Source organism: Nycticebus coucang, chromosome 21 (assembly GCF_027406575.1).
Source record: "Nycticebus coucang isolate mNycCou1 chromosome 21, mNycCou1.pri, whole genome shotgun sequence".
In the NCBI taxonomy this organism is placed as follows: Eukaryota; Metazoa; Chordata; class Mammalia; order Primates; family Lorisidae; genus Nycticebus; species Nycticebus coucang.
This window is the reverse complement of record NC_069800.1, coordinates 66,841,452-66,969,046: the sequence shown is the minus strand read 5'-3', so window position 1 is coordinate 66,969,046 and position 127,595 is coordinate 66,841,452. Positions and strand designations below refer to the sequence as shown.

The window sequence follows — 127,595 nt, the reverse complement described above, 5'->3', positions numbered from 1 at the left end:
TATGTGCTTATAGCCAATGCAGAGCTTCCCCAGGACGCAGAGCTGACGACTGATCTCGACACATCATTCAGCATCTGCTGGGAGTCTTAAGAGAGAAAAACAAGTTAGAGGCACACAAATTGCAAATGAAAAAATAAAGCTGTCCCGACTCACAGGCAGCGTGGCTGTCTACACAGGAAACCCCAAGGAATCTACAGGAAAGCTAATTAGGAATAAGTGGGGCTAGCAAGACCACAGGACACGAAGCCAACACACTCAGTGTACCATGTTCTGTACACCAGCAATGTTCAGTTAGAAGGAGGAATTCGTAAAAATGAGATGCTAATGGAATAATTAAAGAAGACCTAAGTGATGGAGAGTCAAGTTGGGTTCAGAGGTTTCAGATTTAATACAGTAAAGATGTTGATTTTTGCCAAATTGATTTATAATTCCAATACAAAGCTCATCCAGATTATTTTTTTTTTTGAGACAGAGTCTCAAGCTGTCACCCTCGGTAGAGTGCCATGGTGTCACAGCTCACAGCAATCTCAGACTCTTGGGCTTAAGCGATTCTCTTGCCTAAGCCTCCTGAGTAGCTGGAACTACAGGCATCCACCACAATGTCTGGCTATTTTTAAGAGATGGGGTCTCCCTCTGGCTCAGGCTGGTCTTGAACCCGTGAGCTCAGGCAATCCACCCACCTTGGCCTCCCAAGTGCTGGGATTATAGGCGTGAGCCACCATGCCCGGCCTTCGGCCAGATTTTTTAAAGATATAGAGAAGTGGATCTTACAATTAAGATGGAGAAACAAGTGAACAAGAATAAAATAATTTTGAAAATTAAGATTGTAGAGAAATTTTTCTTTTTCTTTTTTTTTTAAGGAGAGTAATTTTTATTTTATTTTACTTTTTTTTTTTTAGTTTTTGGCCAGGGCTGGGTGTGAACCCGCCACCTCCTGCGTATGGGGCCGGTGCCCTACCCCTTTGAGCCACAGGCACCACCTGAGAAATTTTTCTTTTTCTTTTTTTTTTTTTTGAGACAGAGTCTCACTTTTTCACCCTTGGTAGAGTGCCATGACATCACAGCTCACAGCAACCTCCAACTTCTGGGTTTAGGCGATTCTCTTGCCTCAGCCTCCCCAGTAGCTGGGACTACAGGCGCCTGCCACAACGCCCGGCTATTTTTTTTGTTGCAGTTTGGCCGGGGCTGGGTTTGAACCCACCACCATTGGTATATGGGGCTGGCGCCCTGCTCACTGAGCCACAGGCGCCGCCTGAGAAATTTTTCTATTGAGGTAAAATTTGTGTATCATAAAATTAACCTTTCTAAAGTGTGCAATTCGTGGCATCATGGAACATTCACAGTGCAACCACCACCTTTATCTAGTTTCAGATATTCTCATCACCCCCAAAAGAAGCTCCGTGCCCCTGAGGCATCACTCCAGCTCCCCACTCACCCACTTTCTGCTCTGTGGATTTTCCTGTTCTGCACGTTTCGTATACATGGACTGAGACGCTACGTGGCCATCTGTGTTGGCCTCTGTCACTCGGCACAGTGTTTTCAAGGTCCATCCACACTGTGACACATGTCAGACATTCATTTCTTTTTCTGTCTGAACAACATTCCACTGTATGGATATGTGGCATTTTGTTTATCCGTTCATCCTGTGAGGGACACTGAGTTGCTTCCACCTTTTTTTTGAGACAGAGTGCCACTATGTCGCCCTTGGTAGAGTGCCGTGGCGTTCCAGCTCACAGCAACCTTAAACTCCTGGGCTTAAGTGATTCTCTTGCCTCAGCCTCCTAAGTAGCTGGGACTATAGGTGCCTGCCGCAATGCCCGGCTATTTTTTTTGTTGTCGTTGTCATTGTTGTTTAACAGGCCTGGGCTGGGTTTGAACCGCTGGCCCTGGTGTATGTGGCTGGCGACCTAGCCACTGAGCTATGGGGCGTCAAGCTGCTTCTGCCTTTTGGATATTTGAATAGTGCTGTTCAAATGAACATTCCATGTACAAGTGTTTGTGTGAATAGATGTTTTCAACTCTTTTGTGTCTATACCTGAGAGTGGAATTGTGGGATCACATAGTGATTTTGTATTTAACTTACTGAGGAACCACGAGACTGTTTCTACATTGGCTGGACCATTTTACATTCCCACCAGCAGTGTAAGAGGGTTCCAAGTTTTCCACATTTTGCCAGCACTTGTTATTTCCCATAGCCGCTTTAAAAGTGTGAGGTATCTCACTGTGGATCCGATGGGCATTTCCCTAAGACCAGTGATGTTGAGCATCCTTTGTGTGCTTAGTAGCCATTTGTGTATCTTCTTCTTTTTTTCTTTTTTTTTTTGTTTTTTTGAGACTGAGTCTCAAGCTGTCATCCTGGGCAGAGTGCTGTGGCATCATAGCTCACAGCAACCTCCAACTCTTGGGCTTAAGCGATTCTCTTGCCTCAGCCTCCTAAGTAACTGGGACTACAGGTGCCTGCCACAATGCCTGGCTATTTTTGGGTTCTAGTTCTCATTGTCGTTTGGTGGGCCCAGGCTGGATTCCAACTCACCAGCTCCGGTGTATGTGGCTGGTGCCCTAGCTGCTTGAGCTATAGGCGTCGAGCCTGTATATATCTTCTTTGGATAAAGGTTTATTCAGACTCTTTGCTAATCTTTTAGGTGGGTTATTGGTCTCTTTATTATTGAGTTGTAATAGTTCTTTTATATATTCTGAATAATAGATCCTTAAGTGATATGATTTGCACATATTTTCTCCTGTGGGTTTTATTTTCATTTTCTTGAGTGTCCCTTGATGCACAAAAGTTTTTAATTTTGGTGAAGCCTAATTTATCCACATTTTCTTTTGTTGCTTGTGATTTTAGTGTTGTCATAGCTAGGAATCTGCTGAATCTAAGTTCATAAAGATTCACACTTATGTGTTCTTCTAACAGTTTTATATTGTTATTAGATCTTTGATCCATTTCAGTTAATTTTTTTTTTTTACTATGTGGTGTGAGATAAGGGTGGATTTACAGGTGGATTCACAGTTTCCTAACATTATTCCTTTCCATATACTCTCCAATTTTAGACATTCCTATAAAATTAAAATAATCAAGTTTAGGTCTTGCTGAGGAGATAGAAACACACATCACTGTAATACAATAGACCCGACAAATGCATCTATTTGTTCTTTGAGAAGGGTACAAAAGTGATTTAATGGAGAAAGTCTAATTTTTTCAACAAATGGTGCTGGAAGAATTGGACTTACACATGTAAAAAGAAAAAGAACCTTGACCTAAATCTCACATCTTTATGAAAAAATGAACTATACAAATGGATAGTGTATCTGAAGATAAAATGTAAAACTATAAGACATTTAGAAGAAAGTATAGGAGGTGATCTTTGTGAACTAGGTAAGCCAATGTCAAGAGCATGATCTATTTAAGGACAACAAAGACACATTGCACATCACAATTAACACTTTTGTTCTGTGAACGACCCTGTTAAGAGATTAAAAAGGCAAACCAGACTTGGAGAAGATACTTGACCCCTCTGTCAAAGGATCTGAATCCAGAACACACAGAAAACTCAGAAAACTCAACACTAAAGAACAACTCAGCAAACAAATAATAACAAAAATGAAAACAAACAACCCAATTTAAAAATGGGCCAAGTGGGCGGCGCCTGTGGCTCAGTGAGCAGGGCGCCGGCCCCATATGCTGAGGATGGCGGGTTCAAACCCAGCCCTGGCCAAACTGCAACAAAAAAATAGCCGGGCGTTGTGGCGGGTGCCTGTAGTCCCAGCTGCTTGGGAGGCTGAGGCAGGAGAATTGCTGAAGCCCAAGAGTTAGAGGTTGCCATGAGCCGTGTGACGTTATGGCACTCTACCTGAGGGTGGTACAGTGAGACTCTGTCTCTACAAAAAAAAAAAAAAAATGGGCCAAGTATGTGGACAGACATTTCTCCAAAGAAGATACACAAATGAATAATAAGCCCATGAAAAGATGCTCAACATCACTGGTGATTAAGGAAATGCAAATCAGAGCCCAACGACATCGGCCACTAGAACGACTCTAATTGGAGATGTACAATAACACATGGTGACAGGGACACAAAGACATCAAAACCCTGCAACACAGCTGTTGGGAATATGAAATGGTAGAACCACTTTGGAAAACATGTTGGCAGTCTCTTGAAAGGTTAAAGACAGTCACATGACACAGCAATTTTGTCCTTAGATATCTACGCAGGATGAATGAAAACAAGTCTAGTGCACCCTGGCACCATTATTTACATTAGCTCAAAAAAAAAAAAAAAAAAGTGGAAACAACCCAAACGTCTGTCAGCTGATGGATGGATAAACAAAATGTGATATACCCATGGAAAGGAGAGTCATCTGGCAATAAAAAGAAATGAAGGGCTGATACGTGCTACAGTGTGGACAGACCCTGTAAACATGCTAAGTGAAATCAGCCAGTTACGGAAGACTATGTGTCGTACAACTTAATTTCTATGAATTGTCCAGAAGAGGCACAAAGACAGAGAGCAGATTAGTAGTTGCCCAGGGCTTGATTTGGGGTAGCAGAGGGAGTGGGAATGAGAGTGGCTACTCAATGGTGCTAGGTTTCTTTCTGGTGACAGTGACAGTGTTCTAAAATTAGACTACAGCGTCCGGACGCAGTGGCTCACGCCTGTAATCCTAGCACTCTGGGATGCCAAGGCGGGTGGATTGCTTGACCTCAGGAGTTCAAGACCAGCCTGAGCAAGAGCGGCATCAATCTCTAAAAATAGCCAGGTGTTGTGGCAGGTGCCTGTAGTCCCAGCTACTCAGGAGGCTAAGGCAGAAGGATCACTTGAGCCCAAGAGTTTGAGGTGGCTGTGAGCTATGGTGCCATAGAACTGTACTGAGGGTGACAAAGTGAGACTCTGTTTTAAAATAAATACATAAAAGACTATGGTGATGCTGCACAATGCTATATGTACGCTAAGAGACATTATACACTTGAAGTCGGTAGATGTTCTGGTATGTAAATGATACTTTGGTAAGCTGTTTTTTTTTGATAAAGCTGTTTTAATAAAAGGATAAAAGACTTAAATGGGAACTTCACTAAAGATGATGTACCAATCTCCATACGAAAAGTTATTCAAAAACATTGGGCACAAAGGACATGTCAGTTAAAACCACTGTGAGATACCATCACATATCTGTCACAATAGCTAAAGAAAAAATTCCAAACAAACCAACAGTATCAAGTGCTATTGAGGACATGGAGCAACTGGAACTTTGTCACGTGTTGCTGGTGGGCCTGGAGATGGCGCAACCACCCTGGATGTCAGCTGGGCAGCTTCTTAAAAAAGTTAACATGCCCCTGTCATACAACCCAGCCATTCAATTCCTGAGCATTTGTTCAAGAGAAAACAAACTTATCTTTGCAGAGCAAATTGTATGCGAATGCTATGGCAGCTTTGTTCACAATGGTCCTAACTGGGGTTAGAGGTGAGCAAGCAGCAGTGCCTCGGCCGGGACCCCTCCTCAGTGATGCAGAAGGGCAGAGCACTTACATGCAGGACAGCCTGGCTGAATCTCAAAGGTATGCTGAGTGGAAAAAGCCAGCCCCCAAAGTGACATATGTGTGTGTGTATGTGTGTGTCCTGTGCCTTACCCGACATTCCCCAACAGACAAAGCCATAGTGATGGGGAACAGATGAGGTGCACAAGTTACAAAGGAGCTTGACGAATTATTACAAAGGACCAGACCAAGAAACAGAGCGCCCCCTCACACCCCTCTTGGCCACTGCACCCTTCAAAGGACCACTGTCCCAACGTCTTGAACCACAGATCACTTTTGCCTATTTTTAAACTTTATGTAAATGTACATACAATGTGTATCCTTTTGCTTGGCTCCTGGGAGGGCAGAGCCATCTGCTGGGACTCTGCTTTCAGTGAGCCTTGGGGGGACCTGATCGCAGACCTAAGACCCCGCTTTGTCCACTGGACCTAGCTGTGCAGTTGATGCCCTCTTCCCGCCCGGGCCTAGGGGAGACCGACTGTGGGGCAGTGGGCCCGCAGACCATTACCAGGTTCTCCCCCATCTCTGAGCACTGGGGGGTATGATGTGCCTGCCCTGAACCAGACCCACAGCCAGGCCACCACCCTGAGGGGTCCCAGAGGCTGACCCCTCCCCAGTCAGTGACCCCACCTCCTGCTTAGCCTCCCAGCCTGCAATGGGCTGAAAGTGGGGGACCCTCTATCCAGAAGCTCAAATATCCGAGGGCGCTTATTCCTGATCCCCTCCAGGCGGCTGCATTCCTGGGGACAAGGGGTCTCTCCTGCTGCGGCTGCCTCTCCCATGGCAATAATCCCTGCTGGGACATTGGAGGTGGCCTCTGTGTGGGGGTAGGCCAGGCTTCTCTTCCCCTGTGGGACTCATATGTCTCAGCCTAGATACCGGCTGCCCAGTGTGCTGCCTGCCCTGGCCTCAGCTTCCCTGGGTTAGTGGAGCTCCAGGGGTAAGGAGTCCTCTTCTGCCATGGAGATGGTTTAACTAATTGCCCCAAGGGCTTGCTCAGCCCTTTGGGTGCCCAGCCCGGGGAGTTGGCCACATGGGGGACTTTGTCCCAGTGGCTGTCCAGGGCCCTGCTGTCCAGGGGGCTGGCAGACAAGATGCTCCATTCTAAGTGAATAAATCTGCACATGCTTTGGGGTCAGAGGGCAGTTTGTGGCCCAAGACCAGGGGCAAGGTCATCCAGAGACATTCTGAGGCTGTGGAGGAGGTCTCCCCCAGCCCTTGGATCCCTACCCTGTCTCCAAGCTCTGTCTGGATCTGGGCTGCAGTCTCCTCCTGCTCAGGGCAGCGGCCCCCAGGATGGCAGCCTGGCTGTAGCCGGTGGCAGGGCACACGGCACAGGTGGTTGGTTATGCACACGCAGGCTATTATTAACCCGGCAGTGACGTCACCGGCAGCCAATGGGAGGCAGGTTTATTTCCAGGGCTGACAGCTTGATAACGGTTAATTTTAGCTGGATCTTATTTCCTGAGGCTGGTGAAACCCTAGCCAGCCAAAGAAGGGGCTGCCTGTGTCTCCCCAAACAGCTCATGAATGGGCCCTGGGGGCTCCCCAAGGGTTGAGGAGGGGCGAGGACTGTGCCCCTCCCTCTGTCCTCTTCCCAGAGCAGGCCTGACTGACTGGTGTCCTTTTCTGGCTCAAGACCCCCACCTGCTGTTACACGGCCAGTGACTCAGAGATAGCAGAAGGGCTACCAAGGAGGCCTAGGGAGCAGAGAAAGCCTGACCTGGGGGCAAAGAAAGCACAGGTTCATGGCCGAGGTGAGACCTGGGCTTCTGTCTGGAAGTCACAATGACTTGGCTAAGGCCTTCAGAACCAGCAACTTGCTGTGTGACCTTGGGCAGAATGCCTGGCCTCTTGTGCCCAATGGCCTCATTGGTTCCCGAGGTCCTCTGGCCTGTGTTGTAGGGCCAGCATGGCAGCTCTTCCTGCACACTGTGAACTCACAGCTTGGTGACTGTGGGTGCTATGATCCAGCGTGTACTGTGGTTCTTCGTAGCAGTCGTTCGGTGCTGTTCCCCAGTTAGTGGTGTCTTTGGCTTTCTGTGCTGCTCTAACAGAATACTTAAGACTGCGTAATTTATAAAGAACAAAAATTTATTTCTCATAGTTCTGAAGACCAATTTTCAGGATCAGGGTGTTGGCCCCTGGGGAGGGCCTCCTTGCTGCAGAAAGTAGGAGGGCAAGAGAAGTGGGAGCCCACTCCCGCAAGCTCTTTTTGGAGGGCATTAATCCCTGCCCTGTGGGGCTCCGCCTTCATGACCCAAACACTTCCCCAGAGACCCCCCTCCCAACACTGCTGCATTGGGAATTAAGTTTCCAGCACGTGAATTAGGGGACACATTCAGACCACAGCAATAGTCAGTCGTTTAGCACTGTGCGGTATTGGTAGTGGCTCAGCATGTTGTGTTGTTTATTAGCATCACTACCTTAGACTCACAGATGTGTGTCCAGACACTGGGTTGCCTGGCCAGGGCCCTATATGGCAGCATAGCCGCTAGTAGGCCAAGTGTGTCTTGGCAACAGGAGACCCTTTGCAGAAACCACCTAATGCCTTTCCCGAGGATCAGTATACAGGTGCTTCAGGGAGGATACTGCATTTCCCCATCAGCAATCACTCATCTGGGTGGCACCTGTCCTTAGCCACAGGGAGCCCAGGGCATGGGGGCCTCACAGGCTGTTGGCTGTGGGTGAGCCAGGGGCTGGAGAGCAGTGGCTTCTGGTGGGGTAGGTGCCGAAGAAGACCCACCAGCCTGAGCTAACACAGCATCTGCAGCAAGCTGGCCTCCTGCACCCTGGCTTGACCTACAGGCTCCTGGGAGGCGTTAAATACAGGGCCCAGCTGGGTAGGTGTGGGGTGGGCCTTGCTTTCTCGCCAAGCATTTATTTTTAATTCTTGGCTCCTGTTTGATGCATCAGCAGCCCTCAGAAGTGCTGGTCATCTGGGAAGCCCCCCTTGCTATGGCCCTGGCTTGGAGTGAGGAGGGCCCTGATGCAGACACAGGGACAGCCAGCCCCTCCCAAGCCCTGCCCTGGACCCCCATCTTCCTCCCTCCTCACACCTGCCACCTGGGTATCACCCCAGCAGAGGTGCCAGGCCTGGGGCTTCCCCTGTCCAGACCCAGTGGACACTTACAGCAGGCCTGTGGGAACAGGCATGGCCTTGAACTCTCACTTAGCACACACCTCCTGAGACCAAGCCTGCACCTGTGAAGACCCTGTCAGATGAGAAAGTGGAAGCACTTGGATGAGAGGTTGGATGAGAGGATGGTATTGGTGTCTTGGGAGGAAGCCCTGACCTTAGCCCTGACATGCACAAACCAGCTACACCTCTCCTTACACCCACTTTGTTCACTGCCCTCATCTGCCCGGGATCTTCAGGGAACCCTCTTCCTATGGAGTATGGCCCACCTCAAACTCAAGTTTGGCATTGTGACCCCCTGAATGCCAAGGTGAGGCTGGGGGGGTAGGGGTCTGCTGGGTTGGTCCTAGGTCTGCTTGGACCTGACTTGTCTCTGGCTGGTCCAGCCTTCCCAGATCTGCCACCTAGGAGTGCACACCAGGCGGTTCCTGCCAGCATCAGTGGGCTGCACTTCAGGCACCCTGCACAGGGGCCCAGGTGGAAATGTTCTGGGCTGGATCTGCTGACAGGACCTGTCACAGTGGTTGGGTGGACCAGATCATGAGTGCAAGGGCTGATTCTAGAGACCCACCCAGAGGGCTCCTTGGATCACATGAGGGAGAGCCCTCAGAGACTAGCCTCCTTTGTTCATTGGACATGAGACACAAGGAGGACGCAAGAGGCATCGGGTGCCATAGGCCAGGACACAGCTCAGGCTCTGGACCCAGAATCTTCCTGTCCGGCTGCCCGCTCCTCCGACCCCACCTGCCAACCCCTCCTCCCTGGATCCCACCTGCCAGGTTCCTGTCCTCAGTTGTTGCCCCATCCTTGGGGACCTCTTTTATGTCAAAGCATCTCTACAGCCTGTGTGTCTGAGCCTCTGTTACCTCTCTCCCGACCCCTGTTGCGTCTCTTGTGTCGCCTCCTCTCCCTGCCCCCAGCTCTACGCCCCGCCCGCCGCTGCCCGTTTTCCTCTCTCTGCCTTCGCCCCGCTCCGCGCACGTCTTTGTGGCTAGCTCCCCACTGCCTCCCGCGCCGCCCGAGCGCGTCAGTGGATCCGCGGTCCCTGCACGCCTCGCGTGCCTCGCGTCCCCGCCCCCGGCCCCGCCCGCTCCCCCGCGGTACCGCATTGCCGTAGTGCAGGCGCGCAGTGCGTTGCGCTCTCACCGTCAATAGGCGGACCCCTCCCGGAGAGATAAAACCGCCGTTGTCGGCGCCGCCAGTCCCTCTGACTGAGACCTCGGCTCCGGGTAAGGACGCTCGGCCTCCGGGTCCTCGCCCCCGCCCTAGATTTCCACAGAGGGACCCGTTCCCGAGCACCGGTCCTGGAGGCAGAGCAGGGCCGAGACGAGCGCTTGGCTAGGCTGCGCCGCGAGGCTGGAGCATCGGCCGCCCCCCGCGCGCTCCTAGACCGGGGTTCGGGGAGGGGGCGCCGCGTTGCTTGTTTACGCGGGGGCGGCGGCCACCCCGCAGCCGTGACCTTGGGGCCGCGGGGTCAGGGCACGGTCGTTAGTGCTGGAGACTGAAGAGGGTCTGGCCTCGGGGGTGCCAGGGCGATGGACCCGGGGCTAGGGAGTTAGTGAGATCTGGGGGTCCCTCGCTACACTAGGGTGCACGTTCTGCGCTTTCCCCCTAGGCTCCCTCTCCTCCTTGGTGCCTAGGTTTCTCCACTGACCTCCAGGAGGGGACTGGGGCTGTGACCAAGGGGGAAGGGTGCTCCCGCACGCCCCCCACCGGGCCGAGGGCATCTCTGCCCGCACTTGCTGAGTTGGGCGGGGGCCAGATCCTCCCTCTCCAGCCAGACAAGGCCCCTGCCCCGTCCTATGTCCGTCCCTAACCCCTGGTGGGAGGGTGTTCGAGCTATTCTGAGTCCCTAATCTGGGTACCACCGTCGCCTGCCCGGGCTCTGGTGCCAGCCTCCAGGCGGGGGTGAGAGGAAGATGGCGCCGGGCACCGGGAGGGGAGTGGGAGCCCAGGCCATCTCCGCCGCGGCAGGTGGGGGTGGGGCGCAGTGTCCCTGGCCCAGCCTGGGGGGCGGGGGAGCAGTACTGAGGACAGGCCTGGAAAGCTGGGCAGCGTGACTCATCACCCGGGTGCAGGCTGGCCCTGGGCTCGCCCCGCAGTGCCTCTGGGTCTCTCCAGATGGAGGTTACCCCTCCTGAGGCGCGGGAGCTCCGTGGGCACCAACACCCAGACGTTGGCAGCAGATTGGGCCGTTTAGGCTAAAGTGTGGGTGTGGGGAGTGTTCACCAGCTTCACCGCCCCGGCTGAGGGCTCTTCCCTCCCCACCCAATGTGGGGCGCGAGGTTTGTGCTCAGGGATGTGCAAACAAACCCCGCCAGGGCAGCATCTCTGCTGGGCTCTCTGTCACCTCTTCCTCCACCCTGGTACTACAGAAGCATCTCTCAGCACCCTCCCCCCTCCTGAGCCAGAGCACCCCAGGTCCTGCCAGCTCCTCCCCACACACCCAACAGCATGGGCAAGGAGAAGACCCACATTAACATCGTGGTCATCGGCCATGTGGACTCAGGGAAGTCCACCACGACAGGCCACCTCATCTACAAGTGTGGGGGCATCGACAAGAGGACCATTGAGAAGTTTGAGAAGGAGGCCGCTGAGGTGAGCCCTGGGGGCTCCCACCCTCCATTCCGCTTCCCCAGAGGGACTGGCTCCCACTGGCGGCTGGTACCCAGGTGTGGGCAAGAGGGGAGCCAGGCTGCCAGGAGCCTGCTGTGGAGTGTCTGTCTCAGTGAGGTGGGCAATGTAGCCTTCCTCTGAGGGGTTCAAGGTGGCGGACCTGCCAGATTTGCCCCACAGTGGGGATGTGGCCTGGAGCCCACATTTCTGCCCTGCAGGGCTCAGTGGCAGGACTCTAGCACTCTGTCTTGCTGCTCCAGGCTGGAGGGCCTTGAGTCATTCATTACCTTGCCCCCCAGGCCAGGGCCTGGCTGCTTGCTGTAGATGGTGTGGCCCTCACTTGTCCCAGGGCCATCAGGGACTCAAAGCTGCTATTAATAGCTGATTGATGGGCAGCCCGCCCATCCGCTCAATTTGCTCCTGCTGGGCTGGAGCAGACTTGTCCAACATGGTGCTCTGGGCTGGTGGGCAAGGTGAGGAGAGGGGCCCAGTGGCCTTTTGTTCCTGGGGTTGCCCCTCACTCATGCCTGAGACTTGTGGGTCAGAAGGGATGGGTGGGGGTCTGCTCTCCAGCCTTCCAGTCCTGCCCTGAGATCTGGGAGAAGCATCCTTCTGGGCTGGGAAGGGCAGTTGCTGGTCTGGGCTGAGCCCCTGCTCCAGGGGGGCTGGGTGTGCCCCAAGCCACACCCCTCCCATGGGTCCCTCTCTATTCACTCTGATCTGGCTGGGGGATGGAGGGCCCATCAGGCTGTGCAGCCTCCCTGGAGGGCAGAGGCTGGTCTGCTGGAGGTCCTGGCAGGGAGCTCTGCCCCACTGGGCAATGACTCAGCCCAGCCCAGATCCTGGGGGCTCACTGGGCCCTGTACCCTGGTGCTTGCAGACAGCAGCCAGTTCTGGGGGGGGGAGAAGACCCCCAAGGTCCCCCTCCTCAAGCAGTGTGAGGAAGGGAGGAGAAGTGCTGAGACATTTGGGAGACTTCATCTGCTATGGAAAGAACTGGGAAACCAGCTCTCCTTACAACCTTATTTGAGCTTTCTTTTTTCCTTTTCCCCCTAACAAAATGAGAACAGAGCTTTTATTTATTTGAGAGCGCCAAACCCAGGGGTATTAGGGGCTTCGCTGTTGAAGGGATATGTGGGGTCCCAGGCCTCATATTAAGGGGAGTCCTCTGCTAGGGGAGGGGGGTTGCACACCACCTGGCGGCTTCATGCCCTGGCGCCACCTGCTGGTGGACATGTTCATCTGCGCCCATCGTGGCACCAGGGCTGGAGGTGGTGAGGCCCAGAGTGAAAGGCCCTGGGCAGAATTGGGTCTGAGTGTTGGCACCAGAGAGAATCCGCCAAAGTCTCAGGACTCCGGCAGGGAGCAAGGTGATGCTGGAGGCCCATTTTCCGCCTCATACAGGCCTGTCTGCTGCGATGTGTGCCCCCCAGGGCCAGTTCTGGCAGGTATATGACTGCTAAATTCCAGACCCTGATCTGAGCTGTGACCCTCATGCTCTCCAGATGGGGAAGGGGTCCTTCAAATACGCCTGGGTGCTGGACAAACTGAAGGCCGAGCGCGAGCGTGGTATCACCATCGATATCTCCCTCTGGAAGTTTGAGACCACCAAGTACTATATCACCATCATTGATGCCCCTGGCCACCGCGACTTTATCAAGAACATGATCACTGGCACGTCCCAGGTGGGCAGGTCTGGGCGCAGGGCTACGGTGGGGCAGCCATGCACTGTTCCCAGGACACTGGAGCCCCTGAGTCACCCTGGGGGTAGTGGGGGCTTCTCACCTTTGCCATCCTCACCCCACCTGGCACAGAGCTCCCAAGAACTGACTCAGTGCTTGGTATCTCAGGTAGGCGGGGGCATCTATGAGGACTGGGCAGTGTGGATACACTGAGCCCTCACAGACAGAAGAATGTGAGGCCAGTGGGATGTGGGTAGAGAAGCAGACAGGTGGGCCTGGGGGCTGGGCTTCACGGGGCACCCACACAGGCAGGCAGACAGATACAGATGGGGGACACAGTGCTACGTGGGTGGCAGCCCTAACACACATAGTCTTCCCTGTTCCTGGGAGTTTCTTCCAAGCTGCTTTTACAACTGTGCCCACACTCTGTCCTCAAGTGAGGGACAGGACCAGAGAGGTTGAGTGACTTTTCCAGGGACACACAGCCTGCTGGAGATATCCCTAGCCCAGAGCGTGGCAGATGAGTGCCCCCACCTTGAGATGGAGGCCCCTCAGTCTCCATCCCCAGCACAACTGCTCAGGCCCTGTCTGCCTGGAGTGGTTTGGGTGGGAGAGGGTCTCAGGCTCATGGTGGCTCTTGCTGGGCAGGCGGACTGTGCGGTGCTGATAGTGGCAGCAGGTGTGGGCGAGTTCGAGGCTGGCATCTCCAAGAATGGGCAGACACGGGAGCATGCACTGCTGGCCTACACGCTGGGTGTGAAGCAGCTCATTGTGGGTGTGAACAAGATGGACTCCACAGAGCCTGCATACAGTGAGAAGCGCTACGACGAGATTGTCAAGGAGGTCAGCGCCTACATCAAGAAGATTGGCTACAACCCAGCCACTGTGCCCTTCGTGCCCATCTCAGGCTGGCATGGAGACAACATGCTGGAGCCCTCTCCCAATGTGAGTGTGCGGGGTGGAGAGCCCTCCCTGAGGGCCCAGGGTAGCCTGACAATGCCTGTGAGCTCAGAGCCCACTCTACTCAGGGCCTGGGGCTTGCAGAGCCCTCACAGACCCCTTCAGTGGACAGGAACACCCCCCACCCCCAAGTGGACACTGCAGGGCAGGGGCCTCCGGGCTGGGTCCAGGTGTATGGTCCCCATGAGCCCCTGTGGTGATGGTGAAGAGGTCCTAGGATGGAGGTGGGCTCTGGGAAGTGTGTGTGCTGCTGCTCTGGCTGCCAAGGCTGAGTGAGGGTTGGCTCCCGGCCATTGGCCAGATATCTGGGAAACTTGAAGCTTAGGTAGCTTGGGGTCCAGGGACTGACTTGGCAGGAGGTGACCAGTGGAGATGCCTTGGAGAACCCGAGGCCATGTTCCTAGGGTTCTAGCCTCAGCTCAGGAGGGTGCCCAGTCAGCTGAGGCCAGTGCTGCAGCTGCCCTCACTGAGGGAACCAGAGAGAAAACCAGTAGCTGGGAGCCCAGAGCCCTGTGCTCTGAGGACAGAGCTGACAGGGCTGCTCCCAGTGGCCTGGAGCTTGCCTGGCTGAATGTTGTTTACCTGAGGATCACACATTCCCTCAGGGACCCAGTGCAGCAGATGCCCCACCCGGGAGAATCCAGCCTCCTGCCCCACCCCCCGTTCTCATTGGTCTGCTGAGTGGGCACCCTTCCCCACACCCCCATGCTCTGGGAACCATCGGTTGACAGGGGTGTCCAGAATTCAGCAACAAAGAAAAAGGCAGGACACGGGTCCCAAGGGTGGCTTGGGGACACGGTGCTGTCAGACCCTCTCCTTCCCCTGATTGTATGGAGTGGATGGGGATGGCTCTGTCTGATGGGCTGGTCCATCCTGGGGACAGCCTGGTGGACCAGTAGTTTCTGGGGTTGGGCTCAGGCTGACCCTCCTAAGGGGTCACTTGCCCTGCCAGGGATCTAATGGTCACAGGCCATGGGGGCCTGGGCTGAAGTGGAGGCTTTGCTTCTCTTGTCCCCTCCACCAGAAGTCTAAAGAGCTGAAATGTCAGCTGGAGGCAGTGGAGGGGCTGTGCTGCCCTCCGCTGGACCCCCACCATGATTCTTAGAGATCCCAGGAAGCTGAGGGCCATGGTCCAGCATGCTGTGGGGTGGGGAGGCCATCACTGGTCTCTATGATCCTATTGACCAGTCTTCTTCCTGCTCAGATGCCATGGTTCAAAGGCTGGAAAGTGGAGCGCAAGGAAGGGAATGCAAGTGGTGTGTCCCTGCTCGAGGCACTGGACACCATCCTGCCCCCAACACGCCCCACGGACAAGCCCCTGCGCCTGCCACTGCAGGATGTCTACAAAATTGGTGGTGAGTGAGGGCACCGTGCCAGAGCTTGCTGCTCCAGGCAGGTGCTCCCCACCCACAAGGGGCTCAGAAGTTGGGGTATGTCCCCCCACTGCACACTTTCTGGGGGGCTGTCACCCCATCTGTCCAACATTTTCCAGGGTCTCTCTCCCATCAGTTAAGTTGGCAGCTGGTGGCATAAGATGGGGGCACAGAGGTGACTCACATGCCCTCCATGGTCCCAGACTCCTGGAGATACTGCCCCTTCCAGGAGTGAGAAATGTTCATGAGATGAAATAAAAACCTTAAGCAGACATGAGCCCCCCCTGCTCCTCCCTTCCCGAGAGTGTACTGGTAGGCAGCTCCCAGCCAGAGATGTCAGGGCATGTCTGTGCAGGGTGGGGGTATCCTGCTCTGCCCAGCACATTACAACCACCTTCCTGTCTCCTTCATCTGAGTGTCAGACAAGTCTCTGTCACAGCCTGGGGATATCAGGTGGGGATGTCCCATGCCCCAAGGCAGACAAGACGCATGACTGGGTCTAAGCACATCTGTGCTGGAGCACAGATACCCCTTCCATGCTGGAGACTGAGCACAGGGAACCCTCCCTTGTGGGCAGGGCCACCAGGTCCCATGCAGCAGCAGTTCTAGGGGTGTGGGCCACAACTCACTGCTGCTGCAGTGTCAGGGAAGGGTCCTCAGAGAGAGGAGGGGTCTTCACAGTGCTTCCTCCAGGGACAGCCACCCCCGGGGGCAAGGATAGGACCCCAGGCCCTGACAGGCCCTCTCCTTCCCTGGCCTCTCCCCTCTCTGCCTCTTCTGATTTCCTTTGGTCACTGGGAGCTCACACTTGTTCAGACTTTTATTTCCCCAACTGGGTCAGGGAGCCTCCACTTTTGCCAGAATCTGTGTCTGCCTTGCTTGCCCCCAGCCTCCTCTCCCTGCACTCCCTCCACATGTGTCCTTCAAGAGTCCTGCCAGAGAGGCCAGAGTCCCCACCATAATCTTTGTAGGTTTCCAGGCTCTCCCCAAATATCCTGTCCCCTGCAGCCCCTCTGCCCTGCCTGCCTCCACAACCCCCCTCCTCTCTACCAGGCATTGGCACTGTGCCGGTGGGCCGAGTAGAGACCGGCATCCTTCGGCCAGGCATGGTGGTGACTTTTGCACCTGTGAACATCACCACGGAAGTGAAGTCAGTGGAGATGCATCATGAGGCGTTGAGTGAAGCACTGCCTGGCGACAATGTTGGCTTCAATGTGAAGAATGTGTCAGTCAAGGACATCCGCCGGGGCAACGTGTGTGGGGATAGCAAATCTGACCCGCCGCAGGAGGCCGCCCAGTTCACCTCCCAGGTGGGTGGCTGCACTGGTACCTAATGGGGCCCTGCCTAGGTAGGGCAGCAGAGCTGTCCCTAGGGGGATTGCTGCCGGGCATGCTACCTCGTGCCCAGGAGGAAGCTGCCCCCATCTCAGGCCCCTCAGGACTTGAGAGGGTAAGCCAGTGCTGGAAGGGGGACCAGGTGCTGAGTAGGTCTGTGGGTCACACGCTGCCTTGAAAAATGCTTTCATTGGCTGACTGCCTGAGACATCTCATGATACTTTCATTCTCTACGTCTTTCATTGCACCCTCTTTGATCATCTCTTCAAATAGCAATCATTGTTTTTATTTGTTTTGAAACAGGGTCTTGATCTGTCATCCAGACTGGAGTGTAGTGGTATCATCATAACTCACACTAATCTTAAACTTCCGGGCTCAGGTGATCCTTCCACCTGAGCTTCCCAAAGTGCCGGGAGTACAGGCATGTGCCTGATGATGATTTCTAAAAACTGCTTTGTTGAAATGTAACTAAAATACAGTCATTGAGGTACAATTTTGTCACCACTCCACCTTTGTTCTGCCCAGGGCTGGCAGTGTAAATGCTGTCCTGGCCTTCTCAAGCAATGCACCTGTCAGCTGTTTATCTCTTATGAATTGCCAAGTGGCTAATGAGAATGCTGGGGCGTGGGTCCTGAGCTTCCTCTGCAGTTAGCACTGTGGGCTCCAGGAGGTGGTCACCATGACTGCAGCCTCCCAGCCCAGCTCAGTGTTGCCCCACTGTGCCTAATGGCCACATACAACTCTGCACCAGGTCATCATCCTGAACCACCCCGGGCAGATCAGTGCTGGATACTCTCCAGTTATTGACTGCCACACGGCGCACATTGCCTGCAAGTTTGCCGAGCTCAAGGAGAAGATTGACCGGCGTTCCGGCAAGAAGCTGGAGGACAACCCCAAGTCCCTGAAGTCTGGCGATGCCGCCATCGTGGAGATGGTCCCAGGAAAGCCTATGTGTGTGGAGAGCTTCTCCCAGTACCCGCCACTCGGTAAGCCGGGGTGGTGGCTGATCAGACCAAGGGCAGGGGACTGCTGGGTGGCAGGGATGGGGGTGCTGGTGACAAAAGTGGGACCTTCTCTGCCATGGCAACCTTCTCTAGTGAGTTTAGGTTGGCCTTGCTGAGCAGACCACTTTGCTGCGATGGTGTCCTCTCTACAGATAAGAGCTCCTGGAGTGACTAAGGCCTACACCTAGTCTAGCGGCTGAATTACGACCCGCCCCAAGTGGCTAACCGCAGACCTCCATCTGACAGCTGCCTTAGGCAGGGTTGCCGGGCTGAAGCTGGCCATTGTCCTAACAGCTAACTGGGGCGCTCTCTGAGCGAAGCGTATTCTAAGAACGTTTTGAACATCATTTAATTGCCCCACCAGCGCCTTGGGAGAGCCCTGTATGCTAATCGGTCTGCCATATAAATAGGCAGGACTTCGCGGACGTAGCCGCCACACGGGAGCAGACGCAGAGCTCGGCTGCGGCGGCTGGGATTGCGCGAGAGGGCGCGTGCACGCGCGCGCCAGTGCGCCTGCGCGCCGCGTTCTGCTGTGCTGGCTTCCACGCACCGATCTTTAGCTTCGGCACCCCTCCTGGCCCCACGCGGCCCGCTTCCCTGGGCCTATGCGCTCTTACCCGCCTTCACGCTGCCCACATCCCCGGGCCTACGCGCCCCTCCCCGGCCTCACGCGCCCCTCCCCGCAGGCCGCTTCGCCGTGCGTGACATGAGGCAGACGGTGGCCGTGGGCGTCATCAAGAACGTGGAGAAGAAGAGCGGCGGCGCCGGCAAGGTCACCAAGTCGGCACAGAAGGCACAGAAGGCGGGCAAGTGAAGCGCGGGCGCCCGCGGCGCGGCCATGCCCGGCGGCGCCGCGCCCCGCCCCCGGCCCCGCCCCCAGCCCCGGCCCCGCCCCCGCCCGCGGCGCGGCCCCGGCGCCCTGCCCCCCCGCCAGGCGCATGTCTGCACCTCCGCTTGCGAGAGGCTCTCGGTCCGCGACTGGATGCTCGCCATCAAGGTCCAGTGGAAGTTCTTCAAGAGGAAAAGCGCCCCGCCGCCCCAGGCTTCCGCGTCCAGCGCTCGCCGCGCTCAGTGCCCGTTTTACCAATAAACTGAGCGACCCAGAGCCGTGTGCACCTGCTGCCGGGTGGGGGGGGGGGGTTCCGCCCTGCGGGGAGGGCTGTCGCTGGGCCCCTCCCGGAGCTCGTCCAAGGCCTTTGAGTCCCGCGCCCTGCCGGGCATCCTTCAGCCCCCTGCCAGGTGGCTTGGCCAGGTGTCCTCCCGCGCCGACCAGGGTGGGCGGCGGGTCTACGGGTCTACCGCTCAGTGCCGATCTCCCCCAGGCCGGGATCCAGCACCAGACGCCAGGATTTGAGGCCAGCCGGCTTGGACGGCCGTGAGGGCCTATGAAGTTTCCTTTTGGGCTAACCCACGGCACAGACTCATCCCTTCGGATCTGCAGACTGGAGGGGCTGAGTGTTTTGGGGTCTCTGAGGACCAATGAGAGCTGTGGGCTTGTCCCTATGAGTGCTGGTCCCACACATATTCCTCATTGGGCTACAGGGCCCCTGTGACCCTTGAACCCAGTCTCACTCTCCCTCCCAAGCCGGTCACCTGAGACTGGAGCCAGGGCCTGTCCCTCTTGCTGTCCAGCCCAAGGCCTTTGGAAGCTGGGAGGGTATGTCTGAGACGGTCAGTACCCTGACCTTAGCTGGCTAGGGTAGGTGGTGGTGGGACTCCCCTTTGCACCCCTCTCTGCTCCTGGAACATCTCTGGGCCCACACCTGGTCTTACTGCTGCAGACCAAGGTTGGCCCAGGCTGAGCTGACTCCCTGAGGCCTCTCTCCTGCAGTGGTACTGGACTGCTGATCCTCCAGGGGCAGGCAGGCTGACCCCAAGGCCCCAGTGTATTGGTTTCTTGAGGCTTCTGAGGGCCAGTTCGAAGTCAGAATCACTGGGCTGAAATCAGGGTGTCACCAGGGTTGTGCTCCCTCTGCGAGCTCCAGGGGGAGAATCTGAACCTAGCTCTCCCAGCTTCCTTGGCTTGTAAAGGCACATCATTCCACCCTCTGCCTCTGTGCTCACGTTGCCTTCTGCATGGGTATCAAATCTCTCTCTTAGAACGATACGTGTGACTGTGTATAGGGCCTGCCCTTGTAATAATCCAGGATAAGCTCTCCATATCAAGATCCTTAATTGAAGCTGCAAAATCCTTTCTTGCAACAAGAAATCATCTTCATGGGGTCCAGGAATTAGGGCCTGATGTTCTGGGGGCATGCTTAGCCCACTGAGCTGGCTGAGGCTGGAAATGAGGCAGCCCACATTGTGGGGAATTTGCCATCAGGAGAGATGGGCACACTAGTTCCAGGGAGCCCTTGATACCTTGCTAGCATCTTCACCTAATCCCAAAATGGGGGGTCCCCTGAAAACTCACATGAGAAGAGGGCAGGAGTATGGTTTGGGACCTCAGTTCCCCTGGGAGTGAGTCTGGCGGCCCACAGACTGTGTGGGAAGGGTTGGGCTGATGAATGTTAGGCCACAAGGCCTCCAGATAGAGCAGCTGCATTAGCAAATAAAGATACAGGATGCCAGTCAAATCTGAATCTCAGATAAATACCAATAATTTAGTATAAAATACTTGGGTCATATTTACACTGACATGGTACTCGTTTATTTGGTGACCCTACCCAACGATACCAGATGCTTGCAGATGGACGCCCCAGCCGAATCCTTGGCCTTTGCTGGACCATCATCATTGATGGTTGGGACCTACGGTGACCCTGAAGAACTTACCTGCCCCATACTTAGCCCAGTTAGAATTGGGGTCAAACTGGAGAAATTTGTCAGCCTGAGATGGGTCTAGAGTGAAAAACAGTCCCTGGCCGGTATTGCAGGAAGCTACTTTGGGGCAGTCCTTGAGGGGCTGACTGGGCCCCCAAATGCAAACTCTGGCCCCTGTGAACCTGGGTCACCCAGAAGCTGTAGGTGGGGCAAGGCCAGCCACCTGCCCAGCTCTGCCCACCTCTACCCACCTGCCTGCAATGGCTGGTTCTGGAGCATCCTGGGCCTTGCTGCCCCCTCTAGCAGGGGAAGGGCCTAGGAAGGCATGAGGATGGGGGGAGCTCCCCACAGTGCTCAGCAGACATCTTGGCTGGGAAGGTGAGGCCTCCAGAGAGGGTCTCTGTGCCTTTGGCTCCCCTCCTGAGGTGGCGGTAGCTGCCCCCAAGGCTCTAGGCCAGGCATCCTCAAACTTTAAACAGGGAGCCAATTTACTGTCCTTCAGACCGTTGGAGGGCTGGACTATAGTTAAAAAAAACAAACAAACAACTATGAACAAATTCCTATGCACACTGCACATACCTTATTTTGAAGTTAAAAAACAAAATGGAAACAAATACAATCACACTGCCTCATGTGGCTCGCGGGCTGCAGTTTGAGGACCCCCTACTCCAGGCCATGCTGCACCCCTAGTGCACAGCTCAGGGTGGGGTTCCTGGGGTAGGGCTAGGCAGTGACTATGCTCCCCGGTTCCTATTGGGGGGGGCAACACATGCAATAGGGCATCAAGATTTTCCACTGACCATGGAGGGGGGCTCATCTGTGGCTCGTCCACTGTCAGGTCTGGGGAGAACAGGGGCTGGGCCAAAGCCCACATTGGCAGCTACAGCCGTGGGCTCTGGGAAGTTGCCGGAGCTGCCCACACTCAGTATGGGTGTGTGTGTGTGAGCTTCTGGTAGGTAGGAGTCACTGGTCAAAGACCGGTCTGGGAGAGGAAGGAGAGAGGTGTGTCAGGGATAGGGCTGAAGGCACTGGGCAGTGCGCCTGCTATTATTCTAGGCTGCCATCCTCAAGCCTTTGGTCTGAGGACGCTTTTACAGGTTGTATCCATCACAGTCTGTGGCTTGGAAATGAAATGTGAAAATATTTAAAACAACACACAGCATAGGAATGTCGTCATGTGTCCGGTGGTCTCTGGAGAACCCTGTACCAACAGGAGTGAGTGTGAAGAGTCTTGGCATTATTGTGGACACAGTCTCAACCCTGGAGGCCTTTTGGAAGGTTTTGAGGGATGCAGGGGTGCTGGCAGCATGTTGTGAGCCCCTGCTCTCGGCAGCAGGGATATGGGCAAGGGCACAGGTTCAAATCCCAGCTCTGTCACCTGAGGAAGAGCGATGGAGCTGGTGGTGCCTCCACATCTTGTTTTTCTAACCATGAAAAAGTCAGAAGGCACCTGCCTGGAGGAGCACCTACCCATGGGGAACATCTGTTCCAGGGAGGAGCACCTGCTCTGAGGTAGCACCTGATTAGCATCTACACTGGGGGCACCTACCCTGGGGAGCACCTGCCCTGGGGATCATCCCCAGTATGAAGGGAAAGGATGCTTGGCATGGGTCCCTCTGCCACTGCTACTGGCTTTCTCTAGCTCCAGGAGCCATACTCAAGGCAGAGGTGTGAGGTGGAGGCACAAACTCAGGGTGCTCCTTTGGCTCGTGGTGGGTGGGGCTTTCCCCATGGCAGGTGGGAGTAGAGCTCTCTGTGGCTGAGGACTGGGCAGACCTCTGTGGGTGTCACCTTGGGGAGCCTGGTGGGCAGTTGGATGGGATAGTGGTGGAAAGTGTGGGCACCATAGCCAGGACAATGTCCCTGGCACACCCCTGGCAGGGGTCGGGGAGCCAAGAGGGGATGTTGCTGACGCTTGTGCCTGGCTAGGAGCCCAGGGCTGCTATGAGGATAGGGAGGACCCTGGACCCAGAGAGGTGGACCTGCCTTGGGGTTGGTGAATAATTTAAAATAGAAGCCACCAAGACACCTAACTGTCAGCTTCAATCTGCACTTTGGACACTGCTGGAAAATTCCTGAGGAGTTGAGAGGCTGTGATGCCCTGCTGGGCTGGCTAAATCAGATGTGTCCTCTGCCCTCATCTCCCCAAGGCTCCCTTCCCCTCCCCCAGGTTCTCAGTGTGTCCCAGATGGCAGATGGTGACAGCCTGAGGTCCTAACAATGGCTTCTGGGCTCCTTTCCAAGGGACTGGGCCTTGCAGCAGGTGGGCCCCAGCAACAGGACCCCAGGGACTTCTTATGTGCTGTGGTATGGGAACAACTGTGCTTACACGTGACTAGGGGTGCCTCAGTGTGTCCTGGGGTGACAGATACTTCAGGCCCTGGATGTGGAACTGTGTATGCCTCTGTCTTGCCATGTGAGGTGCAGGGGAGGACTTGGAGGGTGTCCTGGAGCCTTTGGAAAGGGGGGAATGCATGGTGTGTATGTGCACACACGTGTGTCTGTATATGCATTTGTGCATGCATGTGTGCCTGCCCGTGTGTGTGTTCTGGCTCTGCCTATGTGGCCTGCAGTCAGGACTGAGTCTCTGGGAGGTTCCCCCAGGAGGCACCAGGCAGGAGAAGCCAGCCTAGAGGGAGGACTTGACCAGCAGGTGCCTGACTCTTGAGGCAACTCCCAGCTGAGGAGGGAAAGCCTCTCCCCCTGCGATGTGGCCTTTGCCAGGCTAAGGCTAAGTCCCTGGCTTCACTCATTGCTCCTGGAGTCTCAGTGTGAGGATCAGCTGCTGGAGGGGGTGGGCAAGGACGGGGATTGCCACAACTCCTAGCCAGGGTATGTGAGGCTGAGGCTGCCTCGTCACCAGGGCCCAGGCTTGGACTGTGGGGTCCCCCAGGCAGGGGCAGGAAGCACCAGAACCAGAAAAGGAGAGAGGATTGAGGCCCTGCTGGGGAGAGCCAGGCAGCGGTTGGGGGAAGGCTTTTCCCCCGTTGGGCATCCCATAGCCATGTGGGGCCAGCTGTTGGCATCTCCTCCTGCCACTGTCTCACTCCACTTGGGGCTGAGGAGGGCGGCAGTTCCTAAGAGCCTCTGGGTCATACTGGAGGCACTGGATGCAGCAGTGGGTGTGGCCAAGGCTGAGTTTGCAGGATGGACCTGGAGGGGTTGGTGAGGCAGGGACTAGCCTCTGCTCTCCAGGCCTGTCTCCCTGGAGATGGGGTGAGGGCACTAAGTGAGGACTATGGGCTTGGCTTCTGCCTGCTTTGAGCCCCTAGGCCTGGCTTCCTGGTCCAGAGAACTCACCCAGGGCCAGCCAGCATCTGAGGCTGGGACACGTCGAGCCAGCTAGGACTGCAAGGTTCCAGGGCTCAGCTGCCTAGGAAGATGGGGGCAGTCTGACCAGGGAGTCAGAGGACACAGTTGGAGGGAAGGGGTAATGTTCCCAAATCCTGTGATGGGGGGTGTAAAATTTCCCCTCTCCATCTCCTAATCTGAGTAAACCTTCAACCTTCTGGGTGTGGGAAGGAGCTGAGTGGATGTTCCCTGAACCTCTAGGGTGTGGACCTGCCCCTCCACTAGAAGGTGGGGGCTTCTGGGGTTCTAGGTGCCTGTGGTGCCCCTCACTTCCCTTTGTTTTACTCCATGTTTCTGATACCAAGGGTCTTCACTCAGGAGGAAGGGGCAGCTGGCACACAGTGGCAGTGGTGCACTCGGAGCCAGCTGGGCACAGATCCATTTATTTTTACTGTAGTGCTTATATAATGCCTAGATTTGCCAGGCAGTGTTCTGGACGCTTTATAAACCTTATTCATTCCACCATCAAAACAATCCTGTGATGTTTTTACTGTTACCCCATTTTACAGGGAAAGAAACTGAGGCACAGAGAGATTTAGCAGAGTCACTGAGTCACAGATGCAAATTAACTCATCAGCTGGGACACAGCAAAGGTGTGGGGCTGTGCAGGTAGGAATTATAACACAGAACACCTATGTCTACTTCGTTGCTCTCTGAGGCGGAGCCCACCCTCCCGCACTTGGCAGGTGGGGCCCATGCCAATGCTCGCCTTCCCAAAGCCCTTCCTGCCTGCTGCCCAGACTTTTGCCTCCCTTCCCATGGACATTCTGAACATTCGTCTCCCTTGCATGGCTATTCTCAGAAACTATTGGGAGAAAGACCATTTATGCTATTTCATGCTAAGGCGTGAATGACTAATGTATTGGAAATATTTACATTTCAAGAATGGACAAGCTGGCCTCAATGCAATGGTATTTATAATGAATTCATCACAAGAAGTTACAGGTTTTATTGTTCCTTGTCCACTCCCATTGATTCACTTAACTAGAAGTGAAGAAAAAAAGGAAGGAAGGACAGGAGGAAGGAAGGACATTGTTAAGTTAAATCATGGTTTCTTCCTTCAGTTCTCCTGACATGTGGCTGCCCTCGGCCCAAGGTGCTGAGCAGCAACCCCACCACTGGTGTCAGGACCATCTGACCCCCCCCCCCCCCCGCCCCAGACAACCAAAAATGTTTCCAGGCTATACTAGATGTCCCCAGGGGGCAAAACCACCATGGGTGAGAATGGCCGACCTTAATGGCTCTCACCTCTGTAGGGAGAAACCAGGAGGTGTCATAAGCAAAGGACTCCTCCTGGGGGAGCAGCCTCTCTGAGTGGTAGGGTGGACAGATTATTCTCCCCCAAAGCAACCGTGGGAGGATCTGCAGGAAGTCAGGGGAGGGTGTGTCCACGCTTCAGCCATTTTCTGGAGGTCTCTTGGAGTTGGACGCTGCTCCTATAGACTTGTCTTGGGTCAACCCGCCATCCCATGAGGGGGAGAAGCTCTGAGTCTCTCCACTTGGCAGGCAGGGCTGTGAGGCTTTGCCTCAGTCAGCTGTGAGGCTGTAACAAAAGCAGCTTCAACTGAGTGGCTTTAATGACAGAAATTTATTTCTCACAGTTCTGGAGGGCAGAAGTCTGAGACGTAGGGCTGCAGATGGCTGCCTTCCTGTGTCCTCACATGGTGTGCCCTTTTTTTTTTTTAGAGGCATAGTCTTATTTTGCTGCCCTCGGTAGAGTGCAGTGGTGTCACAGCTCACAGCCCAACCTCCAGCTCCTGGGCTTAGGCAATTATTTTGCCCCAGCCTCCCAAGTAGCTGGGATTACAGGCACCCATCACAACACCCAGCTCCATGGTGCTGAGCTCTGCTCCCTCATCCTCCCTGGTCTCCTCAAAGCCCTGAACCATACTGCCCCTGGCCCCTCATCAAGGGTATGCCTGCCTGAGGCCCCAAGGACATCATTCATTTGTCAGAGTTGACAAGCACCTTCCCTGGGCTGGGCTGGAGGCTGTGATGTCCACCTGGGGCCTGTCCGTGAGCTGGCTGGGCAGTGGGGAAGGTGAGCATTAGGGAGGCAAGTGAGTAAAAGGCAGTTTTAGGTGGTGCTGAGGAGCCAGAGCCGAGAAGGAGGGTGTTGGAGGAGGGTCCCAGTGCAGGGAAGACCCTCGAGCAGGGCTGAGAAGATACACAGCGTCCACCCACAATAGCAGAGGGAGAAGCACATGCAGGGTCATTGCTCTGCTCTAGGGGCAGCTGGGTGGCCCTGTTCCGGAATGGGGAGTATTGGGGCAGAGAGGCAGGTGAGCCCTGGGGTGGTCACAGAGCGAGTGGCCAGGCTGGACCTCATGAGAAGGCCATGGTGAGGAAAGTGTAAGGTAGACATCAAGGTTCCAGGGAGTGTGGCCATGGCGGAGCCACGGGCACGCCCGAGAGCGCTGTGGGGCCTCTGTCCTCCACATTCATCTACCACAGGACACTGTCATAACTTCTGCATTTGCCTGAAGGCACAGGAGGGGTGTGGGGGGCACTTACAGACCCTGCAGCCCGGGAGCTACAGATTTCTGCCTTTGTGGGCGCCTCCGGGGCTACCTCACTCCCCTTCCATCTCTGGCCATCACAGATGACCACAGGCTTCCATAGCCCAGGTATTTGGAATGGTTGAGAAATGCAAGTTCCTCATGCAGTTATCTGTTTTGCCAGGGGCCAGGGAAGCTAGTCCAGAGTTCTGGTCCTGTTAAAAAAGCCATAAATTAAAATTTTATTGACTTTAGTGTAAGATGTTAAAGAAATCAATGCTTCCATATCTTAAATCTTTTTGTTATGTCCATGCTCCCCTGTGAACTGTGTACACACAGTCTTCCTTCTCCTAATAATGTAAAATCCCAAGAGGGGGGTTCTGTCTGGGTAGGCACTTCCTGTTGTCCAAATTAAGGATTAAAACAGCTGCAGCTCTGACCCAGGGTAAGTGATTGAAAACTTGTCTCTTCTCATTTCCCCAAATTAAGTCTTGTTTGTCCACTAGTGGAGCTTTCACTTCTGGGCCTCTGCCAGGGTCATCTGTTCTGAAGGCGCATGATTTGGGGAGGGTGGGGTGGGGGGTGGGTAAGACAAGAAGCCTCACTTTTCAGCATCCACCTGTGCAAACGTCTATAGAGGTTGCTGGCCTGTGGAAGTCAGGTAGCATCTGTGTGAGAGCACAAAATCAAAAAGGAAGAATCTGGGGCTGTGCCAACTGGGCTCCAGCCAGCCGCACTTCGGGATCATCCTGCACAGCCCCCAGCCTAGGCTGACATCCTCAGGCCAGGAGAGTTGGCCTGTGGCAGCCTGTGCTGCTCTTACTCCTGATCTGATGCCAGGTTCCAGTGCTGTGTGGAGGAGGAGTGATGCTGCCAGGCTGTTGTCTACACCTGGGCAGTGCAGGGGGGGCAGGTTCCAGGAAGCATAGTCTGCCTCCCAGGATGCACAGTGTAGGCAGAATTACCGTGTAGTTCTCCAAAGAGGGAATAGCCCAGATTGATTGGATGTGGCCTCCACCATCGTGGCTAGCCACGATAACACTGACCGTGAGCTCCTATCTGTGCCAGACTCTGGGGGAGGACAGTGGGCACAAGTCCACACGAGCCGGGGGAGCATGCGGTCACAGCCCTTGGGAGAAGTTTTCACTGGGGAAGGGACATACAGGATGATTTCTGAGAACAGAGCAGGTCTCAGAGCAGCATCGGTCCTGTCACTTCATGCTGTCTGGCTGCTGAGTGCAGCGGAGTGTCTGGGCTGGGCCCCTGCTGCTGCAGCCACTAAGTTACCTGGCCCAGAGAGAAGGAAGGATAAGTGGGCTGGGCTTGGAAGTTTCCTAGGGAGAGGCTGTGCTGGGGGTGCTGAAAGGACAGCGCCTGGCGGTCGTATGGATATCAAAGCTACCCCAGCCACTGGGTGAAAGCATCGCTCAGCTGGAGCTGGGTGTCACGTGCCGCAGAATTTTTCCACTCTTCCTCTCTGGAATTCTGTCGATGCAGTCTTGCCAAAGATTGCTTGAGCCTGAAAGCTTTTCCCATCTATTTTTAAATAAATGGAATTCCTGTTGGTTGCATGAAATTTACCCCAAGTGGGCATTTTCAGGACCCTGAACACTTTGCCTGGATCCAGGGGTGGGGGTGGTAGGCATGGTGGTACCCAGACTGCTGACAAGGTACAGTCTGTGGGTATGTAAGACATAAAATTAAAAGCATAAATGATTAATGAGCTGGCTCTTTGAAAGGACATCCCAAACAAAGGAAGCAAAGATTTTCAAACCTTTATGCAGGATTCACTTTCCAGAACCTTCAGAGACACGGCAAAGCTGCTGGTGCAAACACTGTTTCTAGACAGGAGCATGAAGAGCTGTGGCACGCTTCATCCAGGCCCAGGTGGCTGTGGGTGTTCTTCACGGCCAGGAGATTATGAAGGCAGTGGATGGCTCCCCAATACTTCAGGGATGTGTTCCCTTTTTTTTTCTGAGATGATGAGCAAATTTGTCTCTCCCCTATGTCCTGGAACATGAGGGGGCCTTAGACCTTGCTACCATCTTAGTGCTGAAATGGAACGTGGGAATCACTTTTCCCTCATTCTCTGTGAGCCAACCCTAACCATAGGGTTGCTCCGACACGATGCCTAGCTCAGGAACTGCCAAGGTGGTACGCAGTAGTCTGGAACTCCCCCCAACGGGATGTTACACATTTGAGTTGTGATTGCTCTGTTCCATCTTTTGATGTGTGTGGTTGCCCAGAGGCGGATGAACAAAGCCAGCCAGGGTGTGCAGGAGATACGGGCAGCGCCTTCTTCCTCTGCACAGGGAGCTGTTCCCCTGCACCTGGACAGGCCAGCTCAGGGCCTCCTCCCTTAACTTGGGCCAGGGGTCAGCTCAGTAGGCTGAGGGGGGGGCATGAATTGTAGGCTGTTGGGGGGAAGCCCACTGAACACTGGTAATTACAGCCAATGGGCTGGCCTGGAAGTGGGAGGTGGAGGACAAGGCGTGTGCCCAGGGATGTCCTATGTGTGTGGCTGTGCATATGCTTATGTAAGCTACAGTCCATCCCCAACATTCTAGACAATTTACAGATTAACACTGTGCCTGCATTGATACTTATGTTTGCAGTCTAATTAAACAACCACAGGCCCTATGGTCACTAGCTCTGGAAACCAAAGGGCTGACCCTATACCAGGTTAGCACTGTTTATTTATTTATTTAGAGACAAGCAAGGTCTTGCTCTGTTGCTCAGCCTAGAGTGCAGACATCATCATAGCTCACTGCAACCTCAAACTCCTGGGCTCAAGCCATCTTCTTGCATTAGCCTCCTGAGTAGCTGGAACTACAGGTATGTGCCATCATGCCTGGCTAAGTTTAAAACATACATTTTTTTTTTTTTTTGAGACAGGGTCTTGCTATGTTGCCCAGACTTCCCAGAGTGCTGGGATTACAGGGCTGAGCCACTGTGCCTGGCCAGTTAGTGCTGTTTTATGAGGAGTGACCTGAGATGATAGTCTCAGCTACTAAACAGAGGGCCTTCTCTTGGCAGACCCAGTGGTGCCAGGTGAGTGTGGTGGGGGTGGGGTGGGGTGGCTGTAGTCAGGAGATGCACCTGCAGCCAGCGCCTTCCCAGGTGCTCAGAGAAGGCTCCGACAGGGGCTCAAGGTGAGGAACTAGCAGCATGGAGTGCTGGGGCCATACGGGGTTCAAAAATGGGTCCCTTTGGCCTCATAGCAGGAGCTTCCAGAGGGATCCCTCCCAGAACACCCATAGCTCCTGGGCAGGTGGGAGGGCACCTCTCCCACCCTTCTCCCTGGTGACAGCTCCTTTGTTCTGAACCAGGAAGACTAGCATCAGCCTGAGGCAGGCTCCTTTGGGGTGATTCTCTCTGCCTGCACTTACCCTCTGGCCTCTGCAAACACAACACCCCTCCGCTGACCACCCCCTCCCAGGACTCCTCCAGGCAGGCTGGGCTCAGGCCATCTTCTGAGCCCTAACAGAGAGCTTTGCAAGAGCCTCCCCCTTTCTGAGAAGTCCATTCAGGGGCCCAGCTGAAAAAAGCAACCCTGGCCAGGGGTTGGCTGTGGGACACTGAGAGAGCTGGGGACCATCAGATGGCCAGTCCGCTTGCTTGGTCCTGCCCAGCTCAGAGGTGGCCATGGGCTGATTCCCTGTCAATGTGCGCATGGCCGGGGTGCGGGAAGGGGTAGGTCCAGGTGGCTCAGACGTCTAGAACAACCGGTTCTCCTCTCCCCTTCCCTGCTGCTGCCGCCTGGCGTCGGGGGGGTTAACGCGAGGCGGGGCGAGGCGGCGGGCGGAGCCGACAGAGCTGCAGGCCAGGCGCTGAGGCGCGCGGAGCGAGGTGGCCGCAGCGTCCCTGCGTGCGGCCCGGGCCGGCAGGATCGCGGAGCCGCCGCCGCCACCTCCTTGGCCATGCGGCTCCGGAGCCAGGGCCCTGAGTTGGGGCCCGCACCGCCCCCCACATACCGCCCGCGCTGAGCCCGCGCCCCACCGGGCGCCGCCGGCACCATGGTGCAGAAGTCACGCAACGGCGGCGTGTACCCCGGCCCGAGCGGGGAGAAGAAGCTCAAGGTGGGCTTCGTGGGGCTGGACCCCGGCGCGCCCGACTCCACTCGGGATGGCGCGCTGCTCATCGCGGGCTCTGAGGCCCCCAAGCGCGGCAGCATCCTGAGCAAGCCGCGCGCTGGCGGCGCGGGCGCCGGAAAGCCACCCAAGCGCAATGCCTTCTACCGCAAGCTGCAGAATTTCCTGTACAACGTGCTGGAGCGGCCTCGCGGCTGGGCGTTCATCTACCACGCCTACGTGTGAGTGGTCGGCGGGGGCGTGGGGCGCGGCCGCGGTTCTGATCGGCGACCACGGCCCGGTCTCCGCAGACAGTAGGCGCGCAGCCGCGCCGGGTGGAGTGGCCTCTGCTTGCGCGTCCGAGGGCCCGCGTCGGTCCCGCAGCGATCCTGGGGTCTGGGTCGGTGATCTGTGTCCCCTACTTAAAGCGAGGGGCGGAGATTGGAAAACGATTTTGGAAGGAAGGATGAGGCAGGAAGGAGTTTGGGGGTCAGGGGCCGTTCCAGGCAGGGGGGAGGACCTGGCTGGGTTACATCAGCCCCTCTCCCGCAGCGCGGGGAGGTGTTGGTACCCCTGCCCCCTCCTCAGCCTGAGGCCCCTCCCCATGGCCCGCTGCGCGGAACAAAGGGCCGGCCGGGGAGCGAGGGCGGCGCTGCGGTCCCGCTCTGGGTCTGGACTCTCGGGGACTCTCTGGGCTGGGCGCCCCCACCTCCCCAGTGAAGGCGGCGCGCGCGCGGTGGAGGGGGTGTTGGCTTCCCTCCGCCATCCTCTGGGAACCCTTCTCCATCTGGGGCGAGCTTTGGGGCTGCTGACTTGGGAGACGGGTACCACCATTACCGCACACCCTCAGGCCGAGGCTGAGGGCTGTCGACTCCATGGGTGCTGCCCAATCCCTGGTCTGGCATCAATGCCCTTTAGGCACCCTCCCCGAAGCACAGCTCCGACCAGTCCCAGCAGCTGCCTCCCCCACTTTGGGCAGAGTGGAGACTGGGCCAGGGGGGTGCGGCCCTCCCGGGGTGCAACCTGGGACTTAGAAGGACCTAGAGAGGCTGTCCCGTTCCCAGGTCCCCAAGCCTGGAGTTCGGGAGCCACTGCCTCCTGGAGGTGGGTGGCGGGGTGGGGGGAGGGGGGCAAGTGTCTGAGCCCAGGGATGTTGTGTGGCGTTAGCGCAAGTCTGCGTGGGACTGCCGGTGGGCTTGTGCTGGCCCAGGGCGCATGGAGACCCCTGAGGGCTGTGATGTGCACAGCCTCCCAGTTCCAGGCCTCCTGCTCTCCCATTCAGGCTGCATCGCGGCGCGGGAAGAGCAGTGGTGCTCGGCCATTTTGTATGAAAGAGGCATTTTGGGACTGGAATGAGGAGCGGATTCTGGGAAATGGTCTCTGCCCAGTGTCCCTGGTCTGGGGACTGTGCCCAGAAGCGTGCCACTGTGATTGCACTGGGGGGTGTGCTCTGGACAGACCCTCCCTGGAATGTGATGTGGGCAGGTTTGTAGGTGAAGAGAAGATCCCGACAGGGAGATGCAGGGAGGGTGTCTTGGGGAGAACACAGCCTCAGGAGGGCCCTCAGTGCTGAACACACCTGCAGGGTTGTGAGACTTCCTGAGGAGGGGCTTCCCTGCAGTGTGGGGTCGGGAGCTGCCGTCACCTCCCTCCCCACCTGGCAGGAGACGAAAGGGACTCACAATGGGACTGGCCAGGTTAGCCAGGTTTTGGCCCAAGGTGACCACAGCCCACTGGCCAGGTGGCCCTGAGTCCCCTGCTCTGCATTTGACCCATGCTACTGCTACCTGAGGGCTTGTTCTGATTTGGGTCCAGTGAGCTGGGCATGGGTTCCATGGGTAGGGGCTGTGTCACCTCCACCTGGGTGTCCCTGGGTCAGGATGAACCTCTCCATGGAGCAGCTCTGCCCCTGCAGCCTGTGGAGGCTTTTGGGTGAGACCCTTGCCATGCAGGGAAGCCCACTCACAGCCTGCTCAGGCCTCTCTCTGGCTCCCTTGCTGTGGGCACAGGGTTTTCTTCAGCTCCCTCAGTGAGGCTGGACTTCAGCTCCACCAGTGAGGGCAGGTGTCCCCACTAGCAGGGGGTTTCCTCTGGGGTGTGGGCAGGAGGGATGGTGAAAGGACAGGGCTCTGGTACTGACTCTCGATTGGGCACTTGGGCCTGGTCTCAGAATCTCTGCAAGCCTGTTTTCCTATCTGTAAAGTGGGCACAGCTGCTTACCCCCAGAGTGCATAGACCACTGAGGGGAAATCTGTGCCCTTCTGTGGTGGTCCAGCAGGCTTTCTGTGAAGGGGGCACATCTTGGCACTGCTACTGCAGCTCAGCACCCCCTTCAGATACCAGGCATAGAATTCTCTGTTGCTCATAACGCCCAGACTATCCGGGGCCCAGCCCACTCCAACTTTCCTGAAGTTGAGGCCAGCCCCCGTGGCCCCTGCCTGGCCTGTAATGGACTAGCCCTTGGTATGCAATAAGCATTATTAATTACATGAAGATGGTGCTGAGGTGGGCTGTTGTGGCTCTTGGGGGTTGCTGGCTGCTGGGCTTGGCTGTGGCTGGAAGAAACTCCCTTCCTGGTCACCAGCCTCCTGCCTGTTGCCATCAAAGTCTTCTGAGAGGTGAGGTATCCCTTCTGAGTGTCCTTGCTGGCCTCCAGGGCAGTCACCATCAGAATTGGAGAGGGAGGCCATGCCCTGTGCTTCCAAGGCTTGGTGGGCATCAGACCAGGCCCACTGGTGGCCTCTGCTCTGTGGGAGGGACTTTTTCCACTGATCAGCCTCTGTGCCCAGCCACAGCCATTGCTTACTCCTCTGTGAGCTTTCCCAGAAGCTCTTGTGGAGGCCCCTTCTTCCCTGAATCTGAAGGGGTCAGAGACCTGCCTTTGGCTGGCGTATAGGGACAGGGGTACCCTCCTCCCACCATCCCCTGCAAAGGGGCTATGAGCCACAGAAAAGGTCCCAAACTGGGCATATGTATCCCCATGGGGCTGCCCCAGAGAGCTTGTTGGGGGATGTCCCAGCACTGTGGGGGTCCTCTTAGAGCCTGAATCAGGCCCCAGCCTCATTGTTTCCCTGTCCACAGGATGAGAACTGGGCAGTTACTCCACGTGGAAATAGTCCCCTCTTAGGAGCAGGAGATGGGACCACACTCACCCTCCAGGCCCCAGTTATTTCTCACTATGAGCTGTAGGGGGTTTACTGATGGGGAAATGGAGGCTGACAGAGGTGTGAATCCTGGAGTTGTCCTGCACATTGAGGGGAGTCCCAGCCTCAGAGGTGAGGGCTTGGGGTGCTGCTTGATCTGCCCAGTACACTGTCCACTTGGAGTGGCCAGGATGAAATTGAACTTAAAATAGGCCAGAGGGAGGATCTGGTGTCAGGAGTGACTGCTGGGCTCTGCCCAGATGGTGTCCTGTCCAGGTCTGCAGTGACCTTAGAGGCCTCTGAGGTTCCAGGGGCCTGTGGTCATTTCTTAGCAGTGAGAGTGGGCATCCTGCAGGGGAGGCCAGGGAAGCTTCCAGCCTGCACGAGCCTTGCGTGCAACTGGGGTGCTTCCCAGGTGTGATGGGGTTATTGGCCATCTCATCCTGGCCACCTTTGAGGGCTGGCTGTATGTCTGGTCATGCTGACACTGGCGGCAGGGCCCCCACAGGGCCAGGGTCTGGTCTGCTGACAGAGCATTATGGGCCGAGAGAGACACGGATTTCTGAGAGGTCATGTCTCTTCTTTCCAGTTGGAGGCCTTCCTGTAGCCTCCTGGGTAGGAGGTGTCTATTGATTGAAGAGTTGAAGAATTTTATGGAAATTTCCCAAAAGGAGAAAGCACCTCTGAGGATTGTGGTTTCCAGGGAAACCTGGTTTATCAGACTCCCCAGGCCTGTTGGGAGGCTCAAAGGACTCTGTCCTTGACCAGATAATTTAAAGTGAGATTACTCTGACATGACAAAATGTTTATAATCACTGTGTTTAATTACATTATAGAATAAAGCTCAATAAACATTCTTGTATCTGCGAGGTAAGAGAAAAAATAATGGGTAGGTAGGAGGCTCACTTCTTGACAATTTCACACATTAGTTGCTGAGAAAATCTCAGTTTTTTTTTTTTTTTTTTTGAGACAGAGTCTCACTTTGTTGCCCTTGGTAGAGTGCTGTAGCATCATAGCTCACAGCAACCTCAAACTCTTGGGCTCAAGTGATTCTCTTGCCTCACCCTCCCGAATAGCTGGGACTACAGGTGCCTGCCATAATTCCCAGATATTTTTTAGAGACGGGGGTCTCGCTCTGGCTCTGACTGGTCTTGAACTCGTGAGCTCAGGCAATCCACCCGCCTCAGTCTCCCAGAATGCTGGGATTACAGGTGTGAGCCAGTGCACATGGCCTGAAAATCTCAGTTTTATTAGAAATCAGTATTAGTCAAATGTTCAAACCAGTCACTACCAGGAGGCTAAGCTCATCTGGCCATGCCTCAAGGCCCCTGAGGTGGACACTGCCAGTCCCCCAGGTGCCAGCTGTCTGGGTGGGAGGCCCACCTCCAATTTTGAAAATGCTTAACTCCTGGAGTGTTTTTGGAGAAACTGCGATCACTGCCATGAGCACAGCTGAGTCCAGTGGCGGAGAGAGCATCTTAAGATAGTGTTTTTTGTATTTGTTTTAGTCAATAAATTGATGAAACCTTTGACAAAAAATTTGACAAAAATCTTTGTCAAGTCCCTGGGCTCCTGGCATGTCCGTGTAGCATGATATTCCAAGTCTCCACTCGTGAGAGCACAGGGCTAGCCTCTGCCTGTAGAATGACATTCCACCTGCTGCAGACAAGGGATGGACTAGCCTCCACCATGGGGCATGATGTTTCACTTGATACAGAGAAGGACTGGGCTAGCCTTTGCTGGTGGTGGCAGGTGCCCCTCCCCGAGGTGGAGCTTACAAGGGAGGTGATGCCTGCGACCTCCCTTACAAGGGACCGTGGCCTTGTATCTGATATCATCTGGTAGCTTGTTAATACAAGCAGAGCCTAGTGGAATATTTTCAAGTATAAGTGTGGGATGCTGGGATGTGAAACTGCTGGGTTGGAGGGTGTGCGTGTTGTCGACAGAGGCCTCTCTTCCCCCTGGAGGGAGAGTGTCCCATCTGAACCTGTGCCCTGGGCCAAGTGTGTTCCCTAAGTAGTCATGACCCATGGAGACAGTTCAGAGGGCCCAGAGTTACCTGTTGGGTGCAGGGGACAGTCAAGGCTGGGCTCAGGTTGGGGTCTTGGGTCCCCAAGAGACTGTGGAGTGTGGGTGGCAGGCCTGCAAAATTGTCTTGTCTTCCTGGGGTTAAATTTGCAGGTACACACACTGCTGTGTGCCGCCAGGCCCCATGCTTGTTGCTGTCATCATAGTGGTGACACCCTGGATGGTATCCTCTGCCATTTGCCCCTTTGGCAAGTTCTTGGTCCCTTCAGTTAGCTGCTGAACCCTTATGAAGAGGTTCGGGTGGCTGTCGAAGGAGCAGTTGCGTGAGCTCCAGGTCTGAGCATGGGAAGCTTGTTTGCCCATTTGTCTGGGGGACCTGGCTAAGGAGATGCCATTCTCCTAGAACAAGTGTTGCTTAGTCTGTGCCTGCCTGAGTGTGGGGCAGATTCCTTTTGTGGCTCCCTGCCTGCTGCCAGCATCCCAAGGGGTGAGGCCTGACAGGCAGGGACAATTTTGGCTTGAAAAGCACCATTGGGGCATGTTTTACCTGTGTGCCTCTTAGACTGTGCCCAAACTGCCGTGTAACCCTCGAGGACATCTGGCTTCCACACAGACTGCTTCCAAACCGCCTCAGGATGGCCCAGGACAGAGCGCTGAGTGCTGTCCCTAGAGTGTGGAGGGACAGAGCACAGCCCTTCCTTCTGCGGGGCTGGGGTTCCAGGAGGTCCTTGAAGAGGAGGGAGAGGGCTTCCCCATTTACAGGGCAATGCTGGCCAACCTGCAGATAAAAGCCAAAGCATTTATTGGATCAAGGTATAAAAAAGAGGGACCCGTAGATCTGAGGCTGTCCCCAGAGAACATTCTGGAAGTGACTTGGCTTACCCCACGCCCAGCTCTCTCTCACTGAGCAGGCTCCCTGCCCAGCTCTCTTGGGCTCCCTTGGTTGAAATGCAGGGTCCTGACTTCTGCTTTGCGGAAGCTCTGAAGTGACACATCCCTGTGGACCCCAGCTCAATTTGCCCTGCAAAATGCGCTTTCGACCTTTCTCAGTTCCTAGTGGGGTTGCCCAAAGCCCTCTATCCCTCACATACCTCAAGAAAGCTGTGTCTATGGTGCTGGAGGAAGTTGGCCCTGAGGAGGCTTAGCCAGTGGGTTGTTCTGGAGTTAGGGAAGCAGGATTGGATTTCTCTCCTGAATCTGGGATGGGCCACACTTTTAAGCTGTCCAGAAGGAAATAGGACTGAAGAGCCCTCTGGGTCCTGGTGTCTCTGGATGGGAGCCTAGCACAGTAAGGGGATTCTGAGATAATTTGCCTTAAGCGAATTTGCCCTGTTCTTTCTCTGCACCCATTTAGAGGTGTGTCTTGGTGGGTATGCCAGGATCTTGGGGATGTCGAGAGCCTGTGGGAGGACACAGAGGCCCCTGGGCTGTGGAGGGTGCCCTGCCCCGTCCCCCTGGGGGAACACTGTCCAAGCCTGTGGTTGATTCACTCAGGAGAGATGTAGATAAGTGGCCGCTTGTTTCTGAGTCAGCAAGAGCCGTCCCCACAAGCCAGGGCACCCAGTGACGGGAGTTCAGGGCCCCTTTCCAGTCCCAGGGTCAGGGTGTCAGAGTCCTGCAGAAGGGTCAGAATCTAGCAGTTCCTCACATTAGAAATGGGTCTGGGCTGTGCTCTGTGTGGGGTTGGCTGTCACCATGGGTAGAGGTCTTGGAAAGGGACTTGGAGGAGAAGGGTGAGTGACCACGCTCTGTGCAGGTGCATTGGGGGCGCCAGGACAGCAGCAGCAGGGAGGACACGGGAATAACAAGAGCCTCTTAGGGAAAGACTGAGGACTTCAGGAGAGTGGCAGCCCCTCTGTGTGCTCTGGCTTGAAGGCGCCTGCCTGTGAGAAGGCTCCTTCCCTGGTGGCCAGCTGCCCAGAGCCCTCATCCTAGTGCCCAGTAGCTCAAGCTGGCCAAACAGAGGGGACTTGGTGTGGGCAGAGACCAGTTGTTGAGCAGCTTCTTGAAGAGGAAATGGTGGTCTGGGGACAATGGCTGCTCTACTCGGGGACAGAAGGATGTTTTCTAGACATGTTCTAGAATGGTCATTAGGCTCTGCCAGTTACTTAGCTTGAAGAAAATAAGTTTAATTTTTTTTGGATTACTGGGAATAATTTTGTCAATGCACAGAAGAGCAGTTGTTCCAGGAAGTGCTGAGGAGAGGTGTAAACTCGGCATCTTCATCCCTTAACCATCTCGGTTGCCGGCTTGCAGGGAACAGCCCGTCCAGAGCCTTCCTCCAGCTTCAGAGTGGGCGCTATGCCTGGGCCCCTGGCCCCCTTAGGCCTGTGCTGCCCCCAGGAGCCCTTGGCCTCAACTTGAGCCAAAGACTTGGAAACACGTGTGCTTCTCTATCCAGGCTTGGAAAACACATAGGAAGGGTGAGCAGGAGAGGCTGGTCTCTCCCAGGACTGGAGAAGCTTGGGAAGCAAGGACAGGGTGGGAAATTTTGAACAGCTGGAGGGGCTGGAGAGCCGTGGTGAGCACTTGTTTCTGGTCCTGTGTGAGAAGCTCTGAGCCCTTATGGGAGCCTGGATTAGGTGCGCTAGGCCTGTGTGTGGGCTCAGCACTCCATCCACGGGGCCCACCTGTGCTGTGCCACCGGATGGAGGGAGTCCCGGGAGGAAGAGTATCAGAGCTTCTGCAGGACAGGAGTGGGAGACAGGTGGGGCCTCCCTTGTGGACAAGGGGTGTAGTCAGGGCTACTGGCAGAGGCTGCACCTCCTTTTCTTATCCCAACGTTCCAGAAGAGGTGAATGCACATACACATGCGTGGAAAAGACACATCAATGGGAAAACTCTGAAATATATAAAATAATGACAGCGAGAACACCGGACTCCCCGACTCTGCCCACCTCTCCACAGATTCTGCCCTGGCTCCTGGCTCCTATTTGTCCTCTGCTTACTGTACTGTGTGGTGCGCATGTCCGAGCATGTGCATTCACAGACTTCTTTGCTGTGCACTGCTACGTACCCGCCGTCTGTGTCTTTCCACTCTCTGTGTGTGGGGAGGTGCCTCAAGTTTCCCCGCTGGCCTCAAGGCAAGCACAGAGTGTCAGGACTTTCTGACCAGTTCCCCCTGGTGTTCACTGAGGTGGGTTCTAGGCTTTTGCCACTGCAAACGGCTCTGTGGTGAGGCTTACATGGCACGTCTTCACACACTTGTGCAGGTCTGGGTGGAGAATTCCTAGAAATTCTCTTGTTACTATGAAAATGTTCTTGTCCCAAATGGTGATTTTTCTTGGGTCAAATATGCAGAGAAGTTAATGCTGCTGTCTGGTGGGTGTGGTAGGCTGCAGCAGCAGGTGGAGACAGAACAGGCCGGCTCTGAGTCCTGCTTTTGGCCACTTGCTGCTTCCACGGCTGATGTGGAGGAGCTGCCTGGGCCGGTGCTGGGGTTGGTGCTCTGGGGGAGGGAACAGGTGGGATAGAACCCCACAACCTCCCCTGGCGCTGACCAAGGTTCTGAACTGGACCCACAGTGGGGCTTCCCTGTGGGCTGTAGGACAGGACTGGGCAATTCCCAGGGGTGCAGCAGCCCAGGTGGGAGTGGGGTGGGGGATGAGGCAGTGGGGTGGGAGTGGGTGGGGGGAGGGCCTGAGTGTAGGGGGTGCCCACCCGGTGCAGGGCTGGGACCTATGGGGACAAAGACACACGGGAGCTTCTCTCCCCTATTACTGGTATTCTAGTAACTTCTCCAAGACCATGCTCCTGGCGTGTGTGGTTTAATGAGACAAGAGCTGAATTAAGATCACTGGGAAGGACCGAGTATTCTGTCTGACCTGAGCCAGGGCAGACAGCCTGCGTCTCTCTGGGGCCCTGGAGTTTCTTAAACACTTGCTTATGGTTTGTTTGTTTATTTTGAGATAGAGTCTCACTCTGGCCCCCACCATAGGCTAGAATGTTATGGGCTCAGCCCAGCTCACAGCAGCCTCAGATTGCTGGGCTCAAGTGATCCTCCTGCCTCAGCCTCCCAAGTAATTGGGACTATAGGTGTGAGCTACGGCATCCGGCCTATTTACTTTTTTATGATTACAAAAATAAGGCATATCCATTGCAGGAAATTGGGAAAATGTTGAAAAAGTCAGTGAAGAACCTGTGTTCGTCCTGATTTATTTTTATTTTTATTTTATTTTATTTATTTATTTATTTTGTAGAGACAGAGTCTCACTTTACCGCCCTCTGTAGAGTGCCATGATGTTACAGGACTCACAGCAACCTCCAGCTCTTTGGCTTACGCGATTCTCTTGCCTCAGCCTCCCGAGCAGCTGGGACTACAGGCGCCCACCACAACGCCCAGCTATTTTTTTTTGTTGTTGCAGTTTGGCCGGGGCTGGGTTTGAACCCACCACCCTTGGTATATGGGGCCGGCACCCTACTCACTGAGCCACAGGCGCTGCCCATCCTGATTTATTTTTAAATGCCTGAGCCCATCTATGTGTTTCTTAAACAAAACAGGGTTTGGGTGCCTGTAACTCCTTCTTGGTTAGTGGTGTGTCCAGGGATTTCCTCACAGATCTGATGCGCCTGTTTGGCAAGTGCTTGACCTGTCTCTGTCCTGGAGCTGTTGTCCTCCTGTCCAGCCCTGTCTGTGGACACTCGGGTGTGAGGGTGTCCAGAGTGTTACCTGTGCTGCACCAGCATCCCTGTGTGTGTGTGGACACATACATCTGTCCCTGGGGTGCGTTATACAGGGGCCTGGTGTGTGACGGCCCAGGAGGGGCTCTTGCCGGGAGGAGGCTGTCATGGCTGAGCACTCGGTCACTGGAGGTGTGCAAGTGAGGGCTGAGAGAGCACTCCGCAGGGATACCTGAGGACCAGCTGTGAGCACCAGGCTGGCTGCCCCATCAGTGTCCGGGCCGGGAATGGGTCAGGTCTATTGCTGGGGTGCCTGGGCACTGTGTGAGCTTCCCAGATGCTGACGGCACATCACAGGAGGGGACCCTTGTAGTGGGTGGGAGGCAGCACCCTCTTCACCCCACCTGCTCTGTGGGGCTCCTCCCATGAGGCCTTTGGTCTCCATAGCTGCCAAGGGCCTGGGAAGGGCTGCCCATGGGACTGGTAGGGCCAGGTGCTTAGGCCTGGCCACGCAGGAGCCCCAAGTTGGGGTGTACGTGGTGGGGATGCTCCAGGGGCCATGTCTGGGGGTGGGACTGAAACTGGCCAAGGACAGAGCCAAGATTCACCCACAGAAGACATGTCCTGTCCCTCTTTGTGGGTGGTGGGTGCCTGGGTGGATGCTCATGCTCTGGACAGCTGACGGTGGTGGGTCTTGCCCCAGCAGGGGATGTCCTGGAGCTGGGTGTCCTAGAGCTCTCCCTACTGAGCCTGTCCTGTTGTAGAGAGAAACTGAGGCACAGGTGGTGCAGGCATTGTCTGGGGGCTCAGACCACCCACCCTTGCCAGGGAGACCTTCCCAGTTTTACCCTATTTATTTTCTTTCTTTGAGAATATGAAGTGAAATTCTCCTAACTACAAAGTCACTGTTTATGGGAAAGTGAATCCAGGGGTGTATCGTATCCACAATGATGAGGCACCGTTGGCTATCTCTGGTCTAAAACTTACCCTTTAAAACACCCCACACCCATTGCTGTCGTGCCCTTCCAACCACTGATTTCTCCCGTCTCAGACGCCTCCCACGCAGGACCCTGCATCTCCTGTCCATTCTCACAGGGTGTCCTCCTGTCCTTCCTCACAGGGCACGTCCTCCAGCTCCCATCATGCTGTGCCAGCAGTCACCTCATTCTTCCTGACACGTGGAGGGTCTGTGGCTTGTCTGTCCCCCCTGCATGCTGGTGCATGTCCAGGCTGCTGAGAGCCCAGGTGTGGACATGTGGGTGCTTGTCCTGGTCTCAGCCCCTGCAGGCCATATGGCATCCCACCACCTCCATCCCCTTTGCACTCCTCTTCTCTCTCTCCTGTGATGCAAGTGGTAGTGCAGTGACCCGTGCTGAGCGCTGACTCTAAGCTGGCTGCACCCTATGCTCTCAAGCTGCACCCTGCTTGGCTTCAGAGTTTTGGTGGTGGCTTATATGTGGCCCCACCCCCGCTGCAGCTTCTGGGCTGGGCCCCTGGGCAGAGTGACAGACCAGACCAGGTCCTGCCTGGGGACAGCGACTGAGGAGACAACAAGAGAGTGACCAGGACACAGTCAGGGCTGCCTAGGGTGGGGGCTAGGCAGCTTCTTGGAGAAGGTGAGACTGATAGTGAAGCTGGGTTGAGGAGGAGGCAGCCCTGGGACATGCAGGTGGAAGAGGATTTGGGCAGCAAGAGCATGTGAAAGGCCCTGGAGGAACAGACACAGGGCACCAGGAGCAGAACTGCTAGCCTCGAGGGCCAGGCCAGGGCCTGTGTCTGTCCTCAGGGCAGGGGCTGGGCAAGTATGGGTAGGGCTCTCTCAGTCTGGCTGCTTCTGGGCTTGGAGTGGGGCATGACTCTCCCTGTGGCCTGAGTGGGTTCAGTGAGGACTTGTTGGAGAGAAGGGCCAGGGAGCTTCTGGGAGCTGAGTCCAGGAGGACCCAGGGAGGCAGGAGCCAAGCTATGCGGCACTGGGAGAGGAGTGTCAGGGACCTTGTTTGAGCCTGGGGTGGGTATTCGGACCAGTGCACTTGCCGGTTCTCTACCAACATCTGGGATCTGTATGGGAGTAAATTAGCACAGGGCCTGAGTGGAGGTACTCAGTCACGAGGCTCCTGAGCCCAATCCTTCTGGGGAGGAGCCTGTGGTTGGTATAGCAGTGCTGGGGTGCTGCTTCCAGGGTCCTGGGGTGTCCCTGTGTGCCTGGGACATCTGGCGATGTGCAGAGCAGATAGGACCCTCTAGTGCCTCTGCCACCCCATCCTGAGATGAGCCCTGGCTGGCCAAGGAACACTGGGCACCCTGTTCAGTGGCAAGGGTCAGTGGGCAGGTGTGGGGCACTGTCCATGTCTCTGGAGGCCATGAATACCGAGCCCGCAGCTGAGCCTTCCAAGGACCTGTTAGGGCCCATGGCATTCACTGGGCACTTGGTGTGTGCCAGGCACATCCTGGAGCTCTGGGGGGCTCCCATGAGGCAGCCCAGGAATAGGAGATGTGGAGGGGGTGGCTTGGTTCTAGGAGAGGGATCTCTGTGTGCAGCCTCTGGGTGGGCAGTCTGGAGCGAACTCTCACACCTGGCTCACACCGGAGTGGCTGTGGACGGGCCGCTTTCTGTCACTCCTAAGATTGGAAGTGGCAGTGGGCCTGGAAACGACAGTTCATTATGAGAGAAATTAGATTCTGTGCTGCTGTGCCGGCTGCCGCTGAACAGGCGAGGCAGCGAGATTCCCTGGGGAGCTGGCAGGTCTCTGGGCCTGAAGCATGCCTTGGCTTCAGCCTGGTCTCTTTGTTCAGGGCTGGGCTCCCCGGTGCTCCTGTCCCTGGGAGTCACAACTTCATTGGCGTGGGCATCACTCCAGGGAGAAGGAATTTCTGCAGGGTGCCTAGGGTGGGAGAGGACAGGGCACGGGATAGCTGTGGCCAGTCTGCTGGGGCTTAGTCCCCTCCTGGGCCTCTGTCTCCTCACCTCTGATGTGGATGTGAGCACCTTCCTCCTTTTAGGGTCGCTCCCTGCCTATGCACTAGACACATAGAGAATTTTAGCCAGTGGGGCTGGGAGTGGGCTCAATGTCAGAGGCCCCCAGACCCACCCCCACCCCTGGGAGCGATCATCAGGGGCTAAGGTGCAGAGGGGTGTGGTGGCACCCTGCCTGTCTCCTCCCTGCTGTTTGTGCGTTGAATTTCAGTTTCATTCATGTAAAATGAGATTAATAACCTCAACCAACTCAAAGTCAGTCTTTGGGGAAGGGGCCTATCACAGCCCTGACAGCACAGAGCCAGGGCCTGGACTCCATTTCCTCTTGCTCAGCCCTCTCCCCAGCACGTGGCATGAATCAGCATCGAGGTGGCAGCAGCTGTGTCATGCTTTCCCAGAAAAGAAATGTCTCCTGTTATCAGGGGGATGGGGAGGAGAAAGGAAAGGGGGAGGAAGAGAAGTCTTTCTGGAGGTTGGGGCCTCTCGAGTTCAGACACGCACATGCACACGAGCATGTGCACACTCACGAACACACAGGAACATGGATGCACATGTGGACCTCCACACATACGTGTGGACCCTCACACCTGTACACTTGGACCCACACACACATGCACATGCAGACCTGCACATGCATGCATACACAGACCCTCACATATGTGTATCGGCCCCGCACACGCATGCACACACAGACCCTCACACACGTGTATACTCAGACCCGCACACGCATGCACACACAGACCCTCACACACATATATACTCAGACCCACACATGCATGCACACACAGACCCTTACCCACGTGTATACTCGGACCCCCACACGCATGCACACACAGACACTCACACACGTGTATACTCAGACTCACACACGCATGCACACACAGACCCTCACACACGTATATACTCGGACCCACACACACATGCACACACAGACCCTCACACATGCACACATGGACCCTCACACACATGTACCTTGGACCCTCGTGCACACAGAGCCTCACACACGTACCTCAGACCCTCACACACATGTACCTGCAGAACCTCACACATATACACTTGGATCTTCACACACATACCTTGGATCCTCACACACATGTATATATGGACTCTCACAAACATGCACACAGACCCTCACATGCATGTTCATATGGACACAGACCCTCACACATGCACACATGGACTCACACATGCACACACAGACCCTCATGTGCACATGTGGACCCTCTCATGCACATGTAGACACTATCATGCATGCACACACAGACCCTCTCATGTACGCATAGATCTCACACACATGTACATTGGACTCTCACATGCACATGTAGACACTCTCATGCATGCACATACGGACCCTCACATGCACACGCAGATCTCACACACATGTACCTTGGACTTTCACATGCACATGTAGACACTCTCATGCATGCACACACAGGCCCTCTCATGTATGCACACACAGGCCCTCACACATGTGCACACACAGACCCTCTCATGCACACACAGACTGCACACACAGACCTCACACACACATACCTTGGACCCTCACATGCACATGTAGACACTCTCATGCATACACACACGGGCCCTCACTCATGCATACACACACGGGCCCTCACTCATGTGCCCACACAGGCCCTCACTCACACACACACACACCCTCCTGCATCTAAGGACCTGTTGGTGCTGACTGTTGGGTTGACCACCCCAGGGGTATGATCTGGCCTTAACTGGGGGCCCTCTGGCCCAGTGCCTGTGGTTCCCCACTTCCTCCCCAGCCCTGTCTTCCCCTCTTTGCACTTGGGGCTCATTTCAGAGCAGGATGTCCCACCACACTCAGATCTCAGGTCGTGGCTTAGAAGCCCCTCGCATCTGACCCAGGCCCTGCCTGCTGGTGAGACAGTGAGTTTGCTCCGGGCCCTGGGGTGCTGCGGCTTGGCCCTCTGTGGCCTCTCATGAGTTGGGGATCTCTGGTGTATGTCCAGCTGCTGGAGATCCTGCCTGCCCCATTCCATCCCCAGGTTCCTTGCAGTATCTGTTGCCTTGGTAGTCATAGCCAGGGCAGCTCCTAGAATTGAGTCATTATTATAATTGGCCTTAAGACCCTTTTGTGCTGTGACTCAGGGCTGGGAAAAGCCACAGCCTTCCCTTCCTTTCCCCACCTGCAGCTAGGGGTGGGGGATAGGGACCTTATGGGGACGGTGGCCTGGGCACTCATTTCCCATCCAAGTGTCTCTCACAAGCCAGGTGCTGTAAGAGTCCAGCGAGGTGGAAGGTTCTGGGCCCCTCAGTGCTCTGAGCACACAGATGTCCCCATGGACACCCCCCACCCTTCCCAGTCCTCTGTCCTCTCTCAGAGCAGAAGGGGGTATTGGTCAGGCCCTGAGCATGTCAGGAGCTGGGCACTGAAGGACAGGCAAGGGGCAGAGGGGGCAGGTGGTCCTGCTGGGCAGTGTGACCTTCACTGAAGGCCCATGGCAGGCTATACCTTCTGCTTAGTCTGACTGTGGCTGCACTTGAGCTATGTGCTGGGTCTGAGGGTGATGAGCCTGGCCACTGGAAGCTCTAGGGACTCAACCTGGAGGGGCCCTGGGCTACCAAGGACCCCTTCCCAGACCTTGAGGCCTGAGGGCCAGGGAGTATTCCCTCCTGGCCGTGCTTGGTGAGGCCAGTGGGGGTAACCTGTCTTCCTGCCCACTCCAGGGACAGAAAAAAAGAAAGTGGCAGGGTCCCCTGCCCACCTCATTGGGCCTCAGTTTCTCCATCTCTAAAACGGACATGAGTGTGGATGCCCCAGAGATGCTGCTATAGTGGGGCAGGCGCTTGCCACTGAGGTGCCTTTGGACGGAAAGAGGTCTGTGAATTGGCAGTTTTCCACGTGCAGCTGCAGCAGTGGCAGTGGATTGAGGGGATTATGGATGATGCTGTTCCAAGCAATTCTCTGCTGTGCCCTGGGGTGGGAGCCCCAGCCGTTTGAGGGGCGCTCTGTCCTGGGGTGCATGCATCCTCCTTGTCCTGGGGAGGAGCCCCCAGTGTGCAGCCAGCCCTGCTGTGCCCCCGGCCTCCTGCTCTTCCAAGTCCCTTCCTGCCCGCTGGTCTCTCTGCCTCCCCAGCACCAGCCACCCCCGGCCCAGCCATCTGTACCATCTGTTCGAAAACTTAAAAAACAAAACTTGGACCTATTGCCAGCACTTTCTGGTGGGGCTGTTAGGGGATGGGTGGCTCCCAGAGCCAGTTTCCTCTGAGGAGGGTCTGCAGGGTGCAGCCAGCAAGGCGGGAGCCCAGCTGGAACCCTCTGGAATGTTCCGAGGGTCTGGATGTGAGCTCTCTCTTCCCCTGGGTGTCTGGTTGGCTCACTCCGTCTCTGAGTGCTAGGAAGGGCTACAGGCTGGGTGTTACTGCCCCATACACATCGGCCCTGTCTCGGGGGCTACCAGATGTCTTGGGATTCCTGGTCAGGGCCACCATGGGAAGCAGAGCTGAGGGGTCTGCCTGCCCTGGGACTGTGGCCCTTGTTCCCTTTCTTTTTAGAGGCATGTTCCCTGTGGTGTGAGTGGCCGGCCTTCCTGGGTGCAGCATTTGTCTGTGGGCTGCCCCTGCGCTATCCTCCAGTCTGGTTGGATTCACTGTCTGCTGTACCCCGACGCCCTGGCACTATCCTCCCCTGCCAGGAGTACCCTTCCCTTCATTCTGTAGGGGCTGTCCCAGCAAACACCTCCTCGGGGAAGCCCACCAGGGTTCTGAGTCTCCCCTGGCCAGGCTGGGTTCTGGTGGCCTTCCTATGAGGGGTGATGCCTCAAGACCCCTCCTGCGTCTCTTCCACTACCCAGGCCTCGAGGATCCTGACCCAGCCCAGGGGTCTCTGTGGCCTCCCTCCCACTGACAGAGTCTGGAGGAAATGCCACCAGGCAGACAGAATTGTGAATATGAGGCACATGAGATGCCTGCACATCATTTTCCAGGGCTCAGTTAATTGAATAAATTGGCTAATGAGCAAAGGAAATTAATTGCAGTTTTGAAATGTGACCGTGTCTTTGCGGGTGTTTTGTCTGTGCCAGCAGGCGCTGGCTGTGCCTTCATTATCCACTGCCAGCTCCTCTGCTCAGAGCTAGGAAGTTTAGGGACTGTGCAGGAGTCATCCTAGGGGTCCCATGCCCAGAGAAGGGCCAAGCCTGGAGCTGGGAGCTGTCAGCCTCAGGGGAGGCATGGGGGACGTTGCGTGTCTGGACGCTGTTTCTGCCTCCTTGGAATTCTCGGTGCTGGTGTGTCATCAATACCTGCCACTGGACAGCCGTGGGCAGGGCAGCAGCTGGGGCTGGAGTTGGCTGTCGCTATGGCCAGACCTGGAAGCACTGGCCACTGAAGGGTCCTCAGGGGGCTGGGGGTCTTCAGGGTGATAGAGAAGGGGCACAGCATGGGGCCAGGTGCCTGCTCTTGGACCCAGGCTTGCCCCAGGTGCCCAGGGCCCTGCCTGGCTTCCGAACACGGTGTCATGCCTCAGGACCTCATGTGGCCAACACCTTCACCCCAGCCTTCAAGGACCTGTCCACCGTGGCTGGACGCTCTGGCTGGCATGTCTGTGTCCTTTGCCTGCACTGAGGCACTGGGCTGTGATAGCTGGGCTCTGCTGTGCCTTTTTGCTGCAGGTGCAGGCCTGGTGGCCGAGGATGCTGGACAGTGGTCAAGGTATCTGTGCCTCAACTGTTAAGTCAGCTTGTTCCCTGTTGGCATGCCCAAGCCCCTTAGTCCTCTCCTAGCCTGTGATGGTTAGTTTCATATGTCACCTGGGCTGGCCTGGGCTTGGCCAGACCCCTGACTGGAGCCCACCTGCAGGCATTTCCTACATGGGCAGGGCAGGCGGCCTTCAGCAGCTGAGGCCTTAGGAGCAAAGACAGGTTTGTGAAAGATAAAGGGATTCTCCCTTCACCAATCTTTCAATCCTGTTGCCCTCAGAACTCAGACTCAGGACGCAGGGCAGCTCTTGCTGGAATTTCCAGCCACAGACTGCCTTGAGCCTTGCGCCTTGTAGACCCCACCATCTTGGGAGCCAATTCTTGGAAACAAACCTCTTAGCATGCTCATACCTCTGTCCTGCTGGCTGTGGAGACACTTGACAGGAGCATGGCCCAGTGCCTGCCCTCTGCCTGGAGGGGAGGTGGGAGCATCCCAAAGAAAGACTTGAGGGGCAAAAGCCAGTTGAGATGGAAAGGACTTGGGTGTCCATAGGTGAGAACGAGGCTTTTTAGTGGCTGACCTGAGCAGTGATGGGAATGGCTGAACTAGGACTTGGTATGGTCCATAGCAAAGAAATAACCGCCCCCCCCCAACAATCTGTCTCCTCTGGAACAGCCTATGGAGCAGATCCAAGTTTGAACACAGACAAGAATGAAGTGTTTATTCTGTCTTTTCTAAAGGAAACTTAGGGTAACCAACACAGGATGTTTTCATTATAGAAGTTTCTCTCTGTGGCTCAGTGAGTAGGGCGCCGGCCCCATATACCGAGGGCGGAGGGATCAAACCCAGCCCCGGCCAAACTGCAACCAAAAAATAGCCGGGCGTTGTGGCGGGCGCCTGTAGTCCCAGCTACTCGGGAGGCTGAGGCAAGAGAATCGCTTAAGCCCAGGAGTTGGAGGTTGCTGTGAGCTGTGTGAGGCCACGGCACTCTACCGAGGGCCATAAAGTGAGACTCTGTCTCTACAAAAAAAAAAATAAAAAATAAAAAATAAAAGTTTTTTACCTGTGAACTGAAAGAATGATTAACTCTATCCTCCAGCCACTGGACATTCATGCCCTGTGTGAATGTCAGTGACCAATGGCAGCCCAGGACGCCTGGCATGCCGACCTTCTGGTAGGATGTAGCTGTCTGTCCCCAAGCAGCGTGAGGCTAGTTGTCCTCTCTGCTCAACTGGAGGTGGCAAGAGACATGGACAGAGGAGTGCTCAGCAGCGCTATAGGCACATCTGTGGACAGGGGCCTGTGTCCCCTTAGCAGACAGGTTGCATAGGGTAAGGGAGGGAGGGACAGCCAAGGTCAGAGGAGATTTAAGGGACAGGTGGCCCCATTTGGGCTGGGTTTGGCTGTTGCAAATGCTAGAGGTGGGTTGGGGGACTGCGGGTGCTGTGTGGGTCTGGTGGTGAAGAGGGACTGTCAGCTTTTTAGGGGTAGCAGTGAGGCTTTGGTGATGCTTTGCAAAGCCCTTGTGTTTGAGGTGAGCCCTGAAGTGTCCACTGGGGTATGCTCTGGGCTAGAGGTCTGTGGCTTGCACAGCTGCTTGCTAAGCGGCAGCTCTGGCAGTATGGACCTGCCCCTCTGCTCTGCACTGCCATCAGAAGACTTTGAAGGCACAATCCCCACTGCTGATGCCTGCAGCTGAGCACCTAGGCCAGCTTGGCCTCATGGTGTTGGTATAGGTGGTGGGGATGGGGTGGACCTTGGCCCGAGTCTTATAGGTGGGGTGTGAGGCTGCATGGTGCTCAGGGGAAGACTGCCAGGTCCCAGGTGGACCAGAGTCCACTGGGTGTGTCTGTGATGACGGCTGTGAGGGAAAGCCTCTGTATCCCTGACAGGAGTCCTGGGACCATGAGGGCATCGGGGTTGGGCAGGCAGCCAGGTACCTGTAACTTGACACCACCAGGAGACCCCTCCGTGCTCATAGGACTAAAGATCTCCTGTGTCTGCTCCACCAGCCCCACAGTCTTCCTGGCAGGTCCTTGGTGACTCCTCAGGGAGTCCTGGCTAGGGCCTCTGTGGCCTCCATACCCAGGGTCAGCCCTGATTTATCCTTGGGATCTCCAGGGTCCTGAAGCCACCAGGAGTGGGAGGTGGGATGGGGAGGTCCAGCCGTGTCCTGGTGCTCTGCCGGCCAGCTTGGGCCCCTGAAGCGATCCGTCTAGTATGTGGCTGAGTCTGCGGCTCTGGGAGGAGAAGCTGCAGTTTCATTTAGGTCCCCCGGGAGCAGCCTGGGAGGAAGGTTTGGGCCCATCGGTCCCTTTCGTGAGGAGGGTAGCAGGACAGAGCAGGGAGGAGATGGGGCCGGGATGGGTGGGGGCTCAGCCTGGGGGCTTCAGAGGGCCGGCAAGGCAGGTGGGCAGGGGCCCAGTGTAGGTGACAACCTCCAGCTCTGGGGCTTACGCGATTCTCTTGCCTCAGCCTCCTGAGCAGCTGGGACTACAGGCACCCGCCACAACGTCCGGCTAGTTTTTGGTTGCAGTTTGGCCGAGGCTGGGCTTAAACCCACCACCCTCGGTATATGGGTCCGGCACCCTACTCACTGAGCCACAGGTGCCACCCTACAGTGGTGTCTCTTGAGACCCCCAGTGTTGGGCTGGCCCTGCCTCTCGCTGTGGTGCACCCCAAGGGGCTCTCTTACAGTGTGTGTGTGTGGGTTCCTTCTCCCGCAGCCCAGTGCTGACCTGTGCTCTCCAGAGAGCTCCACTCACTGAGGACCTGCCTTTTGGTTCAAGGTAGCGTACGGCATGCTTTCTGTGAGTGCTCAAGGGGCAGTCAAAGGTCAAAATAGGACATGACCACAGCAGTGTGATGGTAAGTCAGCCACTGAGCTCAGAGTAAGGACACACCTACATCTCTCATAGCCCATAGCTCCAAAAGGTCAGGGGTCATTTATTTGCAAGGGGCAAAAACCAAATCCAAAGCATTTTAAGTGGTGAGCTTAGTCTAAGAGGCTTCAGGTAGAGCGGGATCAGGTGGTCAAATTCCTTCTTTAAGGCTCTTCCCCAGTCTCTCTGTGCTGCTTTCCTTCGTGTGACTTCATCTTTGGGTAGGCTTTCTTGTACTCACTGGCTCTTCTGCCAGTACCCCCAGGCCTGTATCCTCCCAGGGGCAACTTCAGCGGAAAGGGGGTACCCCTGTCTTGGTGGTCCTGGGGCTGCCACTTGCCGGCCCTGGTTGGGCAGGCCTTGATCCCACCCCCATCTGGGAAGGAAAGGAGAGACTACTATAGGAGGGTGGACACTAGCCTGGGTGGCAGTAGGGGCAGCTCCAAGACGGGGGTGTGTCAGGGCCAGAAGGGGTCCCTGAGGAGTGGTGTGCTCACAGCAATTGCATCTGCAGTTGGGGGTATCCAGGGACTGTGTCCCCTGTGAGAGCCGAGAGAGGGAGAGGGAGGCCCATGCAGGGGACAGCTGGACTGAGTAGTGCTTGGAAATGGAGAGCTAGAAGAATCCGCATGGAGGGCTGTCCCTCTCTGGACAACCACCTGGGCCTTGGGCCCAGGACAAGACAAGGGGCTTGGGTTTGAGCCCGGGGCAGGGTCAAATCCGTGTTACCATGTTGCCAGCTGGGTGAACTGACAATTGATTCTGAAGATGCAGCGTGGGATGGAGAATAGGAGGCTCTTTGGCCAGTGGCTGTGTCCCCTCTGCTCCTGGTTCTGAGTCAGGCAGTCTTGTGGTCAAGGGAAACATGCAGCCCCTCTTTTGTCATCTCATAAACAAAGCATGTTATAAGCACGGCTAGTTTATAGCTGTGACCAAGGACCTGCTGACCAGACATTGAACACGCCCCCTGCATCTCCTAGGACACCTGCAGAAAAATGCAAATGAAAGAAATGATTTGCTTCACAAGAAGTGGGTTTTCTAACATGCTCAGAGACTTCAGCGTGTGGGCGTTTGCTTTCCTGCTCTCCCACCATGGCTTTCCTGACTAAACTTCAGCTTGAGGCTGCGTTGCATAATTTTGCTCCCCTGAAGTGAGTGGATCATGTGTGTGTAGGCCACTTGTGGGTGGCCTTGTCATGGGCCACAAGCTGGGCTTCCTTGGCAGGGTCTTGGGGCAGTAGGTGCCTCCTGTCTGCAGCTTCCTGGGGTGGGGCAAGGGAGCAGATGTGTCAGAGGAGGGATCTGCGTGGCTGAAAGTGATAGAACATTTGGGAGAATTCTGGTGGGGCCATGAACTTGAGGAACAGTGGAAAAAGGATCAGTAAGAGGATCAAAAAGGGAGGATGATGGAAAAGAGTAACTGTGGCAGAAACCCTTGGCTGGTGGGCAGGAGGCTTCAGCAACTTATAAGGAAAGAGAGAACTGAGCTTCCCGGCAGCCAGGACAAGACCAGAATGAAGATGATCTGAGGTCTTGTTATTCAGCACAGGATTTCACTGGAAAAGTTTTGTGCTTCTGAGTTTGAAGAGGAAATGGGTGTGTACAGAGAAAGAGATGAAGGGTTATCGAATGCTGTCCGTGGGGGTGGCTGTGGGGCTTGGCCGTCCTGGTTGTGCAGCAGTTGACGAGGGCAGTCCTTTTTTCTCCAGTTTTGGAGGCTTTCCAAAGCATGAGGATGAAGCCAGACTTAGCAGGGTGGGACCAAGTTGGGGGCGGGGCACCCTGGAGGCAACTGGACTCCTGGTGGCGGCCCCAGACCGCCATCACCCGCGTCTCTGTGGGGTCCCGGGAGGTGGGGCGGCTGTACCCCTCTGCTCTTCCCACGTTGGCTTGAGGGGCGGTGGGCGCTGGGCCCGGCTTCCTGCAGACCCCACACGGCGGCCAGCGAGCTCCCACACCTCCCTGGGCCGCCGCGTGTCCGCGCTGGCCTGCTGACGGGCGTCTCGCCCCGCGCCCCAGGTTCCTGCTGGTCTTCTCCTGCCTCGTGCTGTCCGTGTTCTCCACCATCAAGGAGTACGAGAAGAGTTCGGAGGGCGCGCTCTACATCCTGGTGAGTCCACAGCCCCCGGGCTTGGGCGTGAACCTGCCGTGGGCGGGAACCCCACTGCTGACGTCACGGCGCCTGCAGGCCCCGCCTTCCTCCTGCTGACGTCACAGATCCAACAGCCCCCCCCCCCCTCCTTCGCCCCCTTTCCTGTTCTACCTGAGGGCTCAGGTGGCCCCTACCGCACCAAAGCGTGGGGCGCTCCCTGCAGATGTGGGCGCTGGGGAGGGGTTGTAATGCTCCCAGCAACCCTGTGTCAGCAGGGTGGGCACCATGGCAACGAGACAGGGATTTCTGTGCCCATGTTGGTAATGGAGCGGGGCCTCAAGGAGACTGACCTCCTTTTTCAGTTACTTGGGACCTTCCTCCAGGTCAGCCCTGCTGTGCACCTCCCACCAGCTCTGGCAGGGCAGGACACCCCAGTGGAGTCAGAGCCCTCCAGCTCAGTCTCCTCCAGCTCAGAGAGGGTCCCTGCACATCAGACAGGGTTCCCCCCAGCTCAGACAGGATCCCCCAGCTCAAACAGTTTCCTCCAAGTTAGAGGCTCCCCCAGCTCAAACGGGTACCCCCCAGCTCAGACAGGATCCTCCAAGTTTAAACAGTCTCTTCCAGTTCAGACAGGGTCCCCCCAGTTTAGAGAAGGTCTCCCAGCTCAGACAGAGTCCCCCTCAGACAGAGGGGTGAAGAGGGTGGGTCCCCAGTGATCATCAGGCCCAGACATTCTCAGAGCCGTTCTGTGGAGGTTGGGCCCAGCTTGTAGTTCCCATTTGGGTCTCCTGCACTGTTACTTGGTTCTGGGCTGGAGTGACCTGTGTGGGTGTCCAGGCTGGCTTCGAGCTCCCTACCCCTTGCCTTGAGGTGGCCTCAGCTGTGGCCTCTCCTATAGGAAATTGTGACCATCGTGGTGTTTGGTGTCGAGTACTTTGTGCGGATCTGGGCTGCCGGCTGCTGCTGCCGGTATCGTGGCTGGCGGGGGCGACTCAAGTTCGCCAGGAAGCCATTCTGTGTGATCGGTGAGCCCTGTTGGGGTGGGGGCCCTGGAAGAATTGGGGCATCTGCGTTGGCCAGGGAGGCAGCGAGGGGGCCCAGGAACAGGACTGGCTCCTTCTGGAAGTTTCTTCTCACCTGCTGACTTGGAGGCAGATCCCATTAACATGGGCTAGGGACAGGAGGGAGGGATAGGGCACTGGGCAGCCTGTCCTGGAGTGACCCTCAGGATGGACAGTAGTAGCTGTCTGTCTGGGCCTGGACTGCCCTGGCCCCACACCCTGCCCCATACCAGCACCCTGCATGCAACTCCAGTCCACCTGCCCCTCCCCCTGGAGCCCTGGTGCTGTCCCCACCCCATGAGCTCACACCCCCTCCCTCGCAGACATCATGGTGCTCATTGCCTCCATTGCGGTGCTGGCCGCCGGCTCCCAGGGCAACGTCTTTGCCACATCTGCGCTTCGGAGCCTGCGGTTCCTGCAGATCCTGCGGATGATTCGCATGGACCGGAGAGGGGGCACCTGGAAGCTGCTGGGCTCCGTGGTCTATGCCCACAGCAAGGTAAGCTGGCTGCACAAGCGGTGGGTACCTCAGGCCAGGGAGGTCCTGGCCTGGCTCCTCCTGAGCCCTGTGCTCAGCCCTCACCCTGATGGTGGCTCAGGCTTGCTTGGAGTCCTGGGCTGCAGGATGAAGGGTCAGTAGGTGCTCTGGTGGGGCCTAGCCTGGGAGGCCTGGACAGATGGGAACGAGCCCCTCTCCTTTCTTCTTGGTGGTTCACTCCATGACTTGAGCCATCTTTGTCTCTATCTCCAGAAAGCTTCTTTTCTGCAAAGCTCTGTCCATTTGGGCCCCACCTTAGGGTTGTTCACTCTGTGGTTTGGTGTTTTATTTCCAGCATTTCTAGTGCCTGAATCAATACACCCTAGTCTCCTGCCTGGGTAGTTGTTTAGGCTGTGGCTTGTGGTGGCTGCTGGCCGGGGGACCCATGGGATAGCTATGGCCACAGGTCCTATGTTCCAGAGGCTACCAGGTCTCCCAGCGTCTCAACCCCTTTCTGCCAGGCTGTGTTGTCAGTCCACGCTGCTCATGGGTGGTCTTATTTGACCAAACAGCCCCTCCCTATTTTTCTACCTGCTGGAGCAGTAGAAGGTGGTAGTGGCTTTGGTGGCAGGTGGCAGCCCCCAAGAGTCCCTTCTCCCTCCCTGGATACTGCAGGGTATTGGGATGCTGATTAGAGTGGGCATCTTCTTTCCAAGTACTCCCTTGAGGCTCAGGGAGGTTGGGGAGGGACCAAACAGTTCCAAGAGTGTCCAGCCCTTTGGCCACTGGGGCAGTTGCTCTCCAAACTTGGGTGATCGCTGGGTGCTGGTTAGCTGCAGTTCCCCAGGGCTGAGATGCAGGGGTGAGGGGCTGCCAAGGCTGGGCCCACAAAGCCAGTGGCCCCTCCCTGTGCTACTGTACCAGCCCTCCTGCTGACCCCGTGCATGGAGCCAGGGGTCTCCCCAAAGCCCTGGAGATGGGGGCCTAGGACAGGCACCCCGGGCTGGCCAGGCCTGGTGTTCTTTTGGGCAGGATTGGGCTGGATGCTGGGCCAGGCTGGCCTTGGTGTGGTGGTGACGTGGCCCCGCCTGTCTGGCAGGAGCTGGTCACTGCCTGGTACATAGGTTTCCTCTGCCTCATCTTGGCCTCCTTCCTGGTGTACTTGGCGGAGAAAGGCGAGAACGACCACTTCGACACCTATGCAGATGCACTGTGGTGGGGCCTGGTGAGTACTGGTCCTTTGGGTCAGCCTCCCTTCCCTGAGGAGGTCTTTTCCCCTGTCCCGCCCCTGCCCTCTGACCTGAGGACATTTGTCCTGCCCAGAAGGCCTGGAAGGAGACCTCGGGGAGAGTAGAGGTGGCTGCCGAGGCTGGGTGATCGTGGATGCCCATGGCTGTGCAGGTGGCCTGGGGCAGCCTGCGCTCGGCCATGGTGGGCCATCTTCCTTCATCCTTGACCATTCCTGGTTTACTCAGGACCATGGGGAGAAGGAGGAGGAGGTGACCCAGTCTTTCCTGGGGACCCTGGTGTGGGTCAGGCATGGCTGAGCTGGTCCATCCTGCTTTGCACATGTCTTCAGAGCCTGGGGATAAACTCCAGGATCTACAGAGAGGTATCCTGTGCCCCCTGGGTGGGGGACCATTGGCCTTGCTGTCATGTTCCCTGACCTAGGGGCTAGCCTCCACACTCACATCTTGACCCTCCATCTAAAGCCCTGTCTCCCCAGGGCCTGTCCTCTTGGTCCCATTTGGAGGGACCTCCGTGCATGCAGCCTGTCCTGAGCCTCCTGACTGTGGTGCAGGTTGTTCTGGTGGGCAGGAGTGTAGTGAGGTCCCCGCCTGCCCAGGACTAGGTGTAGGGTGCCTGCTTCTGGCTTGCCCACCCCCAACCTCAAGTCCTGTCGAGCTGTCTGGAAACGCATCCTGCCTTGGGGTCCCACTCATCTACCACTCAAGAGAAATTCTAAATACAAATTTCCCCAGGTTTCCCACGGCACCAGAGAAGCCCACCCTCCCTCCCTGCTGCATCTCCCTGTGGTGGTCTCTTCCATCTCTCCTGAGCCACCCCACCACAGGGCCAGGCCTGTCACCTCCTGCCACCTCCTAGGCCAGGCTCTTTGCTGGAAGGCGCCAGCCTCCCCAGCCCTGCCCTCTTTGCTGGCTTGGCCTGTGACTCCCTTCAGGGATCCCTGCACAGCTTCTCCATCGCTACCCCATTTCTCTGGGTCCCTCACATGCCTTTGGCTCCCCAGCTTCTAAGGTCATGTGTTTGGGACCCTCTGTCTCAGCTGTTATGCCCTCATGTGAAAGTCACATTGTTACTCTCTTGGTCCTCTTGGGTGTGAGAAGGGAATAGGGCCTTCCGCTGTGTAGCAGACGAGGACAGACTTGGGCTGCAGGGAGGGAGGGCGGCCACGCAGACCCTGGCCTCACTGAACCCTGGGCAGGTGGTATTGGAGGAGGCGTCCTCCCATGTCTGTCCCAGCCCAGGCCCCTGAGTGGGTGGCCAGCATCCAGCCTGCCTTGTATGACCGGAGCCTGCCATCCCACAGATCACCCTGACAACCATTGGCTATGGAGACAAGTACCCGCAGACCTGGAATGGGAGGCTCCTGGCAGCGACCTTCACCCTCATTGGTGTTTCCTTCTTTGCTCTCCCGGCAGTGAGTCCTGTGCCCTGTGCCCCTTCCTGCATTTGTGGGAGACGAGGCCTCACAGGCTACTGTGGGCACCATCTGCTGGGGAATCTGGGCCAGGAGTAGGCTCTCAGCAGGGTCCACAGTCCCCAGGAGAGGGCCCACTGCCTGAGCCCCGAGCTAATGGCCCCAGGGCTCCATGCCCCTCTGAAGCTAGGGTCTGGCATGGCTTCTGGCTGCCCTCTGGGCCACTGGCAGCTGCCCCTACTTAAAACGGGGCTGCACAGTGGGGTCTCAGCAGCTGCAGCACTGCCATCTGGTAACATATGCCCTTCTCAGGTCTTTATGGGACCAAGCGTCCACTTCAAGCAAAAGGGAGGGCCTTTGCTAGCCCTACCTTGCAGCACTGGGGCACAGATGGGCAGTTGGTGCAGGGCCACGGGTGAGGCTGCTGCTGCTTCACAGCAGGCCCCTCCCCAAGGGCTCACAGATACTTAAGTGTACACAACTGGGTTCCACCATGGGTCCGGCTGTATCACCTGCAAACCAGATGTTTCCTTGACCCTAAGAGTAAGGGCTTCTCCCAGTCTAGCCTCCAGGTGATTGGAGAGTGAAATGGGAAGGTGGAGCCCCTAGGCAGCAGAATATGCTGGAAAGGGGTTGGGGTCCCAGGATGTAGCCTGACCCTTGATGGGTGAGGAGATGTGGGTCCTGGAATGTAGCCTGACCCTAATGGGTGGGGAGCTGTGGGTCCTGGGATGTGGCCTGACCCTGAAGAGTGGATAGATGTGGGTCCTGGGACATGGCCTGAACCTGAAGAGTGGATGGATGTGGGTCCTGGGATGTGGCCTGACCCTGACGCTTTACAGGGCATCCTGGGGTCTGGTTTTGCCCTGAAGGTTCAGGAGCAGCATCGGCAGAAACACTTTGAGAAGAGACGAAACCCAGCAGCAGGCTTGATCCAGGTGAGCCAAGGTGCCCACACCTGGGGACCAGTGGAAAACCTGTCCTGTCTACCTTGTTCAGCAGTGGAGCCTGCCCAACCGTGGCCTGAGTGTGGCCATCTCCAGCTTCTCCTTGTCTGTGGATGGGGCCACAGCCCTGGTTTCCCTTAGGAACATGTCAGGGAGTGTGAATGTCTAAATTCATGTGTTTAGAAACTGAGTTGCACAACATGGTGTCCCTCATCCTGTGTGGGCAAGAAACATGAGAGAGATCCCAGGCCACCTGTGTCAGGACTGAGGTTCGGAGAGACGGTCACTCAGGTGCAGAGCAGGTGCTGAGCCCTACCTGTCAACTCCCAGCCTGGCTGTGGACCACCGTGTTGTGCCCTGACCTTACTTGGCCCACTGTTCAGGGGGTCAGTGGGGCATCCAGCATGTAATCCCTGAGGCTGCAGAAGTGAACAGAACATCAGGACGCCTGCCCAGAGTCAGACCTGCCAGACACTTGGAACTGACCAAGATTTACTGATAGCTGGATGTGGCCTGGGATCTCTCTCATGTTTCTTGTTTTAAAGACACGGGTCTTGCAGGGTGTGGTGGCCTATGACTGCAGCTCCAGCTAGTCATGGGCTTGAGACCAGGATTTGAGGCTGCACCTGTGAGTGGACAGTGCCTGGGCATCAGAGCAAGTCCCTGCCTCTCTTTATTTTATTTATTTATTTATTTTTGAGACAGAATCTCAAACTGCAGCCCTGGGTAGAGTGCTGTGATGTCATAACTCATAGCAACCTCCAACTCTTGGGCTCAAGCCATCCTCTTGCTTCAGTTTTTCCATTTTTAGTAGAGACCGAGGTCTTGCTTTTTTGCTCTGGCTGGTCTTGAACTGGTGAACTCAAGCAATTCACCCACCTGGGCTTCTCAGAGTGCTAGGATTACAGGCATGAGCCACCACACCTGGCCTCCTGCCTTTCTTTACAAGAGAAAAAAACACATAAAAGGAGATTAAAAGAAAAAAAAAAAAAAGGAGATGTAGCTCTTACGGTTTTAGCCCAGGGTGCAGCCTGTTTTAGTGTATGCATGTATTTATCTTTCAGTATAAAAACATCAAATGGCTATTTAAAAAAAAAATTTAAAAAAATGCTACAGAGTATAAAGAATAAAATGCCCCCAAATCTCACTCCATTATTGACTTTTTTGGGGGTTTTTTGCAGTTTTTGGCCGGGGCTGTGTTTGAACCTGCCACCTCCGGCATATGGGGCTGGCATCCTACTCCTTTGAGCCACAGGTGCTGCCCCCATTAATTGATCATTTTTAAAAAGCGAGTGCATGTATGTGTAGTTAATGGTGAAAATGGCATAGGAAAAGCATAGAGCAAGCACGTGGGACCTCCCTGCCCCTGCCTGGGCCTGAGCGTCTTTCCGGAGAGCCCTGTCCTCTGTGCTGACACACTAGGGAGGGGTGGCAGTCTCGGTTCCAAACCACTGTGATAAAGCGAACATGGCAAACACAAATCATGTGACTTTCTGGCTTCCCAGTGTCTGTAAAAGTCACGTCCATACTATTCCGTTTTTTATTACGTGTACATCATGCCTAAAGAAATGTACAGACCTTTATTTAAAAATACTTTATTGGTAAAGATTGCCAGCAGGCATCTATTGGCTGGTGGGGGTCTCAATGGTGCTGCCTGATCAAGGTGTTGCTGCTGAAAGCTGGGGTGGTCGTGGTGGCCGTGAGAAGGTCTTATCATAAGACAGCATTGAACTTTGTTGCATCAGTTGGCTCTTCCTTTCATAAAGGATGTCCCTGCAGCAGGGGATGCTATTTGGTGGCCTTTTGCCCATAGTAGGACTTTGTTCACATTTGGAGTCAGACCTTTCAAACCCTGCCCTGCTCTCTCAGCCTGTCTATGTCATATTCTAAATCCTTTGTCGTCCTTGCAACACGGTTTACAGCATCTTCACTAGGGCTAGATTCTGTTGACCAAAACAAAATTAGAGGAAGAATATCTCCAAGTAGATTTAATCTATTTGGAAGACAGACAAGAGGGTATGACCTGGGTGCACAGTGAACCACAGGTGCAGTGGGAGAGGGGAGGAGAGGGAAAGGTGGGAGGGGAGGGGAGAAGGGGGAGGGGAAGGGGGCAGGGAGCATCTGCTACCAAAGGGAGGAGTTGACAGGAGAAAGGGACAGAGACGGGAGTGTCTGCAGAGAGTGCTGGTTCCCCAGGCTCAGAGCCAGAGTCCGGCCAGTAGTGGTGCTGTCCCTGGGCAGGGCTCTGTCCAGAGCCTCTCATCTGAATTGTCGCAGCCCTGAGGGAGAGATTTGTGCTCTCCTGGCTCTACTTCACTTGGGTATGACAAACTGATTTCATTCAAGTGCCTGTAAATTTCATAATTCTATTTCAAGAAACCACTTTCTTTGCTCGTCCACGAGAAGCCCCCCCCCCCCCCCGTCTGTTACAGCTGGATCATAAGATTGCAGCAGTCCAGGCACATATATCTTCAGGCCTCACTTCTAATCCTTGTTCTCTTGCTGTTTCTACAATGACTTCTCCCACTGGAATTTCGAACCCCTAAAAGTCATCCCTGAGGCTGGAGTCAGTTTGGTCTTCTGAGTTTGACTTGTAAGACCAAACACCTGTTAATGTCAACATTTTGACCTTCTCCCATGAGTCACTAGTGCTCTGAATGGCATCTACAATGGTGGATCTTTTCCAAAGGTTTTCAACGCACTTTTCCCAGATCCATCAGAAGAATCACTCTGTGGTAGCTGTAGCCTTACAAAATGTATTTCTAGACTAATAAGACTTGCAGCTGAAATTATTCTTTGACCCATAAGTTGCAGAATGGGTGTTGTATTAGTCCTTGTACAGCGTCAGTCTCCTTGCACATCTCCATCAGGGCTCCCACTGACCAGGTGTGTTGTCAGGGAGTCATGATATTTGAAAGGACTTTCTTTTTTTCCCTTGAGCAGTAGGTCTCAACAGTGGGCTTAAAACATTCAGTAAGCTGTGCTGTCATTCAGACTCTGTTGTTCTACTTACAGAGCAGAGGAAGGATATATTTAGCATAATTCTTAGCAATCCTAGGATTTTTGGAATGGTAAATGAGCACTGGCTTCAACATCAAGTCACCAGACTCACTAGCCCCTACCAAGGGATATGAAGACTTCTCTCTAGCTATGAAAGTCCTACCTGGCAACTTCTTCCAATGCAAAGGTGTTTCATCTGTACTGAACATCTATTGATAGGTGTCAATTCTCCGAGGGAAATCGTCTGCATAACTTGTTACAGTTTCTCCATCAGCACCTGCCGCTCTCCTTCGCACTTTCATGTTGTAGAGATGCCTTCTCTCCTTTAGTCTCATGAACCAGCCTCTGCTAACTTCATACTTTTCTCTGTAGCTTCCTCCCAGCTCCCAGCCTTCATAGAATTGAAGAGAGTCAGGGCCTGGCTCTAGATTAGGCTTTGGCTTAAAGGAATGTTGTGGCTGGTTTGATTTTGTCCAAACCACTAAAACTTTCTCCCTATCAGCAATAAGGCTGTTTTGCTTTCGTATCATTTCGTATCAAGTGTTCACTGGAGTAGCACTTTTAATTTCTATCAGGAACTTTTCCTTTCACAGCTTGGCTAACAATTTGGAACAAGAGGCCTATTTTTCAGCATCTCTCAGCTTTCAGCATGCCTTCCACTCTGAGCTTAGTCATGGCTAGGTTTGATTTAAAGTGACAGACCTGCGACTCTTCTTTTCACATGAACACTTAGAGGCCAAATCATTGACATAATTTCAATATTGTTGTATCTCAGGGACTGGGAAGGCCTGAGGAGGGGGAGAGATGGGACAGTTGGTCAGTGAAGGAGTGACACACAAAGTCCACCATCTTAAATGGGCACAGTTCTCGGCACCCACAGCAATTACACAAGTAATTGTAATCCAACAGAAACGTTCCAGATGCTGCAAGAACTGCTGGACTATGGTGTAGAGTGAGCTTGCAGTGCTGGAAACACACCACCACAAACCTCCAATCCATGCAACGTGCACTGTCTGTGAGGCATAGGGATGCAGACTGCGCTGCAGCGAGGTGCCCACCTTGTCCCCCAGCATGGCAGTGGCAGCAGGGCTGTGCCTTGTCCAACCCAGTGGAGGACATGTTCTGCCCGGCCCGCCCTCTGTTTGCTTTTCCAGCCAGGACACAGGGCTGCTTAGGTTTCCCTGTGTGGGTGGTGTGGCTGTTCCTGGGGCTGCAGGATGGCCATGCTCTGGGTCTGATGGGCTGTTCCAGGACAGTTTCAACAGTGAAGTTGCTGGTCAAAGCGTCCTTCCTTTGCAAGAAGCTGATCTTCCTTCAGAATCTGGGACTGGCGTTGAGGCTGGTGGTGATCCCAGCAGCCTTGCTGCCTGGGTCTAAGGGTGAGGAGGATTGCCACTTACGTGGCCCATGGCTGAGGGTGATGGCCCCCAGAGAGGAAAAAGCTAACAGGGGAGACCCCCAAAGAGAAACCAGGCCCTTTGTGCCCTGAAGGCTTCTGAGGAGTTGTCTCTGTCTTTCTGGACAGCAGGGTGCCTGGGGCACCCTTGACATCACTGCTTTTGCACTTGATCCTGCCAGAACAGATGGCCCTGCCCAAGGGAATGGACAGCCTCACTAGAGCCCCTGGAGTTGGGCCCTGAGCCCAACATGGAGAGGGGAGGCATTACAACTGCTTCTTGCTGAGGGCCCTATGTTTGCCGGGTGCTCTCTCTTTTCTGGGTTGACCTTGGTCCTGAGTCACAATGGGGGCCTGAAGGAGTGTGGCCGTGTGTATCAGACCCAAGGACTGGGGGGCAGAGGTGACAGGGCTTCTGGCTTGAGTTCCTGCATGGGTAGTAGTGCTGTTTGCTGAGAGGGAGAAGCTTGGGGTGGGGCAGGTGTTGGGGTTCATGAGCTCAGATTTGGATGCATAAAGCATGAAGAGCCAGGTTGCCATCAAGAGGTGTAAGCGGGGGCTGAATATGGGGGTCTAAGGCTGGGCACAGAGGCTCATGCCTGTAATTCTAGCACTCTGGGAGTCTGAGGCAGGTGGATTGCCTGAGCTCAGGGATTTGAGACCAGCCTGAGCAAGAGTAAGACCCCGTCTCTAAAAAATAGCTGGGTGTTGTGGCAGGCACCTATAGTCCCAGCTACACAGGAGCACAAGGCAAGAGAATCACTTGAGCCCAAGAGTCTGAGGTTGCTGTGAGCTATGAGGCCACAACACTCTACCAAGGGTAACAAAGTGAGAAAGTCTCAAAAAAAAAAAAAAAAGTTTCCTTGAATGTAGGGGTCTGGAGCTGAGGAGCAAGGCCAGCCTGAGACAGATGTGAGGGAGGGGATGGGGCCTCCTAGGGAAGATGTAAGGGAGGCCCCCACTTTAGACCCAGGAAGAGGAACGGCTCTGCCAAGACAGCGGAGCTGCTGGGGAGGTAGGAGCATGCCAGACGTGTGGCCTGTTAGGAATCCAGCCCAGGCTGAGGAGGTGGGTGACAGGTGGGTGGGAGTGAGAAGGTTCATGATAAAGAGGTAGGGCCCAAAACCTGCCTCCCAGGACTCCAGATCCCAAAGCTGATAGTGAGGTTCCACATTAAAGTTTAGAGAACAGGGATGTCACTGAGGACGGCAGAGTAGAGAGCTTCCAAACTCATCCCTCCACTAAAGCCATGATTATGCTGGCAAAAAAATGACAGAATCAACTTTTTTTTTTTTTAACTCCATAGCCTAATACAAATTTTTAACTATGAGGGAAATGTTTAGTGAAGGACAAGCTGCTTGTTTGATTAAGAGAGTTTTAAATGTCTAGCTCTGTGGCAGCAGTGGAGATGGTGGCTGGCATGCCTGGTGTTCTTGCTGGTGTCCAAGTGGATAATGTGGATCCTGTCCCCAAAGAATTATAGCTGTTTGTTTTGACCTCTCAAGGGGGATCCCAGGGGGTGCAGCTTAGGGATTTGCCTTTGTTTCATCCACCTTTTGGGACTTTCTTATGGCTGGAATGACCTTCCGGGCAGTGTTTTTCAAAAACATTTAAAGGCAAATATGTTAGCAACAGTATTTACCTGGAGCAGGGGGTGCAGGTGGGACAAGAAACATATCAAAAGGCCTGGGAAAGAAGAGGCTAGAGTAGGAGATACAAAGGACAATGCCCCCACATACTGAGGAACCTGGAAGGCGACACATATGCCCACAGTTGGGCACATGCTCAGTGATTACTGGAAAAGACTCTAAGCTTTCATCCCAGGCTGAACTTTAGGCTCCATGTAAGCAAGAAGTTAGGGACAAACAAAGTGATAACAAGCCTGGGTAAGTGTTGAAGGGGTGCCCCAGCACACAGCCAATCTGTAAAGACTGAAAGAGTATTTTTTTCCTCTTTGGTTCCAGCCTTTGTTAAATCACTAGCCAACTGTTAACCTAATGGAACAGAGACTTCAGTGACCACACATGACAAAGAATATAGTCTTTATAAATAGTTTAGGAAAGACACTAAACAACTGCAACCAACAACATGCAGCAATAAAACCCTGGGGAGGGAGGATAATCTGATTTTCAGAGTTACTACATTATAGTATTCAAAATGTTTTCAACAAAAATTTATGAGGCGTGCAAAGAAATAAGAAAGTGTGGGTCACACACAGGAGAAAAGAAATGAATAGAAATTCTCCCTCAGGAAATTTCAGACATTCAACTTACTAGATAAAGACTACAACTGTCTTAAATATGCTCAAAAGAAAAGAATGAAAGGAAATGAGGAGAATGATGTCTCACCAAATTGAATATCAATAAAGAGAAATTCTGGAGCTGAAGGGTACAATAATTGATTTTTTTTTTTTTTTGCAGTTTTTGGCTAGGACTGGGTTTGAACCCACCACCTCCAGCATATGGGGGCCAGTGCCCTACTCCTTTGAGCCATAGGCACCGCCTTTTTTTTTGGTAGAGACAGAGTCTCGCTTTATTGCCCTGAGTAGAGTGCGGTGGCATCACAATGCTCACAGCAACTTCCAACTCCTTGGCTTAGGCAATTCTCTTGCCTCAGTCTCCCAAGTAGCTGGGACTACAGGCGCCCGCCATAACACCCGGCTATTTTTTTGTTGCAGTTCAGCTGGGGCCGGGTTTGAACCCACCACCCTCGGTATATGGGCTGGCCAGGGTACAATAATTGAAATGAAAAATTCACTAGAGGGAATTTAACAGCATACTTGAGGAAGCAGAAATAAGTAGCAAACTCAAACATAGGTCAGTTGAAATTATTCAGTCTGAGGAACAGAAAGAAAAAGAAGAAAAATGACCATAGCCTAAGAGACCTGAAGGACATCATGAAGTTTGCCAATGTTAGCATAATGAGATTCTTAAAAGGAAAGAAGAGAGAAAAGAACAAAAAGAATATGTTCTTGAATATTTTCTTGAAGAAATAATGGCTGAAAACATCCCAATTTGATGAATGCCATCAATCTGTACACACAAGAAGTTCAATAAACTCCAACTAGTATAAACACAAAAAGATCTGCACAAAACACATTATAATCAGCTGCTAAAACTCAAAGAGAGAATCTTGACAGCAGCAAGAGAGAAGCAATTCTTCACATGCAAGGGACTCTCAGTAAGATTAACAGTAAATTTCTCACCTGAAAACATGGAGGCCACAAGGCAGTGGAATGACATATTTGAAGACTTGAAAGGAAAAAGGAAAACACCCTGTCAACCAAGAACTCTGTATCGGACAAAACTTTCTTTCAAAAATAAATGAGAAATTAAAACATTCTCATGTAAGCAAGGGCTGAAGGAATTCATTACTAATAGGCTTGCTCTTTAAGAAAAGTTAAAGGGAATTCTTTGGGCTGAAATTAAAGGGCACTGGATTGAACTCCAGCCATATGAACACCATAAGGGGAAATACCTAGGTAAATATGAAAGCTTATACTAGTATATTTTTGGTTTATAACTTGTTTTTGTTTTCTGTTGCTGTTGCTTGCTGTAACAGAATATCTGAGACTGGCTAATTTATGAAGAAAAGAAATTAATTTCTTTACAGTTCTAGAGGCAAGTCCAAGGTTGAAGGGCTGAACTCGTGAGGGCCTTATTACTAGTGGGACTCTGCAGAGTCCTGAGGTGATGTACCGAACAGGAGAAAATATTTGCCAATCATATACATTACACGTTTGTTATTCAGAATGTATAAAGAACTCTTACAACTCAGCAACAAATGTACAAAGGACCCAAAGGATTGTTGTGCAAAGGATTTGTATAGACCTCTCTCCAAAGAGGAGATAAAATGGCCAAAAGCACATGAAAAGATGTTCAATATCATTTGTCCCTAGCAAGATACCTCTTCTCATCCATTGGGATGGCTAAAATTAAAAAGAAAAAAAAAAAGGGTAGGGGCAAGCACCTGTGGCTCAAGGAGTAGGGTGCCAGCCCCAGATACCAGGGATGGAGAGTTCAAGCCCGGCCCTGGCCAAAATTGCAAAAAAAAGAACCCCCCCCCCAAAAAAAAACACGAGAAATAAGTATTAGTGAAGATGTGAAGAAATTAAACCTTTATACATTGCTGGTAGGATTGTAAAATGATGCAGCCACTGTGGAAAAACAGTTTGGTGGTTCCTCAAAGTTAAATATGGATTTATATGACCCACCAATTCCATTCCATTCCAAAATAATTGAAAACAGGTCTTCAGCCAAAAACTATACACAAGTTTCTTAGCAGCATTATTCATAATAGCCTAGAAGTGGGAACAACCCAAATGGTTATCAGTGAATGATCAGGCCAACAAGATATGCTGTATCCATGAGAAAGAACGATGCTTTTACTTGTCACAACCTGGATGAACTCTGAGGACATGCTCAGCGAGAGCAGCCAGGAGAGAAGGCCATGTGCTGTGTGATTCCACTGACAGGGAAATCCAGAGGGACTACTGGGAACTGGCCAGGGCTTGGGGAGAGGAGGGTGGGTAGTGACACTTCCTGTGTCAGGGGGTCCTTTGGGACCATGAGCAAGTCATGGAATCAGGTCATGGTGATGGTGCACAGCATCGAAAGGATGAGACGCCACTGCAACGCACACTTTAAAATGGTTAAAATTGTGCATTTTATGTTATGTGCATTTGAGTGCCAAAGGGAAAAAAAAGTGTAAGACAGAAATCTAGGCCAAGTAGATTGTATGCTGCAGGCTTGCGATGCTGAGTCCCTTCAGCCCTGACTGGGGAAGCCCACCTGGCTGGGCCACCAGGCAGGGAGGATGGATGCATCTGGCCCTGGTGGTGCAGCATGAAATCCAGTGAGGACCGTAGCGGGAGGAGGGCAAGAACACATACCCTACAAGGTTGTGGTCCCACTGTCTCCACCAATCTGGCAATCCTGCCTGTCAGTAGAGTAGGGTTGGGTAGGGACCTGACGGTGCAGGGTGGCCCTCGCTGACCCACCTGTCTCCCTCCTCAGGCCGCCTGGAGATTCTACGCCACCAACCTGTCACGCACGGATCTGCACTCCACGTGGCAGTACTATGAGCGCACCGTTACTGTGCCCATGTACAGGTACCGGCGCCAGGACTGCCTACCTGCTCTGCTGCCACTGCATCGATTTTATTTTCCATTTTTCATCTGTTTCAACACAAAAAACCTTTTTTGTTGTTCATTATTTTGATCAATTGATTTTTTTCTTTAAAATGTATGTATATTTCAAAAGGATTCTGTGTGTGATTTATTTCAAAGTATTAATTTTGTTCTTTGTTTTTTGTGTTCGGTTTTTGTTTTTCACTTTCATTTCCCTCCCTCTGCTTTCCCTTTCCCTGGGCTGGGCCTCGGGTGTGTCATGGGTGTCGCCAGGACACGCCCCTCCCCAGAGGCCTCAGCTGCCAGGTTTTACAAGAGTGGATAGATAGTTATGACCTCCAGCCAGGACCAGGATCTCTATGTGGGGGAAGGAAAGTGAACCTGAGTATAGTGAGGCTCTGGGCACAGGAGACCTGTGTTATCCTGAGGGTCCCTGGAGCCCCTCCGACAGGATAGAGCACAGACACCCCAGCAGCCCCTGGGCTGCAGAAGAGAAGGGGACTCAGAAAGTGCCTCTGTGTGGGCAGAGGAGAGGCAGCACCAGCAGGCCCTTGAGCCCCTGTGGTCAGAGGGAAGCTTTCAAGGGTTCTTGTTCTACAAGTGGGAGTGGCATCTCCCCCTGGACTTATCTGGGTGGGCTGGTCAGAGATGAGGGGGCTGAGGGCACTTGGTGCCCCAGGCCCAGAGGGACCCTGGGGTGGACACCACTGTCCCTGACTGCTGTCCTCTGCCCTAAGGTGCCTACCTGCTCCAAGGCCTGCTTCTGTTCTCCAAAGCTTTCCCTGAGGATGAGGTGGGCACAGGGCTCGGATGGGACTTCTTAAGGGTCCTGACCTTAGCCAGGACCAACCCAGAGGCTGGCCCACTGCCTCCTTCCTGCCTGGCAGGGGCAAGTCCCCTGGGCGGAGAGTGCTGTAGCCCTTGGTGGTCCTTAGCAATTGAAGTCATCCTCTGGGCCGGCCCCATTCCACTGTCTCAGCATCCATCCTACCCAGCACCTTCTGGAAGATGGAGCCCTGAAGGCCTGGCTGTGCCCATCTTTCCCGGAAGTGTGGGCATTTTGTGCCACCACACGAGCCATGAGCACTGCAGAACAGCTGCTCTCAGCCCAGGGTCAGGGACAGTTTGACCCTGTGCTAATTTTCTTTGTTCTGTTGTTTCCCCCACTTTCCTTGGCTTTTTTTTTTTTCATTTTCTTTTCCTTAACCTGTTCTTTTAAAAATATTTCCATTCTTTTCCCTTTGTGTGTGTGTGTGAAAACCCTTGAAAGCTCACAAACTCAAACCTACGGGGCCTCCAGGTACGAAATGCATGGGCAGAAAGCGTGTGCGTGTGTGGTTCTCGTTCTGTGCGGGTCTGTGTGGGGCAGCCCCGCCCCCGCCCCGCCCCCGGCCCCGCCCGCCCAGCAGGGCCCCGCCCCCTCCCCGGCCCGCCCGCTCCGCAGGGCCCCGCCCCACCCAGCAGCCTGCACCTCCTGCCGTGCTGTGTGGTCGTTAGGCCTTGTCACCCCGTGGCCCCACCCTGCCTGGAGCCCCCGTGTTCTCTCTGAACCTCTCTCTGCCCTCCTGTGTCTCTGTCCGGCTCTTCTTGCCCTCCTCCCTCCTCAGCTGCTGCTTCCTTGCTGTGGGTCGTTTGTCCTTGGGTTGTCTTCTGCTCCTGTCCTGCTTCCTGCCTTGTCCCTACCTGTGCCCCAACTCCAGGCTCACAGCTGACGTGCCAGACATGGGTGTGTCTGCTGTGGCGCAGGGCGCTGTCCTGGGGCTACGGCTACTGTCTAGCCAGTGACAGTTCCTCTAGGGCAGCTCACCTCTGGGGGGCTTTGGGGTCTCCCTCCCTGGACTCAAGTTCCCCTGAGTCTCTCCACTGTGCCAGGGTAATGTCTCTGCCATGGGCAGCACAGACAGGTGTGTGTGCTAGCCCCTGCCCCTGTCAGTGTGTCCTCGCAGGGCTCTTTCCCTGCTGTGTTTGTGGCCACAGCCTGGAGCGGGAGAGGGGTTGGGGCACTGAGCTGCCACACACTTCAAGGGCCTTCTCCCTGCAGAGTAGGTGGGCTTGTTGCTCTATTACAACATCCAGGGCAAGCCCTGCAGAGTGCGAGAGCAGCCCCCCCTACTTGGACCAGGGCCCGATTTCTCCAGGGGTCACCCTTTCTGGAGCAGAGACAGCCTTCCTGGGAACAGGGTCAGAATATTAGCCCATCCCTGCCAGAAGGGATGGGGTGCTGCACTGGGCGGGGGCTGGTCAGGCTCCTTGGCTACCTCCACCCCTACCATGCTCAGAAATACGGTGTGCTGGCTCCCATGGAGGCTGCCCACTGGCCTGGGTGGGCAGCCCTCTGCAGCTGACACCAGACCAGCCCTCCCCTCCACTGGCACGTTCACCCTCAGCCTCCACAACTGGCCCTGGAAGCAGCTGGGGCTGTGTGCACTTCCCTGGCTGCCTACCTGGCACTGCTGCTGTGCGTGGAGGTGTGGCCACCTGTGTGGAGGTGTGGCCTCCCATGTCAAGACGTGACCTTCCATGCTGAGGTGTGACCTCCCATGTTGAAGTGTGACCTCCTATGTTGAGGTGTGACCTCCCATGTCAAGCCATGACTTTTCGTGTTGAGACGTGGCCTCCTGTGGGCTCTGAAAGCTGACATTTTATGTCTGTCACTGGGCTATGGTCTCTAGCCCATGTAGAGCTTGACTTCCCCCATGGGCGAGCTGACCAGTGCTACAGCCTGGGCCTTGGCTTGGTCCTGACCCACCTGGACAGCGGCCGGCCCACTGGATAGGGGGAGAGTGAGAGGGGACAGAAGGAGCTCACAGCACTGCAGAGGGGATGGGGCAAGTGCCTGGGACATCAGGAGTTATGGGTGAAAGTGACGATAGGGCAGTGGGTGGGGGGCTGTGGGGGGCATGGCCAGGATTGGGAAGGCATCTTGGAACACAGCAGGTTCCTCGTCCTTGGTGGAGAGGGGCCATGGCCCCTGTGTCCTAGTTGGGCTGCCCTGGGAATATTCAGGGGTAGAGGAGGAGGAGGAAAGGAGGGAGGGTGACCTAGCAGTGCTCTTCCTCACCTGCCCACTCTGCAAGGGCCGGGTTCTCCACCGGGCTCCCCACTGGGCTCCACTCCCCTCTGCCAGCCATTCTGGTCATGGCCCACGTCCAGGGCCTGAGGCTCGCAGGGCTGGGGAGGGAAGGTAGACACAGAGCCTGGGAACAGGTGGGTGTTGTCCAGAGCCTGACCACACCTATACTCTGCCTGCATGTCCTGAGGACGCTGGTGGGAGTGGGGTGGGGTCTGCTCCTGGCTCACTCCCCATCCTTCTCCCACCCAGACTGATCCCCCCTCTCAACCAGCTGGAGCTGCTGAGGAACCTCAAGAGCAAGTCTGGACTCACCTTCAGGTCAGCAGCAGGGGCTTTGGAGGGGGGGCAGGCATCCCATGCAGTGACTCAGCCCCAGATGGGGCTGGGAGCACAGGAAGCCCCTGGGACATGCTTCCCACGGGGCTTGGTGATGGTGGCACTTTCTCCTGCCACTCATGTCACACTGTCCAGGCATCCTCCAAGGGGCCGCGGTGGGTGGGCATGAGGAAGGGGCAGGAGGCTGATGTGTGGACCTTGAGTGTGTTCAGGGAGAAGTCCTCTATACCCTTCTCAGTCTTGGGGTGTCATCTCAGCTGGCAGCACCTGCTGGGTCTCCTATAATCTCAAAGGATGGGTGGGGCACAGGGCTGGTATGCAGAGGGATCACCAAGCAGAAGTGGACAGTGAGGGTCCTTGCCAGGGCCCAGTGTTGGCAGCTTCCCCAGGCAGTCTGTCTTTGAGGAGCGCTCAGTGGGCAGGAGGGTCTGATGGTGGCCCTTGCCTTGGACCAATGCCCTGGAGCCCTGATCATACCTTGGGAGGATTTTCTAAGGGGGCCAAGTGAGGATCCAAGTGTCCTTGTGAGGACAGGGAGATTTGGGGACACACACGAAAGAGACAGGCAAGTGAGGACAGGCAGAGGCTGGAACAATGTGGCCACAAGCCAGGGGATGCCTGAGCCACAGAGCTAGAGAAGGCGGGGGGATGGGGGGGATGCTCTCCCGTAGACCTGGAGGGTAATGTTGGCCTTCTGGCCTCCAGGTCTGTGAGAGAACACCTGTCTGCTTTTTTAAGTCACCATTTTGTGGTTTGTGGATTTGTTGTGGCAGCCCTGGCACTGGGAGACAGGTGCTGCCATAGCCACTGCATGAATGTGTGCCACTAACTAGGTGATAGGCAGAGGCTGCAGCAGAGGCCACAGCAGTTTTGAGGTGCAAGCTGCAGAGCTGAGGCCGCCTGAAGGGAGGGTGGAAATGCAGATGCAGGTGCTGCTGGCGTGGACCCCCAGGACGTGGGGACCCTGTCAGTGAACACTGGAGGAAAGGAGCAGCGATGTGCTGAGCTGTGCTCTACTCCTGGTGGAGGCAGGTTTTATAAGTGACACATTGGGCAGCTAGCCACGATTTCCACGATTTCTAGGCAAGGTGTGGAAAGTGCAGCCAGTTTCTCCTGGCTGCTTGTAGTAAAATGTTAAAGCAAAGAGACAACTGAGGAAGGAACTGCTAAAGGAATCCAGAACTTGAAGACCTGGGAGGTCCTAGGCCTGTCCCAGTGGCAAAGGATAATAAATCTGAGGGTTCCTGTGGCAGGGCCTGCTCTGCTGAGATGGCCGCGGGTGGGGCAGGACAACCTCTGCGGCAGAGACCAGCGTGACTCAGGCATCCAAGCAGCCATCTCAGCAGAAACTGAGAAGGAAGATGCAGTTTTCCAGGACAGATGTGCGGGCACCCTCTTGTCTGATGGCATTGGTCCCTGTGATAAGGTTTTCAAGAATTTTATGCCAGCATGGACCTGTGGGGATGAAGATGGCTGAAGTGAAGGGAGGCATGGACTTCTGGGACTCTTCGAGCAGAGGCCATGCTGGCAGAGTGACCTCAGGACAGGGGAGAGTGACCCTGGGACAGGGGAAGGATGATGGAGCCAGCGCTCCTGGAGGTGGCTTCCTGAGCTGAGATCGCTTGGACTTGGCCTGTTGGCTTTCAGACTTGAGTGAAAGCAAATCGCCAGCGACCCCTTTAGTGTCTGCCTTCCTGGGTGGGATGTCTGTCCCATGCCTGCCTACTATTATACTTCCAGAAGAAAGCTTGTTTACTAGATTAGTAGGTCCATATATGCAGGATTTAGCCCCAGGATGGATCAACCCACATCTCACACATACCCAATTTAACTGGTTGAATGTTATTAGGTGATGAAATTAGGGACTTTTTGAACTGATAGTATTTAGATGAGATTTTGGATTTGATGCTGCAGTGATTGAGACTTTGAAGGTGTTAGGATGGGGTGGGTGTATTCTGATCTTAAAAGGGACATGAACTTTTGAGGTCTGGGGAGGAGTGTGTTGGGTTGAATGTTCATCGAGGACTGTGTTGGGTTGAATGTTCATCCCCCCAGAAGATAAGTTCGTGCCTCAAGATCTGTGCATGGGACCTTATCTGGAAAAAGGCTCTTTGCAGATGTAACCAAGGGTCTCAAGATGAGGGCATCCTGGATTACCTGGGTGAGCCCCAGATGACCGTCTTTATAAGAAACAGAAGAGGAGACAGAGACACAGAGAGGGCCACGGAAGGACACAGGCAGAGACTGGGTGTGGCTCATGGAAATCAGTGAAGATAAAACTGAAATCAGGTCTCCAAGCAAATAGCTCCCTGAAGTGACTGATGAATAGAAAGGTGATGTAAAAAGCAGATCTGTTTATATTAAAGTCTTCCCAACTGATGCAATCCTTGATAACATAAAAGAATGGCTAGAAGACAAAGTTCAAGTACTAAATATTCAGATGTGAAGAACGTTGCACAAAGCACTTAAGGCATCAATATTTGCTGTGTTTGATAGCACTGAATCTGCTAAGATGTTTGTAGAGACCCCTGGCCAGAAATACAAAGACACATACTTGCTAATACTTTTCAAGGATGATTGTTTTTCAGAAAGAAAAGAAGAAGAAGAAGTTAAGAACTGAACAAGAGCCAGAAAAAAAGCGAAGGTAGAGTAGGCTGCTGAGTTGAAATCTCTAGAAGAAAAGATTGGCTGCTTGCTGAAATTTTCAGGTGACTTAGATGTTTGGACTTTTAGAGATTTGCATGTCCTTTTTCTCAAGTCACAGTGAAATAAAGTGGTTAGACTTTGTCAGAGGCGCAAAAGAGAGGATAATTCTGTTTAAGGAATAAGTCAAGGAAGCATTGGGTAAAGGCAAAGATGCAGATAATGGCAACTGCAGTTAAAGGACAGAGAAGTGACCTGGGAAGACCTAGAAAGAGAAGTGGAAAAGCAGCATTGAAAAGATAATAGAAGACCAGCAAGAATCTCTGAAAAAAAAACAAGTCAAAAGGTCACAGATTTAAGGGGAAAAGTAAAGGCAATAAAGCTACCCCGCCTGGGTCTGCTAAAGGAAAATGCAGCTTCAGGGCAAAAAAACCAAATTTGATAGTGATGATGAAAATGGTGAAAATGGTGCAACTGGACCTGTGAAAAGGGCGACAGAAGCAACAGGCAGAGAAGAACCCTCAGTAAAACAACAGAAAACAGAAAATCCTGCCAGTGACCAATATTCGATACGCAATTTTTTAGTTCATTTTAATTAGGTTTTAAACTGCCTTCGTTTTTGGAAGATTTAAAATGAAAATCAAATTAGATCTACTTTGATGTCCACTGGTAAGAAAGGAAAAGTGTTTTGTTGTTTAACTTGTCTTTTTATGTTGTTGTCCAAATGAAGATTTTTTTTTCTTGGAATGTATAGTTTGTGTTATTTCAGATGACTCAAATATCAAAAGGAAGATTCTTCCATTACATTAATTGTTTTTGTAATATGAGGATGTACTACTACAAACAAGTAAATATATACTATATAAAAAGGAAAAAAAAAGAGAATTACCCCATCGAGTCAAAACTGGAAAAAAGAATCAGAGCAGTTCAGTCTGTCCAGAAAATCAATTGTGAAGATGCCTTTCCAGAGCTTTCTTCAGCACACACTTCCTTTTTGACACTTTGCTAATTGTTGTGATTCTGATTAAAAGGAGAATCTATGAGGCACACAGGGACAGCCTTGGGGCGGCCAGGGGTCAGGAGATTGTGTGGGCATGTGTGGACTGTCCATCCTGAGAGGACCCCAGGCTTGGCCTGCCCTCCCGTCAGAAGACTGTCTCTCTGGGGCTGCTCCCGCACCTGCCATCTTCTCTGAGCCCCCCTCACATGCAGCCCCCAACCTGTGGGTCATGGGGTGGGCCCAGGCAGAGGGTCCTGGGGCAGCCTGGGTGGCCAGATGCTGACTCTGCTGCTTTTTTTTGCAGGAAGGAGCCCCAGCCGGAGCCATCCCCAAGGTCAGTGCCTCCTGCCTCCAGCCCCTGTGTGTCTGTGTGCACGCGTGTGTCTGCGTGTGCACGCCATCTGGTTTTTCTGGCCCTGCTCCTCTGCGTGTGCATTGTGTCATGGGGCAGCGGCTACTGTGCAGGGCGAGGAGCCTCTGTGTGCAGGTCCGGGGCTGTGTCCAGCCGCTGTCTGGCAGGGACGTGGGTTCTCTGGTCACTCTTCCTCATCCACCCCCACCCCATGCTTTGGGCTGACTTTGCAGCACTGTGGCCTGGGCAGCTGGGGGTTTCTTGGATGGGCTCCCCTCACTCACCCAGGAGCCCAGCCCTGGGGACTCTGACAGGGATCCCTCTGCTCCAGGCACAAGACTGGTCACTCTGGGGGGGCACAGGGAGGACAACCAGGGGCCAGATGATGGGAGGAGGGGCTCACCTGATGCAGGCAGAGGCTCCGGTTTGTCAACAGTCTGTGGAGCGAGTGGGAGAGACTCAGGGTCCCTCATCCTCCTGGGAGGGCCAAGCATCCCTTCTGTGCCTCACACCTGCTCTGTGGCAATGCTGAGGTCAAGGTCAGTTCCCCCTCCCTGATCCCTTGCTGGTCCCCAGAGTCTTGTGTGTAACACAGTTAGAGATGGGATGGAGAAGGTCTGCCGTTTTCCTAGTGTTAAAAGGAAAATCACAATCATTTTACAAATTTCGGGTCTGAGGACCTCCCACCCACCTGTGCGTCCTCTTGCTGACTTCCCAGGCTGTTCTGAGCTAGGCTGTCCCCTGCCCTACGCCTTGCAGACCTTGATCCGAGATGGGTGCTCACCCGCCCTCTCTAGTGGCCCCTGAGCTGGGGGGAACTCAGACAAAATGCTGAGGCTGGGGCTGGGGGCCTCGGAATTGGGCTGAGCCCTGTCTTCCCTGCCCATTGGAGAAGGACGCAGGTCTTCACTCCCCCAGTCCCACAAGGGGGAGGATCAGGGTTGGTGCCTTGAATTGCAAAGATCAGCAGCTCTGGGGCTGGGAGAGCTGGGCTGGCCCATGTGGCACTAGTGGAGCCCTTGGCATTGTTAGGACAAGCGGGGCATAAAGAAGAGCCGCTCGCTGGCACTTGTCCACTTCACTTTTGCAGTGAAAGTGGGAGCGGGTGTCACTGTTGGTGGGAGAGGGCAAGGACCAGGCCCCATCAGTGGCTTGGGACAGCCTGGGGAGGCTCCTCCCCCGCCCCGTGCCGGCTACCCCTCACCCTAAACCCAGCTTCCCCGGGACCAGGACCTGGCTGCCCTGCCACGTGGCCCCTCAGTCTGGTGCAATCTCCTGCTTGCCGCCGTAGCTTAGCTGCCGATGGCTCTTGTCTCAGCCTCTCTCTCTCTCTCTCTCCCTCTGCCCCCTCATCTGGACACTCTTGCCGCCCCCAAGTGCTTTAATCACTGTCACTGCCCTTCTCGGGCCCTTTTCTCGTCTGCTCTGTCTTTGGGGAGGAGGTGCTGGCCCCGAAAGCCGAATCCAGGTGAGGACACGCGGGGCCTCTGGGCTCTCTGGTACGTTCCGTGGTCCCTGCTGCCTGTCCCCAACTCTTCCCCGCGTGTCCAGTGGTCCCTGCCTGCCTGTGCCTCCCACACCCTTCCCTGAGGGTGGTGTCTGCCCACCCCAGCCCTCCCCAACTCCTGAGGGGCCCAGGTCTCCTCCGGCCTCCTCTACTGGGGGCCATCAGGCCTCTGCAGCAGTACTGGGCCACCATGGGTTGAGGCTCCGGAAGGCTTCTGGGTGCTGGAGTGAGGTGCGATCTCTGCCAGTGAGGACCCCACCTTCTGGGGTGCTGGCCTGCAGCCAGGTAACAGGTGGTGCCTCTGTCCCTGGCCTGGGGCAGCCACAGCCCTGTAAGCAGGGAATAGCTTCACCGAGTGGTACCCTGGTGGGGCCTGCTCTGTAAAGTGCTGAGGGGGTGTGGGCTTCCCCATGCCCCACTGAGATGCCTCACCAGGCACAGTTATCCAGTGGGGTCAGTGCCACGCCTCACCCTGCCCTGTAGATGTGGGGCTTGCAGCCAGCAGGGCAGGGCCCATGGGGCAGCTGGTCTGGGTGGGTGGCTGGTGTGGACACAGGGACCTTCGCTCAGCTTCATGACCCCTGGTCCCGCTGGGGTTCAGGGGGCCCCCGTGCTGGATGGGTTGGGCGGCCAGAGGCGGGCTCAGGCTGCACTGTTCTGTGTGTGTCTCTTGTGGCTGTGACTGTCCACGTCATCTGTCCCCCTTCTTACCACCCCTGTGCCAGGAGGGGCCTCTGACCTATTCTGTCTCCACTCTTCACAGGCGGGAGCAGCTGCATGTGTGGGAGGCTGTCTGTCCCTGCTGTATGGTCTCAGTCAGTGTCTGCAGGCATCTATGCTCCATCCTTGTGGGCCCATGGTCCCCATAGGCCTGTCTGTCTCCCGCACTGGCCTCCACATCTGCTGGGAGGTTCTGATAGGACAGACGGGACAGGAGAAGAGCCAATGCCAGCCTCAGCCCAGAGGGGACTGGTGTCATGTGGCCCCAGACTGCATCCTCCCACACCCAAAGCCACAGGGTAGTGCTCAGGGGACAGTGGCCCTGAGCGTGGCTGCATCTCAATGCTCATTAAATGCAATACAATTAGAGATTCACTCCCGAGTAACCCGTACCTTGGCCAGGCACTGTGGCTATCATGTCAGGCCACTTCCTCCACTGCTGAATTGGTTCTCAAGGCCCTGGGAAGTACACGAATACACTGAGGTCTCAGCTGGGGACCTCCAAAGTTTTGGGAGCCCAGGGCTGTGCCTCCCTCCAGCTCCTTCCTGGGGGAGCTGTGTTTGGGCCTAGAAAACCTGAGGGGATTCCTAGGTCTTCTGAGGGGCAGGCTGTGGTGGGACTGGCATGGAGCCGCTCTGAAGGACAGCAGCTGCCCCCACAAGGGGTTTCATGAGCAGCCAAGGCCTTATGGCAGGGTGCTGCCTGGGGCTAGCAGACAGAGCTCAGCTGCCCCACCCTGAGAACAGAGCCCATCTCTCCATTGGGCAGAAGCTGCCCTGCACAGGTGGAGGGGTTGTCTGGATGGCAGAGGCTCTTTTACAGAATTAGCAAGTATGTCTTTTATGCCTAAGGGGAGAGTTGCTTGCACGGACACGTGCAGTGGGAAGCACTGGTGTGTACGTCAAAGTGTGGAGGAGAGTGGGATGCCAGGCACTCTCTTAGAGCCTGCCAACTTTGGCAGGAACCAGCTGCCCGCCCTCATTCCTGGTACAGTCTGAGAAGAGCCATGGCAGGCGGAGTGGCTGCTGTGGCAGGCAGAGACCTGGAGGGAAAGAGCTTTTTTGTAGCTGCTTATTTCCATTTTTTGCTTTAAAATTTGCGCGTTCTAATGCAGAGCTGAATCTCAGGGGTCTCTGAGAGGTTCTCGAGCACATGCCCAACACCAGCAGGTCCTCTCAAGGAAGAGCCCACAGGAGGTGTGTCCACACTCCCATCCTGGGTGACCCTGACCTGGTGGCCCTGTGGCCCCATGGCCGTGAGCCCTGTGGGGCTCCCCTCCTGCAGGTGGCGGCTGCTGTCCCTGCTAAACCAAGGCCTACTTCTTGGGGAACCACTGGCGTGGCAGGGCCCTGTTGACAGTCTGCAAAGCCCAACTGCACTGGTTTCCCAGCGATGTGCTCACTTCATTGCCTGGAATTGCGTTCATACAGATCCAGGCCTTTGCAAAGTCTTACCCCTTGTATTATTTTTTGGTTGGCATGGAAATGGCAAAAAATAATACATCTTTTAAGACACAAGCCCAAGCTGTGCTTTTGGAAGGAAAATATATTTTTGGAGGAGAAAAACCAGGGGCTTTTCTCCTCCTAAAATAGGGAACTATTTTCTTTTCCAGGCCATGGACAACTCTGGGGCACCTTCCCCACTGTCCTTGCTTGGAAACAAACTCGGTGGCCAGGACTGTGAGCCTGGAGCCACTCCGAGGTGTGCTGTGCCTCAGTTTACCTGCTACCTGGTCACACCCCAGGACTAACTGTGCTCTCCTCATTTGCAGTAAAGGCAGACCGTGCAGAGGGTCCCCGTGTGGATGCTGCCCTGGACGCTCTAGGTACCATGGAACGCGCCGCACGGACTGGCCCCTGCTGCACGGCCCCTCGCCTGCCTGCTTATCAGAGGTTCTGGGGATACGAGGAGGCTGGCATTCCAGCCCATTCTGACTGGCAGCTTGGCCTCCCCAAGCCCCTTGCAGTGGGGCCTGGTGCTCCTTGGTCCCACTGTGGCCCCAAGTGTAGGGCAAGCTGGGCGGAGGTGAGGTCATGTACCCTGCAGGGCAGCTGGCCAGGGCTCTGAGCCCAAAAAGGTGTCTGCACCTCCTGGGCCCCGACTGCTCTCAGGGGGCATTTCCTCCAGGCTGGTCACTGGCACCTCTCCTGCATACCTTGCCGGCTGCCTCACCCGCAGAAGGCAGCTCTGTCCTGACACAACAGACACCCCAGAGAGCCAAAGCCTGTGGCTGTCCCTGCCTATTTATAGGCCCAGCATGGGGCAGGCTGGAGTGGGATGGTGGGAAGCTGCCTGTGCAGCCAGGCCCTGCCTGCGTCCTGATTACACCTTCTCTGCTCTGCCCACCTGGCTGTCAGCCTGAGAAGGTGCCTGTCCTCCCGCTTTCTCTGGGGACCTCTCCCCCCCTCCCAGCAACATGTGTGCAGCAGTGCTGTGAGGGCTGTGTGGTAGCCTCTGGCCTATGCATGCAATTGGCCAGTGCTGGCCCTGGGAGCGACGGCACAGAGGCAGGGCCAGGCTCAGTATGCGTGCCTGTGCATCCATGTCCTTGCATGCTCTGGACCCTTCTCCACCCACATTTCTCTGCGTGACTTCTCTCCGCCGCTAGTGGGGGAGATACTTGGCAGCCCTGGGGGGAGAGGGCACATGGCCTCCTGGGAGATACAGTCTGCTTGGGCCCTGGTAGAGGCTGTCCTGCTTGCCCAGCTCTTCCGTGTCTAGGGTGCTTCTGGCCAAGGCTGGTCTTTTAGGGCAGGGGCTGCAGTCAGGCTGTTGGGGGGCCGGATAAGCTTGGAAGTATGGGGTGGCTGGGAACCCGGGCCAGCATGACCCAGGCCATGCTTTGCCAGCTTGCATGGTCTCTCGGGATGCCCATCCATCCCCCAGCACTCTCTGGGCTGCTGTCATTCAGATGGGACCAGGCAGGTCTCTGGGCTGCCGTCGTGCAGATGGGGCCGGGCAGGTCTCTGAGCTGCCTCTGTGCAGATGGGGCAGGGCAGGTCTCTGTGGATGGTGGCACCCCAGTGGCACGAAGTGAGGGCGATCTCTTGCTTATGCCAGGTGGGCAGGAGCTCTGGGGCTGGGCTTCTTCCCCAGACTGATCCTAAGCTTGGACCTGGCCCCGTGAGCGCCGCTGTGCAGATGTCACAGTGCCCCTGGCACATGCAGTGTGGCCCTGGCTGAGGACTCACTCTCCCAGGCAGCCAGCCCAGCCTGGAGAGCCTGGCCCTGAGTGTGCTTTCGTCCTTGGCTATGGGGTGAGAGAGAACCCGCCAGACTCTGCGTCGAGATCAGCCCTGGTGCTGAGGAGGGCTGGGTGGCGTGTGCCAGTGTGCTCAGAAGGTGGGGATTGTCCACGACTATGAAGGTCCAGGCGAGGCCCCTCCAGTTGTTCCTTGCGTGCGTGACACTGCCTCTGCCATGGGTCCTGGGAAACACGTGGGGGCTGCATTTTCTGGGGACCCCTGGCTCTGTGTCCAGTAGAGGGTCATGTCCAGAAGAGGGTCCCACCAGGCCAGGAGGCTGCTGCTTCGTACTCCTCTCTCCTGGCCTCCCTCTCCTCTCTTGGGGGTCTGTGGGTTTCACCTCCAGCCCCTCCCTGTGGCTCCCCACGGACCTTGAGTTCCTTTCCTTACTTCCTATCTGGTAATGACTCCTGGACTCAAGTCCTCAGCATGGAGACCTGGCTGGGAGGCAGCCCCGCAGAGGAGTGGTCCCTAGCTGGCCCCTGGGGGCTCCCTTTTTCCTCTCAGACACTTCTGAATGGCGCAGATGGTCTTAGTCTTTGCCTGATGCCTGGAGGGTGGGCTGAAAAGGAGGCTACATTCCATCTGCACTGTCTGGGCTGGATGGACAGCGTGCCGTTGACTCTCTTCTCTGTGCCGTCTGGTGGACATGTCTTTTTGGCCATGGGCACCATAGCAGGGTCTGGAAGTGGGTGTCAGAGACATCGGTGACCATGTCGGGCTTGTCACAGGCCTGAGGGACAGCATACATGGCTATCCTGGGAAGTTCTGACTGGCTGGTAGGAGGAAGCCAGTAGGGCCTGATGCCTTCCAGACCGCAGAGGGAGGCCATGCCTGACTGGTGTACCTGCCACCCCTCTGTCCTTAGAACTAGTGGCATAGGGACAAGAGAGGCCTGAGGACCCTCACAGATATGGAGATAGGTGGCCTGGCAGGATGCAGCTGTGAGCCTTGCTTCCACCACACAGGCCTGGGGTGTTGGCTGAGGTCCTCCTACCCTGGGGCTGGCCTCATCCATTCCATCTTCCCAGAAGCCGTGATGTTTACTTCTTGGATGGACATGTTCTGGTGGGGGCGGAGCCCAGAGACGGGACAGCCTGAGCCCCACAGAGGAGGCCTAAACCCTCCCAAAGCCCCTTCCCACCAGGCGGCCTCCCCAGGGTGGGTGGGAAAGGCCCAGCATGTGGCTGCATAAGAATGGGCTGTGGACAGAGCCTCCCCTGGCTCTGGGGCTGGAGGATGGAGACTTACGGGGAGGCCACTTCCTGAGAGCAGTTATAGGCCGTGGAAGGGCTGGCAGGAAAGATACTGCCAGGCCGGGCAGATAGAAGGTATCCACAGACAGCCTCAGGCATTGGGGGACTGCTCTGCCAGCCACCCAGGGGACAGGATGGTGTGAGGAGACTCCCCCAACTAGTAGTGATAGCTGGAAGTGACTTGAAAGTCAATAGTTGGCCAGGCTTGGTGCCTCACGCCTGCAGTCCCAGTTGCTTGGAGGCTGAGGCAGGAGGATCAATCGCTTGAGCCCAGGAGCTGGAAGCTGCAGTGAGCTGTGATGACACTGCTGTGTGCCAGCCCAGGCTACAGAGCAAGACTTTTCTCTAGAGAAGAAAAGGCGTCCACAGACCTCACCATGGCCTCCCCAGCACGGCCGAGCTCTGGCCTCCCCAGTGCTGGCCCAGGAATCTGCTGTTCACCCGCTTTCCCCCACCTGAGCTTGGTCCCCTCAGCTGCCCCCTACATGGTCCTGCATCTCCCCCCATCTCACTGTGGGACAGTGTCAGCACCGCCTGCCTGTGTTCCTTCCAGAGTGACTTCTCTTGCTGTTTTTCTGTGTCTGTCTGTCGGTTCTTACGGGAGCAGTCAGAAGGTCAGTTTGAAAGATCGTGTCTTCTCCAGCCCCCGAGGCGTGGCTGCCAAGGGGAAGGGGTCCCCCCAGGCCCAGACTGTCCGGCGGTCACCCAGCGCAGACCAGAGCTTGGAGGACAGCCCAAGCAAGGTGCCCAAGAGCTGGAGCTTTGGGGACCGCAGCCGGGCGCGCCAGGCCTTCCGGATCAAGGGTGCCGCATCTCGGCAGAACTCAGAAGGTGGGTGCAGCGGCGTCACACTCCCCTCCTCCTGCCTGGGAGCAGGAAGCCCCCACACCTTTCAACAGAGGTGAAATTCATGCAGCATAAAGGGAGATGTTTAACAGTGCACAAATTCAGTGGCTCTCGGTACACTCACAGTGTTGTGCCGCCATCATCTCAGTGTAGCTCTGGAATATTCCATTGGCCCACAAGGAGACTGTGCTCATCCCCTCCCCAGCCCCAGCCCCAGCCACCACCAAGCTCGTGGGTGTCTGAGTGGTTGTGCCTGCTGGAGCCCTGCGGCTTCTCTCACTGAGCAGCGTGTCAGGCTCCCCTGTGCTATGGCATGTGCTGGGACCTCCTTCTTCCTCCTGGCCAACTCCTGTTCCATAGGGTATCCCTGCGATTCGCTGACAGGGATGCCCTTTTAAGCCCTCACATAGGCCATCTTCTGGCCACAGCCTGCCTGAGAAGGTCCTCGGTCGGAGGAATTGGCCGCAGAGGCCGGGCAGAGGGTTGAGTTTCTAGGGAAGCAGCTGAGTCCGGTGGGACACTCGGGGGCTGTGAGGGTCCCTGATGCCTGGCCTGGAGAGCGTGTGCTGTGGACCGCAGGTGTGACGCCCCAGGCGTGCCGTGTCCTCATAGCCTGTCTCCTTCCACCCAGAAGCAAGTCTACCGGGGGAGGACGTTGTGGATGACAAGACCTGTAACTGCGAGTTTGTGACCGAGGACCTGACCCCAGGCCTCAAAGTCAGCATCAGAGCTGTGTGGTGAGCTTTGTGGCCACAGCCGGGAGCGGGAGGGTCTCATAGTGCCAGGCAGACCCGTGAAAGGCTGTCTTCCGGGAGAGAGGGCGAGACACAAGAGGTGCCAGCGGTGTCCTGGGTCTATTCCTTCTGGCTCGTGGATCTTGGGGCTAGTTTTGGAACCAGGCTTCAGGGCCGGCGCCCGCTTCGTTCTGGCTCCTTATCACATGTCACCCACATCTGGTGTGGCAGGGAGTTCTGGTGTGTGGCTGCCCACTGGGCCCTGCTGGTCCTGGGTATAGTGGGGCTGTCAGGAGGCTGCATGTGAGTGGCCTAGATGAAAGGCATCCTCCAGCCATCTCCAGGTGCTGTGGTTGCAGAGATGCTGGGAAGATAACAGGCAGGGGTATGTCAGGGCCAGCCTGGTCAGCATGGCCAGGTGGCCTCTGCAGAGGGCTCACAGCCCCCCACACCCTGCAGTGTCATGCGGTTCCTGGTGTCCAAGCGGAAGTTCAAGGAGAGTCTGCGACCATACGATGTGATGGACGTCATCGAGCAGTACTCTGCCGGCCACCTGGACATGCTGTCCCGTATCAAGAGCCTGCAGTCCAGGCAAGAGCCCCACTGCCACCACCTCCTGGACATGCAGGGCCTCTGGGTGGGACCCAACAGGCCGCGGGGCACCCGAGGGGCCAGTGGGAGGGTGTGCAGTCCAGGCAGGAGCCCCGCTGCCCCTTTGGGACATGCAGGGCATTTGGGTGGGACCCGACAGGCTGAGGGGCATCCGAGGGGCCAGTGGGAGGGCGTGCAGGGCAATCTCAGCTCTGGGCTGCATCTCTGGCAGTCTATCTGTTCTCGATGCTTCTGTGTCTCTCCCCTCTCTCCCCTACCCACACTATGTGGGCACGTGTGTGTGCACGCATGCATATATGTGTGCACACGCATGCACTCTTGTGAGGTACATGCGTGTGACCCTTGAGTGTGCATGTACATGGGTGTATGTACATGTGCTGCTGTGGGTGTGTGCATGTGTGTGGGTGTGTGCTCTGTGTGCTGTGCCTTGTACACACACATGTGTTAATTCATAGTGCGTGTGGACACGTGAACACACGTGTGCATGTGTAGTGCAGATGGAGTCATTCTATTGAGAGATGAAGCTGCAGGGTTTCTGTGGGCCCCCAGGGAGCAGTCACTCCATGTGGGGCCTCTTCTGGAACACAGTGTGTGTCCATCCTGTCCTTCTAGTAAGGGGGAGGTACTGAGAAGGACACACATCCAAGGGCTGGGCACTCAGTCATGTGAGCACGGACCCACTCACCCCTATGTACATGCATGTGTATGTACACACATGTGTGCGTCTTCACGTATAGGCATGCAGGGGTGCACAGACCTATGTCCACTCCCACAAGCACATGTGCACACACAGCCATGCTCCAGCCCGCACACACGTGTCACATGAGTGCACACACACATAATGCTTTCAGGTGCACACCCTCAGCCACACACGAGCACATGCACATGCCTGTGTGCTCATGCAGGTGTCAGCTCATGCTGCTCCTGGGTGAGTCTAATGCCAATGGGCCCTGCCCTGCCATCTCCAGCTACAGCACTTCCCAGCTCTCTGCAGCAGGGGTGCAGCTGCTCTCTGTACCTGCTCTGCCCCACCCCAGGCCTAACCTGCTCCACCAGGAGGTGTAGGAGGGCAGTCCCCTCTGAGTGCCAGGGCTCAGTGCCCTCAGCAGTATGTGGTAGACTTGTGCCGTGTGGCTGCGTGTGGTGCGTGTGCGTGAGTGTCCCAGGGTCGTGATGCTTGTGCTGTGTTTCCACATGTCTTTGTGTCAGGAAAACAAACGAAACCAATCAGCCTGCCAAGGAACCCAGGGTGTTTTCTGTCACTCGCAACCCCGGATTGTGTGCACAAGCCACGGCTGTTCTGTGCACAAGCCACGGTCATGTGTGGACTCACGCCGGGGGGCTGTGCAGCTGCTGGGCCAGCTCCTTAATCAGAGGTTTTGCTTGAAACATGGAAAGGTTTGGCAAATCCAAGGTCAAGTGCGGGTGCTGTCAACTGCCTGCTGTTTTGAGTGGAATATATTTTTACAAAGCGTCACTTTGTTTTAAGCTGGGTTGTTCTGTTTCTGCAATTTTCTAGCCGACTTGCCCTTTCATGTCGCTTTTATGATGCATTTCGCTGGTGTCTCTCTTCTTGTTTACTCTGCCAGGATAGATATGATTGTGGGCCCCCCACCCCCTTCAACTCCCCGGCACAAGAAGTACCCCACCAAAGGACCCACGGCCCCTCCGAGAGAGTCACCCCAGTACTCACCTAGGTCAGGATGCAGCGCCACGCCCGCCTTGTCTGTGAATGGGCCAGCCCTTCACTCCAGGCCACATGACAGCAGCGCGGCACACTCTCTTCCTGAGAGGCAGAGGGGACTTGGGGTGTTTTCTGTGCCTGACAGGCCGTTCCTGGCCCAGGGCCCCAGGCAGCCGTGTTGGGGTCAGGGCTGTGAGGGCTCAGCTGCCACTCTTGGTGGGTCCTCCTGGGGAAGCTGGGGCCTCCATGGACATCTTGAGTGATGCCACCTGTGTCTAGGCGGCTCCAGCAGAAGTAGAGGAGCAAGGCCTGCAGGGTCACATCTCGGCACAGTGGCCACCAAGGTGCATGCTGTCCCCCACAGTGACCTTGGCCCTGTGTGGCCCTTTGCAGCTCTTTCCTCACTGAGAGTATTAGTGGCAGTGCCAGGCTCCTATGCCACCGTGAGCACAGAGACACCCCCCCACCGTCCCCACACCAAGCAGAGCCCCAGCCAGTCTTATCTCAGGTAGTCCGTCACCAGCTGGTGATGTTGGTAGGGAAGCCACCGGACCCTGCTGATGGAGGAGGGGCAGAGTGCATGGTGGAGCAGGGTGAGGAGGGTGACCACAGCCATAGTGTGGGGGGCGAGTCCACCTGCCCCCTCTGTGCTGGGGTTCTGCACATGAAGATGAGGGTCAGTGTGCTGGATGGTGAGGGGGGAGGCCCTGGGGACATGGCAGGACAGTGTGTGCATCTTCCCTGTTCTGCTGTGGCTCCCAGACCCCAGGGCACATCACCCTGAGAGTGAAGTTCCGTCCTGGGCATCACTGCATGGACGGCAGCTAGACATTCAGAGCCAGGGATGAGGAGAGGCACACAGAGAAGGAGCCAAAGGCCAGTCTGGGCACTCCTCCACTTCAGGGGCGTTAAGCGGCCTTGAGCATGGTCCAGGACAGGAGGTGGCTCAGGGTCCTCAGAGGACCCTCCCCTGTCCCCACCTGCAGCTGCCCCAGACTGAGCCCTGTTCAGGCTCCCGTGGGATTGACCGGGGACAGCCCGTCATGTGGCAGGGGTGAAGGTGCTGAGCATCTGTGCCTGGAACGTGTGACACTTGGGAACACCAGTGAGCCCGTCTCCTCTGTGCCTACTGGTGTCTGCTTGGAGCCAGAGGACCCCTCCCGTGACCCTCCTGCCCCGGCCCTCTCTGCATGAGTCCAGCATGAAGCCCGATGGAGCATGAGGGGCTGCAGTGTGGCTGATGCAAGCCTGAACCTTCTTCTGTTTCTTGCAACAGAAAGAAAAACACCCTGACCCCCCATCAGAGACAGGAAGTGGGGTGTGGCCCTGTCTGGCTGGTGTGGCACCTGCTGGGGTGCATGTCACACGAGAGGCTGCCATGTGGAGGGCCAGACAGGACCTGGCCTGGGCCAGCCCTGCCCAGACATGCCCATCCAAGCCTTGTCCAGCAGCTGGGCTTGTGGACTTAGTGCAGGGCCTCTGCTTCCTGGCGAGTTCTCACTTGTACCACCCCCGTGGCCTGCCTGCCCTTCTACCGGCTGTGCACATCTGTTGATGCCACGTTGGCTGGACAGATGCCCCTGCCCTGCGAAGGTGCTGCCTCCCCTTAGTGACCTGCTGCCTCACTGGAGATCAACTCAGCCAAGTTCTGTACCCTGCACACATATGTGCACCTACAGGGCACACACGCATAATCCTGTACACACCAGTGAGAGTACATGTAACCATATACTCTAGCATGTACACACGAACACACACACCCACGTGTGTGTGAGTGTGCACCACAGACTCATGCACACGGGATGCACACGCACATATACACACGGCCTCCCTCTGATTGCCAGCGGCTTTGTCCCCTCCCTGGTCGTGTGTTGGTCTCTGTGCTGCTCTCTGTCCTGGCGCATGGAGCCAGAGCTCTCGCCGCCCTCCTGCTTGTTCTCCGCTGTAGACATCTAACTCTGTCCCCAGCAGCCTGGGTGGGCCAGGGCCCCCATGGCACATTATGTGGGAGTAAAGCTCAGGGGTGGGGTGTGGCTCAGGCACAGCCCAGCTGGGCACTGGTCACGTGACCCTCTGGTCCTCCAGCCAGGGGAGGGAGGGCACTGTGTGGGCAGGCTGAGGGCAGCGTGGGGGCCCAGAGGGCCTCCTCTCACTTTACTCCTCTTTAATGTGCCAGGTCCCCTGGGATGGGATGGAGAGGGCACGGGACCCCAGGGTGTCAGCACACAGGGTGGGCACGGATACACCGGCTCATCTGGCCTGGCACCCACTGACCCCCTGGCTGGCTCTGGGCTGGGCCTGGCCCAGGAGGAGAGGGCCAGGGTCCTGCCACACCTTGAACTCATGCTTGGGGGTGGGGTCTCTCTTCCTGGCAGAGTGGATCAGATCGTGGGGCGGGGCCCGGCGATCACTGACAAGGACCGCACCAAGGGTCCAGCCGAGGGGGAGCTGCCAGAGGACCCCAGCATGATGGGGCGACTGGGGAAGGTGGAAAGACAGGTAGGAGAGACCAGGACAGAGGGCTGCTCTGTTAGTCTGGGCCTGGAACATGTGAGGGGAGGGACATTGGCTCCATCCCAGCAGGTACTACTCCAACCTCTCAGACTCCACCAGGAGCCACCACAGAACTTGGGCACTTTCCCTCCTGACCGCACCTGAGAGCTGCAGTGCCTGTGGTTGTGGGTGGGGACAGTTAAGGGGCAGGAATTTTATCTGCACATACGTTGGGGCTTCCTGGGGAGCTGGCCTTCCACTTGTGCCTGCCTGCCCAACCCTCTGCCACCCCCGCCTCAGGTAGGTCCTCGGAACCTCAGGTCTGCTTTGAGAGCCTGAGCTGGGGGGAGCACCCAGGGTTTTCCCTGGAGTTTGCTCAAGGCCGACCCTCAGCAGGCAGAAGGGCAGCCCCAGACCCCACATGCAGGAGGCCAGACACTGACTAATGGGTCGGATGTGCCTCCACTTCCTACGGAGCAGCACTTTGTGCCCTGCGTGTCCTCAGAGAGCAGCCTGGGACCCCTGCCTCCCAGAGCAGCTGGCCCAGAAGGCCCTCTTGCAGGTGCTGTCCATGGAGAAGAAGCTGGACTTCCTGGTCAACATCTACATGCAGCGCATGGGCATCCCCCCCACAGAGACCGAGGCCTACTTTGGGGCCAAGGACCCGGAGCCAGCGCCACCATACCATAGCCCGGAGGACAGCCGTGAACCAGTGGACAAACATGGCTGCATCATTAAGATCGTGCGCTCCACCAGCTCCACAGGTCAGAAGAACTTCTCAGCGCTACCAGCTGCACCCTCAGCCCAGTGCCCGCCCTCCACTTCGTGGCAGCAGCAGAGCCACCCACGCCAGGGCCACGGCACCTCCCCAGTGGGGGACCACAGCTCCTTGGTGCGCATCCCGCCACCGCCTTCCCACGAGAGGTCGCTGTCCGCCTATGGCGGGGGCAGCAGGGCCAGCATGGAGTTCCTGAGGCAGGAGGACGCTCCCGCCTGCCGGGCCCATGAGGGCGCCCTGCGGGACAGCGACACGTCCATCTCCATCCCATCGGTGGACCATGAGGAGCTGGAACGCTCCTTCAGCGGCTTCAGCATCTCCCAGTCCAAGGAGAACCTGGATGCCCTCAGCAGCTGCTACGCGGCTGTGGCACCTTGCGCCAAAGTCAGACCCTACATTGCGGAGGGCGAGTCCGACACAGACTCGGACCTTTGCACCCCCTGTGGGCCCCCGCCGCGCTCGGCCACAGGTGAGGGCCCCTTTGGGGACATGGGCTGGCCCGGGCCCAGGAAGTGAGGCCATGGGGCTGCTGGACGTCCACCACCCTCTCCGACTTGTGCCTCTGAGGCTTTGAGGCGGGGACCCTATGGGCCCTTTTCTTAGAGTAACTGGAGTGAGTGGAGGGCTGAAGTACAGGGCACCTTGTGGCCACATTTTACAAATTTTTTCCAACAGAGTGGATGGCTGGTTTGGGCCTCTGGTGGCCCAAGAGCACATGCTGGGGCAGCAAGGCCACCTTGCCTGCTTTGCTCAGGGCTGGAGAGCAGACCAGTGTGGGGGCTAGAGCGATGACAAGGATGTAGCTGTTGTAGGGGCAGGCCCTGTGCCAGTAGGTGGAGGCGTGAGGCCAGAGCAGAGCTGGGGAGGATGCCTGGCCTTGGGGCCTGTTCTGAGACCTGCCGGGCGGCTTCGGGAGAGCGTGGCCAGCCATGGACCAGGCCTGCCCTGGCTCCTGGGTCCCTGCCTCTGTGGGCATAGCTGGAGCGATGTCCCCTCACCTCTTGGGCCCCTGGCCAGAGAGCTGCTGGTCAGCATCTTTTCCTTGTCCCTCTGAGTTCTGAGGGGTTCTTCACTGGCAGTGGCCTGGGGTCAGGACCCTGCCAGCAGCTGAAAAGAGGGTGGGGCCTCAGAACCAAAACCAGAGGCCAGAGTGAGCCTTGGACACTCTGACCTTAGCCTCACCAGTGAGGGCCCAGCCCAAGGTGGGCCAGGGCTCTGTCTCTGCTTGATTCTTCTGAAGGGGACGTGGGGGCTCCAGCGGCCTCAGCCCTGGCTGTCCTGGTGTGCCAGAGTCTGCAGTGCCCTCCTGTCCAGACTGTCCCGGCTGGATGCTGGATACTAGGCTGCAGCCAGCACCTCAAGACCCAAGGGAGCAGCTCCTCATGGTTCTTAACTGGAGTTCCCACCTCATTTGTCCCCCACTTTCGACTGACCCAGAAGGCTGGCTGGACAAGCCTTCACACCGCCAGCCCCCCAGCTCCCACCGCTATTGGTAGGGGTCCACTCTCCTGGCCTTTCTGGAGGATGTCACTCCCACCTCAGCCTGGCTGCGGTCCTCCTTCTCTTGTTCCCCATGGAGCTGGCTGCCCCCTGCCCCTATCCTCCACTGACCAGTCCCTTGTCTGTGGCTTCTCAGAGTCTTGGGGGACCTGCCATCTCTGCCCTGGGCCCTGGTGAGCAGGCCCAACCCCTGTGAGGCAGAGCAGCACCCTGTTTTATTCCTTCAGAGTCATTGCCATTGACAGGTAGGCCAGGCACAACCCTCCCATCACCAAGTGTGGGAGCCCTCAGGCAGTTCTGACTAGGGGGACCTTGTGGTTAAAAGAACTTCAAAAGCAGCATTTGAGGGGCATATGCCCTGGTTTGGGGGGTCCTGTGGACCCAGCGATCTTGGGGAGCAGTACCTGCCACCCATGATGAGTGAGTTGCTGCTGCTATAGTATCCCTGGCCGCCCTCACCCCAGCTAGAGCACTCGGTCTCCCTCTCTCACTCCTCCCTGTGCCCAGAGCTGCTGGTCTCCAGGGTAGCATGTGGGTGGCCTCAGGCCCTGGAGCCGTGAGAAGTCCCTTCCAGTGTGGACACTGTAGAGTCCCTGCCATGGGACTGTGAGGCTCCAGCTGGGGCCCACAGGCAGGAGCGGAGGAGTCCAAACCAACAGCAGCAGCCCCAGCCCCCCTGCAGCCCCAGCTCCAAGCCACTCATGGTGGTTGTGTGCTGGATGTGCTCTGCAGCCTTCCCCAAGCCCTGGGAACTCCTGGGAATGTGGGGGTTCTGAGGGGCAAAGTGGCCCCATCCCTTCCCCTCCCAGAAGCCCTGGCAGTCCAGTGGTCCAGGCCAGGCCAGGCCAGGCCAGGAGAGTCCTGCTGGGGCCACAGCAGGAGAGGGAAGAGCATGTGGAATGTCCACCATCAGCCTCTGGTCCCTGGGTAGATGGGGCCCCAGTTCTGGAGAGATCCAGGTCTGAACAGAGCAGCCGTCCACTGCCCCTGGCCCCTCACCCTCAGAGAAGTGCCACTGGAAGGAGCTGGGTGCTTATGCAGAAGATTCTACACTTTCTTGGGCGTGTGTGTGAGTGTGGCCAAGGGCCAGTGCCACCTCACCCTGGTAGAGGTTTCCCAAGACGTTTGTTACAGCACGCATCCCCACATGCCCACTGGCACATGTGTGTGCTCACCTGCATACATGTGTACACACGCATGCTCACTACACACCCATGTAAGCACACAATGCACACACTCACATAGACACTCTCTGACATGCGTGCACATTCACATTCCACTGTGACACATGTGCACACTTATACAGGCACACACTGACACACATGTACATTCACATAAGTGTCCTCTGACACACATGCACGCACACATATAGGCACCCTCTGACACGTGCATGCACACAGGTATATTGATATGTGCACAAACATGCAGGCACACTAACACATGTGTACATACACATAGGCATCCTCTGACACGTGTGCACACACATAGGCACTCTCTGACACACATGTGCACGCACACAGGTACATTGATATGTGCACAAACATGCAGGCACACTAACACATGTGTACATACACATAGACATCCTCTGACATGTGTGCACACACATAGGCACTCTCTGACACACATGTGCACGCACACAGGTACATTGATATGTGCACACTCATGTAGGCACACTGATATGTGCACACTCATGCAGGCACACTAACACGTGTACATACACATAGGCACCCTCTGACACACGTGTGCATACACATAGGCACCCTCTGACACGTGCACACACAGGCACTCTGACACATGTGTACACTCAGGCACATTCACCTGTGCACACATAGGCACACTGATGCGTTACACTCACATAGGCACACTGATGTGCACACACAGCTACACTGCACCGACACATGCTCACAGAGATGTATTCTGGCACAAGTGCACACTCTGACACACATGGGTACACACATGCACACTCCACTCTGACAAATGTGCGTGCACACACAGGCACACTCTGACACTCTCTGACACACCTGTGCACCCACCATATGTCCAACCTGGGCTGTCCTTCTGTCTCTGGCCTCTTTCTTCAGCTCTGCTGGACTTGAGCTGCCTGAGGAGTATCTGTAAGGAAGTAACCATGACTCCAGGAGTCGCAGAGGGTTCTGGAACCTTGAACCCTGAGGCAGGGGTTGAGCTGCCCAGAGCTCCTGGGCAGCAGGCTAGGCAGCCATCCAGAGGGTGGCGTCTGCTGAGTCCTCAAGTGGCCAGGCTGGAGCCAGGGCTTCCTGGAGTCTGGCTGGCCCTGGTGGTCCTGGTGACCTCCTGGATGCTACCCACCTCAGCTGTCAGCATTTCCCCCTTTTGTCCAGGTAAAATCAAGGTCCCGAGAGTCTTCCCCACTGCCTACCATGCTGGGCCACCAAAGCGGGCCTGGCCCTCTCCTCTCACAGCAGAGGTCCTAGAGGGGCAGGTGCCAGGCTCCTCCCCACTGGAGGCTACAGGCCCCTGAGGGGTATCTCTACCTTTGGGGCATGCCTCAGACCCCCGCCTGGAGGCCAGCGGTGTTGGGGCTTCTTTCTGGTGGCTCTCAAGGCTATCAGCTGGGTCCATCAGCCTAAGCCCACACCCAAGGAAAGTCACCAGCAGGGGGTGCCGTGAATTTTTAATGTATTAGGCCTCACTGAGCTGGAGACCTTGGTGGTCATGGGCCTGAGAAGCTGATGTGAGGAACCCCATTGTGCATGAAAGAACTGAGCCCAGAGTCCTAGATGTCTTCCAGAGCCACAGAGAGCCTTTGCAGAAACACCACCTCACATCAGTGTTTCCCGTTCACCCCGATCATAAATCCTGAATGGAGCGGGGGCCCACAGGTGACCACATAGATGCAGGAACAGAAGGACAGCACAGACCGCACAATAGCAGTTTAGACAGTGAGGACCCACCATGGGGGAGAGGCACCGAGGGTGTCCAGTGGGGGCCCTCGTGGGGGTCCACATGAGGCACACTGAGGACATCAGCTGCCCTCAGCCCTGGTGTGGACAGGCCTGTCCTCTGACTCTGCCCCCCCTCCAACCTCTCAGGCCACTGGCGTGTATGTCCAGGTGGTGGGATAAAGAGGGTGGGGCTGGAGTAGCCAGTGGGTGAACCCATGTGGCCATCGCAGGCAGTTGCCTCTCATTTGTCACAGTTTACTGAACCCAGCTGTCCAATGTGAGTCGGAGGATGGTGGCCCTGGGAGGAGGTGATGGTGGCAGAGAGTCTCTAGGAAGCAGGGTAGAGGAAGTTGGGGGGAGGCACCTCTTAAAGTTCTAGTGAATTCATAGGACTCGAAGTCCTACGAATTCATAGAGTGGAGTGAGCTCCCGTTGTGGACACTTGCCTTTGGTGCCCCTGGCTAACCGAGGATACTGAGTCTGGCCAATGGCCTTGTCCTGAGAAATCCTCAATGTCTGACTCTTGGTCAGGTGCTGGTGGTAAGAGAACTGTCCCCAGGGCCTTAGATGGGGTTCCTGGGGCACTGAGGCAGGAGTGTGAGGGTCGCTCTGCACCTCACACCCAATTCCAGCTGGGTTTTACAAAGTCGTTGCCTTAATGCATGTTGATAGGAACTTACCGAGGTCACCCCATGCCCCCTGGCCTCTGCCAGGCACGGACAACCTGAACCCTGCCCCAAGGTTGGACTGGTGAGGGGCCTGAGGGACCAGCTCCAGAGATGGGCGCAGGGTGGTAGGCCTCACCGGCCGTCACACACTGAGGCGCTCAAAGCCCCATTCCTCTGGATGCTGTGTCTGCCTAGGATCATGTGCATCACACGCACATCTGCGCCCACCGCAGTTTGTCGTCCTCCGGCCCATCGGTGGCTGCAGCTGCCCCATCTGTGCTGTTGCCTTTGGCTGTCTGCACTTTTGTTCATGCTCCAAAGAATATTTCATAATGCCTTCAGTACTGATGTACCTTCCGACCATTTTGTACTCATCCGTGCACCACAGTGACCAGGCCTCTTTTTGGAGAACGTGTCACGCCCACACACTTCCATCTCGGCTTTGTGCACTGTCCGTTTTCTAGGGATAGACGCCCAGGGAATGAACTCTAGTTTTCTAACTGATTAGCCGCGATATTAACTTACTGCACACAGACAGGTTGATGCTTGTGCCACAAGAATGGGCCAGGTGGGTTTGCAGGGGGGACCTGGGGCAGAATCCCACGCAGGGTTGCACACAAGAAGTTCTGGGAGGTCCTGCTGCCACAGGGATGGGCTCGGATGCCCAGCAGTCCTGTGCTCTGAGTAAAACACCACGATTCAACCTGGACAGTGTGTGTGGTCTCTTCACCGGCGCCCTGCATCTGCATTGCCCGTCTGAGGGCTGGGACCAGGCTGGCCCCACCTAGACCCCATTCTGCCTGTGGGTTCCCGGGGCCCTGGGCTCTGTTAGTGTCATGGGGCCACCATAAAGCACCACAAACTGGGTGCCATAAATACCTCCTCTCACCCCTCTGGAGGCGGGTATGAGTGACCTCATGACACCCAGCTGTGCCAGGAGCTGAAGTCTGTGAAGACTTCTGCCTGTGCTGGCCCTGTGAGAGAGCTGGGTGTGCCAGCCGTGGGCGGCACTGTGCGTCATCCTGGGTGCTCCCAGCCCCTCTCCCTCCATAACTCAGCCTCCTTGCTCACAAACCTCTGGCTCCTGCTCAGGCCCTGGGCACCCGGCAGGCTAGATGGAAGGTGGTTGGACGCTTGGCCAACACAGAAGAGTCCTGGGCAGGGCCTGCTGCTACTGGTGTCCTGAGACATGGCCATACTTCAGCCTGCGTTGCTTTTGGTTGGCTATCCCTGCCTCTGGGACCTTGTACTTGCCAGATCCTCCCTGGGCTTCTGGGCACAGCTGAGTGGGAGGGCGGCCCAGCAGGGCACAGTGATCCCAAGAGGCAGTGACCAGAGCCACACATGCTGCCCTGTGGCTGCTCCCCTTGGCACCTTCCCAGACCACATCCTGTAGCATGAGGGGAGGCAGGGGCCTGGCTTTCATGTCAGACCTTCGTGGCAACTGTCCACTTGGGTGTGCATCACTTCAATCAAGGGCAGGGCCAGGACAAGGCCAGGACAGGTCACCTCTCGGCTGGTCTGGGGTCACAGGTAGGTGGGGAGCACAGACACTTGGGGCGAACCCCTCCTCGGACCAGTCCCCTGCAGGACAAAGGAGCAGAGGTGAGCCTAGTGTCCAATGGCTACTCGGTGCTGGGACTGGGTCTGTCTCTCACCCCTTCTTTAGGTACCACCTTCTATACCTCTGAGCCAGTGCCTGGCGGTCACTGAGTCTTGGTCTGTCCTGGACTGTCCACTGCCCTCACATAGCCATGTTCTGATACCCTCATGGTTGTGTCTCAGTAGCCTTGTCATCTGAACTCTGTCAGGGTAGAGGTCATACCTGAACCCAGGACGCCAGGGCACCACACTCAGGCAGAGGCCTGTGACTTTAGACTTCCCGCATTCCAAACAGGAGACATCTTGGGATTCAGCCAAGTTGTTCCTGGGGGCTTATGGTCCACTAACACCTTTAGTCTTTCCCTCATGACCCACTCTTGGCCTCAGACAGTGAATCCAGCTGCTACTTTGGCAACCCTGGACCAGGCACCAGTTTGCCCCTGGTGGATTTATCTTGTGGTCGGGACTTGAGTCCTGCCACTGCCAGCTGCAGCCCTGGGCTGGCAGGAAAGGCTCTCTGGGCTCACTAGCCCCGTACTCTCAGAGGCCCAAAGATTTCTCTCACCTGGCTTCTGCCCCTCTGTGACCCCTCCCCCAGATACAGTAAGTCCTAAAACTATCTCCCTAGTGAGCCTCTGCTCATGCACCACCTATACCAGGCGGTGGCCCCGATAAAGCCACCACTTTCTCTGGCAGCCGCCTGGCTCAGGAGCTGGAGCAGACAGCTCAGCTGTGCCCATTCCAGAAGCTGGAGCCAGAGCGCAGGAGTTGGGACCCCTCCTTGACACTCGAGTTGATAACGTGTGACACAGGGAGGCTGGAGTGGAATCTTGTAAACATCTCCCTGTGCCAGGTCAGATGCCCCTTGGTGCTGTCATTGCTGCTGCTCGCCAGCCAAAGGGAGGCCCTCACAGGCTCAGACCTGGTGTGTGTAGCACGTGGACCCCACTCCCACCCCCCACCACACCACATGGCCACTTTGCCTGCAGTGGACGCCTCGCCCATGCTGCTCAAGCCCTCACTGAGGGCTGCTTCCGGTCTTAGGTTTCTTCTGTGGCCCCTGTGTCAGCTCCGTCTGGATCAGGTGGGACCAAGGCACCCTTACATGGCCTGTTCTGCACTTGGCGGCCACTCTCTGCAGCAACCTTGTATTCATCTTGGGTCCATGTGCCACCCGTCCTCCCTGGCCAGGTTCTGCCATGTCCTGGATTGTGCTGTGTTCAGCAGGCACAGACCAGGGTCTCCCACTCCAGGGCAGTAGGAAGCCTGCCTTGAGCACAGACCGGACAGCCTGTGTGTGCACTGGCTCCTGATGAGAGATTTTCCGGGGGCTTCACTGTGGACACAGCCCTGTTGACAGCCCAGTGGGGTCTGTCAGCCCAACCCTGGCACTTCCTCCACCCCATCCCGCCCAGATCCAGGGCCTACCCGTTGCTGTCTGCTGCTGGTCACTTTGCCGGTGAGGAAGACTCTCCTTCTGGAGCTGTTGCAGGTGAGGAGCCTAGAGCTCTGCAACCTGCACCCAGGCTCTGCCAGGTTCACCAACATCTCAGAGGGGCACCAAGATCTGTGAGGCCTGGGCCTTTCTTGGAAAAGGCAGATGGTGGTGTCCTGGGACGCAGCACGGGCCAGTGTGGCTAGGGGGCATGGGAGCTGGGCAACCCCACACCTCCTCAGAGGCTGCAGATCTGCCTTGGGTCAGCAGGGTCCAGCCAATGTGCTAATACATTTTAAAGGATTTTTGATTTATGCTCTCCAGAGATATTGCTTTGTAGTTTTCTTATCTTACAATGTTCTTGTTTTAGCATCAGGGTAATACTCACTAAGGTGATGAATTGGGAGGTGTTTCCACCTTCTCTTTCTGAGATGAGGGGTGAGTCTCACAAATTGTCCAGGCTATTCTCAAACTCCTGTGCTCAGCAGCATCCTGTTTCAGCTCCCTGAGTAGCTGGACAGCAAGTGCATCTCTCCACGGGCTTCTCCTCCCAGCAGCGGCTGCAGCGTCAGGTTGCTTCTACCTCGTGTGTCTGCTAGAATTTATCAGTGGAAGAGCATGGGCCTGGAGCTTTCTTTTTTGGATGGCTTTTAACCACAAATTTAATTTCTTTAATATGTGTAGCACTGTCCTGGTTATCTGTTTCCTCTTGAGTTTTGGTAGTTTGTGTCTTTCAAGGAAATTAGTCCATTTCGTTGAAGCTGTTAAACTTGGGCAGCGTCCTTCCCAGGACTTTCTTAGAGTTCCTTTAATGACTGGTGTTGATGGTGATGTCACCTCTTTCATTTCTGATATTTCTTCCTTTTTGTTGGCCAATTTGTCTAAATATCAGTTTTATTTTTTTCAAAGAACTAATTTCAGTTTGATCAACTTGGTGGTTTTTCTGTTTTTAGTTCACTGATTTCCTTCCTCCCTCCCTGTCTCTCCTTTCCTTCAAGACAGAGTCTCACTCTGTCTCCCTAGGTAGAGTGCTGTGGTGTCATCACAGCTCACAGCGACCTCAAACTCCTGGCCTCAAGCGATCTTCCTGCCTCAGCCTCCTGAGTAGCTGAAACTACAGGTACCTGCCACCACACCCGGCTAGTTTTTCTGGTTTTGGTAGAGACAGAATCTTGCTCTTGCTCAGGCTGGCCTCAGACTCCTGAGCTCAAGCAATCCACCACCTTGTCTTCTCAGAGTGCAAGGATTATAGGCGTGAGCCACCATGGTGGCCTGGCCTGATGCTTTTCATCCCAGTAACGTCCTCCCATAAACGTGGCTGGCTCTCCATCCCTATCCCCAGGCCTTCACACTTACAGTTTCAGCCCCCTGACTACCCACCAAACCCACCTCTCAGAAATCCACCTGTCATAGGGTGTCCTGGAAACAGAGCAGGGTTGCTCTTGATTTGGCAGCAACTGAGAGCCATGGCAGGTATTGGAGTGGGGGAGTAAGTGTAGGGGTGGGGTGAGGGCTTAGGGCAGTGGGCTAGGCTGGAACAGAGGGAAGAAGATTTTGTCTGGGTTGGATTTGGGGCTGTTCCTGGGCTGCACGCAGGAGTCCCTGGTGGGTGTGTGCTGGGGTCCCATCCTCCAGGGAAGCAGGGGCCTCAGCATAATAAGGATGGTTTGATGTGCAGGCTTGAGTGCTCCCACATGGCAGCTTGCCCTCATCTGCTGGTGGCTCCAAAGGGGTCTGGAGAAGGTGGAGGCCATGAATGGGGCCCAGGACAAATAGGAGGTGCACCATGCATTGTGTCTCCCATTGGCCTGCCCGCTCCACCATCAAGGACAGCACCTGACACCTTGCTGACAGTTGGGTGCTTATTAATAGTAATTAGTAATTCCCAGGCAACATGGCTCGTGGTCTGACATGTGCCTTGCATCCCCCCTGCCCTGAGGCTCTGAGGTACGGGTATCCTGAAAACAGGCCTCCCCCCGCAATGCGTCCATGATCAGCATCTGAGTTTGGGATGCCTGGTCCCCAGGGGCTGCAGTACACACAGTAGGAGGCACAGTGGGCTTCCGATTGTGGACCCCCAGGACTTTGGCAGCAATAGGTGGGAATAAAGTCTGGACCTGGAAGCCTTCTGAGGGTAGAGTGTGGTCAGGTACGTCGGAGCTCACTCTGACTCTCAAGTGCCGAGACCTCCGTCCTGCAAGAGGGTCTGGTCTGAAACATGGCAGCCACTGAGAAGGTTAGAGCTGGGGTACTGCTTCTGGCCCACTGGGGGAGGGCAGTGCTGGTGTGTGAAGCCCGGGATCCAGCCTGGCAGCTACCTTTCTGGGCCTCTCAGCTGTGGCCCCACCTGTGGTGACAATGGATGGACCCTGACCCAAACCAGCTTTGCTGGGCTTTTCTATCCCAAGGCCCAAAGAGCCCTGACTGTTCTGGGAACCTGTGCCCAGTTCCAGGCCACTGGGAGGCTGAGTCAGGCTCGTTTACAGAGAGGGGAACTGTGGCTCAGACCGGTGGCACAGGTGGTCAATGGAGCTAGGTGGCTGCTAGGTCCTACCTCAAGCTCTCTCTGTCTCCTAGCACCCCAAGCACCCCAGCCATCTGACCCTGGCCACAGGAGACAGCGGGGGCATAGGGAAGCTGCCTCCCCAGGAACCATCAGTGGTGTGTCCACCTCCAAACCCTGGTGGACTTTCTGCTTCTGATTATGTGTGTAAGTGCATTTGAGAGGGCTACAGGCAGCACACATTAATTTTTTAATTAAAAACAAACAATAAATCCTCAGTTATTTTGCCACCAAGGAAACAGACACAATAAAGTGAGGCAGAAATAGGCGGGGATAGATCTGCCCCTGTGGGGGGCGCCAAAGCCCCTGTCCAGCAGGAGCCTTGGAAAAGAAGGATCCCTGTGGTTTGTGATCAGAGCCCTGGCCACACAGTCAGGAAGTCACTGGCCACAACCTCTGGTGGGTGGATCTGAAGGGGCCTTTGCTGCTGAGAATGTGCAAGAGGTTTTATTTTCTTCAGGCAGCAAGAAACTGTTTGATAAATATTTTATGTACCTTTTGAAACAAATTGAGCTGAGAGAAGGTTACACTGTCAGATGACCCTGCCTGGACTGATAGCCCAGGGTACGGAAACCTGCAGGCTTGTTAAACCAGGAGAAGCTTCTGGGTCACTGCCTTACCGGCTCGCTGCTGGGAGGGGTGCCCGGTGTGCTGGGCAGCTGGGGAGCAAGGCAGGGCTCTGGACGTAACGGAGGGGGAGTAAGGGCCCTGGCTTGGGTGGGGGGCCGCAGCTTTATGGGGGCTGGGGTGGGCAGTACTGGGGGCCAGCTGGCAGGAAGGGCACAAGCACATTTACTCACACAGGGGTGTCTGAGGGTCGTGGGGCTGGGGTCATCTAATAGCTCCCCTGGGGGTGAGATAGGCAAAGGGAATTCCTGGCCCTGCCCTAGGTCTACAGCAAGACTTGGGGACCTGCATTCAGACCATGGCAGCTGATGGACACCTCTGGCCTTGACATGGCCAAGAGGTCCTCCAGTTTTGTGTATTCCCCCTTTAAGGCCCCATCAGCTCTCCATGGAGAGCATCCCAGCTTGTGCCTGGATGGAGCTCTCGCAGCTGGGGATGCTGAGACGTCCCTTTAAGGTGACAAGACCACGCTGTAGGTGGAGCATGGAGTCATTGGTGTCCTGCATCCTCCCCACCAGCTGCCACCCCAACTCCTCTTGGTGGTGCCTACTGGTGCCAAGATCACTCCGAGTGATGTCCGGCAGGTGGCGCTGCTGCAACACACGGCTCTTGGCCACCCCCCAAGCCATCCTGGAGCTGCCTGAGTCTGGGCGGGTGTCAGTGCCTTTGGCAGAGGGGAGGCCAGATGGGCGGCGAAACCTGGTGGAAAGTCTGTCTTACAACTGGGGTCTGTATCCTCCTACCTTGAAACTGATTTCAGCTTGACTAGTGTGTAGTCTGAGCCACTTGGCCACCAAGCAGGGGATATGTGAGGTGTCCTGGGCTCATGGGGCCCTCACCAGGAACTTGACCCTCAGGATGCTCAGGGGAGCTTCCAGATCTCTCTTTCACCAGGGAAGGGGACTGCTCTGACTGACAGGCCAGAAGCAGCAAGTGTGACCACAGAGTCAGGCCAGAGCCCCTTTGCCAGACACCCCAGACCCCAAATTACACAGGCAGCAGCATCAAGCTGAGATGAAGAGGGGGCAGCAGGGGGGAGGTGATGTGAGCAACAGGTGCCACTGGAGCCACAGAGGAGGCCGAGTATGTGTGTGTGTGTGTGTGTTGCAGCAGCTCTGGACCTGTTTCTCTGGGTGAGGGCAGGGTGGGGGCTGGGACTCTGGGGCCCACATCTTCATTTTGTCTTTCTTCTCTGGTGTAAGTCGGGACACCAGGAAATGAGGTTACCCCAAATTCAAATGACCCTGGTTCTGATGACTGCTAGAATGGCATTGCATGCCTGCTGGCCACCAGCCCATCTGTCCATCTGGGCTCTAGCCTGAAGCCACTCCAGGACCACATGCTGCCACCTCAGCCTGACCCTGGGTAGGTCCTGACCCTGAGGGCCGAGAGGGACAGGTCCTGGGAGCCCAGTGGCAGGTCGGTGGTGTTCTGGCCCCGGAGGCTGAGGGGCTCATCTAGGAGGTTGAATTGTCTCAACTATGGAGAATGAGTTTTCCGAGTCTGTTACATGTTTCTTTGTTTTGTCTTTGGAGAGCCATGGGGGCAGCATCCAGGCCTGGGCCTTTCTGGGACACCACCACTGGGCAGTCCCCAGGCTCTGCCCCAGTTCTTTCCTCTCTTTTGCGTCCAAACATGGTCAAGGAAGCAGGTGGTCCAGGAAATGCAGGCGGGGACTGAGTGACCAGCTTAGTGTGGGTTTGAACTCTGATTTCTGAGTGGGGCTGAGCAAACACTCCTGCTATCATTGAAACTGGAATAACACATGACATTCATCCAGCAGATCCTCATACATGGTCAGCTGTGAGCACTTTGCTATGTAGACACAGCAAAGCAGGGGCCTGGCCCTCTTGGGGTGTTCCACACAGTGGGGTGTAGATGAGGGCTCTCAGAGAGTAAGGCCAGAGTGTGGTGTTTGTGTTGAGTGAGAGATGCCCCCATCCCCATCCAGACTGTCCCCTTCTCCCTTCTCTGGGTGACCCTCAAGAGCCCCTCATCCCTGGGACCTGATGGGGCCAACACTTTGGGTAGCTCTGTCACACCAGCCAGATCAGGCTCTGGCAAAGTCTCTGCCTTCAGCAGCTAACTGCCGATTTCCCCTCCTATAAGCCAAGCTGCAGCTCCAAGTCACAACTCCATGGCCTGGCAGCCCATCAAGAAGACGCCCTCATAGCACTGAGATGCCCTGGGCTTCCCCAGCATACTTTGCCCTGTGGAAGAGGATGTGAGAGAAGGGTGACAGCTGGATGAAAGAAGGAATGTGCAGAGGGAAGAGGCTGGCCAGGCCTTGCCCCTGTTCCTTATCTCCTAATGCAGGTAAATTCTGGTGATTTCTGTGGGCTGAGAAACTTGTATCAGAAATAATGATTTTACTATCAAAAATAGAAAGGTAGAGCCTGTGTCTATCTGAAATGATACTAGTAATTCAAATGCCTCTGGGGAAAGAACAGCTAGATGACAGCAAAAGAAGTTTTTCTGTCACCACATTTATGGTGTGCTCTGTAGTGACTGTAGCCCACAGGGCTGGAACATGGCTGCTCTGTTGTCCCAGGCCGGGGGCTGACCCTGTTCCACAGTGACGGTGCAGCGTCTCTGCAATGCTGGTACAAGGTGGATGCCAGAATCTGGAGTTACTTGCTACTGGGAGGGGAGATGCCTGTCAGAGTGAATCAGCTGCTCCGGGAGCATCACTGGCACTGGGGAAACAGTGCTGCCACTCAGCCCTGCACTTATTCTTGGTGTCCCCTAGGTTCAGTCCAGCGAGAGGGGGCAGGGAATGTACCCTGCGTCCTGGCCTTGAAACCAGAGGACAGACTTTGGGCTAGGAGGGAACAAGGTCTTGGCTGCTTCTGTGAGCACTGCCTTTGCTCCCAGGGAGCAGGGTCCACCCAGCACCCCAACGTGGAGGGAAGCCACTGGCTTTTCACTGGGTCGAGCTGAGATGGGACCTGGAGTGTCCTGTCTGCAGAGCTCTGCCTCCTGTGCCGCTTCCTAGCAGGGGGTACTATCATTACCACTCAGCATGACCCCTCTCTCTGTCTCCTGGGCCTGGGTTTCCTGGTCTGTCCAATGAAGACAAGGCATAGCTGGGATGAGGTTGTAGATTGGAGGTGCAGACACAGAAAATGGCGCCAAGTGCTTGCTCACTGCCGCTGGGAGGCTGGTTTGGGGTCGTGGCTCACCCCTCTGCCCCACACTCTTGTGAATTATTCAAGTCAGGGCTGCACCTTCAAAGAGCTCACAGTCTCCTGAAACGTGACTGTTGCTATGGAAACACGAACAGGCTATTTGGGTGGGGGATGGGTCTCAAGGGTCTCGCCATAGATGACATATTGAAAGATGAATGAGTTTTCCCAGCAGAGCTGGGCAAGTGGAGGTGGGGAGGGAGGTGCGTCCTTCTGGGCAAGTGTGGAGCCCCTGAGAAGCCTGGGAAAACCTACTGGAGCTGTATCCACCTGTATCCACACAGAGCTGTGTTTAGAAATCTCTCAGCAGGACCAGCTATCAGGCTGACACTCTGCTGACCACCTCCCTGGCTGGTTTCAGGGTGCAGAGACACAGTCAGGGACTGTTACTGGCCACTGATGTCCAGCCTGTGAATACATCTCTGCCTCCCTCAGGAGTGGGAGCTCCCTGAGCTGGGGAGACCTGGGTGCCCTGGCTAAGGCCAAGGGCAGAAGAGCCAGGCTCTCCATGTTTCTTGGCAATAAGCTGAATGGAGGGACTCCTTCTGTCCCCACTCCCAAGGGATGGACGGTGGAAGAACTCAACCCGGCCATGGTTGAGTCTCAGATCCCTGCGGTGATTAGGTGGGCACTGAGGTGGGCACACAAGTTCTCCTGTGTATAAATTGTTTATTTCTCCCAGGCAACGCCACTGGCCAGCCCAGCACAAGGAGAGGGTGGTAAGTGGGGAGGGGTCCTATTCCAGGGCGCATCCTTTGGCCCTGGCCATCCCGCAGCTGGCAGGAGCCTGCGCGGAGTAAAGGCGGAGGACCACACTGTGCCTCTGTGCCAGTACCTCAGCCACGGGTGTCGCAAGCGGGGACCCGATACCTCAAAACAGCCTGCAGTGGTCTTGCTGGTTGGCTGGTACTGCCCAGCCCCGCCCACCACCAGCTCCATCCTCGGCTCCGCCCGACCACCGGCTCCGCCCACTACCCCGCCCCGGGGCCACCCCGGTCCCACCACGCCTACAGCCCAGCTCCGCCCTGGCCCTTGCCCTGGCCCCGCCCACCACCCAACGCCACAGTTGGTCCTGCCTGCCGCCCCAGACCCGGTCCATGGCCCTGTTGAATGGCAAGTGTAGGGGTGGCTCTCCAGGGCATTAAGAGGGAGATACAAGGGCTGACAGGAGGGTGAATGGGTGATAAGCCTTGTGGAGGGCACCTGCAGAGATCCCAGACCAAGCTGCTGGGCACCCCAGCCTTCTCCATCCCTCCTTCCTTGGGGAACCTCTATGCTTCCTCAGCCAGGCTCTTGGGGCCCCACTTTACATCCTTGGGATCCCACTTTGCGGTCTTGGGGCCTGGAGGCCCTGCCTTGCTATGCCCAGTCTATCCTCAAAGTCAGAGACTGCTCTGTCTCCGCCCCTGGGGAACTGCTCCAGTCTCTCACAGGGATAGAATGTTTGTCACTCCGTGTTCCCACCAGAGAACTCCCCTGGAGCCAGAAGTGTGGACCTGACCCTCACAGCATTTTCTCTTTCCTCTTCCCTGAATTATCACCTTTTTACATCTTCAGGGTGGAAGTGGCCAGAGCTGTCTCCAGACCCACAGGCTGTCGGTGGGGTCTGAGCAGATCACTTTTAGAGTGGTCTCCAGTGGCATGGGTGGCTGTGTCAGGGGCCCACCTAGCCTTGGCCTCCATCCCTTGGCCTCTGTCCTTGGCTGGAGCAGTCCTGGCTTCTTGAGGTCCAGTGGCTCTCACAGGTGTTGGTCCTGAGTATGGGGAGGTCTGTGTCAGCAGAGTGTAGACAACCTGCTATGAAACCCAGCTTAGTGGGAGTATGGCACAGACCCCAGCTGGGGCATCTGTCCTTGCAGGACAAAGAAGCTGGTTTCAGGTAATGTAGTCCTGTTATCTGAAAGTTCATGTTTTGATGTCAGCTTTTAAGGTGGAGAAGGGACATAGAGGCAGGGTGGCTCAGAGAGTGGTGCAGGGGCCTTGGCAAGGTGGGTGGGGCCAGCGGAGCTCATGATGGCAGATGGCTGCACAAACAGCATGCCCAGCTACTCATAGATCATGAAGCTCAGTCCTCAGGGGAGCAGGGGGCCTATGAGTAGCTCTGCTTCCAGATTAGCTCAGGCAGTGCACACGCCCCCACTATGGGGAGCTGTTAGGAGCCAGCACACAGCAGGTTCTGGGAACACCAATAATTTTGTTTCATTAGGGTCTAAAAATGTGTTGGGCCACAGGTAGTGTGTCCAGAGTGGCCCCATTGGCTGCCTGAGTGTGCCTGGCTCAAGATGTCCTGCACAAGGGCCATCTGTGAGCTTGTTCTGGAGCTTCCCTGGTGAGAGTGAAGGCCCTGCTGTGACCCAGGGTGCAGTGTAGCCAGGAAAGACTGGATAGCAGGACCATGCTGGCCTAGGGGCTGCAGGCACCATCAACAGACTGAAGTGAAACGTGACCTGAGGTGAGGACACAGCTCAGCTGCCAGTGGGGACACGAAGGGGTGGGCTGAGGCCCATCCACCAGGGCAGAGCTGGGCCCCATCCTAGGCCTCTCTGGCTCCATGTCTCCACTGCCCACCAATGTTTCTCTGAGTGTAGGATGAGCTGCTCCCCTGGAGCCACAGGGAATTTCCTTTGTACCTGGATTTCCAGGGCCCAAACTCAGATCTCCCAAATGGAGTCTTTAGGGTGAAGCCTGGGGACTGCCATTTTCTTCTTTAGAGTTTGAGAAACTTAGCCTTAGTCAATGCCACCTCCCGGACACAGAGGCACGTGAGTGCCAGCACATTCTTCCAGCTCCCTTCTGGCCATCTGGAAAGGGCAGAGCCAGCAAGCAGAGGTTAGCAGCAGAGGGTCAGCAGCTGGGGCAGGGAAGAAGGCCAGCACTGGCATGGCTGGGGGTTGTCCCAGGGCCTGTGAGGTGAAGCTTCAGAGATGGAGCAGGGCAGCATGGGATCCTGGTAGACATGGTCACTGTGGGGAGGCAGCACAGAGGTCCCCATCAGGAGGACTGGCCTATCTGCCCGTGTTCTGGTAGGGAAGAAGAAAGTATGAGGCAGAAGTGGCTGGGTGCTGGGTACAGGCAGCCACAAGCTCAGGGAATCCCAGCCTGTGTCTCTTTTGGAACAGGCCTGGCTCACCAGCATTCCCAAGTGCACATGGAAGGTGTTTCCTTAGCCCTGAGGCCCACTGTGCTTCCTATTTCCACTTTGCTGCCAGGAACTCAAACACAGATCCACACTCGCACCATGACTGCAGCCTGAAGCTGCCACTCAGGCCATTTCTCCAGAAAAGCCGTGCCTTGACCCAGCTTGTCTCACTTTGCATTAATGTATACACAGGCCCAGTCTTAACTGGGGCTGGTTTGTGTTCCAAACAACACTTGGTGCCTCCTCAGCAAAGCTGGTGGTATTGGCAGCTCAGTGAGCCATGCTCCTCGGACTGGCCATATCCTGGTGTCACACTTGTTTCAGGGCAGGTGGCTGCACACACAGCATGCCCAGCTGCCCATAGATCATGAAGCTCAGTCTTCAGATGGGCCCTGCCAGCCCTGCCTTATAAAGAGTCAGCATGGTTGGCCCCTCTGTCATGCTTGGTGCCTCAGTCTTTTCTGGCAGGCATTTTGCAGGCATTTTGATAGACTTAGTGTGAGCTCTGGATTTGTGATCTGGACAAGAATCATGGGACTATTAGGGTGTGACTGGAGATCAAGTGGCAGATAGTTCAAATAGCAAATGTAGGTTCTGCAGTCTACCTGCGTGGATCCACAGCCTAGCTATGCCATATAGGAGATGTGTGACCCTGGACAGTTATCTAACCTCTCTGTGCCTTTGTTTTCCTATCTATAAAATGAGAAGAGTATGTATCTCAAGAGACTGTTGTGACTATCAAATGGGGTAATGCGCTCCATCCTCTTGGCATCTGACAAGAGCTCCACAGTGTTGGTGGCTTTACTACCATCATCATCACCATCCCCAACATCAGGGGTCCTTGAACTTTTTAAACAGGGGGTCAGTTCACTGTCCCTCAGACCATTGGAGGGCCAGACTATAGTTTTTAAAAAAAGACTATGAACAAATTCCTATGCACACTGCACATGTCTTATTTTGAAGTAAAAAAACAAAATGGGAACAAATATAATCACGCCGCCGCATGTGGCCCGCAGGCCGCAGTTTGAGGACCTCTGCCCAACATCATCATCCTCACAATTACTATCACCACCATCATCATCATCGTTCTCACTATCATTGCTATCACTACTATCATCATGACCACCATTACCATCAACACCACCATTACCATCATTATCACCACCACCACCATCACCATCACCACCACAACCACCATCACCACCACCATTACCATCACCACCACCATCATCACCATCATCACCACCACCATCACCATCACTACCACCAACCCCACCATCACCACCATCACCACCATCACCACCACCATTACCATCATCACCATCACCACCACAACCACCATCACCACCACCATGGCCACCAACATCATCATTGTCATCGTCACCATTAACATAGCATTTTCCCAGAACCATGTCACCCACACCATCAAATGAGGACTCTGGACTCCCAGGCCTGTTTCTTGGCTGCATTTTTCCTTTGGGGTTGGGGGAATTGGAGCCAGGGCCAGGAACCAGCTATCTTTGCTGCACACCTGTGCCTGCCTGGCAGAGGTGCCAGACCCTGGGAATCTGCCAGGTCTGGGAGCTCCCATCAGAGCCAAGTGTTTCCATGCAGCCTCAAAGCCCTGGAGAAGTTCCCAGTCCACTGTCTCCACTTTGTCTAGAAAGAACAGAGTCTGGCAATGTGTCTTTCTCAGCCCAGGCCCACAATCAGCAGGACTCTGTTAGAGTCCTGGAGAGCAGTGATGCTCAGCCACATGTAGGCCTTGACATCTTGCCCCACTGCACTTAACACTTCTAATTATCACTGCGTCATCTGGAACGGGGCTGTGCCACCAATGTGTCCGCATTTATATTTTAGGAAAGGCAGGCTTGGGGGTCTTGGGATCCCCCTGTAGTTCCAGCTACAAGCACTAGAGCCAGGCTGTGTCCTGCTTTAGTCTGCTCCACATGGGGTGGCTGTACCCCCTCCACCAGGGCTTTAGGCTCCCCTGGGGAGGTGACTGTGCCCCCTCCAGGCTGTCCCCCTACTCCCACCATTCCAAGCCCAGTCTCAGTGGTGGCAACAGGAAGAGGAATTCCTCCTTTGAATTTCTACATCAAAGGCTCTGGCCATAGGGATGGGCAGGGTTGGGGTGCTAGGCACCTGGCTGGCTGCCCTGGCTGGAGCTGTCCACAGAGCAGGCACCCGATAGCCCACACACCATGACCCCGAGGAGCTGCTTGACACTGATCCCAGGCAGGGCACCCAGAGCCGAGTTGACAGTCCCTTTCCTCCATGTGCCTTGTCTTCTTGTCCTCTGATCTGTGAGCCTAGGCAAGAGGCAGACCTCCCCTCAGGATGCCCTGCTGGGCCCAGATGCTGTGGCATCTGAGTGGCCTGCTCCCCAAGCTGGGGCCTAAGAACCTCCTGCCCAGGTCCTCCTGTGGTCACAGGGTGGAGGTTATGCCTCATACTCCCCCTCTTGGGCCCCTGCCTGGCCTGGTGCAGGGAGAGCCTGGAGGAGTTCCCGCCAGGACACCAGCAGCCTGTGTGGGTCTCGCCCTTTCTCTTCCACTGAAAAGGGATTCATGCCTTAGCTGTGGAATATAAAATAAATGAAAAGAAATGAATACAAAAGGAAAAGTAAGTGAACCTAGGAGTACTTTTTCCCTAAAAGTGGTTGACTTCTCACTTGTTACTGAAAAAATTAACAAAAATACCCAGTCACTGACCAGTAGAGCTAGCAGTTTCCTGGAGCCCTGGGTTCCCAAGAAATGCCCCAGAGCTTATGCAAAGTGGGTGGGGGATTCAGGACTGGGGGTGCGAGGCTGAAGATTGCAGGGCTGGTGGGGGTGTAGGGCTGGTGGGGGTGCAGGGCTGGGGGGTACAGGGCTGGTGGGGGGGCAGAGATGGGACTACAGGGCTGGTGGAGAGTGCAGGGCTAAGGAGTGCAGTGCAGGGCTGGTGAGGTTGCTGACCTGGAGGTTCAGAACTGGGGAGTACAGGGCTGGTGGGGTACAGGGCTGATATAGGTGTAGGACTCAGGGGTGTAGGGCTGGTGCAGATGCAGGGCTGGGGGTGCAGGGCTAGAGGTTCAGGACTGGGGGTGCAGGGCTGATGGGTTGCAGGGCTGGTAAGGGTGTAGGACTGGGGGGTATAGGGTTGGTGCTGATGCAGGGTTGGGGGTGCAGGGCTGGAGGTTCAGGACTGGGGAGTGCAGGGCTGGTGGGGTGCAGGGCTGGTAAGGGTGTAGGACTGGGGGGTATAGGGTTGGTGCGGATGCAGGGCTGGAGGCTCAGGACTGGGGTTACAGGGCTGGCGGAGGTTGCAGGGCTGGGTTTACAAGGCTGAGGGGTGCAGAGCTGGTGGGGGTACAGGGCTAGGAGTGCAGGGCTGGAGGTTTAGGACTAAGGGTGCAGGGTTGGGTAGGCAGGGTGGGTGGAGGGTGCAGGGCTGGAGGTTCAGGATGGGGTTGCAAGGCTGGTGGGGTGCAGGGCTAGAGGTTTGGGACTGGGGGTGCATATCTGGGGCTACAGGGTTGGTGGAGGGTGCACAGCTATGGGTACAGGGCTGAGGGGTGCAGAGCTGGTGGGTGCAGGGCTAGAGGTTCAGGATGGGGGTGCAGGGCTGGGGCTACAGGACTGGGGGGTGTGGGGCTATGGGTACAGGGGAGTGTGGGGCTATGGGTACCATGCAGGTACAGCCCTGCATGGTGGGGTGTGGGGCTGGAGGTTTAGGACTGGGGGTTGCAGGACTGGTGGGGGTGCAGGGCTGAAGGTTCAGGCTGGGGAGTACAGGGCTTGTGGGGGTGCAGGGCTGGGAGTGCTGGCCTGACCTAGAGCCCTCCCAGCAACATAGAGGCAGCTATGCCTTTCTCTCTTTTATAAATAGAAGTTCCATCAGGTACACCTGCTTTTGAAGATGAGTCCTGTGGACAGACAGCATTAGAAACACCATCTGGGGCAGTGGCCTGTGGTGCCCATGGCTGCCTGTCCTAGATACTGGTAGGCGGAGAGACCCCAGAGCTGGGCCTAGCCAGTGGACTCCAAAGTGGACGCAAGGTGTGTCCTGAGCCCTAGGTGAAGGTGAACCATCCTGGGGCCAGGGATGGTGTGACTTCATGGCCTTATCTTGGTTGCTGAAACGTCCCCCTCGGTGAAACCCTGGCACTGTCTCTTAGGCAGCTGAGGAGGGTGCCTGGACCCACCCTGACTCTCCCCTCCCTGCACCTGCCCACCTTCTCCCTGGAGGCTGCATCCAGCAAGTACAGCTTGGGGCAAAGAAATTCTATTAAAACTGCGCATCTCCCAGAGTGAAAAGTGAAAGGTCTTTATCTGGTTGGCGAGCCCTGCACCCCTGCATCCGGAGCCTGCAGGAATGAGATGAAGGGCACACATGCAGCCCAGCCTCTGGGGTGTCTCTGTGGGAGGCAGGGAGCAGCTCACAGGGGCAGTGGGGGTGTTGCAGCTAATTAAGCTGCAAGGTGCAGTGCAAAGACCTTAATTAGCCACATCCCCTTCACTCTGCCTGCCGAGTTCCGGATGCCTGTAAACCATCAGGGGAAATCTAACTGGGCTGAGGAGGGTGGTGGGGGCAGCCAGTGATCTGTGCTGCTCCAGGGGACTTAGGGTCCCTCCTCCTTCCATCCTGAACATCCCCTCCCGGTAGGTTAGGCAGAGTGGACTCTGCAAGAAGTGTCCTTTAAAGCTGTGGTCCTCCCTGGGCTGCGGGTTTCCCCTGGGGGAAGCTGAGGGCTGGGCCAGAGATTACAGAGGGGACAGCAGAAGGTTCTGGTGGGGGTTCTGGCAGGTTCAGCAGGAGCAGGAAGGTGGCCACATGCCTCCAAGCAGACTCTTCCAGACAGGCTGGACCAGACCCCAGTGGGTTCTTCCCAGGGGCCTAAGTCCAAACCCATAGGTTATGAGGGCAGGGGGAAGCACCCCTCCCTGCTAGGTTGCTCTAGGAAGTCATCCCTGAACCCCACTCACTTGTCATCCAGGGGCTGGAATCAGACACTGAGCTGGTGTCCACTGCAAAACCGCAGCACCACTGCCTGAGAGAGAGCTGGGCTGCTGGGCTGGCCGCTCCACTTACGGCTTCCCAGCCAGAGGGGCCCAGCAGGCCTGTGCAGGCCCAAGGGGCTCTGAATCTTGTCCCTGAAATGATACTTGAAACCCTGTCATGGTCCTGGCCATGAAGAGGCCACTTCTCCCCACCCAGCCTGCCTTGTCAGCCCAGCCTTCACCCTGTGCTGCCCTAGTCAGCCAGCACTCTGCCAGGGGTACCAGGGCCTCCGTGGGGCAGTGGGTTTTCATTCAAGACGTGAATAGGGTCAGCCAGGTGAGCCAGTTCATGGGTAGACAGGGAACATGTCGTTCCCAGCAGCAAAGAGCTGGGTGTCTGCTAAACCTGCAGGAGAGAAGACAGGGCAGTTCATTGTGGTATCCTGGGGCCGTGGACAGAGTCAGGTCACTATTCCAGTTGTCCCTCCCCCGCCTCAATGTCACCCTGGGTCTAAGCTCTGGAACGCCCGGGTGGTGGATCTGCTTTGCTTTTATTTCCTGTGCTGGCAATATGCCCAGGAGATGTTTGCTGGGTTTAGCAGGATTGGGGACAGGACAGTGGACCTGAACTGGATGTCTCAGCTATGTCCCAGGTGGTAGCTGACTCTGATGTCCCTACAGACCTGAGGGTTGGTCGAGTCTCCTCACCTCAAACTTAGGTGTCTAGCCTCAGGGTCTCTGCAGCTTCTACAGCTCTGGCATCCCAGAATTCTGTTTTTATAGACCTCAAAGGAGCCATTCCAAGAGAAGCTGCTCTCTCACTGCCTGAGTGGCTTCCCTGGGCCAGGAATGGTCTTCACCGGCCCCCACCCTGCCCCAAGGTCATATCTGGGCCCCTTCATCACAGCCCAGAGCTCCTGAGGTGAGGCTAGGCACCTGTGGAGTTCACAAGGCCCAGGGTGGCAGCTTCCAAACCCAAACCTGCAGAAGCTTCTCCGGGATGCAGGCAAAGGGCTGTAGGCAGTGCCTAGAGATGGAGCCACTCCTGGCCATCCACCCACATGGCCCCTGCCCCAGTGCTGCCCAGGGTTGGGCTCATGCCAATAGCTGAATAAGGCCCCTTGGTAGTGGAAATGGCCATGTCCAGTGGGGCCTGGCCAATAGTAAGGGACATATGCCAGCCCATCATAAGATGCCACAGCCAAATCTGTGTTTCCAATGTTGAAAAAACTCTTTAAACTCTGCAAATGGACAGCAGGGCAATTATCCTCACCAGGACTGGGATATGGTCCAGGCCTCCCTGAAAGCAGCAGAGATGTGTCAAGTGCTTCCAGACCAGGGACTGTAAGAAAGGTGCTGGCTCTAGGATAGCCCAGGCCCAGAGGGAGGTGGAGCCCCCCATCTGCTGGAAGGAAGAGAAAGATGGGGTGCTGAAAGTCCTGGTGTGAGTGAGCCCAGAAAGGGAGCTTGGCTGGTTCCATGCGGCTCACTAGGGAGGCTCAGAGACACTGTCTGCACCCCAAGCATGTCCTCAGACCCCGCCCTGCCCAGGTAGCTGCATGGGGGTGGAGGCTGTGTGAGCTCCCGTGCAGTTTCAGAGGACAGCACTTCCGGATGGGAGATGTGTGAGCTATTTGTGGACACATCTTTGTTGATAAGGAACAAGATTGGTTTGCAGAACTCTCCTGAGCATACACATTCTCTGGGCACAGCTCAGGAGGATGTGGCTTTCCTCCAGGTGGGGTGAGAATTATGGGTCCCTGAAGCTACCTGTGGTGGGGCACCCGGTCCAGGGAGTCTGGTGTTGAGGAGACTCCACACTCAGGGCCAGGCAGGATAGGGTCCCTTTTGCTGGCCAGGTGACCTTGGCTTTCTCATCAGGGGTGTAACAGAATAATGTCACCCCAGATGCTTATGGCAATCCATCTGGTCTGGCAAATGCTAAAATATGCCAGAAACCGAAAAGTGCTCCATGTTGCAAATGAACTCCCAAAGTTATGCCCAGGCTGGACTCAGAGACCCAAAGGCACCTGAGCCCACCTCTCCTGCTGGCACTCCACGAGGACCACTGAAATTTGCTGGCCAAGGACTTGTAGTCAGTCCACAGGGACATGTCCACCTGGCTCCCAGTCAGCACATACCACTTCCTCCTGCCAAAGGCATTGTCACCCAGGCCTAGCTCTGGGGTCCTTGCAGGGAGGCTGTGTCCTGTGTCCTCTTCCCATGTGGTCCCCAGCTGGGACTGGTCTGGGGGACTCAAAGTCTGGGAGGGTGGCAGGGGCAGGAAGGGAGAGGGGGTCTGAGCGTGGTCTGGCCTTGAGGGAGGGGTCTGGCAGGACTGAAGAGAAGATAGGTTTTCCTCCTCACAGGTAGGCAGGTGTCTGTGGAGGGGGTGCTGAGCAGGTGGAGAGCTGAGCCTCTGGAAGGCCCAGGTGTGCTACCCCCCAGTGAGGGCTGTGTCCCAGACATGGAGTCTGGTGGTCAGCACCATGCTGCTCTGGAGGACAGGCCTAGCCGAGGGCAGCCCTCAACTCTGGCTTTCCGGCAGCCCCAGGCTTGGCCAAGGTGTTCAAGCAGTTGATGGTTCAGGAGGTGCCTGAGCTGCGAGTTGTGAGTTCACCAAGTGCCTTAGAAGTCTCCAGTGCCCAGTGCTGGAAGGAGCCGGAGGACACCCAAGGAGGACCTGCCTCGCCCCCGCCCTGCCACCACACTTGCCTTGCCACAGCCTGGCAAAAGAAGCCTCTCCTCCCTGACATCAGCCCCTGAGCAGGCTGGAAAAGGCCCCCATTTCCAGATGCAGGGAAGACAATGTGTGGAGGTGAGAGGGGATTTGTGGGGGCCTCCCAGGAGATGTGAGGTAAGAGTCAGCTGGAAGCCCTAGGGCAGGGTTCAAGGGCCGCCTTTCAGGAAGTTACTGTCACATTGCCTATGCAAACACACAAGGGCTGAGGGTACACACACCTCGTGGACATGCCCCCTGGGCACACACACACCTGTGCACATGCCTTCTGTGCACACACACTTTGTACACACCCCCCCACACAGACACCCCCTGTGCACACACACACATCCATCTGCACACAGTCATGTGAACACATACCCCAGGCACATGCATCTCTGAGTAGACTTTGTTGATAAAGAGCAGATACCCACACGTACCATGCACACACGGGAAATTGATCTATCTCACTGGCTCTGGTAGTGATACCCAACCTGCCCAGGGCTTCCTGCCCTGCTATGAGGCCTCAACCAGCTCAGGCCCAAGGGATACCATCCCCATCCCTGCAGTGGCCTCCTAAGCTAGCCACATGCCTGCTTGCAAAGCCTCAGAGTTGAGGAAGGCCAGCACTTTTGTCATACCGGTGGGGAGGCTGAGCCTAGAGGGGCAGGGACTTGCCCAGGGCTCCATGGCTTACCCCTGCCTCAGAAAGTAGGGCCCTGCACTGCCCAAGTCAGCAGGGACATGAATTCTTCCCATGTCCCAGAGAGGGGTGGGCACTTTCTGGGAACCAAATCCTGATGTCAGCATCCTCCCTCCTTGGAGGACTATGGGCCTGGGAAGCTTTGTATGCAGTAGCCAAGCCCTGGTCTGGGCAGGATGGGCCTGTGAGTGCCCAGTCCCTCTTCCAGGATGTCTGACAGCCATCAGGTGACTCTGTTCATACCCTGTGTGGAAGGGGCAACACTCTGCCTGGAAGGGCACAGGGCCTGGGAGGGAGGTGGACACCGCAAACCAGTGATGTTAGGCCACTTGTGAATTAGCAGCCCCAACAGGGAAGTCCCCAGGGAGCCGGTGGGCACTGGAATATGGGATCTCAGGAGACACGATCAGCCCCCAGGGAGCTGGCAGGCACTAGAGTAGGGGTTCTCAGCAGACATGATCAGCCCCCAGGGAACCCACTCTGGCCATGGCTCAGGCCTTGAGTGTGTCAGATGCTCACCTGAAGATGTGGGCCAAGCCCAGTGTGGTATTCTCACTGGCCCTGAGGAAAGCTCCACCCAGAGCTGCAGGGTTCTTCTATCTACGTGGGTCAGGTATGGGATATAGAGGGGCAGGTGGCTTGGAAGTGGGGGAGGAGGAAGAGAATTTCCCAGCAGGCCTTGGCTCTCTCCTTGGAGGGTCACCACATGGCAACTGGATCTGCCTGTCGCTGGCTCAGCCTGTCTGAGGCTCTACTGACAGCCCCTCCCCCTGCCCTGTCCCTGCAGGAAGCTGCGGCCTGTCCCTCTGGTGGAGCTGCATCGATCCTGGATACAGAGGTGGATTCTGAAGGGCTCAGGCTGGACATCATTAGCGGTGGCCAGCTGGCTTGGACAAAAGGCTTTTCTGTGTCAGTGACCTGTCAGGACCTAACTCTTCAGGGAACCAAAGATGTGTGCCCTGGTCTGGTGCCTGCCTCAGAGTAGGCTCTGGAGGCCTGGGCTGAGGGTGCTGGATTGAGACCTGCTTCTCAGGTCAGTGGTGGGCTGTGGGGGCCAGGCCACCAGTAGGATCCTCAGCTGGACTCCAGCACCAGTCTGGTGCTCCACAGCCCACCCCACCCCCACCTGTACCCCACTGGCCTGGCCCTTGAGGTCTATGCCTGGATTCTGAAGGCACAGTCGTGACCCTCAGATGTCAGTGTGGGGACCTTTCCCTGAGAGAGGGCAGAAGGTATGGGTGGCTCCAACTACATCTAGGTAGTAAGTGATTGGCTGGTACAGCCTTTGTCCTCCATCCTCACAAAAACACAGTGACTCAGGCCATCTGGCAAAACCCAGGCTCAGAGTTACCTGATGGTAGGGGCAGAGCCTGGGTTCAAACCTACAGCTGTGGCTGTGATGGACAAGGGTCTTCATCCCTTGAGAAAGCTTCCCTTCTAGGTGCAACCTCTCCGAGGGCATTTACAGGCAACTGGCTGCTTGGCGAGGAGGTAGTGTATATGTGGGGAGCTGGCAGAAGCATGCTGGGAGAGGGAGCCAGGACAGTGGCAGACCCGTGACCTGTCCTGGAAGACCCTACCAGGTGTGCAGGATGGGGCTGGGCCATGGGAAGCCCAGGTGTGCAGGAATTGGCTGGGCTATCCATCAGAAGCCCAGGTGTGCAGGCCTGAGCCTGGTCCACCATGGGGAAATGCATGTATAGAAGCCAGTCAAGTGACCTGGGGACAGACAGCTTGGGGGCTGGACGCAGCACCATGCACGTTTGTGACCTCTTCATTTTTCCCATCTTAGAGGAGTGAGTCAGGGGGTCACAGTCTACCAGATTCTGTGTAGGAAATAGTGATGTGCTCAGGCCTCACAAGTAGTGTGTGCCAGGCCCAGGTTCACAGAGGGGCTTAGTTAATAAGTCAAAGGACAATGCATGCTTGGGGTGTCAGGGCTGGCCAGATGGGCATAACTCCCATCAGAGGATGGAGGAGGCCTTGCCACGCCCAGTGAGGCTTAAGTCTCTCCCCAACCGTTCATGGCAGACCACAAGGACATCCATGGGCCACAAAGGTGGCCCTAAGACCCTACGTTTTGCTCCCACCCAGGCTTTGTGACTTGCCTTCCTGGCACCTGTCCTGAGCCAAGGGCCAAGCCTGGACACAGATGGTCTGAGCCTGTGCAGAGTCTGGCAGAGGTGGGACTGCCAGTGGCAGACAGGGTCCCCCCTGGCCCAGCCTCCCTCAGTCTTGAGGCCCAGCAGTCATTTGTTCCCTCACTTATCCATTCATTCCTTCTTTCTCCCACACATTCTGTATGTGCTAAGAACCAGGCTTTGTGTGCAAAGCCTAGAGCCTCCCGTCTCTGGCTCACGTGGCCAGCAGTGGGGGTTGGGAGAGGCCACTAGAGAACACACAAGAAGAGTTGGGGAGGAGCGTTACAGCATGGTTCTGGGGCAGAGCTGGGGACATTTGGAAGATTCTCTGGAGGAAGCTGGGTTTCCTGTGTGTCTTTCTCAGGTGTATCTGGTAGGGAAGAGTGGGTCTGGGATGGTGAGGCCTGGCTGATGTGGAGGAGAATTAAGCCGTTTGGGGTGGGCTGATGGTGGTGCAGGCAGGCTCTGTGCCCCTCAGCCATGACAGGTCCCCACCCTTGGGTATTCAGCCAACACCCCTCTTTCCCGCCCTTCACTGAAATCCTTATTCACCCTGACAGTTGGTTACCATGGAAATGTCCTTGGGACAGGTGGAGCTGAGAGGGCAGGAGAGGACCCGTCCCTGCAGAGATCACTGGCCAGTGACAGTGTGGGGAGTGACATGGCTGGGGTGGGTTGGGCCAGACATTTGGAGGGCCCTGCTCCATGTCTGTCCCCTGGCCCCTCAGGTTACTCAGGCCACAGAGAGTCTTGCCCCAGTGCTGGTCTCCAGGACCTATGAATTGGGAGTTTTCAGGGGCAGCAGAGGGAGCAGCCTGGGCTTGGAGCAAGTGTCTAATTCAGCATTTGATGACTGCCAGGGGCGCAGGTGGGGTGGGAGGGACCGAGGACATTAGTGAGTTAGACCCGATTAATCTTGCCGCATTAGCAAATCTGCAGGGAATGCCAGTGAGGCTGGACAGATCGGTGTGAGCGTTTGCGCGCAGCCAGAGTCCTGAGCACCATGCTGACTTCTGGCTCTGGGAGATATGGCCTGCTGGCGTTGGCTGGGCTCTCGGTACTAATTCGCCTATGGAAGTTATTCAGTGAGAACCACGGTCCTGAGACTGCCAGACCAGGGGAGAGCCTGGGCACAAAGGCTTTGCTGCAGAAAATGTGAGAGGAAAACAGGATGGACAGAGCAGCTGAGCCTCCAAGCTGCCTGTCTCCTGACCAGAAGCCCATGGCCAGTTTCCCTGTATAGACTCGGGCAGGGTTCTGCACTTCCCCTAGGCCAGGATGCCAGGTCTGAGCCCCAGCCAGGGGTGGGACCCCTGGGTGACCCTCCATATTAGCCCTTGGGCTGAATAGCCTCTGAGGGTGGGCCCCCAGAAACCCCAGGTGATACTCTGTGCACAGTCACTGGTGGATATCTGTGGTGCCCGGGGCTGTGTCCCTGTGTGCCTCCTCCCTCCACTCTGACATTCTGTCTCAACTGCAACCCTAGAGGTGAAAGTGAGCCTGCATGCAAAGGCAGCAGGGGCACCCCTGTCCCAAAGAGTCTAATGGAATTTGGGACCCCTCGGCGTTGAACCTTAGGGTAGATGTCACTGTGTCAGCAGGTGACGGTCCTGTTCCTGCCACCTCCCTTGGTTGCCAAGTCAGAGTGATAAGCTTGCTTCTTGGGGCTGCTGAGATGGTTGGAAGAAGATATTGCAGCATGGTGTGTCTCTCTTATCAGTAAAGAAGTGTGGAATTGGCTCTGCAAATTGTATTTGTTCTGTGACAGTGTAAGGCAGGCATCTCATTGAGACGAGCGATGGAGCAGACCACAGAGGCCAGCCCATCTCTCTCGTGGGCAGGAGCCACCAGCCCAGCTGCCCTCTCCATATCCTTTCCAAGTAGGAAGAGGTTGGTGGTTGGCCTCAGAGCTCTGCCCTCCTCCCCTCCTGGCACCCTGGTTGCCAGCTGCTGTTTAGTATGGATCTCTGACTTGGAGAATCTTCTAGTTCCTGGCACAGAGTTGCCATGTGGAAGAACCCTGGATCTGGCACTTCTGGGGGGTTTGGGGAGAATGAGGAGTAGGGTGAGAGGGTCCTACCTGGACAAACAGGATTACAAACCAGTCCCTCCAGGGCTTGGGAGGCTGCATGGTGGTCTGAAGGAGGTAGGTGTGCTGGGGGAGGGGTGAGGTGGAGACCTGTGTGTGTGGATGGTCAGGCCTTCCTTGGTACCAGGAGAGATTGCAGGGCAGCTGTGGGAGCCCCCAGACACCATCCCAATAGGGGCATCTCAACCTGGGACAGCTGTGGCTGAGGCCAGGAGGAGGCCAGTGCAGATGCTGAAGCCAGATGGCCTGGGTGGAAATCCTACTATGGGCTGTGTGGCCTTGGATAAGTCACTCAACCTCTCTGTGCCTCCATCTCTTCGTGAGTAAAACAAGTATAAGGAAAGAACACACCTAACAGGTGTCCTAGGAGTTCAGCGAGTAAATGCATCTAAACTGCTTGGGCCAGCATCCTGAAAAGCCACAAAGGGGGCAATTGTCACTGTGGGACGGGCCATTACACAGGGGCTGAATGTTTTGAAAGCTTTCATTGTAGGCACTGCTTACAAAAAGACACAGCTCCTGCCAGGCCACAGAGAAGAGCCCCTGAAGGTGCCAGGGCAGTTGTGTGAGGTGCGTGGAACTGGGGCAGTGCAGGGTCAGGGAGGGGAGGAGAAGCAGCAGGCAGGGAGGGGAGAGGAGGGCTGGCACAGAAGGAGGGGGGTGGTGTACAGGACTGATGGGGGCAGGGGCTGGCCTGCTATTAGCACAGCTCTGCCCTACCGTCTTGGAGGGAGGGGCACCAACCAGAGGGCGCGTAGACCTCTCCAGCCCCCCTGCCCTGCCCCCCCCCCACAGGTATCCCATCTCCTATGGGGGCCCAGTCCTGGGTGCAGGGATGGCCATGGCCTGATGTTTCTGTCATCCTCTCCTGGTTGCAGAAGAGCTTCAGCCACCCAAAGCTCCTTCTCTCAGCACCCACCTGAGGGTGGAGCCCCTCCCTGGGGACCATGTAGGACCTCTCTTCCCCTCCCAGTGGCACATTCTCTGAGACTGGTCCAAAGGCCATCCTTCTATTCTCCAAACGCCTGGAGCCAAGACACTCCATTGTTGCTCCTCACCTATGCGCAGCTGGGACAGGGGCCCCATCTCCTGCTCACGCTTTTCCTGACCTAGGAGGCCTCAGGCAGAAAGGGGCTGGACCCTGACCCCAGGCTGGACCTTGAGACTGCAGGCAGTTTGCCATGGACGGGAGTTAGCGCCTTTCCCTCCCTAGAACCGCAGCGGAGGACCTGGGACGCTTCCCGGCTGGCAGAGTGGGCGCCTTCCTGAACCCCCCCCCCCCGCCCCGGGGGGAGGACCAGACACTTGTGATTTCCAAACTGCAAACGCTACCGCGGGGCGGGAGATACAGCTAGCTGGATCCCCGAGGGGTGCCCGCCCAGGGCCCCTGGATTCGCGCCCTCCAGGAGAACCTCGGACACCAGGGTAAAGACGGGGATAGAGGTCAGACCGCCAGCTACAGGCAGGGATCACGGGGTCCCCACCCCGACTTGGGCACGAACAGAACCCCGGTAGGCAGAGGAAACTTTACCTCCGCATGGGCCAAGCGCAGCCTGCTCATCCCCTCCCTCTGCTCCCTCCTCTTCCCTTCTCATCCTCCCCGCCGGCTGGAGGCGGGCAGGGCCGGGCGGGGCCGAGCCCACAGCCCCGCGCTCCGGCCCCGCCGCCACCGCCTGCGCCGCGCAGGAGGAGCTGCGAGCCGGGCGGGCGGACGAAGCGGCCCGCGACGCGGGGGTCATGAAGTTGGGCGCGCGCGGGTTTCGGAGCGAGGGCGCGGCAGAACCGGGAGCCGTCCGCATCTAGAGCCCGCGAGGTGCGTGCGCCATGGAGCTCGGGGGCCCCGGGGCGCCGCCGCCGTTGCCGCCGCTGCTGCTGCTTCTGGGGGCCGGCCTCTTGCCGGGTGAGTTCGGGCCCCCTGTCGCCCCAGTCCCGGGCAGTCCCAGGCAGCCCCTGGTGCCCAGAGCCAGAAGAGGGAAGCTTCTGACTGCGGTCCAGGCTGCGGGTGCGCACAACGGGCAGCTGAGGCTCCCACATCCCGAGCGGCTCAGGCTGCCCTTCGACAAGGGCCAAACCAGGAGAGAAAGGAGTTAACCTGCCTGAGAATGGGGGAGAGGGGTTCTGGGGTGGAGAGGGTGGTCCAGCTGCTACTACAGGAGTCCCAGCCAGAAGCCCTGACTTGAGTAGAGGTGGGGCCCACGTCTCCCTTCCCCCATCCTTGGCCAAATTTCCCTGGAGACCCCCTTGTCTGCTTCCAGTTTAGATCAGAGCAATAGCCTCTGCCCTTGGAAGCCCCTGCCCACCCCCACTTCCAGCAGGACCTGTTTTGCTTCCCCAGGTCCAGAAGGGGAAGCTCCAGCTCTGTCCCCCATCTCTGGATAGCCACACAGAGCTCCCACCTCCTCCAGGGGCTTTGGGAGGGAATTTAACCCCTTTGCCTCTCCAGGGAGAAAGGGGCTAAACCTTACTGGTCAAAGGGACCAGGAAGAACAAGATGGGGGTCAGGGCTCCAGGCTGGAGTCAAGAGTCCCAAGGGTCTGGAACTGACTCCTAATGTGGCCCAAGGGGAGCCAGCAGGGAGGTCCTCAGATCATGTGGGAAGATGCTGATGGAGGACACAAATGGCCAGTGAGCTGGGCTGGACGAGAGACCCCTTTGCAGGCAGGTCACTCTAGAGCTAGCTGGTTGAAGGCATTTGGTGTTTCTGTCGGAGAACGTAGGGCACCTGCCACTCTGACGGTGTTGGGCCCATGCTCAGGGTATGCACTTAACCCCTCCCAGGCATTAGTGGCCACAGATACAGGCTCTCTGTGGCTGGGCCCTCATTCCCTCCCCCACTGGCCTCTGCCCTCTGTGCCGTGCAGGTCATGGGCTGGTGGGAAGATACCCACAGCAGTGCTGGGAGACCAGTATCTTGGTTTTGTGAGCAGGTACAGGGTGCTGGGGGGGCCTGCTCAGCCTGAGGGGTCTGCAAAGGCTCCCCTGAGGCAGAGCCACTTGCGCCCTGGGTTAGAAGAGAAACTGAGGTAGGGTGGGTAGTATATGCGAGAGGGTTGAGGGTGACAGGTCCTGGGGTAGATGTAGGAGGAGGCAAGGTGGCTAGCTGGGGGTGGCCTGGTGTGAGGCAGCTGCCGCCCCGCCCCAGTCCCTCCCACGCCCAAGCCCTCGCCTGCCCCTCCTGTAGTGGGCAGCCACGTGGAGACCCGGGCACACGCGGAGGAGCGGCTCCTGAAGAGACTCTTCTCCGGCTACAACAAGTGGTCTCGGCCGGTGGCCAACATCTCAGATGTGGTCCTCGTGCGCTTCGGCCTGTCCATTGCACAGCTCATCGACGTGGTAGGTGGGCTGTAGCTGTCATGGGCACTGAGGTCACCTGAAGGGAGCATGGTGTCTGGGAAAAAGCCTTACATGCTAGCAACGGGGGATAGGCACCACCAGCTCTGGCCGCTGGGCCCAGCAAAAGGATGACTCTGTGTATTAGCTCAGGCCCTGCCCCCCAATAGAGGATAACTCAAAAGTGGCTGGATTTTCAGCAGTGAGGCAGGGCACCTTCAGAAGCAAAGAATAGAAGACACCTGCATGGCAGGGGTGGGGGACAGTGACCTGGCTGGTCAGCACCAGGGCTTGGGGTCTTTTGCAAGGCAGAGCAGGCAGGCTTCACTCCTAAGCTTGGGCTGGTCTCAGAGGCCTCTCATCCATGGCTGTGGAATTTGGGGTCTCGCCACATTTTGGGCAGGTTCTGCTTGACCTGTGTGTTTACCTTCCTGGCAAGGGGCCCAGGAGGCTGCTGGAAGGACTTGGGCATCCGGCAAAGGCCCCTACAATGTGAGCCAGTGTCTGAGCAGCCCCAGTGGGGGCTTCAGCTTCAAGGCCCAGAGAACCAAGCTCAGGGCCTCTGCACAATGGAGGTGCTTCGTTACCTTCCTAGAGCCTGGACCAGCTGCCTGAATCCTGCCCTCCACCCACAGCTGCAGGACAAAGTTCTGGCTGTCCCTGGGTTGCCTCGTGCAGGGCGGTGTCTCTGGAGGGCCCTGGGTGAAAGGCAGTGGTTCTGGGTCTGTGGTTCTTGGCCAGCCTCAGCCACTCCACGTAGGGCAGGACCATCCTTCAGGGTATTTGACCAGCGGTGCACGGTCTGGGGGGTGCCCTGCTCCCAAGTTTGGCAATACCCAATCCCCTGCCCATTAGGTTTGGCCTCAGAGTGGAGGCTCCAGCCTGGCTGGGAGGCAGGGAGGGCAGCTGTGGCCTCTGGAGCTGGGTCTGCTTGCCAGTGGGTTTGGAAGAGCTCCACACTGTGACGCATGTGCGTGGCCAGCTCATTCCCTACTGTCCTGTCCAGGGAGGGGGCCCAAATATGGGGAGGGGGATTTGTCTGCTGCAGGGGCTGCAGACAGCCCCAAATGCCCAGCCCACCCCTGCCAGGACCTCAACCCTGGAGTCCAGGGAGTCCACCTCAACCTTGTATCCAGGCTGGGGCCGTGCATGCAGATGGCCCTGAACTTACGTGGAGTTCTCCCTGTGAGAGGTAAGAGCTGCTGCACTATCTCAGGTTAAGTGGCTGACATCCAGGGGCTTTGGAAGGCATGGGGGGCTGTGCCACATTTCAGGACAGACTGCCCGCAAGGTGGAACCAGCCTGCGCGGAACCGTGCATGGAGACACGGTAGGTCCACCCTATCCAGAGCTGGGCACCCGGCCCTCCAACCTCAGGTGTCTTGGAACTGGCCCTGGATGGAACTGGCCCTGGTGCCCAGCCAGGAGACAATGCAAGATATATGGGCCTCATCAACCCTGCTGAGGTTTGCAAACATGGTGCAGAGTGGTGGCTGACGAAGGCAGCTGTTGGCAGCTGCTGAAGGCTCCAGGTCTGCTATGCTGATGCCCACGGCCTCTGAGCTCACTGGGACTGCCCTGGCTCCCATGCCACTGTAGTCCCCCAGGTTGCCCTGGACACAGTGAGGCCTGAGAACATCCAGTTCCAGACTCCATGAGGACCCTGGCGTCACTCCCAGCCCTGATCTCCACCCTAGAGCTGGCTAAGGACACACGTGAACGTGCACACTCGTGTGTGGACAGCTCTGGGTGCTGGCCTGAGGCCCACGGTCATGCTTGAGGTGGAAGGGGCTGCCTTTTGTCTGTCCCAGTCTTCCCCCCACCTTGGTGTTGGCCCTCCTGTGCCCCTTCTGTGGGGCTCATGTGCTCGTGGCCAGGATGGAGCCCTCCTGTGCTGTGCATGGGGTCACACCCCGAGTAGCTGCCAAGGAGCCTTCAGAAGTTCCCAGGTTTCCAACCCACAGGGGCTGATGCTGAGTCCTCCTGAAACATTCCAGGCATCCTTCATCAGACTTGTGCGGATACGTGGGGACCTGTCCTCCAGGAATGAGGTCTCATAGAGACAAGGTCTTTCAAGTAGCACAGGACTAGGCTGATGACCAAGTGCTCTGCTGTGTCCTCCCAGGGAGGGGCCTGGCTCTGGCAGCTGGGTGACCTTCCCAGGTGTCTCCGCTGGAAGGTGGGACTTAGGACAGGGGCCTCAGGAGCTTATCCCCAGGGAACAGCAAGGGAGGTACCAAGGGCTGTGTCCAGGGATGGAGTCCCCAGCCACCCTGGTCCTGTTTGAGGCTCCAAGATGCTTTTCCCATTTACCATTGTGATTTCTCTGGCTAGAGTAGCTTTTCTGATCGAGCCTGTTTGTCTCTGGTTGGAGTGAAGAGAAAATTAGGGCTATGAGAGGGGGAAGCCACCTTGCCAGGATGCTGCCCACCATGTCCTGTCCAGACTCTCCCAGCAGAGAAAGAGCCCCCACCCCATGGACACCCCATGCTCTCTGCAGTGCCTGTGCTTGCCCCAGATGTGGCAGGTGTGGCTGCTGCCCTCTGGAGGTCAGCATCCAGCACCCACAGAATGGGGGCTTCCTGTCCCCAAGGACCCTGTGGCCTGCATGGAGCCTATGTCATGACCGCCTGCTCCTCATCAGAGGAAAATGAAGGAGACTAGTCAAGGAAGGACACTGGGCTGGATGGGGACTCCCACAGTGTGTAGTCCAGCTTGGACAGTGATCAGCGTGGGGTTTCCCTGTCCCACCTTCCCAGGCCACAAGGCTCAGGGCCTAATGGGAAGTGGGAGCAATTTGTCCAGGGGCCACCCTGGCCAGCAGGTGGGATCCACTGAGATACAGGAGGGAGCAGGTGCACACTCACATGGGGGCCTGGTCTGCAGAGGGGATGCCCCATAGACTGGGAGGGAGGGAGGCAGGCGGGCAGAGGCCTTCACATGGTCCCACAAGGTTGTCCTAGGAGTAGCCTGGAGCTTCACCTCCCCAAGGTCCTTGTTCCCATGTCCCTGGGTCCCCTTCTGTCCTCAGCTTGGTTGCCTCCAGGGATGAGGCACTCCCTTCCTCTTGAGGTGGCCTGCCATGTCAGCCTGGGCCCGTCCTCTCCTGTGGCTGTGAACAAGGAGACTGAGGGCCAGAGAGAGATGTCCTGTCCTGGGGCCACACCCTCCCTCCTTGTTTGTGCCCTAGGATGAGAAGAACCAGATGATGACCACGAACGTGTGGGTGAAGCAGGTGAGTGGGAAGTGCCCCCCCGCCCCACCCCTGCCCGTGCCCCTCCTCACAGAGAACTGCCCTGCAGGAGTGGCATGACTATAAGCTGCGCTGGGACCCCGCTGACTATGAGAACGTCACATCCATCCGCATCCCCTCGGAGTTCATCTGGCGGCCAGACATCGTCCTCTACAACAAGTGAGTCTGCTAGCAGCAGTGGCCGGGTGGCTGGGGGAGGAAGTGGGAGCAGAGCAGAAGTTGGGCATCTGAGAAGGGGAAGGCTCCAGGGAGGCTGAGAGTGCCTGGGGGTGTCCTTGCCTGGACTGGCCTTGGGGCCTCCTCAGGCCATGTGCTGCTCTCCCAGCAATGACTCTGGGTCCTTTAGGGCCTGATGATTTTCACAGTTGGCCCTATCTCGGGCATGTGCCCCCCCAAGCCTTCACGTTTTGGTGGACAGTGTGACTTCAGGATGCTCTGGGGGGTGGGGGAGGGGACTGCTCCCAGATCAGGATGGCCAGTTCCTCCCTCCAGGACGGACGTCAGGCCAGGGTGGCCACGTGGCTGCTCCTGGGCAAACAAAGGCTCATGGGCTCTTGGAAGCTCAGCTGGAGTCTGCTCACGTCCCAGGTTTTTGTGCTTGGAAGCTGGGCTGCATTTCCCAGGATTGGCCCTGGCGGGCAGAGGCTGGCGTCCTCCAACTTGTTCTTCCTGGGGATCATTGCTGGTGTTCCTCGCCAGGTCCCCAAGCCTGGGGGCAGCAGGTCTCTCTGAGCCAAATCCCCCCCAGGGGATGGAGTCTCTGTCAGGCACGGCTGGACACTGCAGCTCTCACAAAGGAGGCAGGGAAGCCCTTCCTCCCTGGCCCGCCATCTGCCCACAGCCCCTTCCAGGCCCCAGGGCATTCTCCTGACCTACAAATGCTCCTATTTGATTAAGAGTGACCGGGCTCCTCTTCCAACATAATTGATTCCAGTAATGGCAGCGGGAAGAGCCTCAGCTGATGGAAGCATGGAGTGGCTGCCAGGACGCATTAGGGAGGTGGTCAGTGGGGAGTGGGCACCATTGATCTGCCCTCAGGATGGGCTCTCTGTGCCTTGCCAACTGTCCAGGATGAATTCCTCAGCAGCCCCCATCTCACCCACCTTCAGGACCCAGTGCTGAGCCCCCAGAAAGCCTATTTGACCAGGGAGCACTAAAGACACTGGGTGGGTGTGGCCAGGCTGCCAAGCAGCTAGGGAACCTGTCCACGGCCCCCCAGACCACAATTCGAGAGAGCAGAGGCTGCCACAACCTGCTCCTCCCTGCCAGGACCTGTGGGAGGCAGTGGGGTGGATGCCGGCTTCTCTGCAGGCCAGGGGTTGGTGCAGAGTGCTCTCTGGACAGGACTTGGGCCGGCAAGGGCAGAAAGGATGCTGGAGAGGGCAGCTGCTGCTGGGCCACGGCCACCCCAGAGGCCCCTTTATAGGGACAGCAGATGTAAACAGCCTTTTGTAGGGCTGCTGGGTGTAAATAGCAAGCTCAGAACTGGCTCATAGCTGAGTATCCAGCCCAAACACCTGGAATGTGGGACAGGAAACCAGGTGGTCCATCACCTGGCATGGCAGGGCTAGCCTCTGTATGACAGTGATGCCTACCCGCAGACACGGCTCCCTCCTAGAGCAGGGCTGCCTGGCCCCACATGGAAGGTGGGACTGTCCCTCCCTTCTAGAGACTCTCCAGGGCTGACCCTGTGTGCAGAGAGAGGCTGTTCCTCCTCTCTTCCAGAGACTCACCAGGGCTGGATACACTACACAGGAGCCAGGAGGGCAAAGCCGCCTATGCCCACGAATCCTGGTCATGCACAAGGACCCCGCAGCTGAGCGGCCCACTTTGTGGGAATGGAAAGTCCCAGGGCTAGGTCAGGGAGTGCTCAGACCCCAGCTCTGCCGCCTGAGCTGCAGGGGAAGGGGCATGACACTCAGAGCACATCTGTGCAGATGGGGTCCAGCAAGCCCAGGGGTGGATGCCCAGCAGGCCTCCTTAGGGCTCCTAAGGGAGTCTGGCCAGTGTGGAGGGTGATGTGCTGCAGTACAGAGTGTGCTGGGAGGAC

General features: G+C 56.2%; 3 protein-coding genes and 1 pseudogene across 21 annotated transcripts in view; all 4 read left to right on the top strand.

Moving 5' to 3' along the window:
• The first annotated feature begins 9,748 nt into the window (after window positions 1-9,748).
• On the top strand, window positions 9,749-18,744 carry EEF1A2 (eukaryotic translation elongation factor 1 alpha 2). 2 transcript variants are annotated; one of them, XM_053573607.1, is made up of 8 exons: window positions 9,749-9,901; window positions 11,048-11,270; window positions 12,794-12,973; window positions 13,619-13,915; window positions 15,135-15,285; window positions 16,357-16,613; window positions 17,390-17,624; window positions 18,329-18,744. In XM_053573607.1, the coding sequence occupies exons 2-8, from the start codon at window positions 11,127-11,129 to the stop codon at window positions 18,454-18,456; spliced, it is 1,392 nt and encodes a 463-aa protein (XP_053429582.1). In that variant the 5' UTR covers window positions 9,749-9,901; window positions 11,048-11,126; the 3' UTR covers window positions 18,457-18,744. The 2 variants fall into 2 exon arrangements, with proteins under 2 accessions (XP_053429582.1, XP_053429583.1); XM_053573608.1 differs by having other exon boundaries at window positions 9,758-9,901; window positions 11,084-11,270.
• Window positions 18,745-30,062: 11,318 nt separating this feature from the next.
• Window positions 30,063-92,832, top strand: KCNQ2 (potassium voltage-gated channel subfamily Q member 2). Of its 12 annotated transcripts, XR_008376450.1 has the most exons (19): window positions 30,069-30,563; window positions 52,659-52,749; window positions 53,630-53,756; window positions 54,116-54,291; window positions 55,370-55,495; window positions 56,822-56,932; window positions 57,775-57,870; window positions 67,291-67,385; window positions 68,674-68,703; window positions 70,726-70,794; window positions 74,760-74,789; window positions 78,807-78,860; window positions 82,144-82,367; window positions 83,014-83,119; window positions 83,576-83,707; window positions 85,318-85,425; window positions 87,788-87,911; window positions 88,468-91,703; window positions 91,852-91,874. XR_008376450.1 is itself a non-coding variant. In XM_053573595.1 (18 exons), exons 1-18 carry the CDS (start codon window positions 30,268-30,270, stop codon window positions 89,197-89,199), a joined length of 2,727 nt encoding a protein of 908 aa, XP_053429570.1. In that variant the 5' UTR covers window positions 30,063-30,267; the 3' UTR covers window positions 89,200-92,832. The 12 variants fall into 12 exon arrangements, 11 of the variants coding, with proteins under 11 accessions (XP_053429570.1, XP_053429574.1, XP_053429571.1 ...); XM_053573595.1 differs by having other exon boundaries at window positions 30,063-30,563; window positions 88,468-92,832; XM_053573599.1 differs by having other exon boundaries at window positions 82,180-82,367; window positions 88,468-92,832.
• Window positions 73,070-74,055, top strand: LOC128573387 (lupus La protein-like; annotated as a pseudogene).
• Window positions 92,833-120,410: 27,578 nt separating the features above from the next.
• The window catches only part of CHRNA4 (cholinergic receptor nicotinic alpha 4 subunit), a 14,175-nt gene continuing 6,990 nt past the window's right edge, over window positions 120,411-127,595 (top strand). For 2 of the 7 annotated variants that reach the window (XR_008376604.1, XM_053574712.1), the window contains exons 1-4: window positions 120,411-120,863; window positions 122,145-122,296; window positions 125,483-125,527; window positions 125,595-125,704. Coding sequence is in view for 1 of the 7 variants with exons in the window: in XM_053574712.1 (XP_053430687.1) it covers window positions 120,788-120,863; window positions 122,145-122,296; window positions 125,483-125,527; window positions 125,595-125,704 (383 nt within the window). In the remaining 6 variants the exon portion in view is untranslated. Of the gene's footprint in view, window positions 120,864-120,891; window positions 124,964-125,482; window positions 125,528-125,594; window positions 125,705-127,595 lie in introns of those variants that run through there. The other 5 variants (XR_008376605.1, XR_008376606.1, XR_008376607.1 and 2 more) reach the window with 5 other exon arrangements.

Excerpts from the sequence above, each read along its gene's own strand:
- KCNQ2 (XM_053573595.1), top strand. The coding sequence starts at position 30,268 with ATGGTGCAGAAGTCACGCAACGGCGGCGTGTACCCCGGCCCGAGCGGG. Across the intron at positions 56,933-57,774 it reads CCTTCTTTGCTCTCCCGGCA|GGCATCCTGGGGTCTGGTTT; the intron begins GTGAGTCCTGTG and ends GACGCTTTACAG. Across the intron at positions 70,795-74,759 it reads AAGTCTGGACTCACCTTCAG|GAAGGAGCCCCAGCCGGAGC; the intron begins GTCAGCAGCAGG and ends TTTTTTTTGCAG.
- EEF1A2 (XM_053573607.1), top strand. The coding sequence starts at position 11,127 with ATGGGCAAGGAGAAGACCCACATTAACATCGTGGTCATCGGCCATGTG. Across the intron at positions 11,271-12,793 it reads TTGAGAAGGAGGCCGCTGAG|ATGGGGAAGGGGTCCTTCAA; the intron begins GTGAGCCCTGGG and ends CATGCTCTCCAG. Across the intron at positions 17,625-18,328 it reads CTCCCAGTACCCGCCACTCG|GCCGCTTCGCCGTGCGTGAC; the intron begins GTAAGCCGGGGT and ends CCCTCCCCGCAG.